This window comes from Emys orbicularis, chromosome 9 (genome assembly GCF_028017835.1).
Source record: "Emys orbicularis isolate rEmyOrb1 chromosome 9, rEmyOrb1.hap1, whole genome shotgun sequence".
Classification (NCBI taxonomy): domain Eukaryota; kingdom Metazoa; phylum Chordata; order Testudines; family Emydidae; genus Emys; species Emys orbicularis.
Genome location: NC_088691.1, coordinates 55,713,308 through 55,825,671, shown reverse-complemented (window position 1 = coordinate 55,825,671; position 112,364 = coordinate 55,713,308). Strand labels below are relative to the sequence as shown.

Sequence of the window (112,364 nt, the reverse complement as noted above, 5' to 3'; positions counted from 1 at the left end):
GGCAAACAGGAAATAAAATTCAAATGTTTGCAGGGCTTTTCCTGTCTACCTGGCCAGTGCATCCGAGTTCAGATTGCTGTCCAGAGCGGTCACAATGGTGCACTGTGGGATAGCTCCCGGAGGTCAATACCATCGAATTGCGGCCACACTAACCCTAATTCGAAATGACAATATCGATTTTGGCACTACTCCGCTCGTCAGGGAGGAGTACAGAAATCGATTTTAAGAGCCCTTTATTTCGAAATAAATGGCTTCATTGTGTGGACGGGAGCAGGGTTAATTCGATTTAACGCTGCTAAATTCGAATTAAACTCATAGTGTAGACCAGGCCTTAGTCTAACTTGTTTTTGCACTATATACCCCAGTTCTTGAACAGAGGTGGTCAAACAACACCCAGGCAAATCCCTCTTTCTGAAATTTCAGCCAAAACACCAATGCCCAGTTCCCAGGGAGCAACATTGCCCCAAAACTCTGTACAAATCAGAGAGATCAAAGCAAAGAGCAACCTAGCACACTACTTTCAACAGTTCCCCAAAAAGAAACTACCCCACAAAACTAACAACAATGCAGCCTGTCTTCAAAGACTGAACAGGGCTCCCATTCTAAGAGAAAAACTTGTAACCATCTGGTGACTAAAACTCAGTGGCGGATGCAGCCTGCCATTTCAATGGGTGCATTCCTGCTCCATGGGCACCACCTCCTCCTCCTCGCCACTAAATGCCCACAGCAGCACCTTCTGCCCCCACCCTAATCCTGACCTGGTGAGGATGGGAGGCCCTGTGGGGGAGGCTGGAGAGTGAGCCTGCCCTGCACTCTCCCTGTAGCAGCGGCTCCAACCCCTGTGCCAGGTTGCATCACCCAGAGCGGGGAACTGGGCCCAACCCCGTGAGACAAGAGCCCCTGCTGCAGGGTTTCTGTGGATGAAGCTGCACCTGTGAACTGCTAAAGCTGCCCTTGCTCCCACCATACCATATTAACTGACATCCCCACAAACTCACCCTAGCTGGTCAGATTTCTTTTAATATCTGGAAGAAAATATAAAATCATTGCAGATAAAGTTTTCAAGTGACACAAAGATTGGTAGCAAGTGATAAATAACAATCAAGACAGGTCAGAGTGATCTGGATTGCTTGGTAGTCTGCACTCAACTAAACAGCTTGCATTTTAAAAGGCAGGTCAGAACGTTGTGCATACTTATAGGATGGGGAATTGTATCCTGGAAAGCAGAGACTTTGTGGAAGAGTCTTAGGGGTTATTGTGGATTACTAACCAAACAAACTACCAAGAGATGTGGTGGATTCTCCATGACTGGAGTATTTAAATCAAGATTGGATGTCTCTCTAAAACAGGGGTTGGCAACGTTTGGCACGCGGCTCGCCAGGGTAAGCACCCTGGCGGGCCAGGCCAGTTTATTTACCTGCTGACGTGGCAGGTTCGGCCGATCGTGGCCCCCACTGGCCGCGGTTCGCCGTCCCGGGCCAATGGGGGCGGCGGGAAGCCACAGCCAGCACATCGCTCGCCCGCGCCGCTTCCCGCACTCCCCATTGGCCCGGGACAGCGAACCGCGGCCAGTGGGGGCCGCGATCGGCCGAACCTGCCGCGTCAGCAGGTAAATAAACTGGCCCGGCCCGCCAGGGTGCTTACCCTGGCGAGCCGCGTGCCAAACGTTGCCGACCCCTGCTCTAAAAGATACATTTGACAAGTACAGGGCTCCTTTTGGTGGGCTCAGTGCAAGAACTTTTCATGGCGTTGTTATGTAGAAGGTCAGACTAGAGGGTTAAATTGTCCTTTTGGGTCTGAACTGTCTCTTGTGCACGTGTACACACACGCTGAAATTGAGGGTGTGTGGATGGGAAAAAGGGGAGGGAAAGTGCAGAACCAGGAATGTACTTGACATCTCTGCTCCTCAGGCACAATGGAGCTCTCCATAGCAAGGCTAGAAATCTTCAGGAGAGGATTGCAGGGTATCGCCATGGTTGTTTCATTGAGATCTCTCAGGAGGATTCAAGGGACATCCCTGTGTACATAACACACTGCTCTGCATGGCCCCCTCTGCATAATTCCAGAGGGGAATGAGAAGCAGATAGTAACTCTACTTCTTTTGGTTGTACCACTACCTCTTCTAGCACAAGTAAATTAATGAAAAGTTGAAAGCTGTGTCCTGCTAATTTGGGGGCACCATCCCTGTAATGGAAAATTTATTTACACACTTATCTGAGGATACTTCCCCTGCACCAGGCTCACCTGTGCTTGACTACCAGCACTGACTGGACTATGCTGGAGTCAAAAACAGGTCCTGGCTCACTGTGCAGCTGGATCCCCTGGTCACCTGTCCCCCATACTCCTCCTCCTCACGGTTCAGAACAGGGGCCTGTGACTCGGGCTCCTTGAAGATATCCACAGTGGTGTGCAGGCTGCTGGTGGTGTCTCCTCCAAGACTGGCATGCAACTCTTTGTAAAAGAGGCAGGTCTGCGGCTCTGCTCTGGATTGACTGTTGGTCTCCCTGGCCCTCTGGTATGCCTGCTGCAATTTTTTGGCCTTCACACAGCACTGCTGCAGGTCCTTGGTGTAACCCTTCCACTGCATCCTCCAAGCATTCTGCTTGTAGATGTCGACATTTCTACGGCTGGTTCGAAGCTGTTCCTGCACAGCCTCTTCTCTCCACCGGCTCAGGATATCCAATTTCTCCTGTCTACTCCAAGCAGGAGCGTGTCTGGAGCATGTAGCCAGCACGGTCAGCTGCGCACAACAATGGAGAGCGGATAGAGGTGTGCTCACCAAGCTGGACAACCAGGAAAAGGCATTTAAAAAATTTGTGGGGGTTTTAAAGGTGGGGGGAGGTGGGCTTTGGTCTATGTAACTCCTGGGCAGCAGAGCTCACAGTTGTGACCAGAGCAGGCAGTATCAGGTATTGAGGGACAGCTGCTGGAGTACTGTTAGTGCAGAGATAAGTAATGCAATATCTACACTTGTGCTACATCAACCTCTGTACGTCAACCATGGCTCAACGCCACATGGGGAGGTGGTGTTACTATGGCTGCGTAATGGGGCACTTACATCGGTGGGAGATAAATTTAAGTGTAGACACATGCACAATTAGGTCAATACAAGGCGGCTTACGCTGACCTAATTTTGTAATGTAGACCAGTCCTAAGAAACTCCACAAACCTCAGCACCTTCCATTTCAGGTGCAAGACACTCATCTTCAGCCTGCCTTTTGCTAGTACACAGGGCACACAAAATAAAATGTAATTAAATTTAAAAAATCCTTACAGTCTTCCATCTGAGGACAGGAAGAAAGAACCACACATATGGCAGATGCTAGTTATAGCTCTCAATGTACTGCTGGTAGTGTTCAGACCAGGGGTCGGCAACCTTTGAGAAGTGATATGCCAACTCTTCATTAATTTAAGGTTGCACGTGCCAGTAAAAGGTTTTGCGTGCCAGACTAGCAGCGCGGGCAGCAGACAGAACCCCAGACTGGCAGTGGGCTGAGCCGCTCATCCCGCTGAGCCGCTCATCCCGCTGCCGGTCTGGGATTCCATCCGCTGGCCCCGCTCAGTCCGGGTTCCGTCCATCCAGGTCGGCAGCGGGCTGAGCGGGGCCGGCGGCCGGGACCCCGGCTGGTAAGGGGCCAGCGGCCAGAACCCAAGACCGGCAGCGGATTGAGCGGCTCATTCTGCTGCTGGTCTGGGGTTCCGTAATTCAGGCCGACAGTGGGCGGAGCGGGCCGGCGGCCAGGACCCCGGCTGGCAGCAGTGTTCCACTAAAAATCAGCCCGCGTGCCCCCTTTGGCACACATGCCGCAGATTGCCAACCCCTGATTCAGACCATGGAGATGTGCGTGGCATATAAATCCGAATAGAACAAAATGGGAGCTGCTGAGTACTCAGGACTTTTGAAAATGTCTTAGGAGTCTACCTTTACACTCCAATTTTGAAAATCTTGGCTGTAGTTTCTTGACCAGGGCCAATGTTTGGGCTCTTCACATTTGTACATTCATACTATTATGGTTGATTAGCCAAAACTAGAAGGTTGCACATTTGGTAGCTTGCGTAGGCTGAGCACGTTGCATGCACCAGGCTCTTATTGCATCTCTCCATTCCCCCCACAAACTCCCTGTGTGCCGGCCCCTCCTATTTCAGGAACTCCCTGCAGCCTATTCCCTCATGCCAGGGGCTCTGTCACCCATTCCCACCTCCACTATGTGCTAGAGGTGCAGTGTTACCTTTCCAGTCTCCCTCTCCTACCAGGAACTCTGTATGTCCCCTATTTCTCCCTCCATTATTATTTCTTTTCTTTCTTTGTAAGAGATAAGTCATTCAGGATGTCAATGTTTTAAAACTCTCTGCCCTCCCTCCCAATAGCTGACATGGGGTGCATTGCTATGCTGGAAGGTGTTGATGGCTACCATCAACTGGTTCTTTTATCTATAGACAATCACAGGTGGCTGAAGCTATTGGGTCTGCTAACCTGATGCCAGGGGCTCTGTGGGTGTCTACCACCAGGAAACTGACCTGCAAGACCCCGATATCTGCTACAACTGAGCAAAAAAGTGACCAGTGTACATGTGGGAGAACAATGCAGCAACACCTGATAATACAATGTAGGTGATGACAGAAAATGAAAATCAGCTTTATTAAAAATTAATGAAACAAAGCAGAGTTTGATTTCAGATATGGCTTTTCCTAAGAAGAGAATCTGTGTGTTCTGGAACCACCAGGCTCACCTGCCAGCGACTGGGAGCTGTGCTCTTTGCACAAGAGCAAGAGGAGTCCTTACCCCGCAGGGCCAAGTTCAGAAAAGCAAATATTTCTCTTCCTTGTTCTTTTATCTGCTGGAGACTTCCCTCCATGCCTGCAGCACAACTCCTATCTGCAGAGCTCTTGAGCCCATTTACTTTCCATGGTGCCCTTTGTACACCTGAAACACTGAAGTGCCACAAAAAGGCTTTTCTCCTGTCACTTGTAGTGCACAAGGCCCTCCATGCCTTCTACGCTCAGCAGCTGCCAGCAGTCAGGCTAGAAAAGCAGGTGAGGAGTTCTGGGAACACACATACACTCCCTCTTGGAGAGGAGGCACTTTTGTCTGGAGGAAGAGGTTGGAGGGCAGGGGCAATGCTAAGGAAGGAGGGGGAAAAGATGTGATCTTCCAGCCACTAGCTAATGAGCAGGTCATAGTCTTCTGTGATTGTGCTGTGTTTATTAGTGTTATTTTGGGGGTGGAGGTAGGTGCTGAGTGCTATCCCTTGATGCTAGCCCTGGATGCTCTCTTCACTGCATCACAATTTACTTCCAAAATGCACGGTTCCATTTTGTACCACTCTCCACTCCCTCCAGCCAATCCAAAACCCCACAAACGTGCACTCCGTGAAGAGACCATTATCTGGGAAAGTCTAATCTGTTCCCTTTGGGAGGGGAAGGTTCATCATGTAAATGAATCCTTAGTAAACTGGATGGTTCCCAGGTGGCTCTCCCACGGGGACTAGTTCCTTCGGTTTGCCTTTGGTCACTAGAGGGTTCTGTGGCAGCAACAAGAGGAGATCTGTAGCTGCTGGGAGGCAGAGCTAGGTGAGGATACCTGTCTGCAGTGAATCTTCACTGGCTCTGTCTCCCCGAGCCAGGACCCCCGGCCTACCCTCCCACTTTCAACTGTCTCACGAGCTGCCAGGTGTTGCTCCCTCCCTCACCAGAGGAATGACAAGAGGCAGGCAGTTAAGAACACCAGCTGTTAGGATCCAGCAGTCGGGTGAGTGCAGCTTGTCAGGGAACAGCCAGCCAGAAGGGGTCTCCTACTGGCAGCTTGAGGGCGTGTGTGGTGCACTAGTGAGGTGGGAGGGATGGGTGCATTGTGAGCAGGGAAAGGAATGTGAAAACAACTACCATTAGAGAGAGTTGTTACTCCGCTCAACTGAGCCAGACATTATTCTTCAACCTGCTGTGCTTTGGGTTTGATTGGAACAGACATCACTGATTATGGCAGTGAGAGATACTTGTCACCACTAGACAAGTGGCTGAACGTGTAGAGTAGGCTGCAGGGACATCACAGCTTACTGCTCTGGTGTCCTGCATGGGACATCCACTCCTTCAATGGAGGGTTTCCCATGAACACCAATTTCTTCAGAAAAGCACTGGGTTGCACTCTGGGAATGTCAGGATGGGCCTCAGAATATTTTTGCAGTTTAGCCAGAATGCGAGGTAACCCGATGGTAGAAGCGTAAAACATGGGGCCACCTCTGTGCTTTGGCCATCCGTAGCCATGGATGTAGATTACATCAATATCTTCTGGGGCAGAAGCTATTCCATCATCTAAGATCTGGAAGCCCTCATTGATGAGGGTATACAGACAGCGCTCCAGGATTTCCTCCTCGTCTATGAAGCGTGCCTTAATATGATGGGAATCTCTATACCCAATCAGGAAATTGTGAAGCCATGGATCTGGATTAGCTATTCTAGCCCCAGGTTTCTCATATTGGTACCAGCCCATGCCAGTCTTCTGGCCATACCTTCCATTCTCACATAGAAGATCAGGCAGTGGGCTGTATCTCCTCCTGCCACGCAGGCGAGCAGGAGTTCCTGGAGCCAGTTTGGGTCCAGTCAGGCCCTGCCCTTTCCGAGATCTCCAGCCCACATCAAGCCCAGCAAGATCTGACATTCGGAAAGGCCCCATATTGAAACCAAATCCCTCTAGAGCTTGATCTACTTCTTCTGGTTTACATCCTTCTTCTAGCAGAAAAACTGCCTGTTCAGCATAAGGAGTCATCATTCTGTTCCCAACAAATCCAAAGCAATTCCCTACTACAACCCCTATTTTGCCTATAGTTTTGGCTAAACCCATGGCGGTGGCAATGGTGATGGGCGATGTGTGACGACCACGGATTATTTCTAACAGCTTCATTACATGGGCAGGTGAGAAGAAGTGAGTACCAATGACCTGGTGAGGGCGACTGGTGGCTGAAGCAATCTCATCAATATCCAGGGCAGAGGTGTTAGTGCACAAGAAGGACCCTGGCTTGCAGATTGCTGACAACTTATGGAAGATCTCCTTCTTCAGTGCCATGTCCTCAAACACAGCCTCAATAACTAGATCTGCATCCTGTAACACACCGAAGTCCAGAGTGAACTGGAGAAGGGCGGGATCACAGGCATCTGGGCGTTGGCCAATCCACTGCATTTTTGAAGCTTCATGTTCTAGAAGGGATGTCACAGCTCTTACTCCTACCTCCAGCTGCTTCTGATCCTGCTCTAGAGCTACTACAGACATCTTGGCCTTCACCAGAGAAGTCACAATGCCTTGGCCCATTGTTCCCAGCCCTAGTGATAAAAGCAAGAGAGAAACAGAGACTGTAAGTACTAGGAATTGTTAAGTACACCGCTGCAAATGGGCTTCTTTGGTACTTCCAGCACATAAAGCAGGTCTCTGTGCAAATAAACAGGGGAGTGTAGATGGAGAAAAAGTAAATGGAAAATTGGGGGGAAAGCAACATTTTAATTCAGTCTTTGAGTAATTTAAGTCGGTTCTCCAATTCATACATTATAATATGGGAGCTAGCTGGAGCAGGGCAGTAGAAATCAGGAAACCTGCATTCTATTTGCAGCGCTGCCACTGACTTCCAGTGTGACCCTTTGCAAGGCACTTTTGAGTACCTAAGTTCTCCAGCTGTAAATTAGGGCGATAGAACTTTTATCTATTTTTGGAACATGCATGCGGAAAACTGTCATACATAAGCAAGAGGAAACAAACAAGAGTTTAACCCTAGTGAAGTACAGAACTTGATCTTCCGGACCCTGTGCTATGCGGAATTTCAAACTCTAGAAATGGAATTTGTTATTTGATTTAAAATTAGAATATCAGCCAGGCAAATCATTAATTGTTACTGATACTCTTTCTAGAGTTTATGATGTAACCAATGTAATTGAAGAGGAAGATGTGGTACATGTAGATGTATTTAAAAATTGTTTCCTATATCAGAAAGAGTATGGGAAGAAATTGTACAAGCAACTAGACAGAATGAGAATTTACAAAAGATTATTACAGCTATTGAAAAATGATATAATAAAGTGATACTGAAGCCATATAATCAACTTATTAAAGACTTTTCAGTAATTGAAGGAATTCTGTTTAAAGGCAATAGGGTAGTAATTCCTTTAGTGTTAACAGCAGAGATGTTGAAACACATACATGAGGGACATTTAGACATAGAAAAAAGTAAAGGTAGAGAAAGAGAAAGAGAGGTTCTGTATTGACCACAAATGAACCAAAACATAGAGGTTTACATAAAAGAAAGTGACATACGTCAAAAATATAGAAATGCTCAGTCTAAACAGCCTATGACATTTATTCTAGAAAACAAGACTTTGGTCTAAATAGGTTTCAATCTATTTGAATATAAAGGACATGCTTATGTTATAGTTTTTGATTATTTTTTGTATTTTCCTGAAATAGCTATACTAGAAAACACTTGTGCCAAACAATTCATTAATAAAATTAAATCAGTTTTTGCATGGCATTCTCAATGTGGTAATGATTGATAATGGACTTCAACAGTCAAGAGTTTAAGTTTTGCCATAGCATATGATTTCAAACATATTACATCAAGTCCAGGTTACCCACAATCTGCTGGGCTAATTGAAAATGCTGTTAAAATAATACAAATATTACAACAAAAGTTAAATTTGGGGAATGAGAAGGATCCTCCAAAGGACAAGCTGAAGGAGCAACTAGATGGGTAGGAGGAGAACCAGGTGAAGACAGAGTCCTGAGAGCTAAGGAAGGACAAAATTTCAAGAAGAGCATGGTTGACTGTGCTGAAGGAGTCTGACAGGTCAAGGAGGAGAAGGATGGGGTACTGGTTCTGAGCTTTGGTGAGAGCAGTTTCAATGGGGTGCAAGGGGTGGAAGCCAGATTGGAGAGGGTCTAGGATGGGGTGGGCAAACTACGGCCCACGGGATTGCCACCAGGGCTTTGGATCCGGCCCGTGGGATTGCCAGCCCCGTGGCACAGCGGGGCTAAGGCAGGCTCCCTATTTCCCTGGCCCTGCGCCGCTCCCGGAAGCGGCCGGCACCACGTCCCTGTGGCCCCTGCGGGAGGGGGCTCCGCGTGCTGACCTTGCCTGCGGCCAATGGGAGCTTTGGGGGAGGTACCCGCAGGTGAGGGCAGCGTGCGGAGCCCTCTGCTCCCCCCTCCCTCAGAGGTCGCAGGGACGTGGTGCCAGACGCTTCTGGGAGCGGCACAGAGCCATGGCAGAAAGGGAGCCTGCCTTAGCCTTGCTGCGCGCCGCTGCCACCCCGGAGCCACTCGAGGTAAGCGGTGCCAAGCCGGAGCCCGCACCCCAACCCCCTGCCCTGAGCCCCCTGCAGCACCCCTCCTGCACCCCAACCCTCTGCCCTGAGCCCCCAACCCCCTGCCCTGAGCCCCCTGACACAGCCCGCATCCCTCCTGCACCCCAACCCCCTGCCCTGAGCCCCCTGCTGCACCCCGTACCCCAACCCCCTTCCCTGAGCCCCTAGTCCCCTGCCTTGAGCCCCCTCCCGCACTCCGCACCCCTCCCTGCACCCCAACCCCCTACCCTGAGCGCCCTCCTGCACTCCGTACCCCTTCTTGCACCCCAACCACTTTCCCTGAGCCCCCAACCTCCTGCCCTGAGCCCCCTCCTGCACCCCAACCCCTTGCCCTGAGCCCCTTCCTGTACACCACACCCCCTCCCATACCCCGCACTCTCTCCCGCACCCCAACCCCCTGCCCCAGCCCTACATTCATGGCCCTGCATGCAATTTCCCCACCCAGTTGTAGCCCTTGGGCCAAAAAGTTTGCCCACCCCTGGTCTAGGACATAACTCCAGAAGAGGAAGTCCAAACAGTGTCTGTGAACAGCACAATCCATGAGCCTAGAGATGAAAAGGAGACCAGCTCTGTCTGAGGACCTCTCCTCTTTCTCCCTCTGTACCTTATCTCATCCACAAACACAAACAAATTCATCTATGCAGATGATTGTCAGGTCTACCTCTCCACTCCTGTCCAAACTAAAATCTTGGCCTGTTTCTCTGACATCTCCTTATGGCTGTCTAGCCATCAGCTCAAACAGAACATGGCTAAAACAGAGTTCTTAGTCTCCCTCCCAACCCTCTTTCTCAACCACTGTGGACAATACCACCATCCTGCCTGTCCCTCAGGCCTGTAATCTGGCTGTCATCTTCAACTCACACTGTTCTCTACATCCTCACACCCAGGCTATATTTAAATCTTGCAGACTCTTTCTACATAACATTGTTCAGATATGGTCTTTCCTATCCATCCTCACTGCTAAAACTCGGGTTCAGGCTCTCATCTTGCACCTTGATAACTGCAACATCCTTTTCCCTGTTCTTGACAAATGCCATCTTGGCCTGCTCACATCCATTCAGAACTCTGCTGGAAAGATCAGTTCCCTAGCCTATTTCTTTGACTATGTCGCCCCTCTTTTTGCATCCCTCCACTGGCTCCTCCTTCTCTAGCACATCAGACATATGTTACATATCTTCACTTTCGAGGCTGTTTATGGCCTAGCCCCACCCTACCATTCTCTTGTTTGCGACTGAAACGTTGATTCCTGCCTTTGACTGGTCCATGATGCCAGCCTCCATTGCTCATTTGTCAAATTTTCAAACAAACACCTTTGTGCTTTCTCCCACGCTGCTCCTCATGCTTAGGAGGAGCTCCCTGTAAACATCTACAAAACTAACTCAATATCCTCCTGATCAAATACTTCCTTAAAATTCTTCTTTGCTGCGATGCCTACAAAATACTTGACAATGGTTGGGCTACTGGCCCACTGCCTATCACTCATATTGTCTCATTGTACTCCCCTGTCTTTCTCCATGTGTTGTCTCTTATACTTAGGCCTTGGCTACACTGGCGCTGTACAGCGCTGCAACTTGCTGCGCTCAGGGGTGTGAAAACGCCCCCCCCCCCCTCCGAGCACAGTGAGTACAGCGCTGTAAAGCGCCAGTGTAATCAGAGCCTGCAGCGCTGCACGCTCGCTCGCAGCGCTGCAAGCTATTCCCCTCGGAGAGGTGGAGTACTTACAGCGCTGCGAGAGACCTCTGGGAAGTCCCGAGTGTAGCCAAGGCCTTAGATTGTAAGCTCCTTGGGGAAGAGACAGTCTTGTTCTGGGTTTGTGCAGCACCTAGAACAATGACTAGGGCTCCTGCATGCTACAGTAATATAAATAAATCAAAAATAGTCTGAGAACCACATCAAAAGTAAAATGCCAGTGGAGTGTAAAGATTTTTTTCATGTGCCACGCACTCCTATAAAGCAAAGGGGAACTCTGAATGTGAGCACTGTTAACATCCAGAATAAAGCCACAACTAGACAAGGTCTGCAGTAATTCTATCAAAATGATTTTTTAAAATCCAAAATCCAGCTGACCAGGTTTTCGAATGAAAGTCTATCAGCCAAACAAAGAAACACAAACCAAGGGGATTAAAAAATTAATCTAAAGCTGCTTTATGAAGAATGGCTGAAATTATGTCATCAGTAAAACAAGCTCAAGTCTCCATAAAGCAGGTCAAACAAGGTGGAGTATTTTTTCCACAAGCAGCCTGTCATCACTGATGTAGCTCTGACTGTGTGTTATACACACAAACATGTGCTACGCAAAACATTTCCTATCTTGACAACAAGAACGAAGATTTTGAAAATGTGTTTTCAAAGACAGCCATTTTACTTCTGATGGGAAATATCAGCAGAACTCTTATTTATGCCTGTGTTGGGTCAATGATGGAAAAATAAGATCTGTAACATCATAATCAAAGTTAACATACCACTAAAATTTCATTTACGTAACCAACAAAGGTAAAGTAATGTCCTTCTGTCCATTCCCATATACTGAATGCATACAAAATACAGATGTTAACACTAAAAACATGCTGCCAGCCTGCTGCCCCTCCTTCCACCTCTGCCAGAACTTTCGTCAACAACTGGGGGTTTGAAGGTGGATTCGGCATCAGGACCTCAGACCTTCCACTGGTGAGCCACAAAGACTATTTTTTGTCTTAGGCAGTCAGACATCCTTGTGGTACTTCATCCTCTAGGACACAGACCTGAGCCCATGGACAAGACCTGAGCTTGCCAAGTTCAATTTTGGCCCAGGATAGTTGGTTACCAAGTTACCATCTGACTCCTCAATGGCCTGTATGAAAGGAGTTTTTCAGTAGCAGTGGAAGCATCTGGAGCCTTGTTACACTAGAACACCCAGCAGGGATAACACTTGTGGGTTTTTTTCTAAAATTGGGTGGTCGATACAAGGGGAGACTTGGACATTCAGCAGGTTAAGAGGCACGTCTGCTGATGACCCCATTAGATCATCTTTGGTTGTAAGGCTGGTGATCTTGAGGAAGAGTGTATATGTGATGGGGTGTACTCCCCACACTTGCCCTGAGAGGGTAAATTAGGCCAATTAATCTATAGGCAGCACCTGGAGGAAACCCAGGGAGTGCTAGGGCCTAATTGGTTGATGAAGTCCAGCTGGGGGAGGAGCTGAGCTGGATTTATAAAACCAGGAAACTGGCAACAGACAGGACTGCAGGGAAGTAGGCTGCAGTCACTGCTTGGGAGAAGGGAGGTGTGTTAGTGGCTAGAGAGTAGTCCATAGTTACTCCCTGGGAGAAGGGAATTGGAAGGCTGGTGAACCCAGAGAAGGGGGACATGGCACACGCCAGGTAGAGGACAGTGGACTGCCTGGGACAGTTTATCCTGGAAAGACTTGGTTACACACACACAGACACACACCGGGAAGGGGAAACCATGTAATGACAGCCCTCCAGAGGAGGAGGCGGCAATTCCTGGAGCAAGAGGGGTCCACAGGGTGAGAGGATGACAGGAGAGACACCATCAAAGGAGGGTGCAATGTCTGGCTGGAGTTAATCCCCAGAACGACCAGGAGGAAGCGCCACCAGTAGCGAATGCACCCCGCCATAATAGTATAACAGAACAGAAAAATGGTAGAGAATCTCTGGGGTGTGGCGGGACCTGGGGGAAAGAAGAAAAAGAAAAAGTAACTTCTGCTTAGATGGTCCAAAATGACTGAATCCCACCTCAAACTATGCAGTCTCCAGCATCAGAAACCCAGGGATGTGACCAGGAAACACTCCACAAGTTGTATGGATTGGGGTGCTTCCTCAGAACTGTTGTGCTCAGGGATTCAGGGCTGCCTTCTCTCATTTCCTCTTAGCTATCTCAATAATAATAAACCATGCTCTTATCAGAACTGTCTGAGCATATTTCACACCCATTGCAATGCTAACAGCAGCAGGCTCATGTCTTCCTCACAAATACAACCACCACATCAGGTCTTCCCCCTTTCAGTTCTTTGCCATACAGCCAAAAACTACTCTTCTACCTACTTCATTATACAATACATAAGTACATGACAAATCCACTTGTTGGGCAGATTGAGCAAATCATGGTTTTCAGTTATTGATCAGTCATATAAGATACAACTAATATATAGTAACTCCGTATATTACAGAAATAGGTACTAAATTCAAACTATATTAAATTGTAATCTGACTTTAAATGTACAATTACATTAAAAATGCTATGTCAGGGAAATGCTTTGTGGCATGTTCAGAATATGAAAGTATTGTTCCAGCATTATGTTTAAAATCATGCAGAACAAATGCTGGCAGACTGATGTAAATTGAGGCTGCTCCATTTCAATGATTATTTGGGATTAATATTTCTGGTTGAAATTATTAATTTCATATCAGGTGAACAGTAGGGGCAAACAGGGGACTTCTGTATGGAGTTCACAGGAAGGTGCATGAGAGGTTCTCTTTCTAGGTACAGTTCTATGCTCAATAGTGTGATGGCCAGCAACAGATCAGTGACTGCAACCTGCAACAGATGTGGAATGTTTTTTTTCCTGCCTGAAGCCAGAAGGGACTTCCTGTGTACAAAGTGCGAGTTGGTAATTGTGCTGGAAGGAAAGATTTCTGGTTTGGAACTACAAGGACTGACACTGCAGAGCATCAGAGAGGATGTAGAGTATTGGAACAACCAGAGTCAGGAAGCATCATCACCCCAGAGTCAAGGAAGAAATGAACTGGTGGCCAAAGAATGAGAGAGTGTGGAAATCAGAGAGTTTGTAACCACCAGAGGCAAGAGGTCGAGTTGGCATTCTACTCTGTCGGAGGCAGATGAGGATAGGCAGGCTGTAACTACCAGAGAGGACCGGGAGGAATTCCACACAGCTAGAAGTATCCAATCAGCTTCTCAGCATGGAAACTGCAGAAAATGTCTCTGAAGAGACAGCTAGTTGAATGGAAAAGGTGTATTGGACATTCCTGAGAATGGCTGCTCAGCTCAAGCTGCAAGACTATCAAGTGTACCTGTGAAGAGATCTCCAGCCATCCACAGAAGACAGATAATACCTAGATGGGGATGCTATGCAAAGGAGAATGGAAAGAACATTCTGCAAAGGACAGGCAGATAGCAGGATGGTGTGCTGCCTTATTGGAGCCAAGACATGAGACATCACTCTAAGATTGGCTAGGCTTCTGAACTCAGCAGGCAAGGATCCATTGGCCTCAATTACACTGTGTCACAGGATACCTTGCAGATTATAGACAACTTCACAGAACTCAGCATGGGGCTGAAGGAGAATATTCAAGTGATCTCTGAGACCCTTCCTGTCTCATGAGTAAAGGAAGACAGAAGTCAGACATTCCAGAGGTGAACCGCTGCCAGAGCAGTAATGTAAGATAGAGGGTTTTGGTTTTGTGGAACATTGGTCTACGTTCTATGAGGAGAGAGAGCTGTATAGTTTGGATGGCCTCCACCTCAGTTGAAGGGGAACCAATCTCCTCAGGGACAGGCTGAGTAATCAGAAGGGCATTAAACTAACATGAAGGGTGAAAAGGGGGAACAAATGAGCACTCATTCAGTACAAAATCAAGATGTCAAAGCACCAAGGGACATGAAAAGAATACATTCTTTAGTTGCCTATACACCAAAGCTAGGAGCCTGAGTAATGAACAAGAAGAATTGGAATTGTTCATTTCTTAGCATAAATTTGATGTAGACAGTATTACTGAAACCAGGTGGGAAGATCTGCATGATTGGAATATTAAAATCAATGGTTATAATTGGTTTAGGAAGGGTCTAATGGGCAAAAGGGGAGAGAGAGAGTCACTCTGTCAAAAATGGCATTGCCTGTTTCAGAGTCTCTGACAACTAGGAAGTAAATGATCTTGAATGCTTGTTATAATACGGATCTATGGATAAAACACAAGAGGGGTGTCTGCTACAGACACCAAATCACACTTGGGAACAGGATGACCAAATAATAAGACCGACTGCCTACTGGGTCAGACCAATGGTCCATCTAGCCCAGTGACCTATCTTCCGACAGTGGCCAGTGCCAGATGCTTCAGAGGGAATGAACAGAACAGGGCAATTTATCGAGTGACAATCCTTGAGCACTAATCTATAATGTGCAGGAGGAAAAAAATGGGTTGTAATGGGGGGTCTTCAATCTAATTGACACGTGCTGGAGGTTTCCTGCTGCCAATACTAAAAATGTCACTGGAATGTCTATAAGTTATAGATGACAATTTCTAACTCAACCAGTATTGGAATTGATCATAGAACTAAAAGTTAGTGGTTGCTTACATGCAAGTAATCAATATACTTGGTGGTTTAGAAAGGCCAGTTTCACAAAGCTGGAAACAATTATGAGCCGAATCAGCTGCGAGAAAGAAGATATATATATAAAATGGAAAAAGGGGAAATTGTTAGCAATGAATATAAACTAGAAGCTAGAAACTGTAGAAAATGGATAAAGGATGCAAAAGGACACTGTAACAGGGTGCCTCCTTGTAGGTAGCAATCAGCTCTTGTCTGGCCTACCACCCCCTTCCATCGATCACTCCATTGCTTGCCCGCCACAGCTGGGCTTCATCATCAATTAGCCTTATCAATCAAGCCTAACTCTCCCCCTGGTGTTAAGATTAACTGGCTTTTTCTGAGCCACCTTAACCCCTTCAGGGTGGGTGTAAGGTGCATACCCCATCACAAATAAAAAGAGAACTCTATAGCCAAAAGAGTTAAGGACAATAAGAAGAGTATTTTTTAAAAAGTTTATCAGGAACAAAAGGAACCCCAACAATGTTATTGAAGATGGAAATGGTAGAACTGTCAATAATAATAATGCAGAAAAGGCAGAAGTGTTCAATAAATATTTCTGTTCTGTATTTGGGAAAAAGCCAGATGATGTTAAGCAGCAGCTACTAAAGTCAGACATTTTTAAATCAGCAGGTCCAGAAAACTTACATGCAAGAGTTTTAAGAGTGCTAGCCATGGAGCTCTTGGGACCATTAATATTGGTTTTAATAAGTCTTGGCACACCAGGGAACTTCTAAGAGGACTGGAAGTAAGCTAATGTTATGCCAATATTTAAAAAGGTAAAAGGGATGACCTGAGTAATTATTGGCCTGTCAGCATGACATCGAACCTGGGCAAAATTATGCAATAATAATATGATGATACAGAACTCAGTTAATAATGAATTAAAAAACACTAATAGAATGAATGACAATGAACAGGGACTTATGGAAAACAGATCTTGTCAGACCTTGATATCATTATTTGATGCGATAACAAGTTCGTTGATAAAGGTAACAGTGTTGATGTTGTCACAGTTCAAAACAACTGCACCTGTATTCCACCTTTGTGATGCCTTGAGGGCATCCACTTTTAGGCTCCTGACTCCTCAGCCATGATCTCTTTTGAGCAGAGACCTATGCCTCCCTCCCTCCCTGACCAGGCATTTTCCAGGCTGTACAGTTCCCTCCCTGCATTGTAATATTCCCAGCAAGCCAGAGTGCCTAAACAGACCAATGTGTGTGCTTTGCTTTCTATCCGAAAGGTATGAAAAGCTGTAATTGCCAGCAGTTACAACTTACCACACAACTCTTTCTAAGCACACACATTTATTCCTAAAGCATTACAGTGAAAACAGAGGTCACCCCAACTCCAACCTTAGGCTCTGGTAGGTGTCAGTTCTTCCAATCCTTCCACAGGGATTGTCCCCTCCCCTTTGAACAGAAGATCCTGTCCATTTGCTAGATCAGAAATAAGGCCCTGAATCAGTTTAAACTCAGGCTATTTATCCAAAATTCCTTTCTTTGTTGGTCTCTGGAGAATCCAGTTTGAACTAGTATATGCGAGCCTCTCCAGGTGGTGGTACCTCTCTGGAGATGTTGCAATCTGAGTGAATTTGCCTAATGACCCCCATTTGTTCTTAGATCTTGGAGGTGCTGTGGTTACTGTTCCTCATGGAATTACATACAATCCCTCCACCACAAAGATACATAAACTGAATTCAGTAAGATCTCCCAAAGATATTGTAGGACATTGTCATTTCTGTCGCAGTTGTAATATACTTAGACTCCTGTAAGGCATTTGATTTGGTACCCTCACACATTTAGATTAAGAAACTAGAATGATACAAAATCAATATGGCACATTTCAATGGATTAGACTAACTGGCAGGTTAACTGGCAGGTCTCAAAGTGTAATTGTAAATGGGGAAAGATCATCGAGCCGGTGAGTTTCTAGTGAGGACCTGCAGGTATCTGGTTTTGACCATTTTTATCAATGACCTGGAAGAAAACATAAAATCATCACTGATAAAGTTTGAAGATGAAGCATAGATTTGGGGAGTGATAAATAATGAAGAGGACAAATCACTGATACAGATTGATTGGGATTGCTTGGTAAACTGGGCGCAAGCAAACAGTATGTATTTCAATACAGCCAAATGTGAGGACAAACATCTAGGACAGTGGTTCTCAAACTGTGGATCGGGACCCCAAAGTGGGTCATGACTCCGTTTTAATGGGGTCACCAGGGCTGCCATTAGACTTGCTGGGGCCCGGGGCTGAAGCTGAAGCCCCAGCCCTACCACCTATGGCCAAACCCCAAGCCCGGGGCCAAAGCCTGGGCTTCAGGCCTGGGCAGCGGGGAGGTTACAAGCCCCCCCACCTGGGGCTGAAGCCCTTAGCTTTGCCCTCCCCCCCCCACCTGGGGCAGTGGGACTCAGGCTTTGGCCCCCAGTTCGGGGCAGTGAGATTTGGGTGGGCTCAGGCTTCAGTCCTCCCTCCTGGGGTTGTGTAGTAATTTTTGTTGTCAGAACGGGGCCGCGATGCAATGAAGTTTGAGAATCCCTGGTCTAAGAACAAAGAATGTAGGCCATCATTCAGGATGGAGGACTCTTCTTGGGAAGCAGTGACTCTGAAAAAGATTTTGGGGTCATGGTGGATAATCAGCTGAGCATGAGCTCCCAGCATGACACTGTGGCCAAAAGGCCTAATGTGATCCTTGGATGCATAAACCAGAATCTCGAGCAGGAGTACAGAGGTTATTTTACCTCTGAATTTGGCACTGTGGTGACTGCTGATGGAATAGTGCATCCAGTTCTGGTGTCCACAATTTAAGAAGGATGTTGATAAATTAGAGAGGGGTCATGAGAATGATTAAAGGATTAGAAAACATGGCTTACTGTGACAGACTCAAGGAGCTCAATCTGTTTAATTTAACAAAGACAAAGTTAAGCAGTGACCTGATCACAGTCTGTAAGTACACCTCTACCCCGATGTAACGCGACCCGATATAACACGAATTCGGATATAACGCGGTAAAGCAGTGCTCCGGGGGGGCGGGGCTGCATGCTCCAGCGGATCAAAGCAAGTTCGATATAACGCAGTTTTACCTATAACGCGGTAAGATTTTTTGGCTCCCGAGGACAGCGTTATATCGGGGTAGAGGTGTACCTATATGAGGAACAGAAATTTGATAATGGGCTCTTCAATTTAGCAGACAAATATCTAACATGATCCAGTGGTAGGAAGTTGAAGCTCAACGAGTTCTAACTAGAACTAAGGTGCAATTTTTTAAGTGAGGGTAATTAGCCATTGAACAATTTACCAAGGGCTGTAGCGGATTCTCCATCACTGGAATTTTTAAATGGAAATTGGATGATTTTCTAGTAGATGTGCTCTAGGTCAACCACAGCATTTAGACTTGAAGAAGGAGTCACAGTTCAGGGCAACTGCACCAATATTTCCCCTCAGGAGTCCAGTACAGGTACCCAATCTCAGGCTTCTAGCTCCTCAGCTGTTGCCTTTCCTGGGTGGAGACAGGTGTCCCACTCTCTTCTGACTGGGGTATTCCCAGGCTGTACAGTTGCCTGCCTTCACTGTGTTATCCCCAGCACAGTCTGCCCAAACAAACCTGCTTGGTTTCTCTTCAGAGACAGTTAATAGGTGTAGTTACTACAGTTGTTAGGTATCACATACCACTTTCCACGCAAGCCTGCTATGTTCGTAAGGTAACAAGCCTTACAGAGAAAATATATTAAAAACAATAAAAAGAACCTATATGCATGCTAAAAAGCTTATCAGAGTTAACCTCACTCCTAAGATGGGCTCTGGCAAGAGCAGTCCTTCAATATCCCACCCAAGGGGGATTCCTTGTGGTTACAAGTTAATCACAGCTTCAGCTCAGAACAAGCATCCAGCCCTTCCAACCCTACCCTAAGGATTGGGGCCCTGCATGCTTCTGGAGTCCTGTCCATTTGCTGGATCAGGGAGAAGGCCCTGAGCCACTTAAAAACCAGACTATGTATGCAACCCTTTCTTTGTCAGTTGGTCCCTGGAGAAACCAGTTTGAACTAGTATATGTATATCTCTACAGAGGGTAGCTTCAAATGGTTGCTAATGGAGGAAGTACATTAGCATCCCCTTCCCTACTGGAGAAGGTACATACAATGCCACAATAACACATACACTATTATATTTTTGATACAATGTACCCTAAAGGCGTTAACCCTCATTCAATAAGGTTTAACTTAACTCAGTAAAGTTTATCTTAATTCCTGAAAGTTTGTTCAGCATATTTCAGGATACCGTCAGTCTGTCACAGCAGGAATTAACTCAGGGAAGTCCAATGGCCTGTGCTATGCAGGGGGTCAGACTCCATAGATCACAGTGGCCCCTTGTGGCCTTAAAAATCTATTAACCGATGAATTTCCATTAAGGAGTGAGGTTTGCAAATGACTCACTTATCTAAGTGGGATTTATCCCCCAAATAGCAGAGAATCTCAAGTCTAAGCTCTGCTTCCTGTCACCTATTCCTTCTTACAAAAATGCAAAATGGAGCCCTCACATGATAGGACAGATAATATTTACATGAATTCAATCATTTTGCTCAGCAATGAATCACAAGATAGACCCAATAGTGTTCCATGCTGCTTGCATGAATGCCATCTCACCAGTGAAGGACCTCATGACAATTTAATATGAGCTTGTTGAGAGATTAATGTTTGCCAGATTTAAGTACAGTACTTAAAGTCCAAAGATTCATGTAGTAAATGACCATTCAATACATGACATTAATTAACTCAGCAAAACAAATGAGGAAAAGGGACAGTTCAAGAAACACCATCTGTGGCTTCTTCTAGCAGAGATGAGCTTGAAGAGGGCTCCGAGTGCACTGCAGGAAATGAAGATCCTGTATATGATAACCAGACAGGGAAAAGCAGTGGCAACCGGACTGGATATGTCTAAAATTGAAATGGCCACTTTCCCAGTTCTCTATTCTTGTCTAGCCATTTTACACAGAGTGTAGCAATCAACATGCAGAGCAGAAAGGTTGTTGGTGGGGTTTTGTTTTGTTTTTTTTAGATCTGTGCAGTGCATCAAAGGGTTTTATTTAAATTGCACTTATAAAAATTTAATGAAAGCATTATCTTCCGGGGGGTGCAAAATGGCAAGGGTGGATCATGATGAGATGAAAGCTTCTTAAAATGCAGCTGTCAACAAAACATTTTTGTATTAATATATCCCTGACAAACACACACTCACTCTCTCTCTACACACAGACTCACAGATGACAAAACTGGACTAGAAGAAAAAGAATTTCATACAGATCTCTGTTTATAATATGGAATTAAGTAAGCTCTCAGGACAACACTATTTTAAAATGAAATCATCTATATATGAACTGAGTATGAAGCTGTAGTTGAAGTGATATCAGGGTAGCTGGAGGTAGGAGCACACAGAAATGACCTGACACTACAGGATTAAGCCATTTAACCTTATCTCAGTCCTCACTAGCAGAGGTTTATACTGTTACAAGCAGTTAGAACTAACAGGTTTCTTTCCTAGAATATACCAATCTTGTGTGTTCTGTTTTAACTTGGGAGGCTGGAGGAGCTCTGCCTCCATGAGAGCGTGTACCCCTGGAGGGTAAATGCAGAGGCACTGATGCCTCCAGAGGACTCTTCCTCAGGTCTTCCATCAAAGGTAAGGTCTTACTGCAATGAGGCCTTTGGAAGGAGTGGGGAGTAAATTAAGGGGGAAGCTGGGCAGCTTCAGGACTCCAAAGCAGCTCCCAGAACCCCGTTGTAGGAAGTCATTCAAGTTTCCTGGGGCTGCCGTGGTCCCACAAGGTACCCAACATTATTCCATTGTTTCCTTTCCCAGCACTCCTGGGAAAAGCCACACCTCTCCAGTTCATTTAGACTGGCATTTGCCATGCTGGCAAGCATACTGGATCTCACCAACTTACCTATCACAGCTACTTTTCGGATGGGCTGAGCTGAAGTAGTTTTCCAGGAAGCTCCAGAGAGTGTTGTCCACTTCTGTGCTGCTCTCTGTGCGAAGAACACATACTGCAGTGCTTTGGCTTGGCCTGAGGACAACAGGAGGTTAAACAGCTCTCTCTCCTTCCAAATACCCTCTGTGAAGGGTAGCTGCACAGAGGCCTTGACTGCTTGGACACACATCGCTGGAGACAGACACCCCCGGGCCTGCTTTTTCACTTTCACAAGAGCCTCGCTGAGAATGGCATCCATGTTGGGCAGACTTTGAACCAGCTTCAGACTGAGTCTGCGAGAATTTAATGGCTGACCTGAGTGGGAGAGTTGAGAAATATAGTTACATAGGGTTACCATACGTCCGGTTTTTCCCGGACATGTCCGGCTTTTCGGCAATCAAACCCCCGTCCGGGGGGAATTGCCAAAAAGCCGAACATGTCCGGGAAAAATGCCGGCCGGGCACTTCCCCTCCCGCGGCTGCTCTGCTCCTCCCCTGACTCTTCGGCTCTGTTTAAGAGCTGAGCCGCCCGAGCGCTATGGGCTTCAGGCAGCCCCCTTGCCTCCGGACCCCAGCCGCCGGCCGGGCACTTCCCCTCCCGGGCTCCGGCGGCGCAGGGTCCGGAGGCATGGGGGCTGCCCGAAGCCGGTGGCGCTTGGGCAGCTCGGCTCTTAAACAGAGCCGAAGAGTCAGGGGAGGAGCAGAGCCTCCGGCCGCGGCGGCTCTGCTCCTCCCCTGACTCTTCGGCTCTGTTTAAGAGCCGAGCGCTACAGGCTTCGGGCAGCCCCCATGCCTCCGGACCCTGCGCCGCCGGAGCCCGGGAGGGAAGTGCCCGGCCGGGGGCGCAGGGTCCGGAGGCATGGGGGCTGCCCGAAGCCCGAGCGCTACCGGCTTCACGGTTTGCCGGGCAGCCTCCAGACCCTGCGCCCCCGGCTGGGCGCTTCCCCTCCCGGGCTCCGCTGCGCTGGGGAAGCGCCGGCCGGGGGCGCAGGGTCTGGGGGCTGCCCGGCAAACCGTGAAGCCGGTAGCGCTCGGGCAGCCCTTTTCGTGTGGCTGGGAGTGGGAGGGAGGAGGGGGCGGAGTTGGGGCAGGGAAGGGGCGGAGTTGGGGCGGGGCTGGGGGTGGGGAAATGGGCGGGGCCAGGGCCCCATGGAGGGTCCTCTTTTTTTATTTGTTAAATATGGTAACCCTATAGTTACAGAACTGCCAAGCCTACTGTTTTCCTGGTAGACTACAGATTTTTTCCCCTTTCTACATGGAAAGTGAATGCCTTCTGCTGGTTCGGTTGATGCTTGGTGTGTAAAGATTTCACATGACACTGGAGGGTGATTTGTAAAATGTGTAAAACTCTTCTTCCATTTCCTGACTTCTCTCACAATTGCGATTCTCCAAATGCACACTCCCCAGACGTTCCAGCAAGGCAAAATTCCAAGCAAGCACTTCTCCTCAATTTCTCATGCTCACCTATTCAGGAGTATAAACCACCAAGCATGCTATATTCTCTGTCTCCACCTCTCCATTTCTCATACCCCTTTGCTAACATCCGTTTCCAGTGTTGTATTAGAAATTGGTTTGCAATTTACTTTGCTACTCAGACACATCCCAGTCAGGGGTCTGGATCCACAGGGTGTTCATGTGAAAGATTTGGGAATGTCATTTGTTTCTGTATTAATTCTGACCTAACAGCATGAGGGATGTGGGAATGTTCAACAGGATTACACCCTATCAGAGGGCAATAAATGAATAGCCAAGGACAGTTTGTATCTACACACCAGCAAGGGGCTAATCAAAGAGTCACACCAGTGCATGAGTTATTACAAGAGACACTGGTTGCTATGGTGATGGCACAAAGGGATTTTAATTGACCAAAATAAGTTACATTTCAGGCACCCCCTCCAAAAATACAAACCCTGGAGCCACTCTTCAGGTCTTTATTCCATTTTCACTCTCACAAACTCCCTGTGTTCTCAGGGGAAGTTTGCCTGATTAAGGATGGAGAGAAAACTAGAATAAGAACCTCAGGATCCATTCCATTCATGCTACTAAGGACTCACATGATGCTTTACAGCATCACAGCACTGTACAGACCATTAAGTAATTAGCCCTTCCAGCACCCTGAGAGGTAATGCTGGACATCGCCATACTGAACACAACAGAGCAGTTCACAGTAGGTTACCAGGAGGGGGAGGGATAGCTCAGTGGTTTGAGCATTGGCCTTCTAAACCCAGGGTTGTGAGTTTAATCCTTGAGGGGGCCACTTGGGGATCTGGGGCAAAATCAGTACTTGGTCCTGCTAGTGAAGGCAGGGGGCTGGACTCGATGACCTTTCAAGGTCCCTTCCAGTTCTAGGAGATGGGATATCTCCATTAACTACTACTACATATCATCTCAAAGACAGAAGCAGTTACAGACCCACACCTGGCAGTGATCCCCTTGCCTGGTGCCCAGAGAAGCATATTAGTTCTGTGGTCTTCCACTGGAGTTTCTTGGCCCCTGCAGCATTAGCCCAACCAGAGGAGAGCATTTGCTTCAACGATGGCAGATTACTAGAATCTGCCCACCCAGTTCTTCCACTCTCATGGCATCATCTTAGCTATGACAGAATTTGTGCAGCTGCCTTTCTGGCCTGTCAGCCTGAAGAGACAGAAAAGCAGCAGAGTAGTGCCCACTCCATATTAGCTGCTGAAATGCAGAAACACTAGTGGAGCCATAATGGTAGCTGCCTAACTAGCCCATCTCAGCTCCAGTTCTTCTTTCAAGCCAATAGAGCATTTGAGAGAAATACTAGGCATATGATAGATTAATTTCCTGGGTATGAGATAAGTTAGACAGCCAGGAAACAAAGAGCTTTTTTTTTTTTAAAGTTCAAATTTGTTTATTGAAAACTTGTGAAGAATCCAAAAAGAGAAGGAAAAATACCTCCTGTGCTATCAGCTCAGCTTTTCTTCAGAGTATATCTGAAGAAAGATTTCTGACTGAGATTGAACAGATTTTGGTTCAACCTTCCAAAACTGGATGGTTTCATTCTTCTCCAGCTTTATTCTTATTTATTCTCCGTTCCTGAATCTACAATTTTTACCTGCAAATCTGCAGACCTCAATATCAGGCCATATATACAGTGGGTTTTCACCTGCTGCTCAAAATTGTACTTCGGGATTTGTGAGTGGATCTGATAACTGAAAACAACTGATACTGATGAGCCATACTAAGAGATTTTACATAAAATTTCTGTTGATTTGAGAAGGCTCATGGAAAGAGATGCTACCATATGGTATGGGAGACATTCAGCATAGCCCTAAGGTAGTGACTTCACTTGTAGTTAGAAATATTGAGACTAAAGACCAGACAAATAAAGTTCCTTGCACTGTTGACAAAACATGAGCATTTAACACCCTGACAGTGGTGCTGGAACAATTTGTATAGTGGGGCTGCTGAGAACCATTGAACCAAACTGTAAACCCTGTATATAATGGAAACCACTTCAAGCCAGGGGGTGCAGCAGCATCCCCTGCACCTTAGTTCCAGCACCTATGCACCCTGATCAGATTATCATAACGTAACTCCCTACTTAGATTGTAAAATCTTTGGTGTAGGGACCATTTTTTGTTCTGTGTCTGCACAGAACCTAGCACAATGGGGCCTTGACTAGTCCTTGACTGGGGCTCCTAGTTACTATCACAATAAAAATAACTGAAAACGATCAGCACAAAATTACTAACACAATGAGAAATAACCCAAATCCAAACCTGTGAGGGAGAGACCAGCCCAGGCCACCTCTGGCCTGGTAAGGAAAATAAGGGAAACGGGGACAAAGGGCAGCATTGTCAGCCACAGCTACCCGGAGGGCACAAGAACCCTCAGCCAATGAAAACTAAGAAAGATACACGTTACCAGGAGCTATATTCTAGGTGGCACCAATTAGAAGCCAAGGATGTAAAATGTCCCAATCTGTAAAATTTGCAACAACAATAACTATCATGCCATTAAAGTAAGAGAAATAGACGCAGCAGGCAGGTGCCTAAATTCTTGAAAAATTATTCGGCTCCACGTGCAAGACCCAACCCCGCAGTCTGGTTCCAGCACAATGAACTTCCAGACAAGGGACTGAAGACCAGCTGCTAAGATTGGTCCCCACTCCCCAGGCCAGCAGAGACAGGAAGCACATAAAAGGAAGGCAGCAGGGCCAGCTCCAGGCACCAGACGAGAAAGCACGTGCCTGGGGCGGCACATTGTAAGGGGCGGCATTCCGGCCAATCTTGGGGCGGCCAGCCCAGCCCTGAAGGGGCACGGACCCCGACCCGGGGGGGCAGGAACTAGTGATCCCTGCTGCTCATCGTGCCGCTGGGCTCCCCGGGACGCGCCACTCCCCGCCGCCTGCACCAGCCTCCACCTCCCGCGCTGCTCTGAGCCCGGCCTGGCCAAGCCGCCTTTAAAGGAGCGGCTGAGCCAGCACCTCCTGCAGCCCCCGGGCACTGGAAGGAGGGAGAGTTCTGCGGTGGCCCGGTGGGCAGTGGAGGCAGGGAGGGAGGGTTCTGCGGCGGCCCAGCGGGCAGCGGTGGCAGGGACGGTTCTGCGGCGGCCCAGCAGGCAGCGGAGGGGCGGGCCCCACTGATCCCGGCGCCGTTTGCACTGTGCCGAGCCCCGCTGCAATGCCGGCCCCACGCGGAGGTCGCAGACCCCAGCCAGCGCTGCCTGTGTCAGACCCCTTGGAGCCTGCCCGGCCGGGAGAGGCACCCCAAGGCCGGAGGGGGGAGCCCCTCTCGCCCGGCTGCAAGCGGACTGCAGCGCCTGGCTGCCCACGGGCGGAGGGAGCCCTCCTGCAAGCCGCCTTGACCGCCCTCCACGTGCTGTTTTTTTTTTTTTTTTTTTGCTTTGGCAGTCCGGCCGCCTTTTTTTTTTTTTTGCCTGGGGCGGCAAAAAAGCTAGAGCCGGCCCTGGAAGGCAGTGCACCCAATCCATCAGAGGGACAAATGCCATTCCTTGCTCTCAATTGTCCACCTCTGATCAAGCCAGGAGCAACACTAGTTGGCTCAAGAGGGCAGTATGTGGATCCCTCTTTGTCTAGAGCAGTAGGCAGCCACAATAGTGAGCCTCAGAGCGGGATTGAAAAGAGGCAAAGCTATTGGGAATATCCCCAGAGGATGGTTAAGAGATACAGTTGGTTTGTGCCTACCTCCAGTGGTCACCACTGAAGAGTCAGGATCTGCCCAGTTACCCTGCAATCATATCAGTGATACCCATAGGCACCCTTCTACTCAGACAGGAGACACACATCACCACACCTGGCAAATGGGCACTCAGACTTTCCTCATCCTCTTTCCCACCTACAGCCTGATGCCAGGAGGTGCTACTTTGACCCAAATCTGCCTCAGGTTCTGCTTGGCTCCCAGTGTGGCTGGTCTTTGAAGAATATGTGCTTTCCTGCACTGAGAGCAAGCGAATAGCCAAGTGACAGTTGAATGTCAATTGTCTGGTGCCATCCAGTGGACACACTGTATAATGCAGCTCTAAATTAGCAGCCGGGACCTTTATTTAAAAAAATAAAAAATAAAAAAAAACAGCCTCATGAAAGAACATTCCACTTATAAATTACAGCTTGCAGCTCTTCAAGAAATTAACCTCTGTCTATAGTTTTCAATGTAGTCTCTGTTCCTTTCTTATAATGGATATTTTCAGAAGTGAGGACATTTATTTTGGCTGAAAAAGCTAAGGCTTGAAGAATGTTAATTTACCTGACCTGCAGCATATCAGTCTTGATTTTCACTGAATAAGTAAACATGGAGTATTACTTCTGTAGATGGTATCTGTGTATTCTTATCCTTAAATACACAAAACTGTACCTGAGTAAGTGTCCTTCGCTAGGAACATTCCATAACAATTTGTGGATGAAGGATGTTCCTCTAACAGGTGGAGACAGTATAGACAATTCCGTTAAGCACATATTATATTAAACCAAGGAAGCCTTGCACAGTACCAGCCTATTACTATGAAATCTGAAAGACTGAGCTTTAGCCATAACATCTACAGCACTAGCAGACAGCAAAGCTCTGAAGGAAAATAATCTCCAAGTTAACTTTTTGAAATTGATCTTCCATTTACTTGGCTAAGTATCTGACCGAGTATAGAAATTCTAGCAGTGCCACCACAAGTTATTTTACATAAGCAATTATCCAGCTTACATGTGAAAAAAGGTTCTTCACCAGTCCTATCAGAAAGCGTGCCTAGTGCTATATGCAAGGATAATGGACTCAAATCTTGGTATTTCCTATGCAACTTGGTTGTTGGTTCCCATAAGATACACGAGCCAATTAGGAAGCACTCACAGAAATTTGAGCTCATGAGTTCAGCCCAAGTAGCTGAGATGGCTGCATCTTTTTTTAAGGTGTTTGGCATGGATGCTGCTGGTTTGCCATAGTATGACAGAGAAGTATACAAAGATCCATGTCATAAATCTATCCTATGATTTCTCTGTCAGCTCATTCTTTCATCTTGATCAGGGATAATGCAGTTAAATAGTGTACTGACACGTTTTCAGATTTCAGTGTTCTTCAACGAGGCTTGGTGGCAAATCCTCAGAGTAGGTGGGAAATCAGGGCTGACTTTGAAAATGCTGTCTGGGAAAAATGAACAGCTGAAGCAGATACCATGAAAGCTGTAAGGAAAGAGTACATAGCAATTTAAAAAGCCCTGAGCTTATTGCTATAATCCTTGTTTTTTACAGTACTCATGGAGTTAATTCTGTTAGTCACTGAGGATGAAATTGAAGTACGGAAATTTTCTGGTAACGACAGTAGATATGTAAATCCCAAAAGCAAATGACATCAGAGAACAGAATGTTGGATGATTCATCCAGTCCTGAGGTTCTCCTCTGAGGTCATGCTGGCTTTCATCATTCTCAGTCACTGCACAATGCATAACTAACTTGTCACAGAGAAGAAAATAAGCATTCAAATGTCTGGGGGTTTTATCTGATTTCAAATAATATTAAGCTGAAAACCAGAGTATCTAGCAATGTGTCTACCAAAGTTACAGATCTCTGCTATAAACACTGGTATGGACCCTACACAGGGTCATCAACCTGGAGCATACTTCAGAGTGAATCCATTGCTTCTTGGAAAGACATTGCTGAGAAGAGTGATAACTTCTCCAAAAGATAGAGGAGGGACAAACATGGAACTTTCATCTAAAACAGGCAGGTGGGGTTGATGAGCAGAAGTTTCTTTGCCTTGCTTAGAACCAACAGCAAAGTATATTAACACATATCTCTAAGAGCTTTATATTTCCATAGAACTTGGTTGTCTGAACAAAAAAAGAGAGAGGAAGGAGGACTGCTTATGGAAATGATTGATTGTTCCTAAAGATAAAAATTGAAAAACTTAAAAATAACCTGAACACAGTGAGAGGAGAAAGTATCTATTGCAGGAGACCACTTCTGCTAGAGAGCTCTTGGACAAAATGTAGGTGAGAATGCTACAAAACATTGATCTTGAGCAAGAACCCATAAATTAAATAGTGTTAAAAAATGGTGCATACAGTCATCTAGATTTCTACATTCACCCTTTGGACTAAGCTAGCTTTTGTTGGCATAGCTCTTATCACAAGGCCCGAAGGTCCACTAGGAAAGAGGCTGCGGCAGGGCAAAGCGCCTGCAACCTTCTTTGTGCTGGGAAGAGGTGGAAGTGGACAAACACCATTCCAGAAGAAGGTGGGGTGTTGACAGAAAAAGGCATGTGGCCAGGACAGCCAAGGAGCATGCTGACTCAGTGCTTCCCAGCTTGGCTCTCATGTGCAAAGCTCCGGTGGAGTTCACAGAATCATAGGACTGGAAGGGACTGTGAGAGGTCATCTAGTCCAGTCCCCTGCACTCATGGCAGGACTAAGTATTATCTAAAACCATTCCTGACAGGTGTTTGTCTAACCTGCTCTTAAAAATCTCCAATGATGGAGATGTCACAACCTCCCTAGGCAATTTATTCCAGTGCTTAACAACCCTGACAGTTAGGAAGTTTTTCCTAATGTCCAACCTAAACCTCCCTTGCTGCAATTTAAGCCCATTGCTTCTTGTCCTATCCTCAGAGGTTAAGAAAAACAATACAGTATTCTCCCTCCTCCCTGTAACAACCTTTTACATACTTGAAAACTGTTATCATGTCCCCTCTCAGTCTTCTCTTTTCCAGACTAAACAAACCCAATTTTTTCAATCTTCCCTCATAGGTCATGTTTTCTAGACCTTTAATCATTTTTGTTGCTCTTCTCTGGACTTTCTCCAATTTGTCCACATCCTTCCTGAAATGTGGTGCCCAGAGATGGACAATACTCCAGTTGAGGCCTAATCAGCGCGGAGTAGAGTAGAAGAATTACTTCTCGTGTCTTGCTTACAACACTCCTGCTAATACATCCCAGAATGATGTTTGCTTTTTTTGCAACAGCATTACACTGTTGACTCATATTTAGCTTGCGGTCCACTATGATCCCCAGATTCATTTCTGCAGTACTCCTTCCTAGGCAGTCATTTCCCATTTTGTATGTCTGCAACTGATTGTTCCTTCCTAAATGGAGTAATTTGCATTTGTCCTTATTGAATTTCATCCTATTTACTTCAGACTATTTCTCCAGTTTGTCCAGATCATTTTGAATTTTAATCCTATCTCCAAAGCACTTGCAACCCCTCCCACCTTGGTATCATCCACAAACTTAACAAGTGTACTCTCTATGCCATTATCTAAATCATTGATGAAGATATTGAACAGAACCAGACCCAGAACTGCTCCCTGCAGGACCCCATTTGTTATGTCCTTCCAGCATGACTGTGAACCACTGATTACTACTCTCTGGGAATGGTTTTCCAACCAGTTTTGCACCCACCTTATAGTAGCTCTATCTAGGTTGCATTTCTCTAGTTTGTTTATGAGAAGGTCATGTGAGACAGTATCAAAAGCTTTACTAAAGTCAAGATATACCACCTCTATTGCTTCCTCCCTATCCACAAGACTTGTTACCCTGTCAAAGAAAGCTATCAGATTGGGTTGACACGATTTGTTCTTGACAAATCCATGCTGACTGTTACTTATCACCTTATTATCTTCTAGATGTTTGCAAAGTGATTGCTTAATTATTTGCTCTATTATCTTTCTGGGTACAGAAGTTAAGCTGACTGGTCTGTAATTCCCTGGGTTGTCCTTATTTCCCTTTTTATAGATTGGCACTATATTTGCCCTTTTCCAGTCTTCTGGAATGTTTCCCGTCTTCCATGACTTTTCAAAGAGAATCACTAATGGCTCAGATATCTCCTCAGTCAGCTCCTTGGATGCATTTCATCAGGTCCTGGTGAGTGAAGACATCTAATTTGTCTAAGTAATTTTTTAACTTGCTCTTTCCCCATTTTAGTCTCTTCTGATCCTATCTCATTTTCACTTGGATGCTCTCCCCAGAAGAGGCACCAAAGCAGAACAGTGGTGAAAACATTTCTGGAATTTGGCCTAGTGACCTTTAGGTTCTAAATGACCTCTTTATAAGATTGCCATTTCTGGTGTATTTCCCCTCTCCACAGCTCAGTCTCTTCTCAGACAATGGCAAAGTAACAACAGCTTATGGCTAAAGAAATGGAGAAATGGGCATTTAGAGACAGATTTATTGGGTCACTATGCCTGGCTGGGGATTTGCCATTATCAAGAGTTCTTTTAGTGCAGCCAGTATTGATTGTGCAGCCGAGCTGTGCACAGCACCAACAAGCCTGGCTGTCCAAGAATGTATTTTATATGGAAAGTGTGCTTAGTCCTCTTATCAACCCAGAAAACCACCTGGGGAGGAAGCAGTGCTGTTCCTCGGGGGTATGGAAGGGTGTATGTTTAGCATGCATGAGCCATAGGGAATCTTTGTTGCTTTAACTGTATTTGTCCCCATCTCTCTGCCTCATCTGAATTTGTTGAGCGCTTTGACGCTCACCAGTATTTTTGAGTTTTTCAGACATACTTCAGGAAAATAATTGCTCTCTGTTTAAAGCTTGTTTTCTGTGGAATTCAAAACCCAGCAAAGAGGCAGGAGATCGAAACGGTGTTTGGAAAAGAGCAAGGGTGCTCTTTTCACAGCAAGCCTTCTTCCAGTTAGCACCAGCTGTTCTCCTTCTGGCCCACTAACCTGACTAGGCTGAGCTGCTCCTCACCAGTGGGCTCCTTGTCATTATTACACTTCCTCCCTTACCTGACACTTTGTTTGCCAAGTGGATTGCTGCATCAATTGTGTTTTCTTCCACGATTTCGTCAATGATGCCCAGCTTCAGCGCTTCAGCAGCGAGCACACGTTTCCCTGTAATGAAGAAATAAGGTGGCTTCAGCTTCCTGCTGTCAGAGATTTCATTTCATTCCATTTGATAAAACTTCTGTATTTGGCTGGCCTGAGATATGTTCCCAGTTGGGATGCATTAGTCACACCAGACAGGAACATGCACTGCTAACTAAATCATTAATTGGCTTTGCTCTGGAATGGCAAAAGCAGGTGTGCTGAGATAACACAGAATGGGAAAAAACAAAGGGGAGCTAGCAGTAAAAACTGAAGGCTGGGTACATCCTGTTCTGTCAGTTTTCTCCTGTTCTAATTAACTTTGAAGCTGATTATACACCTTATATTTCCCCAGTTGTGCTCTCTCAGCACAGCAGGGTACTGAGGAGCAAAACCCCTTTACATTTAAAATGTCCCACTGTTTTATTACATAAAGGTTTCAGTAATCTAGTGTGTACAGACAAAATGGCAACTCCCTCTTACAAGAAAAAATGGTAATAAAATATCTAGATAGATATACAAAGCCATTCCTTTTGTCCCCCAGTTAGACCACAGCTAATTCCATTCTGCAAGAGATGCATATGTATGAATGCATGCACACATGAATGTACCATATAGTGTCACACATAAGTATGCCTTGGGAGTGTCTGCACACGTTGTGTCTGTGCATTCACACATATATACAGAGTCTATTCTAACATTGCATGCATCCGATGAAGTGGGTATGCTCCAATACGTCTGTTAGTCTATAAGGTGCCAGAGGACTCTTTGCTGCTATTCTAACATTCTGGCTTTGTCTAAACCAGAATTTAAAGGTTAGACTGTGTTAGCTAGCTCAGTCTAACATCTTCAAAAACTCGAGTTAAGACAAGGCAAGTTGTTTTGACTCAACCAGATTAGCATGTGTTAAAATACAATTTGCATTGTCTGACTAGAGTTTTTGAAGATGTTCAGTAGATTGAGCTAGCTAAAATGATCCTGTGTCACATCTTTCCATCCTATTCTAAACAAAGCCAAAGAAATTTACCTGTGGTGATTAGGTCAAGTGCGGCTGGGACCCCAATCAGTCTGGGGAGTCTCTGGGTTCCTCCAGCACCTGGAAGTAGCCCAAGGGTGACCTCTGGAAGACCTACCCAGGCCTAGAGCGGAGTGAAGGTAAACAGAGGGTCTAATTAAAGAAAACAATAATTATATACTATATACAGAAGATGCAAGCACAGCAGAACCACAGTCACACCCCATTCCTTCTAGCAAACTGCTCTGCGGAGCCCCAGAAAGGTGCAAATTGTGTTTTTCAGCAGTTTATAACTCTGCTAAATCTGGATACATTTTAATGGGAAAAGTAAAAGATACCTCCCTGACTCCAAAAACATCACCTGCTAAGTTTCAGGTTTCTGCTTCAAAAGTAGGGACACATTAGAGCTCTTTCAAAGAAATCGTTAAAATAAAGTTCAACATTGGCAAAACTGCCTATTTCCCCCCAACCTAATTCTTGAGAACAGCTGGACCATTTTTGTTGAAACTTAAAAAAAAACAAACCACCATTCACATGATTAAAGTTTAGCAAATTATAAGCAACTGAAATTAGGTGATTATAATGGAAAGTATTTGGTAATATTAACTAGGGGTGTGGCCACCTACTCTGCCTATATTTGTAAACTTTCAAAAGAACTCTAATGCCACAACAGAGTGGTAGAAACTTGAAATTTGGTAGGGATATAAACTTAGGTCACAGATCTGCCTTCAGTAATTTGGTGAACACCTGTGATGATTTGATGAATTATGCAGGTTTAAAAGTGCTGGTTTTTTGCTGGGCACTATTGGCACTCATACATTCATCAGCTGAATGGAAATTCAGGCTTTCAATATTCCATTGGTTTTCTACATGTGTGCATGAAAAATTTGAGTGGCCTTTTGATTTTAATGTGTAGGTACATGTAGAATATGATCTGTGAGATTGTGTATGGGATGAGGCATGGCTCCATCATGGGTAGGTATCCCAGTGTGCCACATGCCATCCTCCAGTGCAGTGCCTTTTGGGAACTTCTTGCAATGTGTTGTGGGATAGAAATGACTCACCTAGGGATCTCTAGGAATTAGGAGTCAAGTTCCCAGCATGCACTGTTCTCCATCCCATCAGGGCCAGCTCCAGGCACCAGCTGAGGAAGCTGGTGCTTGGGGCGGCAGATTGTTCGAGGCGGCGTTCCGCCCAATCCTAGGGCGGCACGGCCGCTTTTTGTTGTTGTTTGTTTTTTGGTTTTGTTTTTTTTGTTCTTGTTCCGCTCCAGCCGCCCTGTAGGGGGCGGCGGCGCGGAGAACCAGAGCGCCCTGCAGGGCAGTCCTCTTCCTTCACTCCCCGCCGACCGGAGCGGAGCCCTCGCGGCAGGCGGCAGGAGGTGGCGCAGCGGGAGGGGCCGCGTGGCAGCGTCCCTGCTGTAGCCCTGGCCGCCCCCTTCTCTCTCTCTCCCGCCCACTCCCGCCTCCTCCCCCTCCCAGCCGGTCCCCCTGCACCCGCGCTCCGGCTGTGCCGCAGGTGGTTTTTTTTTGCTTTGCCGTTCTGGCCGCCCCGTTTTTTTTTTGTTTTTTTTTTGCTTGGGGCGGCCCAAAAGCCAGAGCCGGCCCTGCATCCCATAATGCCATCCATATCCTAAAATGATTGTGCTTTTTTTGTTTCCATAAACCCGCGTGGCCCTTTTTGCTGTCTGCCATCTCTGACAGAAGCCTGGAGCCTGCAGACCTCTGTGCTATTCTCATAAGCACTGCAAATACAGGACACACAATTCTCGTGTATTTGCAAATCCACAGGAACTACTGCAACAATGGGAGACACGGCAATTTCTTGGAGGACAATTTGCTGAGGGACACAGTGAAACAATTCAAGGCTTTTGGTGGCGTTCATGGAGCAGTTGCAGATGGTGGAGTGCTGCTTTTTGGCCTGAGAAACAAGCACTGGCTGGTGAGATTGCATCATAATGCAGGTTTGGGATGATGTGCAGTGGCTGCAGAACTTTCGATTGTGAAAGGCCAAATTTCTGGATTTGTGTGCTGAGCTCGCCGCAGCCCTCCAGTGCATGGACACCAGAATGAGAGCTGCACTGATAGTTGAGAAACGAGTGGCAATCACACTATGGAAGCTTACAATGCTGGATTGCTACTGGTCAGTGGGAAATCATTTTGGAGTTGGAAAATCTACAGCGGGGGCCATTGTCACGCAAGTGTGTAGGGCCATTAACCATTTCCTGCTACGCAGAACTGTGACTCTGGGCAACGTGCGCAGGACATCGTGGATGGATTTGCAGGTTTGGGGTTGCTGAACTGCAGTGGTATGATAGATGGAACACATATCGCTATTTTGGCACCAGCCCACCTGAATACAGAATATATCAACAGAAAGGGCTACTTTTCTATGGTTATGTAAGCATTGGTGGATCATTGGGGATGCTTCACTGATATCAGTGTGGGCTGGTCAGAGAAGATGTATGATACTCGCATCGTTAAGCGCACAGGATGGTTCAGAAAACTGCAAGCAGGGACATTCTTTCCTGACCAGCGAATTACCATTGGTGATGTTGAAATACCAATAGTGATTCTGGGAGACCCAGCCTACTTCTTGCTTCTCTAGCTCTTGAAGCCAGACACCTACTACCTCGACAGCACCAAGGAAAGATTCAACTACCAGCTCAGCAGGTGCAGAACAACGGTTGCATGTGCTTTTGGTAGACTGAAGGGATGCTGACAGTGTTTACTCACATAGCGGCCTCTGATGTCCTGCATAATATCTGTGAGCCAAAAGGGGAAAAGCTGCTGCCAGGGTGGAGGTGGAGCAGCTGTGAGCAGACTTTGAACAGTCAAACACAAGGGCCATTACAAGAGCTCAATGTGGAGCTATACGGTTGAGGAAGGCTTTGAAAGAGCACTTTAACTGTCACTCACAGTAGTGTTCTGTGCTTGTGCGATCTCTGGGCCTGGAGCTTTGGATGCTACTAAGAAATGTCTAGTGCTTGCTGTGCATTTATAACTATTACTGTGTGTTTTACTGAAATCAGGAGTTCTGTGGTGCTGTACATTTACAAGTACAGTATGCTTTGAGTACCATTTCACATTCTGCAATATGTGTTGTGAACAGATAAAGATAGTTTTGTTTAAAAAAATATAGAAATTTATTGAGTGGCAAAAACAGTGCAGAAAGACAATGAGCAAAACACAACAGGCAATGCAATACAAACTTTTAACACAGACTAATAGCATGGAACTTTAAAATTGGAAAAGCAGCAAACATACCTGTCCATTTCAGTGCACAAATGTAGTCCCTTGTGGCTACACATATACCAACTGTGGTTCTCACAGGCCAGTGGATGTGAAGCTGTGGTTTTCCTGGCTGTCCCTAGATGAGAAGTGGTAGGGGCAGGGATGCAGTCTGTGATGCCACATGGTATGTTGGGGGGTGTAGGGAGCTGCTAGCATCGAGTTCTCTAAGGACTGCAAAGGGTGGGGAGTCCAGGACTTTTGGACCTGTAGGTCAACTAAGGTCTGCAGCATTTGGGATGTGCAACATGTCCTGCCTAGTCCTCTTCCTTCTCCTCCTCAAGGTCAGGCGTTCTCATGGTGTGGAGGGGGCAAAGGTTGCAATGGCAGCAGCTGCTGATAAAAACACAGATGTGTCTTTGGAATTACAGTCACAAGAGAAAGGGGAAGATAAGGATGGGGGGGTTGAAACTAATTCCCATAAAAACTTTTAAAAAGACATACTTATTGACATGTCAGCTTTGGAGCACCTGTGCACAGCACCGCTCTCCAGCCCCAGCCATAGTGGGTATGCCCACCAGTGGTGAGGGGAGAGGGGTTGAAGGAATTTTGGTTTCATGAAACAATAAAATGTTGGTGCCTATGTCAATGGGTACAAGCACAGGGCAATGATACTGAGTATTAGGAGTATTTTTCACCGGTAGTGGTGGTTTTAGCTGATATCTCTCTCCTGAGGGTCACAAAGCACAGGGAGCACAGCTGCTACCTGTGTTTCAAAGCTGCCCAGGTCTGGATGCCACTAGCCTGTTTACTGCAGTGGTGCCAGCCAAACTCATCACAGAGTGGCATGGGAGAGTGTCCCACCATTGAGGAAGAAATAGGGCAGCCATCCCTAGAAACCTTTGGGAGAGGATCACAGAGTATCTCTATGAAAGTTTTATCAAGATTTCCCAGGAGGATGCAGCGTACATAAACAAACTGCTCCGCATGATGCCTCCCGCCTAACCCAACAGGGGAATGAAAGCAAATACCAACTCAACCTCTGTTTGTTGTACCTCTACCTCTTCTTGTACATGTAAAATTGAAAAGTTGATACTCATGTCTTGTGAACGTGGGTATGGGCTGGGCGCCATCTTTAGATTTAAACACTGTAAGAAATAATGCATGCACACACTTACCAGAGGTTCCTTCCCCTTCATTGGGCTTGTCCATGCTCAGCTGGTGGTACTGGCTAGACTGCGGTGGAGTCCTGAACAGGTCCTGGCTCATGGCATGGCTGGATCCTTCCACTGCATCTCCCCCCTTCCCTGCAACTCCTCCTCCTCCACCAGCTCCTCATTGTTCGGGCTCCTCCAAGGTATCCATGGCGGTCTGTGGGGTGCTGATGGGATCTCTACCAAGTATGGCATGCAGCCAGTTGTAAGAGTGGCAGGTTTGCAGCACAGCATGAGATTGATAGTTGGTCTCCTTGGCTCTGTGGTATGTCTGGTGCAATTCCTTCGCTTTAGCACTGCTGCTGATCCCTGTTGTACCCCTTTGCCTGCATCCCCAATGCAAATATTTTTGCAGATGTCCACGGTTCTACAGCTGCTCCATAGCTGTGCTTGCACAGCCTCTTCTCCCCACAGTCCCAGGAGATCCAATATCTCCTGTCTGCTCCAGGCAGGAGCAGGTCTAGCATGTGCAGCCGGCATGGTTGGTTGGGCAGTTGCACACAACAAGAGAGAGCTATTAGGTGTGCTCATGAGGTGGGCAATCAGGAAAAGGCATTTCAGATATATGTGGGTAGCTTTATAAGGGCTGGGGTGGCTTCTGGTCTCTGTGACACCTGGGCAGTGGAGTTTGCAATTGTGACCAGAGCAGACACTGTTGCAAGGAATGGGGCACAATGGGGCAGCTGCTCTAGGATTGTTAGGATGGACCCATGTCATGCAGTGTCTACACTCGCACTGCATCTACCTCAGTAAGTTGACTGTGGCTCTATGCCATTCAGGGAGGTGGTTTTACTGTGTCATCATAACAGGATGCTTACGTTGGCTGGAGACAAATTTGAGTGTAGACATGCACAAATCGGTTGACACAAGGTGACTTAAGTTGACTTAACTTTGTAGCGCAGAGCAGGCCTAAGTCTCACTCTTCCTGTGCACCTGCTCCCTTACTCCCAAGGGCAGTGTAGCGAATGGGAGGAGCTGGGGGTGAAGCTGTTAAGTGGGATCCACAGCATACAAATGAGGCATTTAGTTATGAGCTCTTCCCTCTAGCCTTTCTTCTGCTCCCAGGAAGGTCATGCAGCAGCACTCTTATTAATTCAGCCTCAGGTTCCCCTGGGCTCCCTGTCCAGATCCTCCCATTTCCCCTTGCATTCAGAGCAGCTCTAAGCACTTTACGCTGTGTAGGACCTTGTGTAGGAGGACATACCCTTCTAATACATTTGTTGCCCTTTGTTGGACTCTCGATGGTTAAGAGCATGTTACCTGCGCATGTGCAATCCTGTAGTGACAGCCCAGTGCCACCTCCAGTCCTCCTCCCAATGCCATACCTTCAATGGCAGCCACCACAGGCTTTTCACTTCTCTCTATTAGATCAATTACTGATGTCAGACTGGGCCTGTCTCCTGCCTGAATGGAGGAAAACCCTCGAATGTCAGCACCTGAGGAAGAACAGAGGAGCTTAACAAGACCATGAAACATTGGCAGGGCAGGGAGTGCTTGTCATTGCTTAGCACACCCTTCGTTCCAGACAATTAAGCATTAATGCTGACAGACTATGGGCTCCTATTCAATCCTGAACTTGAAGGACAGCAGCCACAATGCACAGATGTGTGGAGTAGGTTGGATGTGGTGAAGAAAGCAGTAAAGATAATCAAACCCACTCACGAGCACAGAGGACCCCTTGGGGAGAACCCTGATCTCAACCTTCTCTCTGGGCCTAGTCATAAAACCTTAGGGATAGATAAGGCACAACTAACTCCAAGGCTGGTGTAATAATCATCATCAATGTGGAGTTAGCTCTGAAATTCCCAAAAATGTTTGGTTAAAGAAGAGGTCAGGCTGACAGTATGCAGTCCAGCTCACAGCTGAAGAGCAATATTACCCTCTCCACGAACATCCCACAGGTTATACACTCTGGAAGCGAACATGTAAGGGAGCCAGCCACTTAGTTCCCCACTGGGTTCTCGCTCCCCACAGGTCTGCTCCTTCCCCACCTGTTGGGGAGACTCAGTGGTGGCTCAGCTGGGGAGAGACCCCTACTGCAGCAGCTGCCATCACAAGACAACTCTACCAGAGTCTGAGAGTTTCGGGGGTAGCGACAGGTCTGTATGCAGACATAAAGCCACGTGGCATAAAATAACATGGCAGCTGTGAGAAGATAAGGCTGTCCTGCCACACCCCACCTTCGGCATACAGCAGCTCTCAGTTCTGGCCCTGGATCCGTCCTCAGCCCAACTCCTGGGACCACCAGGGGCTCTCAATGCCAGTGAAAGTCAGAACTTGAACAGTCTTGATTTGCAGCTCCGTAAAACAGCCCTTTCCATTTCAGGGCAGGTGGCAACACTACGATATGATAAGTCGATAGTTTCTCTTTGCAGATTTATCTTGATGGGGCTACACCTAATTAGCGCCCTGCAGGGAGTGCCTCCCCGAATTGATCTCAAATCATGATGAGAGTTACCCCCGCAATCACAGGCCACTGTCTGCCTCAGCAGAGCCTCCACCTATGGGCAGTGTGTGAGATGCTCTCTAGGGGGCAGCAAGAGACTCTCTAGGCTAGTGATACTCAGACCTCAGTGGTTCAGAAGCCAAATTAGTGATTAACATTACGTAAAAGAGCCACAGTAATATGAGTTCATGGTTTCATTTACTATAGTACTGTGTATTCATATTCAAACAGTATGCCGGGGAAATGTTTATATATTTATATATTTCTCACAGCAAAACTACTGACCAAGTATTATTATTTTATCAATTGCAATTGGATAATAACATAGTAAAAGCATCCTGACTGGTTAATCACTTAGATTGGTTAATAATTAAATCACACCATGTTTCAATACCATGTGCTGTAAAGAGCTGCAGGAGACACATTAAAGAGACACTTGCGGCTCTCGAGCCTCAGTCTGAGTATCGCTGCTCTAGACAAAGGGTGAGGGATCCCACCTGCCCTTCCCAATTCCCCTGCCATCCAGTCCCACTCCACAGGACAGAAAATCCAGGCTGGGCCGAAGCTTCAGGAGGAAACTTCCCAACACACATGGAAATTGAATATAAAACAGGAAACACCATGCTGGGAATTTTTGGATGCTGGGATTCTAGATTGGGGAAGCACCGAATGAGGAGAATGAACTCTTAGTTTAGTTGGAGGCTGATCTAAGTGGGTAGAAAGTACATGTCAAGATCTGAGTACCACCTAATGTCTGTAGAGCCCCAGTGGGATGAAAACACTTTGGAGAAGATCTGAAGACTACGTAACTGTTGCAAGGTCCTGGTTTCTAGAGACACCTATCTATAAGTGCTGAAGAACTGAAGAGATATTTTTTCTTTGTATTTAAATATTGTGTATTTTTCAGACATTGGAGTCAATGTTTCTGGTTTATATATAGCCTCTATTTCTTACCCATGTTTGTAAACACTAATGTAAACAAATCCTATATTTAATGTTACACAGTGGGAGGGCTGACTACACGTGAAGATGTAAAAAGAATCCTCTGTAGCCTAATTTGGTCTATCTATGAAAAACACTACATTAAAGACACATCTGGTCATTGTTGACTGTTACTGCTAGAATAACGTAAGCATAGTAAGACTACAGATCATGCTGCTACTCTGAAGGATCACAGAATTGTTCACTATGATACTTGTAATTACTGTGGGGAAATTCCCATGGGAGGCTGGAATAATTATTGACTCAATATGTGTGTGTATACTAAATAAAGAGAGAATCTTACCTGCACTGAATGTCCCATTTGTCCCACAAATCACAACAGCTTTCACAGCAGGATCTACATCTGCTTTCTTCACTCCTTGCTCTAAAGCCCGAACAACTGCAGAGCTAAAATAAATCAGAGAACCATCAACTGATACTTACCCACACCAAAAATCTGAGGCGTTCACATCTGGCCTCTTCCTCCTCTCCCCTTTTCTGTGAAGTCCCACAGGGCCCCTCTTCTCCGCCCCTCTTTCCAGGTGATCTCATTGACTCATGCTTACCACCTGTATGCTGATGACTCACAGATCAACCTCTCCACTCTTGAGCAGCCTCCCTCCCTCCAGTTCCACACCTCAGCTTCCCCCTCTGGTCTCTTCATCAACTTAAACCAAGATGGAACTCCTGAACTTTCCTCCCAAGTTCTCCTCATTCCCCCTGCTCAGTCTGTACCATTGACAATGCTGCCATTGATCCTGTCAATCAGGACTGCAACCTGGGGGCCCTCTGGAAGCACATGCGATATTTCTCCCCCCAACTACATGGGCTTGGGTAAAGAAACCGAAGGGAGAAGACCACCAGAGACTGAAGCCAGCAAGACCAGCTTCAATAGGGACCTGTGGATGCTGGTAATTACATCAATATTTTGGACAGTTTTGATGGGGCTCTCTCCCCCCTGTCCTGTTTGCCTATTTGCTGCAAGCCCTCCTTCACAGTCTCATCTCAGCCCCACTGCACACATGCCCCCTGACCTTCAATGTCTCCTCCCCTTCCTTGATCTTTCCATTTAGACAATCTTTTCCCATCAAAAACCCCACCCGCAAAAAATAAAAAAAATTGTGTAACTCTCATGACATCTGCAGCAATCACATTGTACATTCTGCCTGGAGTGTCTCTTTGGGGTGTCAGCGCTCTGGGGCAGGAAGTGTCTGCTACTATCTGTACAGTGCCTAGCACAAGTGGGCACTGTTCTAACACAACTAGTTTTTGTTTTTTTGAGGGGAGAGGGATAGCTCAGTGGTTTGAGCATTGGCCTGCTAAACCCAGGGTTGTGAGTTCAATCCTTGAGGGGACCATTTAGGGAGCTGGTGCAAAAATCTGTCTGGGGATTGGTCCTGCTTTGAGCAGGGAGTTGGACTAGATGATCTCCTTAGGTCCCTTCCAACCCTGATATTCTATGAGAAAGAGCAGTGTGTCCCTATGCACTACTGTGTTAAATACAAGATTACTAATAATCTCAACTCCAACCTGTCTCTCACCCATGTAGCCAGGCTCCAAACTGAAGGGACATATAAATGGGAAGTAGCCCGGGGCAGCGGACTTATACTGGCTGCTGGGAGGACCCGGCTGGTGTTAAGTATCAGAGGGGTAGCCGTGTTAGTCTGTATCCACAAAAACAACAAGGAGTCTGGTGGCACCTTGAAGACTAACAGATTTATTTGGGCATAAGCTTTCGTGGGTAAAAAATTCTTCAGATGCATGGAGTGAAAATTACAGATACAGGCATAAATATACTGGAGAATGAAGAGAAGGTAGTTACCTTACAAGTGGAGAACCAGTGTTGACAAGGCCAATTCAGTCAGGGTGGATGTGGTCCACTCCCAATAACTGATATAGGTGTTGTTTCCCACAGGGACGTGGAGCGGGAGGGCCTGGGTCTTCCTACCATACCCCCTTAAGGGACAAGGCCCAGGTTCAGGTGGAGAGCTGAAGATTCCTGGCTTAGTGTCAGGAACAGCCACCGCTACTACCCTAAGGGCTGGTCTACACTGGGGGGGTGGGGGTCGATCTAAGATACGCAACTTCAGCTACGTATTCGCGTAGCTGAAGTCGAAGTATCTTAGATCGAATTACCTGGGGTCCACACGGCGCGGGATCGACGGCCGCAGCTCCCCTGTCGACTGCGCTACCGCCGCTCGCTCTGGTGGAGTTCCGGAGTCGACGGTGAGCGCGTTCGGGGATCGATATATCGCGTCTTAATGAGACGCGATATATCGATCCCGGATAAATAGATTGCTACCTGCTGATACGGCGGGTAGTGAAGACGTACCCTAACAGAGAGCAAGGGGCTGGAAGTCAGGTGTGCTAACTGCTCCACCACCTGGCCCTCCAAGCACCCATCACACTATCTACGGTACTATATGTACGACCATCAGCAATTAACGAAGGGCTACATTGCTAATGGCTCTGAAAGCTGAAATCAGATGAGATAATAAAACCAATTTTGCCATGATGCAGGGAAACAGACTAGATGACTCACTAAAGGTTCTTTTCAAAGAATATAATTATACGTAGCTGGATATCAAACCTTTCTAATTCAGCCATTTCATCTTCTATGGGATGAATGCACATTAACAAGTTTTTGTATTAGCCCCTTTGTCATATCAGGTGCTGTGGTGAAAAACAAGACCTCAGGCTGTGTCCTGTGTTGCATCCCTACTCCCATGATATCAACTATGTACCATTTATCTCCTCTACCAGCAGAGCTCTGGACACAGGAGCACCAAATTCAGCCACTGCTGGACAGATTAAATAGAAGAACATAATGAAACATTACTATAATTTGTAAGCAGGGGAAGGGGGAACAAAAACCCACACATATAGTACAAAGTGTGATATTTTATGCACATTCAGTTATTCTTCTGAACATACTGTGTAGAATAAATGCATAGAAGCAGAGAGAAAGTGCCTCTGAGGAAGAGGCATTAAATGTGCTCTAAGCACTTCTGTGCCTGCGGTGCACATATGATCAGCAGTTATAACATACTGAGTGTGCTCAGAAGTGTGGTAAACAAGGAGTTAATTTGCATTGGGGAGAGATTTGGGGGGGTTTATGTAAGAAAGTGTTTGTCACAGGGTACTCCTTCTGCCAAGCCTAGGGAAATCAGTCACTTGAGGCTGATACCAAGGGGCAATTCTACCCTCCATTCCCTGTCTTTCCTATCATAGCCCAACACAGAACTGATTTTCCCAGGGAATAACTGACACTCTGCTAGTACATAATATTTCCTTTCCCCTCACACAGCTTGTAGCTTTCATAAATGGGATCATGCTTTTTTTTTTTTTTTTTTTTAAAAGACTTCTAGCAAGAAAAACAATGTTTACTGAAAGCGGGACAAAGGCCAAGAGCAACACCTAACTCTCCGCTAGCCTCTCACTCTTGTCAGGTCCAGACAACATACTTGCTCCCATGACAGATGCTACAGGCCCAATGTACACAAAGTTAGTCACATGCATCCTTTATTAAAATGTGTTTCCAAAAATACATTACTTACAATGAAGGTTCCTAGAATAAGTAATTATAATAATACACAAGAACATCAGAGTTGAAAAACGAGCATAAAAGGAATAGAAGTGGCCAGTTATATTTACACATGTATTTCATTACCATGACAGTATATCCATTCAGTTAACAATGTTGTGAAAATTCACTGTACACATTCCTACAACTTTAACCCTTTCAACATATGCCTATCTAATATATGTATGTATTTGGCAAAGTTTATATAATGAGAAATACTTTCAGAGAGTTCATAAGAGTGCATGTGGTTGACTGATTGTAGATATATTGGAATGTATATGGTGAATTTTCACTTCACTATTGTTAACTAAATGTATGCCCTGTAAGGTAAGAGAATACTTATGAAGATGACCTTAACATGCTATTCCTATTTCTTTTATGCATAGGGTTTACTTAATTGTAATGATCTTGTCCTGTATTTTATAAACAGCTTTTATATTATTTCTAGTAGCAATTTCAACTAAGTTAGTTAAGCTTTTTGAGTGTGAACTTCATTCAATTTTTTAAAAAGCAGATAAGAAGCCTTGAAGGTTAACTAGGCTGCCTCTTTAAAAAAAAAAAAAAAAGTGCCAATAACAAAATTTTTCTCTGTCAAACACTTAGTATTCACAAGATGGGCGCTCCTCTTCTCAGACTTTAGGAGGTTCACAGCAGAAGGGTTTTCCTTCTGCATACTACTTAACATACACAGAAAGGGAAGAATGGAAGGTGTGCAAAAGTTTAGCTGTCCTCCTGTGAATCTACTAAGATGTGCAACAACTTTGCTGCATGTCTTGCACAACTGTGTATCTAAGGAGGTGCACTGGTGGATTCACAGATGCATAATTTAAGACCACAAAGGACTACTACGCACTATGGTAATACAAATAAGAATAATCTAGCCTAGCTCCTGTATATCACATTTCATGCTGTTACCCAACCAAGCCCAATGACTTGTGCTTTGCTAATGCATATCTTCCCCAAAGACAACCAGTCTTGATTTGAAGATATCAAGAAGTGGAGAATCCCCCACTTCATGGGGTAGTTTGTTCCAGTGGTTAATCATCCTCACTATTAAAAAAGTGTGCCTTATTTCCAGTTTGAATTTGTCAGGCTTCAGCTTCCAGCCATTGGTTCTTGTTCTGCCTTTCTCTGCGAGATTAAAGAGCCCATTAGTACCTGGTATTTTCTCCTTGAGAAGGTACCTGTGACATTGCACTCCATATGTTTTAGAGAAATATGCTTATGAGTGTAAATATGATGTAACTGGAATATGCTTTATGCAAAAGGTCTCTTGTAAGGTATCGTTACAAGGAGTATAACCTACTGAATATATTCCTTCTATTTGTTTGCATGTAACATTCTTGTATCTGAAGCTAGAAACATAAAGTATAACTCTGAGGTCTTATTGTAATTATGCAAAGTGTGGGCCATTAATGGTGGTTTAGAATCTTGATGGCTCTCATTTACTAGGACAATTGATTGTAGATGGTTTATCTACCTGCAACCTTCCTGGGTTCCTGCAAGCCAGCCCTGGAAGAATGGAGGCTGGGGGTCACACAGGACATGTGAATATGTCACCTGATACTGGAATCCATCTTAAACCTGGTGCTTTTCCATTTAGAAGGAGGGGTGGGGACCCAGAGAGACAAAAGATTCCTGCCTTGGGCCAAAGCTATAAAAAGGGGTGAAGCTGGACAGTGGGGGCTGCCAGTGACTTGATAACAGTGAAAACCGCTAGTTTCCACCTAAGATGTCTGCTAAAACTAACAAGGACTGTACCAGGTTAAAGAATTGGGCCCAGATTAGGAAGAAGTCTAGTCTGTGAAAGAAGCTTATTGGAACATCTCTGAGTGAGATATTATCTGTAATCAGTTTCTTAATGTATTAGGCTTAGACTTGTGTGTTTTTGCTTTATTTTGCTTGGTGACTTACTTTGTTCTGTCTGTTATTACTTAAAACCACTTAAATCCTACTTTTTATACTTAATAAAATCATTTTTGTTTATTAATTAACCCAGAGTAAGTGATTAATACCTGGGGGAGCAAACAGCTGTGCATATCTCTCTATCAGTATTATAGAGAGCGGACAATTTATGAGTTTACCCTGTATAAACTTTATACAGAGTAAAACGGATTTATTTGAGGTTTGGATCCTATTGGGAACTGGGTGTCTGAGTATTGGAGATAGGTGACCTGCTAAGCAGTTTTTGGTTAAAGTCTGCAGCTTTGGGGGTGTGGACCAGACCTGGGTCTGTGTTGCAGCAGGCTGGCATGTCTGGCTCAACAAGGCAGGGTTCTGAAGTCCCAAACTGGCAGGAAAAATGGGCTCAGAGGTAATTCCAGCACGCTGGAGGATTCTCTGCACCTTGAGGTCTTTAAACCACGATTTGAGGACTTCAATAACTCAGGCATAGGTTAGGGGTTTGTTACAGGAGTGGGTGGGTGAGATTCTGTGGCCTGCATTGTGCAGGAGGTCAGACTAGATGATCATAATGGTCCCTTCTGACCTTAAAGTCTAGGAGTCTATTCGCATCAAATGGGCAAATACTTTTGGGTTGACCAAACCTCATTTTTCATCAAATGAGCTATTAGCCCAGAAAATTTCACCCAGCTCTATTTAAAATGGCCTGGAAGAGGCTTAGGTGGCTGGAAAGATTGAGTAGGAGACATGGTAACTTTATTCTTTAGGTCCCTGCTTCTAGCGGAGGGCAACAAAAATGATTAGGGGGCTGGGGCACATGATTTATGAGGAGAGGCTGAGGAAACTGGGGTTATTTAGTCTGCAGAGGAGAAGAGTGAGGAGGGATTTGATAGCAGCCTTCAACTATCTGAAGGGGGGTTCCAAAGAGGATGGAGCTAGGCTGTTCTCAGTGGTGGCAGATGACAGAACAAGAAGCAATGGTCTCAAGTTGCAGTGGGGGAGGTCTAGGTTGGATGTTAGGAAACACTATTTCACTAGGAGGGTGGTGAAGCACTGGAATGGGTTACCTAGCGAGGTGGTGGAATCTTCATCCTTAGAGGTTTTTAAGACCTGGCTTGACAAAGCCCTGGCTGGGATGATTTAGTTGGGGTTGGTCCTGCTTTGAGCAGGGGTTTGGACTAGATGACCTCCTGAGGTCCCTTCCAACCCTGATATTCTATGATTCTATACGTCAGGTGACAGTCCCAAGGGGGTCTCTGTAACCAAACCCGTCACAGTACCTGTCATAAACATACAGCTCAGGGTAGCATAAAATCCCTCCTTTACCTGTAAAGGGTTAAGAAGCTCAAATGAAAAGTATCTTCTCTTTACCTGTAAAGGGTTAAGAAGCTCAAATGAAAAGTAGGGTTAAGAAGCTCAAATGAAAGTATCTTCTTTCCTTATTGGTCCATTTGGTCAGGTTGGCACCTGACCAAATGGACCAATAAGGAAAGAAGATACTTTCAAATCTCGGGGGGGGGGGGGGGGGGGGGGAGAGAGAAGGCTTTGTTTGTGCTTTTTTGTGTGTGTGTTCCCTCTTGAGACAGAGAGAGACCAAGCAGGTAACCCAGCTCCTACTAAAATGATACATCTAAAATTCCAGAAATTGTAAGTAATAGCAAGAAAATGAGTTAGATTATCTTTTGTTTTAGCTTGTGAATTTTCCCTATGCTAAGAGGGAGATTTATTCCTGTTTTGTAACTTTAAAATTAAGCCTAGAGGGGAATCCTCAGTGTTTTAAATCTTTTTATTACCCTGTAAAATTACCTTCCATTCTGATTTTACAGAGGTGCTTCTTTTACTTTTTTTTTTTTTATAATAAAGTTCTTCTTTTAAGAACCTGATTGGTTTTTAGTGTCCTAAAAACTCAAGGGTCTGGTCTGTGCTCACCTTGTTAGCCTATTTGGTTGGTATATTATTCTCAAGCCTCCCCAGGAAAGGGGGTGAAAGGACTTGGGGGAGATATTTTGGGGGGGATAGGGCTCCAAGTGGCCCCTCCCTGAATGTTTGTTTAAATCACTTGGTGGCAGCAGCAATACCGTCCAAGGACAAGGAAAGGAATTTGTGCCTTGGTGAAATGTTTAACCTAAGCTGGTGGAATGTAAGTTTAGGGGTCTTTCATGCGGGTCCCCACATCTGTACCCCAAAGTTCAGAGTGGGGAGGGAACCCTGACAGTACCTATACACTGTTATCAAGTCACTGCTCAATCTTCTTTCTGATAAACCAAAGAGATTGAGCTCTTTCAGTCTCACTGTAAGACATCTTCTCCAGTACTCAAATCATTTCTGTAACTCTTTTCTGCAGTGTCTCCATTTTATCAACATCCCTTTTCAAATGTGAACACTGTCTATGGAATCCCAGTATCAGTTGGAGAGCTATTCTCTTGTGGATAAGAAGAGCTGGCTCCAATTTTTGTCAGGATGATTTTCTGACAAAAAAAATACCCTTTCTGCAAAATGGATATTTTCCATTTTGCTGAAAAAAATTTCCATGGAGGTCAATTAAAATGATAGCACCCTGCTGCAGGCAGTAAATGAAATTGACAGATGGCTGCCAACGCTCTGGGGCCAAAAAGGCACAGAGCCAGGGCACTCAGCCTCCCTGCCTAGCTCTACGGAGTTGGACAGGCACAGAGCTGGGGTGCTCAGCTCCTGTGGCTCCAGGGTTGGAAGGAAGGCGAGAGGCTGAGCACGCCAGCTCTGGCTCTCAGCCAGCCAGGCAGGAAGGCTCCTGTCAATTAAGTAAAACTGACAAGAACATGCCAGGCGGGCAGCTGGGAAATTCCATTTTGGTTCTCCCAAAATGAAATTTTCCATGAATTTGTTTCCAGCAAAATAATTTGATTTTTTGGTGTCTCATCCTAGTTCAGGACAAATTCCTCCCTCCCTTCGGCTTTACAAATCGTACCCTTACGACAACCTGTGCTTTCACCTAGTACAGAATAAAAAGCTCTAGGCCCCTTCGACATAAAATATAAATATCAATAATTCCCTTCATTTTTTACTAAATTGCACAAATTCCATCCCATGTAATTGCCCCAACCAACAAACCCACAGTCAGAAGTTGAAACAATCACCCTTTCCCAATCATTTAACACTGATGACTCAACAACCTTTACAGGCACTCAGGAAAAGAGATGTGCTCTATAGTGTGCCCCACAGGCCATCAAGTTCAGGCTGTTTTGAACCTAGGAGGGGGAACAAGTTCCAAAGCCACAGGGACCCCAAAGAGAATGCCCTCCCAACAGCACTCATTAATATGGTAAACACAGTAATAATTTTATTTTAAACTAATGTATGCACAAGATCAGTTTAGATCTACATCAACCAACAGATCTGTGTGTTTCAACAAAAACATTTGCAGATTAAGGGAATCAAAAAAAAGTTGGACATCAAAACTAGAACCTCAAAAAGTAGACCTTTTAAAATTCCTTCAAAGTCCTAAACATATTTAATTTCCAGAATATTATGCATTCTAAAAGTGGGTGGTATTATTTTGGATATGAAACACATTTATTTTCATCCCTAGCAAAGAAAACTGAAACTTCACTTTGAAAATCTCAGAGAAAAATTTAGTTGATGATGATACTCAAGTTCTTGTGCTTCTTTAAGCCAGATTGGGTTCCCTCCTGCTTTATGCAGACTCCCAAAAACGTATGTGTGCCATAGGTGCTGGAACTAGGGTTGTGGGGGGAGGGGGGGTATGTGCTGAAGCACCTCATAAGTTAAAGTGGTTTCCATCATATACAAGGTTTACAGTTTGTTTCAATGGCTCTCAGAATTTGTTCCAGCACCCCGATGTGTGCTCCTGTTTCTTTGTATCAAAATGCTGAAGGACTGTACACATTTGAGTTAATTTCATGGACGATTATAGTACCTGTGATTAGATGTTCGGCTATGTGTGTGTGTTCTCCCTGTGTGCTGCCCCCAGCTCTGTGCAGACAGCCGGCATGGCAGACCTCAAGCGAATCACCCAATGACCACAAGATCCATTAAGGTACGAAGGCACCAGGCCAGGTTTATTGTCAACAAAGCACGGTAATAGCACCTGGCAGACTCTACGAGGATACTAAGACATCAAGGGAGGCGGGTATCATAGGCTGGAGGAGGCTGAGCCTACCCAAACAGCCATGTGTGGCCTTGCCCACACTCCGCCCCAAGTTCCCCTCCTGCTTCCCGTTCTGCAGGCAACTCTTCCTGTGTGCCATGCCCCAGCTGGGGCTGGCACTGGGGCTGCGCTGCGCTGCCCGCCCTCCCAGCGCTGCAGGACTGGGGAGGCTTGGACCACGTTGCCGGGCCTCCCAGCACTGCGGAGCTGAGGGTGCTAGCCTGGGGTGGGGGCCAGCCAGCGGTTGCAGTGGGGGGGACTCTGGGCTCTGTCAGGGCACACAGAAGGGGCAGAGTCTTGGGCAGAAGGAGCGGGGCAGGAGCTAGCCTCCTCGAGCCAGCGGTTCACACGCTGCCCATGTAAGACATATATGCCCATGACAATGGACGCAGCTCAGTGAATGGCGACACTTTCCATTCCCCCCTCGGCTGGACAAAGATACTCCCCCGAGATACATCTTTATACCCTGAAACAAACAAGTTACGTACCGCCTCTGACATAGTTACTGCCCCTGACGTGGCTAGTTATCACCCACCACCTTGTACATGTTGGTTCGATTAAAACATCTTTATTGCGTACAGTACTGTTATCCTGACCTTATCTTTTAAAAGGGGTCAGTGTGTTCCTGTTATCCTTGGGGAATGTTTTTGTACCATCCTTGATATCAGGATAGTGTGGTACCACTTGATATCGGGATGTGTTTGCGTGAGTACGCTATGCTTAGTACTTCTTAGGAATGTGCATTTCTGCACTATCAGCCCTGTTTTGCCAGATTCTGTGAGCAGGACCTGCCTCATACCAGGCCTCTGATACAAGGGCTTATGTCACTCTCAGGCTCTCTTCCTACTACAGTACCCACATGGGGAACTTTTTTTTTTTTTTTTAAATAATTCAATTGACTTTTACTGCATTATAAAGTAAGCAGGTTAATGTTTAGACAAACAACCAGCTAATTCTGCAGCATTGCCAAATTCGCGTCCAGTGCCAGGGTTCTGTTAAGCCAGGGCCAGAGTACAGTCTCAGGGTATCTCTGCACGCCCATGCACCCACCCGGGTGCGTGTGTCCGAACGGGGCATACCCCGCACGGCGCTACTGGGGTTCGGCCGCCGAACCCCGGCCTGTCCCTGCTGCGGCCGGAGCTGTGCGGCGGGAGGTGCTGGAGCCCAGCCACAGGCGAGGTGCATGGGCGGGCGGAGATGCCAGCTCTGCCCACCACCGCACAGGCTCAGCAGGAAACAAGGGGTGCCCCGCTGCCCTTCCCGGCGCTGCAGCGCGCCCCCGCACCCCCAGGAGCTGCTGCCGGGCTCCCGCACTGAGGGGGCAGTGAGTGCAGGCTCCCCGAGTGCGAAGGGGAGGGGGCCGGGGAGTGCCCGAGCTCCCCCACTGCGGGGTGGGGGGCAGGAAGCCCCGGTTGTTACCTCAGCGTGTTGAGCGGGGGGTTGTTCAGGCGGATCACCGCCACGGCCGCGGCCCCGCGCACGTACTGCTGCGCCATCCCCGCTGCAAGCGGCCTGGACTGTGCCCGGGGCGGGGCCCACCGGTGTCGGGGTGATCCGGCGTTCCCTGGCGGCTGCGGCAAAGCCCCGGAGAGCGCCCGTGTGCTGCCAGCACCCCGCCGCAAGGCACGTCTCACGTCTCCCGTCCCCCCGCAGCACACAGCACCACAGGGTACATGCCCCCTCCCCAGCTCACACTGCCACTGCTACAACCCCCCAGCATTGAGAGACAGTCACCCCTCCCAGAGCACACCTCCATTATATACCCCCCCCCCAAAAAAACAGCTGCCATTGGGTACAATGCTCCCGCAGAGCACATAATTGCCGCACCCTAAAGCATACGGGCCTCCAGACCGGACAAACCACCCGCCCCAGCACACTGCAACTGGCTACATCCACCTCCCCAGTCCAGAGCACATTGCTATCGGGTACAACCCCTCCCCCACCCAGGAGAGACATGCGCCACTCCATCACGCCATGTATTCCTTGTGTCCCTAGACCTGTGCTGGTAAAGTAGGTGGCTGACTGTGGGGAAAAGGATTTTCTGTGTAGAGAGACCATAAGAACCTGGAATATATACGTAGGGCCAAACCCTTAAACCTGTCACAGCTTCGATGGGCGCTGTTTTTCTCACAATTCAATTTCATTATCACCTATTGCCCCGAATCCAAAAATTGCAAGGTAGACACCCTGTCCAAAAGATATGATTCTAGTCCATGAGGTCCCACCCTCATTCTCAAATTGCTGAACTGTCTTACTGCAGCTCATCAGCAGGATATACTCTGAAACCTACCTTCACCAAGCATTCTCAAAACAACGATACCCACACAAGGAAATAAAGAAACAAATCAACAGAGCCAGACGTGTACCCAGAAGCCTCCTGCTACAAGACAGGCCCCAAAAAGAAACCAACAGAACTCCACTGGCCATCACCTACAGTCCTCAGCTTAAACCTCTCCAACGCATCATCAGTGATCTACAACCCATCCTGGACAATGATCCCTCACTTTCACAGACCTTGGGAGGCAGGCCAGGCCTCGCCCACAGACAACCCACCAACCTTAAGCATATTCTCACCAGCAACCACGCACCGCACCATAACAACTCTAACTCAGGAACCAACCCATGCAACAAACCTCGATGCCAACTCTGCCCACATATCTACACCAGCAACACCATCACAGGACCTAACCAGATCAGCTACAACATCACCGGCTCATTCACCTGCATGTCCACCAATGTTATATATGCCATCATATGCCAGCAGTGCCCCTCTGCTATGTACATTGGCCAAACTGGACAGTCACTACGCAAGAGGATAAATGGACACAAGTCAGACATCAGGAATGGCAATATACAAAAGCCTGTAGGAGAACACTTCAACCTCCCTGGCCACACAATAGCAGATGTAAAGGTAGCCATCTTACAGCAAAAAAACTTCAGGACCAGACTCCAAAGAGAAACTGCTGAGCTCCAGTTCATTTGCAAATTTGACACCATCAGATCAGGATTAAACAAAGACTGTGAATGGCTATCCAACTACAGAAGCAGTTTCTCCTCCCTTGGTGTTCACACCTCAACTGCTAGCAGAGCACCTCACCCTCCCTGATTGAACTAACCTCATTATCTCCATACTGATTTATACCTGCCTCTGGAGATTTCCATTACTTGCATCTGAAGAAGTGAGGTTCTTACCCACGAAAGCTTATGCTCCCAATACTCCTGTTAGTCTTAAAGGTGCCACAGGACCCTCTGTTGCTTTTTACAGATTCAGACTAACACGGCTACCCCTCTGATACTTGGGAAGGTGGCAAAACAGTGTGGGTTGGAAAGTATGATTCTTTCATATGGAAATGATGCAACTCTTAATTGTGAATATGGCATCTGGACACTATACCAAGAAGGGCACATTAGAAATACATAGATGAGGTACAGATAACCCTCTGGTTACAAAGCAATGACACACATTCACCCTGTAAAGAAATAGCTACCCAGCATAGAATAACACCATACTGTGCTCTGAATGAGGCAGGGATTCTCCCCTCCCCACCTAGGCACATAGCAGTGAAATACAGACACACATGTATGTATAACAAAAAAAAGGGCACAAAATAATGAGATTCAAACCCTTCCCTCTCCCACCACTGGTAAAGAGCAATGAGATACACACCATCCACCAGGTATAGAGCAATGAGACATGGGCACAGAACAATAAACTACAGAATCCTTTGAGGCACAGAATCATGAGATACAGTTCTCCTCCCCAGCACCGCCAAAGAAGATAGACTTCACTCCCCAGACATTATCAAACTATATGGACCTCCTGGTAGAACAGTGAGATAGCAACCTGCACCCTAAAAAGAGCACCATAAGATACAGACCTCTCCTGCCACAGTGCAATGAGCTATGGAAACCACTCCTGAGGTTGAAAGCAATATGATAATATATTCCCACCTCTGGCATAGAGCAATGAGATAGTGACCTCACTTTTCCTCTCAAAAGAACAGACCAGAGCTCAGGTACAGGCATAAAGCACTGAAATATTGATCCTCACGTAATCACAAGGCAATGATATCCATACCCCGCCCTCTACTCAGGCCCAATACAATGAGATAAAATCCCTTCAGCTCCTAGAACAAAGTTGTATGATATGGATCCCTCTCTCCCAGCACAGAACCTACCAATATGGACTCCTACCTTAGGCACAGAGATATGAGAGCTGATGCTCTGCATTCCCTACCTTTCCTATCTCCCACTCTACGTGCTGCAGGTGTTTTTCAAGTTTAAATAGTTAACAAAAGTCACCAGTTCAAATTAAGCATCTTAGTGGTTGCCAGAATCATAGCTTAATTGTTGCTGGTTTTTTGTGTGTACCCGTTGCTACAGGTGATTTCAAAGTTCTGAAATATTTGAGTGGTTTCAGTGCAGCACCTTCTGGAAAGAGTCAGTATTGCGGTCCTTGCCAAGGTCCCTTCCTGATGTTTTAATGTTTGAAGAAAAGTAAGATTCACTAGTGATTTTCAGTTGTGTACACTTGCCTTTAAAAATGCAGAATGACAATGTATGATTTTGTATGCAGTGTAGTTGAAGACATAGGCGCCGACTTCTACTGGCGCTGGTGGGTGCTCGACTCCCCTCTGCCCTCGGCCCCGCCCCGACTCCACCCCTGCCCCCCAAAGTCCCTGCCCCAACTCCGCCCCCTCCCTGCCCCTATTCCAACTCCTTCCCCAAATCCCTGCCCCGGCCCCACCTCTTCCCCGCCTCCTCCCCTGAGTGCGCCACGTTCCCGCTCCTCCCCCCCTCCCTCCCGGAGCTTGCTACGCTGCCAAAGAGCTGTTTGGCAGCGGCAAGCGCTGGGAGGTAGGGTAGGCGGAGGAGCTGGGACGCGGCATGCTCAGGCGAGGAGGTGGGGCGGGGGGGAGGGGAACTTGGCTGCCGGTGGGTGCAGAACACCCACTAATTTTTCCCCGTGGGTGCTCCAGCCCCAGAGCACCCACGGAGTCAGCACCTATGGTTGTAGCCATGTAGGTTCCAGGATATTAAAGAGATAAGGTGGGTGAGGAAATGTCTTTTATTGGACCAACTTCTGTTGGTGAGAGAGACAAGCTTTTGAGCCACACAGAGCTCTTCTTCAGGTTTGGGAAAGGTACTTACAGCTAAAGGCAAGGTGTTTAACAAAATGGTTAACAGACCACTCTACTTTGAATGGTCTCTTAGAATATGTGCTAACTACTTATGCTAAACAATCTATTCCACCTTGAATCAAACTGTACCATAGAATCTCTATGGCTAGAAATTCCATGATTGAATAAAAAGAGTACAGTAGTAGGAATATACTATCAGCCACCTGATCATGATGGTAACTGTTAACTGCCCTGGGAGATTAGAGAAGCTATAAAAATAGAAAACAATAATAACAGAGGATTCCAGTTATCCCCATATTGACTGGTTACATGTCACCTTAGGACAGGATGCAAAGATATGTTAGGTAAAAAGCAAGTCCTTACTCACCTCTCCAGCACCCGAGTTCGTGCGGAGTTGGTATGGGGCTCACAATCTGTCAGAGACCAATTCGTTGATCAACAGGCTCACACTATCCTTAGCTTAAAAGGCTTCGGAGTAAGTGTGGCAAGTTTATTAGGGGTGAGCATCAATATTTATACACAGAAGTAAACAAAGTGATTAACAGATCATAATGGTCATGCATAATCAATCAAGATTCTACAGGATAAAACAGGTTAAAATGTAAACTTAAAAAGACAAAAGGGGAGATGGCTACTTAAGGGGAGGGAGGTGTCATGAGTAGTTCGCAGGTCAGAGCTTTGATTAAAAGTTTCAGACAGAGACATCAAGTCTGGGTTAAGTTTAAGCTCATCAAAAGTTCAGACTCAACATTCCTCCATTTGTAGCTTTGGGATAACTATTTACCAAAAGCTACACCCCATTTTAAGGAGCCAAGGGCCGCTTGGCAATTTCAGCCTGGGCCAACTCGAAGAGAGTAAGGCCTTTGGCTGAAGTTGGAAAAGAATAAACTGACCCACATGAGTCTATGAGGGAGGGGACACACTGAATACAGCAACACAGTATTATAAGGATTACTATGGCCCCAACAATACCCACCAAGAGTTTTTTAACCCACCCAAATCCAGGCAGCCAATTCCATAAGGTTCCCCACCAATCATAAGGTGGCTGGCCAGAGGAGTAGTTCTTAGCCATTTCCCTTAGACGTTTGGTACGTTGAAAAGTGTCAGGGTAGGTGTCATTTACAAAAACACAGCATTCTTCATTTATGAGGGCGCAAGTTCCTCCCTGGGCTGCTAACATTATGTCTAAAGCCATTCGGTTTTGCAAAGCTAACTGGCGCAGCTGGGACATTTCCCCGGCCTGATTCTCAAATAGGGTCGCAGTTTCATTGGTTAAAGATTCTAGTAGTCCCTGTAGACGGATGACACCACCCCTCAAGCTAATGAGACCAGCCCACCGCTGCCACGACAAACCATCACGGATATTAATATCTCTGAAGGTTTCACGGATGTTACGAACGTGGGGAAAATGAGGGGGAGTGAGGGAGATGCGAGAAGGCGGTGTTAGCCACGCTAAATAACATGACCCTGCCCAATCAGGGGAGAGAAAGTAATAAGCTTTGGGCCCGCACACCCAGTATGTTCCATACAGTGCGTTTCGGGTATTCCATTTCTCAAAGTAGGAGGTAACCCACCAACCGTTGGACCACTGTTCCCCTGGTAACGCAGAGGGGTCGTTGTGCGAACTGCAGAGGCACAATTTGGTAGTGGTGTTTTCAAAGTGCAGTGTAGTACTGCTTGAGCAGTTGTAGAAGGCAATCGTATATCCCTTAACAATTAGTTGGACACCCTCATGATCTGAGCAGGGCTTCTTAAAAGCTGACTCTGAAGGCTTGCCCACCCATGAAAAAGTTGGATCGGGGTGAGGGATCCACATATGGGATAAGTGGGATGCGCAAGGCTTGAAGCCAAGATTTTTACTAAAGGCGGTGCCATTAAAATACATGTTGCATTTACTTGTTCCCACAAAAGTTGACCCCTTTTCTTTAACAAAACACAGTGATCCTGTCTGATTGGTTACCCTGAGATATCTGTTAATTGGCACTCCTGTTTTGTCCCATGTAAGATTGTGTTGGACTGGATCTTTTACTCTAGCCGGTGGCATCCAAGTCATATTAGCAGTGGTCAGGGGAATGGGTGTGAAGGGGAGTCCCTGTTCTGCATTTACTGGAAATTGAGTACATACCCAGCAATTACTTCTATTTCCTAAAATACGAGTTTTAACCTCGTGGGAATATCTAATAAAAGCATTATCTTCATAAGCAGAAAATAAACTAAAAAGGCATAATAAAAAACATACAGTTGTCAGAATAAAAGGTCCTCTCATTTTTTCCGAGTCAATTTAAGTCTGATGTCTGAAAGAGGTAAGCTGGTCCACTGGTCAGAGGCAGTGTCCTCAGTGGTGGCAAGAGCTGCTGGTCCGTCACTGTGGTCCACTACGGCTGGCTTGACGTGGGAGTGGTGGAGCCAGGATTTGCATCCTTCCAGGAACACTGCAGTCTGGGTTGTTAAAAGAACCTGGTGGGGTCCAGTAAACCTCGGCTGGAGGGTGTCGCCACGAACGAACTTTTTGGCCCAGACGAAGTCCCCTGGTTGGAACGGGTGGATCTGTTCTTCCAGCGGCACAGTCTGGGAAAACTGCGAGGCTTTCCAAAGGGTACGGAGGCGAGCCTGTAGGGAGAGAAACTGGCACGCGGTCATATGATCCCCTCCCAATAGTGAAACATCAGCACGTGGTAGCGCCCCGCCTTTGAAAGGGGGGTGTCCAAAGAGCAGTTCAAAGGGGGATAATCCCAATACACGGGTTGGGCGAGTACGAAGGTGAAACAGGACCAAGGGAAGTACCTGAGGCCACTTTAACCCTGTTTCCTGACAGTATTTAGCCAATGTAAGCTTAAGCTCCCTATTCATACGCTCAACTTTCCCGCTAGACTGGGGGTGGTACGGTGTATGAAAGGAGTGTGAAATACCCAGTCCTTGTTCTAAACGGCCAAGGACATGACCAGTAAAGTGGGGTCCGCGATCTGAGTCAAGCACGAGAGGGATGCCAAAACAGGGTACAATGTCTCTAAGGAGAATCTTCGCCACTGTGGCAGCAGTACAATTAGCAGTAGGAAAAGCTTCGACCCATGAAGTCAGAGGGCAAACCAAAACAAGGAGGTGCTTTTTCCCAAAAGCTTTTGGCATATCTGCAAAGTCAATTTGAAGATGTTGAAATGGAGCAGCAGGCGGAGGTCTTCCACCCTTAATTTTGTTAAGAGGCGGAGCAGGTCCATTACGCTGACATGTGCTGCATGCTTTCACGATTGACAGGCAGTAGGGTTGAATGCCTGGAGCATACCAAAAGCGAGCGATGGTGTCCACAAGGGCGTGCGTGCCGTAGTGACCCCTCTTATCATGGTGCCAGCGAACTGCCACGGGGTATGTGGAGCGGGGGAGGCAGGCTCGGCCATCCGGCATAAGCCAGGTTCCTTTGACCAGAGTGGCTCCGAGGCTCTCCCACGACTGTAGTTCAGCAGCGGGTACTGGTACGGGGTGCGGTGGAGTAAAGGAGGAGGTTACAATAGCCAACGTGGGCATGGCTAAGGGTAAGACGGCAGCCGTCTTGGCGGAGGCGTCAGCCAGGGCATTCCCACGGGTGACGGGGCTATCATCTTTAGTATGGGCCCGGCAGTGAACTACAGCCAGGACCGAGGGTTCTTGGAGGGCGTCCAAAAGCTTGTGGATGAGGGGGAGGTGCTGAATGGGTTTACCGGCAGCTGTCTGGAAACCTTGAAACTTCCAGAGGTGGATGTGACAATGCACAACTCCAAAAGCATACTTGCTATCAGTAAAAATGGTAACGGTCTTACCAGCGGCCAACTGGCAAGCTCGGGCCAGGGCATAGAGTTCGGCGGCTTGGGCTCCCCAGTTGCCTGGCAGTGAGGCGGCCTCTTGAATGTCCCATTCAGAGGTGACTGTATAACCGGTGAAACGCTTGCCATCAACATAGAAGGAGCTTCCGTCCGAGAAGAGGATGCAATCAGGGTTGTCCAGTGGCACGTCAAACAGGTTGTTCCTTATCTGTAAGATGCTATAAACTACTTCCACACAGTCGTGCTGATCCTGGAGGACTGGCAGGTCAGGAAGCAAGGTAGCTGGATTAAGGGGCCCACACCTTTCAAAAATTAGGTTAGTGTCTTCTAAGAGTTCGGCCTCTAGCTGTTGCTGACGATGGGCCGAAAAGACTTGGGTTGTGCCCCTACGCAGAAGGGCTGACAAGGCATGAGAGGTCCAAACCGTGGTAAAATGACCCAGGGTCAGGCTCTTTGCCTTTGTGATCAGCAGGGCAGCTGCTGCCAGAGTCCGGGTGCAGGATGGGGTTCCCTGAGCGACAGGGTCGATCTGCTGAGAGTAAAAAGCAAGCGGGAAATGGTGGGGCCCGCTCAGCTGGGTAAGGACGCCACTAGCAATTCCGCCCCTCTCGTGGACAAAAAGGTGAAAGGGTTTGCTGTAATTGGGGGGGCGGAGAGACATGGAGGAGGCCACACTGTCCTTGAGTAACTGAAAGGCTTGGATCGTGTCTGGGGACCACTGCAAAGGGTCAGGAGCAAGGTTAGCAGTGAGTCGGTGGAGCGGTTTGCTTAACTCCCCGCAGGACGGCAACCAGGGGCGACAGAAGCCAATTAATCCTAAGAAACCTCGAAGTTGTTTCTTGGTGTTTGGCAGAGGGCAGTTTTGGATAGTCTTTATGCGGACTGGGTCCATTTGTCTCCCCTCTGGGGTTAACAGGAAGCCCAGATATCGGACCTTCTGTGAGACCCACTGAATTTTGTTAGGGTCTACCTTGTGGCCTCTGGTGTGTAGGTATAATAAAAGTGCCTTACCATCGATGCGGAGGGCAGCTTCTTCGCGGTTACCTAATAGGATGTCATCTACGTATAGGACTAACGTGGATCCCTGCGGACTGGTGAAACCTTCCAAGTCGTGGCGGAGGCATTGGCTGAAAATCGTGGGGCTGTCTCTGTAGCCTTGAGGAAGTCGTTGCCAGACATAACTTTGTCCCTCCCAGGTGAAACCAAAGAGATACTGAGGGTCTGGGTGCACAGGAATGCTGAAAAAGGCTGATTTTAAGTCAATAACAGTGAACCACTCAGCATCCCAGGGGATTTGGCTGATGATAGTAGCTGGATCAGGAACTACTGCATGAAGAGGGACCACATACTGATTAACAACCCGTAGATCCTGTACAAAGCGCCAACGAATAGGGTCTCCGTCCTTTTTAGGAGGTTTTTTGACAGGCAGTATAGGGGTGTTACAGGGAGTGCGCTGAGGGCGGACTAGCTTTTGTGCAATGAATCCCTCGATAATGGGGCGGATGCCCTCCCGGGCTTCCAGCGACAGGGGGTATTGAGGGACTGACGGGGGGGTTAAGGAGGGCGTCACTTGAATCCTTACTGGCTCTGCCGAAAGGAGCAGGCCAACATCAGTGTCAGAAATTCCCCAGAGGGTTAAAGGCAAGTCAGTGAGGTCAGGGGAGAGGGAGGGGGGGGTTTCCCAATTACCCTGAGTTGGGGCCGAATCTCCTAACACTGTCATCAATAATCCTACCCCTTCAGGAGTGCAGGTTAAAGTAGCCTCAAGCTTACAGAGTAAATCCCGGCCCATCAAAGGGATCGGACAAGCTGGGGAAAAAAGAAAACGGTGAGAAAAACATTTATCAGCATAAATAACATTTAGAGGCAAAGTGAGTCCCAGAGACTGTGGGTTGCCCTCCACCCCAGTTGCAGTTTTAACCTCAGAGGATAGCCAGGGAGAGGGGGCATGATTTAAAAGAGAGAAAGTAGCTCCAGTATCAATGAGGAAAGAGACAGGCAGTCCTTGGACTGAAAGGGTTAGACGAGGCTCTTTGCTGGGAGGGGAGAAAGTGATGAAGGCGCCGGCTAAAGACATTAAGGAAATAAGACCATCACATTGTTTGCCTTCGCCCCCGGGGTACCGTCATTGAGGAGGCTGAGTTTGCTGCAGCTGCTGCTGTTGCCCGTAGTTGATCCAGGCCTGAGGAACGGGCTGGGCTGGTGGTGCAGGGGTGTATTCGTCCCTGGTGTAAGTATCTGCGGATGCGACCGGACCCTCTGGGCGTCCCCAGGGGCATTCACGTTTAAAGTGACCGGGCTGTCCGCACTGAAAACAATTTCCTGGTGGCTGGGGTTGCCAGGACCCTCTTCCCCAAGCACCCTGAAATCCCCTGCCACGGCCACGGCCTCTGCCTCGAATACCGCCGCGAAAAGCTAAAGCCATCAACTTATATTCTTCCTTTTTACTACTTTCCCTTTCTTTCTCCCATGCAAAATCAGCTACGTCCAACACTGAAGTGACTGACTCACCTCCCCAACCAGGGCGAAACTTTAAGAAATAATCCCTTACAGGGGGCACTGACTGATTCACAAAAAACGAAATAAGAGTAGGGTGGTCTGTTTCTCTCTCAGGATCCATCTGAGTGAACATTCGGGCCCCCTCCAATAGCCTCGACCAGAACTTTCTGGGTGGCTCATCAGATTCCTGCCGAATCTGCATAAACTTAGCCTGATTAGGCGAGCGACGACCCATTTCTTTGAGTCTCTCTAACAATCGCTCTCGATCTGTTCGCAGCTGAGTCAGCCTTGGCTGACTCCAGTCTAGGGGATTCCAGCCAGCGGCTTGATCCCGCCTATCCATCCAAGTGGTATTAACCGCATCGCTATCCCCCCATGTCCTTTCTGCCATCCACAATCTACTACGTTCCTCTCCGGTCAAAACTCTACTTAACAACTGATCTACATCCGTATAAGTAGGATTATGACTTGAAAACAATCTTTCTAAAAGTTCTGTGATCTTTCGGGGATTTTCCCCAAAGGACCCTGACAACCGTCCCCACTCTTTCAAGTCCCATTCTAGCCATCCTTTATATTCCACAATATTAGTATGTTGTAACTGGCCATTATTGTCCACAAAAGGTTGGTCGTGCACCTGTAAAGGCATTTCTCTACTTACACCTTTATTACTCACAAAAGGTTTGGCGGAGGCAGCCTCTGGGCTATCCTCAGGGGAGGGATATGCATCCTGCTGCATCTGCTTGATCTTTTGCCTAGTAATTACTCCTCCCGAGGTGTGCCCTTCCATTTCCCCCTTATCCCTCTGCAGAGATTCCGATCTGGAGTCCTGCAGATTCCCCTCTGCGCTCTGGAGAGAGTCCCCCTGCGGAGGAATAGGGGCAGGTGCAGTGGGGACCAACTGACGAGTCAAAACACGCCATGGTTTACACCCTTCATCGAAATAACATGGAGGGGATTCACTCTCGGGAGAATACCTGACTGCCATAATTTTTAAAGATTTCCACAGCTCTGCTGCTGTGTCCCAACAAAACCAGTAACATAACTGTCCCGGATGGTCTTTTTCGATCTGGCTCCTTACTCCTCTTAAGGCAGCCTGTTCGAAAGAGCCATACGAAGGCCACCTCATCTCCGGGTCGGCCAATACCGCGGTATACCCAGTCCAATTCCTTACACACAGTGTGTACAACTTCCTCCTAGACATTCCTGTCTGTACTGGGAGTTTCCCTTCTTTCCATAACTTATTTACAATCCCCAGCGGACTCTCAAGAGGCACGCTAGTCCCTTGACCCATGGTGTCTGACAGGAGCCCTCCAACTGGCGTTTATCCTGCTGTCCAGTACACGACCCCTCAATATTGAATTGGCTGGGAGAAATCTCCCGTGGCGCCTGCCAATTCATATATGAGTGGTCTGACCACTGGACAGAGGCACCGCACCAGAAGGAAATCCCGGACGAGCCCCCAAATTGTTAGGTAAAAAGCAAGTCCTTACTCACCTCTCCAGCACCCGAGTTCGTGCGGAGTTGGTATGGTGCTCACAATCTGTCAGAGACCAGACACCAATTCGTTGATCAACGGGCTCACACTATCCTTAGCTTAAAAGGCTTCGGAGTAAGTGTGGCAAGTTTATTAGGGGTGAGCATCAATATTTATACACAGAAGTAAACAAAGTGATTAACAGATCATAATGGTCATGCATAATCAATCAAGATTCTACAGGATAAAACAGGTTAAAATGTAAACTTAAAAAGACAAAAGGGGAGATGGCTACTTAAGGGGAGGGGGGTGTCATGAGTAGTTCACAGGTCAGAGCTTTGATTAAAAGTTTCAGACAGAGACATCAAGTCTGGGTTAAGTTTAAGCTCATCAAAAGTTCAGACTCAACAGATACAACTTCTAGACACCATGAATGACTGCTTCTTGGAGCAGCTAGTGCTGGAACCCACAAGGGGAGAGGCAATTCTTGATTTAATCCTAAGTGAAGCGCAGGATCTGGTCCAAGAGATGAATGTAGCTGAACCTTAGGGCTGGTCTACACTAGGGGGGGGGGAATCGATTCAAGATACGCAACTTCAGCTATGCAAATAGCGTAGCTGAAGTCGAAGTATCTTGGATCGAATTACCTGGGGTCCAGATGGCGCAGGATCGACGGCCGCGGCTCCCCCGTCGACTGCGCTACCATCGCTCGCTCTGGTGGAGTTCCGGAGTCGACGGTGAGTGCGTTCGGGGATCGATATATCGCGTCTTAACTAGACGCGATATATCGATCCCGGATAAATCGATTGCTACCCGCCAATACGGCGGGAAGTGAAGACGTACCCTTAGTAATAGCAATCATAATGTAATTAACTTTAAAATTCTTGTGGGGTGGAAATACCAAAGAAGCCCACCACAGTAGCATTTAACTTCAAGAAGGGGACTATACAAAAATGAGGAAGCTAGTTAAATGGAAATTAAAGTAACAAGAGTAAAATGCCTGCAAGCTGCATGGAAAATTAAAAAAAAAACACCATATTAGAGGCTCAAATTAAATGTATTCCCCAAATAAAAAAAAAAAAAAAATAAGAGGAACAAAACAAAACAAAAAATGCCACCATGACTAAACAACAGAGTAAAAGAGGCAGTTAGAGGCAGAAAGGAATCCTTTAAAAATTGGAAGTCATATCCTAGTGAGGAAATCAGAAAGGAGCATAAACTCTGACAAGTCAAGTGTAAACATAAATAAGGCAAGCCAAAAAAGAATTTGAAGAGCTATTACCAAAAGACACAAAACTAAGGGCTTGGCTACACTTGCAAGTTAGAGCGCATTAAAGCAGCCCCGGGCACCCTAACTCCTGAGGTGTCCACAGTGGCAAGGCACATAGAGCACCTGGACTCTGCAGCTGGAGCGCTCCTGGTAATCCACCTCCACGAGAAGCATAAAGCTTGCTACGCCCCAGCTGAAATGCCCAGGCGTCAGTGTGGATGAGGTGTTGCATTACTGCACTGTGATTGGGCTCTGGAAACATCCCATAATCCCCTGAAGTCAAGTGGCCATTCTTCTCATTGTTTTGAAATTGGCTGTAGGCATGCGGATATCCCCTTTCAAAGTTCCGTTTCTGACAGCTGGCATGCTTATTTACTCTGGGACAAAGCAAACCATTAGTGTGGAATGCTGCTGTTGTGAGTGTGTGTGAGAGAGAGGTGGGGTGGGAGGGGGGGGTCTGAACTTACAAGACAGCATGCTGACACACTCTCAGCCCCCCAAAACACACTGTCTTTCCACATACACACAACACACTCCCTGTCACACTCTACCTCCCCCATTTGAAAAGCAGGTTGCAGCCACTTGCACACTGGGACAGCTATCACAATGCACTGCTCTTTGTGGCGTTGCAAGAGCTGCTAATGTGGCCACACCCGTGCACTTGCAGCTGACAGTATAAACACACAGCAGCGTTTTCCCTGCTGCGGTCTCTGAAGCCTTGTTTAACTTCCAGCGCTTTACATCTGCAAGTGTAGCCAAGCCCTAAGAGAAAAAAGTACATCAGAAGCAGGAAACCTGCCAAACAATCAGTGGGGCCACTGGACAATTGAGGTGCTAAAGGAGCACTCAATGAAGACAAGGCCATTGTAGAGAAGGTAAATGAATTCTTCGCATCGGTCTTCACTGAAGAGGATGTGAGGGAGTTTCCCACCTGAGCCATTCTTTTTAAGTGACAAATCTGAGGAACTGTCCCAGATTGAGGTATCAGTAGAGGAAGTTTTGGAACAAACTGATAAATTAAACAGTAATAAGTCACCAGGACCAGATGGTATTCACCCCAAAGTTCTGAAGGAACAGAAATATGAAATTGTAGAACTACTAACTGTGGTATCAGGTTTCAGAGTGGTAGCCATGTTAGTCTGTATCAGCAAAAAGAACGAAGAGTAATTGTGGCACCTTAGAGACTAACAAATTTATTTCAGCATAAGCTTTCGTGGGCTAAAACCCACTTCATTGGATGCATGCAGTGGAAAATACAATAGGAAGATATATATACCCAGAGAACATGAAAAAATGGGTGTTGCCATATTAACTATAACGAGAGTAATCAATTAAGGTGGACTATTATCAGCAGGAGAAAAAAAACTTTTGTGGTGATAATCAGGATGGCCCATTTCCAACAGTTGACAAGAAGGTGTGAGTAACAGTAGGGGGGAAAAATTAGCACGGGGAAATAGGTTTTACTTTGTGTAATGACCCATCCACTCCCAGTCTTTATTCAAGCCTAATTTAATGGTGTCCAGTTTGCAAATTAATTCCAATTCTGCAGTTTCTCGTTGGAGTCTGTTTTTGAAATTTTTTTGTTGGAGTATTGCGACTTTGAGGTCTGTAATCGAGTGACCAGGGAGGTTGAAGTGTTCTCCGACTGGTTTTTTAATGTTATAATTCTTGACATCTGATTTGTGTCCATTTATTCTTTTGCGTAGAGACTGTCCAGTTTGGCCAATGTACATGGCAGAGGGACATTGCTGGCACATGATGGCATATATCACATTGGTAGATATGCAGGTGAATGAGCCTCTGATAGTGTGGCTGATGTGATTAGGTCCTATGATGGTGTCCCCTGAATAGATATGTGGACAGAGTTGGCAACGGGCTTTGTTGCAAGGATAGGTTCCTGGGTTAGTGTTTTTGTTGTGTGGTTGCTGGTGAGTATTTGCTTCAGGTTGGGGGGCTGTCTGTAAGCAAGGACTGGCCTGTCTCCCAAGATCTGTGAGAGTGATGGATCGTCCTTCAGGATAGGCTGTACATCCTTGATGATGCGCTGGAGAGGTTTTAGTTGGGAGCTGAAGGTGACGGCTAGAAGGTGGCATTCTGTTATTTTCTTTGTTGGGCCTGTCCTGTAGTAGGTGACTTCTGGGTACTCTTCTGGCTCTGTCAATCTGTTTCGTCACTTCAGCAGGTGGGTATTGTAGTTGTAAGAATGCTTGATAGAGATCTTGTAGGTGTTTGTCTCTGACTGAGGGGTTGGAGCAAATGTGGTTGTATCTTAGAGCTTAGCTGTAGACAATGGATCGGGTGGTGTGGTCTGGATGAAAGCTGGAGGCATGTAGGTAAGTATAGTGGTCAGTAGGTTTTCGGTATAGGGTGGTGGTTATGTGACCATCACTTATTAGCACTGTAGTGTCCAGGAAGTGGATCTCTTGTGTGGTCTGGTCCAGGCTGAGGTTGATGGTGGGATGGAAATTGTTGAAATCATGGTGGAATTCCTCAAGGGCTTCTTTTCCATGGGTCCATATGATGAAGACGTCATCAATGGAGCGCAAGTAGAGTAGGGGTGTTAGGGGACGAGGGCTGAGGAAACATTGTTCTAAGTCAGCCATACAAATGTTGGCACACTGTGGGGCCATGCGGGTACCCATAGCAGTGCCGCTGACTTGAAGATATATACTGTCCCCAAATGTGAAATAGTTGTGGGTGAGGACAAAGTCACAAAGTTCAGCCACCAGGTTTGCCGTGACATTATCGGGGATACTGTTCCTGATGGCTTGTAGTCCATCTTTGTGTGGAATGTTGGTGTAGAGGGCTTCTACACCCATAGTGGCCAGGATGGTCCTTGTTCTTTTTCCTAAATTCAGTATTCGGCAAATTGGTTGAAACTATAGTGAAGAACAGAAATATCAGACACATAAATGAACATTATTTGTGGGGGGAGAATCAACATGACTTTTGTAAAGGGAAATCATGCCTCACCAATCTATTAAAATTCTTGGAGGGGTGTGACGCTGGTAGATCAGGTGACAGCTCGTGCCAAGGTTCCTAGGCCTCAACTGAACACTATCAAATGCATAGTTGGAAAACAATCTGACTCACCTGTGTGTTAGTATTGTTAAAATAGGTATTAGACTAGACTTGTAACATGTTTAGACTTTATGTCATGCTTGTAAGTGGCTGCATACATTAATCTCACATATATCATCTGTAACCCATGCTATAAGCTAATACTTAAGTGTTTGTTCTGTAACTGTAAAAATGTTTGCTCTGAAACTGCAGATCCAGTGAGGAAAGAATCATCACCAAGTGTGAAATACTGGTTTGCACCTATGATCTATTACTCACAAGTGATAAGCTCATCAGGATGATCCCATCACGGTTGTCTCCAGCACCGGACAACACAGCTTCAACCTCCCTTTGTTATACAAACTTATTTATAACTTTTTAAAGCGACAAAGAGTCCTGTGGCACCTTATAGACTAACAGACGTAGAACAGCAGTATTGGGTCAGACCAATGATCCATTTAGTCCAGTAGCATGTCTTCTGACAGTGGCCAATGCCTGATGCTTCAGAGGCAATGAACAGAACAGCAATTTGACACCATCAGATCAGGATTAAACAAAGACTGTGAATGGCTATCCAACTACAGAAGCAGTTTCTCCTCCCTTGGTGTTCACACCTCAACTGCTAGCAGAGCACCTCACCCTCCCTGATTGAACTAACCTCGTTATCTCCATACTGATTTATACCTGCCTCTGGAGATTTCCATTACTTGCATCTGAAGAAGTGAGGTTCTTACCCACGAAAGCTTATGCTCCCAATACTTCTGTTAGTCTTAAAGGTGCCACAGGACCCTCTGTTGCTTTTTACAGATTCAGACTAACACGGCTAACCCTCTGATACTTGACAAATTAGTTGCAGTCTTAGGTTTCAGATAGTGATAGAGCTGCTGAAATATGCCAGCTCTATAAGTCTTTTAGGGCTAAAACAGGTTAATCCTGGAAATCTCTTGCTTATGTTTAGGAATTTTTGTCCCTTAGAGTCCAAACAGCATAAAAAGACCCTAATTCCTTCTTGTCAAGGATTTTTATCCCCATCTCCCTAGAGTTCAAGCTGATAGGATAAGTGCTTCTGCACCCCACTCTTCAAAGGTGTGCCGGGAGCAATCAACAAAGTCCTTGTTCTTTGATGGCTTACAATGGTTCATTTGGATTCAATAGGCCTTCCTGATGGGCTGGAGATAATCATTCCTCACCACTTGCTAAGTAAGTGCTTTGCCTTATGTGACGTTATGAGTGTAATATAATATCTCATTGAAAGATGACAGGGCCAGAAAGAGTTCATTAACTCACAGACTGACCTAACCCGTGGCCGAACTTTATTCATAGATTCATAGATTCTAGGCCTGGAAGGGACCTCGAGAGGTCATCGAGTCCAGCCCCCTGCCCGCATGGCAGGACCAAATACTGTCTAGACCATCCCTGATGGGCATTTATCTAACCTACTCTTAAATATCTCCAGAGATGGAGATTCCACAACCTCCCTAGGCAATTTATTCCAGTGTTTAACCACCCTGACAGTTAGGAACTTTTTCCTAATGTCCAACCTAGACCTCCCCTGCTGCAGTTTAAGCCCATTGCTTCTTGTTCTATCCTTAGAGGCAAAGGTGAACAAGTTTTCTCCCTCCTCCTTATGACACCCTTTTAGATACCTGAAAACTGCTATCATGTCCCCTCTCAGTCTTCTCTTTTCCAAACTAAACAAACCCAATTCTTTCAGCCTTCCTTCATAGGTCATGTTCTCAAGACCTTTAATCATTCTTGTTGCTCTTCTCTTTAGAGACTGGTTAGGAAGATATGTTAATGAATAGAGCTTTGAAATGCAAGCCTGTATTGTTAGAGGTTGAAGGGTAGGTGTTTGCTCAGGTCTTGTGATGTAAGCAAACAAGTCTTGTCTATCACTATGGCTTTGATTCAAAGATCAAAAAAGGAATATTAACATTTAGGAAGATACTTGAGTAAAATAGTATTATTGTCTATATGTCTCTTTAAAGGTTGTGGTAACCTGTATCTGAACTGTTTAATGGATAAATTACCCTGTGCTAATTGCCAGGATGTTTGGAAGAAGGAGAGTTGAGTCTATTGTTTTCTCAGGCCAAAAGGCTGCTGGAAATGTATAAGAACCCTGGGACACGATCCTACTTCATCTCAGATTTGCTTTGGGTTTCAAGAGCGGGAAACCTTAAGCCATAAGGATTGAGATCCCCAGTCATTGACTGGAGTCACCCTGAATATGGACATTGGACTATACCCTATGGACTATATCTAAACGGACTTTTGGCACTTACAAGCTCACCTCTGCTATGTATCTGAACCTCAAGAATTGAATTCAAGTCTGTATGTATATTGATCTTTTAACCAACACTCTCTCTCTTTTCTTTTTTAATAAATTTTAGTTTAGTTAATAAGAATTGACTATAAGTGTGTATTTTGGGCAAGACCTAAGTTATAATTGGACCTGGGTATGTGGCTGATCCTTTGGGATTGGAAGAACCTTTTCTTTATATGATGAGATAAGATTTTCAGTAATCATCATCATATCTGACAGGTGTGTCTGGATGGAGGCCTGAGGCTGGGTACTTTAAGGGAACTGCATTGTTTGGACTTCTAAGTAACCAGTGAGGTACTATAGAAGCTGTTTTGTGCTGGCTTGGTAAATCCAAGTATTGGAATATCCACCAGCGTTTGGGGTTTGTCTGCCCTGTTTTGTTTGCAGTTCACCCTGATTGAGTGACCTCAGCTAGCTCCCACAGGCAGCACCGTCACACCTTAATAAAGATTTATTAGACCCCGCTGCTAAGTACATTATTCTCAAACCAACATTCTGAGGAGCCAGGTAGTTTGCCAATTGGACTAACACCCAATATCCCAGAGACTGTGACGTAAGGATATTGAGGGGTTTAAGGCATTTTTAAGGGACAATGGAGTCACTGGGGAGATATGTAGATAAGTATCTGACTGGACATGGTGGAGGTTCCCTTAAGGAGATGAACATCTTCACAAGACAAAATCAGCTTGAAGCAGTGGTTAAACTTCTGGAAGGCAACTTTTTTAGCAAAAAAGATTGTATAAGAAAAGGGTAAAAACTGCAGTTGTTCGGGATTTGATAGTGACAGCCAGAGCTTTTATGAAACAAAATGGAGCATTGAAACTGGAATGTAGAAAATATAAAACTGAAGTTAAATGCAGGCAGGTGAGATTCAAGAATTGAGAGACAAGGTCACTGAGCTATGGGCACAATATGTTACAAGTTCTGAGGCTTTGACTGAGGGCTTGTCTACACTACAAAATTAGGTCGGATTTATAGAAGCCGGTTTTATAGAAACCGGTTTTATGCAGCCGACTGTGTGTGTCCCCACATAAAATGCTCTAAGTGCATGAAGTCGGCGGACCGCGTCCACAGTACCGAGGCTAGCGTCGACTTCCGGCGCATTGCACTATGGGTGCCTATGGGTACCTATCCCACAGTTCCCGGAGTCTCCGGCGCCCATTGGAATTATGGGTTGAGATCGCAATGCCCGAATGATGCAAAGCAGTGCCGCGGGGGGTTCTGGGTACATTGCGTCACGCCCCTCCCCCGCCGTCACAGCAACGGCAGACAATAGATTCGCGCCTTTTTACCTGGGTTACCTGTGCAGACAACATACCACGCCAAGCATGGAGCCCGCTCAGCTCACCGTCACCATATGTCTTCCGGGTGCCGGCAAACGTGGGACTGCATTGCTAAACAGCAGCAGCAGCTTACTGCCTTTTGGCGGTAGACGGTGCAGCATGAGTAGTAGCCTTCATCGGCGCTCGGGATGCTGGTAGCTGTGGGGCTGGCAGCCGTAGGGCTGCATTGCACCAGCCCCTTGCCTTTTGGCAGTAGAAGGTTTATTACGACTGGTAACCGTCCTGTCAGTATTGTCTGCTGAGCATCCAGAAGAGGCCGAGGGCGATCTGGGTGCTCAGCAGATCTGCAAGAAGAGCTTTCCTCAGGTCTGAAAGCAAGTAAATTTACAGGTTGCCTGAAATGCTCATAGATGTCCTCGTTGGACAATGATGGTTACCAGTCGTAGTATACTATTTGCTGCCAAGTATTGTCTGCTAAGCACCCAGAAAAGGCCGAGGGCGATCTGGGTGCTGGCAGACAATACTTGCCTTTAACCGTCCTCGTTGGACAATGATGGTTACCAGTCGTAGTATACTATTTGCTGCCAAGTATTTGCTGCCAAGCACCCAGAAAATGCCGAGGGCTATCAGTCATGCTGCACTGTCGTCTTAAGATGTAAAAAATAGATTTGTTCTGTATTCATTTCCTTCCCCCCTCCCTCCGTCAAATCAACGGCCCGCTAAACCCAGGCTTAGGAGTTCAATCTCTGAGGGGGGGGGGTATTCTGTGTGACAGTTGTTTGTATTTCTCCCTGATGCACAGCCACCTTTCTTGATTTTAATTCCCTGTACCTGTACGCCATGTCGTCAGTCGCCCGCCCCTCCCTCCCTCCCTCCCTTCTTCCCCTGGTCTTTAGATACTAGTTTCGCGCCTTTTTTCAGACCAGACGCCATAGCTAGCACTGGGATCATGGAGCCCGCTCAGATCACCGCGGCAATTATGAGCACTATGAACACCACGCGCATTGTCCTGGAGTATATGCAGAGCCTGGACATGCCAAAGCAAAACCAGGAGGACCAGCTGAGGAGGAGGAGGCGATTGCAGCGCGGCGACGATAGTGATGAGGAAATTGACATGGACCTCTCACAAGGCACAGGCCCCAGCAATGTGGAAATCATGGTGTTACTGGGGCAGGTTCATGCCATGGAACGCCGATTCTGGGCCCGGGAAACAAGCACAGACTGGTGGGACCGCATCGTGTTGCAGGTCTGGGACGATTCCCAGTGGCTGCGAAACTTTCGCATGCGAAAGGGCACTTTCATGGAACTTTGTGACTTGCTTTCCCCTGCCCTGAAGCGCCAGAATACCAGGATGAGAGCAGCCCTCACAGTTGAGAAGCGAGTGGCGATAGCCCTGTGGAAGCTTGCAACGCCAGACAGCTACCGGTCAGTCGGGAATCAATTTGGAGTGGGCAAATCTACTGTGGGGGCTGCTGTGATCCAAGTTGCCAGGGCAATGAGAGACCTGGTGATATCAAGGGTAGTGACTCTGGGAAACGTGCAGGCCATAGTGGATGGCTTTGCTGCAATGGGATTCCCAAACTGTGGTGGGGCGATAGACGGAACCCATATCCCTATCTTGGCACCGGCGCACCAAGCCACCGAGTACATAAACCGCAAGGGGTACTTTTCAATGCTGCTGCAAGCCCTGGTGGATCACAAGGGACATTTCACCGACATCAACGTGGGCTGGCCGGGAAGGGTACATGATGCTCGCGTCTTCAGGCACTCTCTTCTGTTTCGAAAGCTGGAGGAAGGGACTTTCTTCCCGGACCAGAAAATAACCATTGGGGATGTTGAAATGCCTATCGTGATCCTTGGGGACCCAGCCTACCCCTTAATGCCATGGCTCATGAAGCCATACACAGGCAGCCTGGACAGGAGTCAGGACCTGTTCAACTACAGGCTGAGCAAGTGCCGAATGGTGGTGGAATGTGCATTTGGGCGTTTAAAAGCGCGCTGGCGCAGCTTACTGACTCGCTGTGACCTCAGCGAAAAGAATATCCCCATTGTTATTGCTACTTGCTGTGCGCTCCACAATATCTGTGAGAGTAAGGGGGAGACATTTATGGCGGGGTGGGAGGTAGAGGCAAATCGCCTGGCCGCTGATTACGCGCAGCCAGACACCAGGTCGGTTAGAGCAGCACAGCAGGGCGCGGTGCGCATCAGAGAGGCTTTGAAAACTAGTTTTGTGACTGGGCAGGATATGGTGTGAAACTTCTGTTTGTTTCTCCTTGATGAAATCGCAGCCCCCCCCACGCACCCGGTTAACTCTACTACCCTGTAAACCAAGCACCCCAACCTCCCCTACCCTCCCCTCTTCAAGCACCACTTGCAGAGGCAATAAAGTCATTGTTACTTCACATTCATGCATTCTTTATTAATTGAGCACACAACTAGGGGGATAATTGCAAAGGTAGCCCGGGATGGGTGGGGGAGGAGGGAAGCAGCACACAACTAGGGGGATAATTGCAAAGGTAGCCCGGGATGGGTGGGGGAGGAGGGAAGGAAAAGGACACACTGCACTTTAAAACTTTAAAACTTATTGCTGTGGAAATCATCTAGGGTGGAGTGATTGGGTGGCCGGAGGCCCCCCCACCGTGTTCTTGGGCGTCTGGGTGAGGAGGCAATGGGACTTGGGGAGGAGGGCTGGTGGTTACAGAGGGGCTGTAGCGGCGGTCTCTGCTCCTGCTGTTGGTTACAGAGGGGCTGTAGCGGCGGTCTGTGCTCCTGCTGTTGGTTACAGAGGGGCTGTAGCGGCGGTCTCTGCTCCTGCTGTTGGTTACAGAGGGGCTGCAGCGGCGGTCTCTGCTCCTGCTGCCTTTCCTGCAGCTCAACCATACGCAGGAGCATATCACTTTGATGCTCCAGCAGCCGGAGCATCGACTCTTGCTTTCTGAGTACAAGTTGACGCCACTTCTCCTCTTCAGCCCGCGATTCAGCACGCCACCTCTCCTCTCGCTCATATTGGGCTTTTTTAAAATCAGTCATTGACTGCCTCTACGCATTCTGCTGTGCTCTGTCAGCGTGGGAGGCAGTCTGTAGTTCAGTGAACATTCCGTCACGCGTCCTTCGCTTCCTTCTTCGAATATTCACTAGCCTCTGTGAAGGTGAAACATTTGCAGCTGGTGGAGGAGAAGGGAGAGTTGTTTAAAAAAGATACATTTTTGAGAACAATGGGTACACTCTTTCACTTTAGATTTTGCCGTGCATCACACAGCACATGTGCTTTCGTTACAAGGTCGCATTTTCCCTCTTATATTGAGGGCCTGCCTGTTTGGTGTGAGAGATCACTCACGCAGTTCCAGGCCACAGATTTCAGCTTGCAGGCAGCCATGGTAAGACACAGTCTTTTGGCTTTTTTAACCTTGTTAACAAGTGGGGATGGTTTAAAACAGTACTGCTCTCATTAACCATACCAAGCACCCGTTGGGTTGGCCATTTAAAATGGGTTTGCAATGTAAAAGGAGGGGCTGCGGTTTCAGGTTTAACATGCAGCACAAACCCAACTAACTCCCCTCCCCCACACACCCAATTCTCTGGGATGGTCACTTCACCCCTCCCCCCCACCGCGTGGTTAGCAGCGGGGAATATTTCTGTTCAGCAGAGCAGGAAGGGGCACCTCTGAATGTCCCCTTAATAAAATCGCCCCATTTCAACCAGGTGACCGTGAATGATATCACTCTCCTGAGGATAACAAAGAGCGATAAGGAATGGATGTTGTCTGCATGCCAGCAAACACCGGGACCATACGCTGCCATGCTTTGTTATGCAATGATTCCAGACTACGTGCTACTGGCCTGGCGTGGTAAAGTGTCCTACCATGGCGGACGGGATAAGGCAGCCCTCCCCAGAAACCTTTTGCAAAGGCTTTGGGAGTACATGAAGGAGAGCTTTCTGGAGATGTCCCTGGAGGATTTCCGCTCCATCCCCATACACGTTAACAGACTTTTCCAGTAGCTGTACTGGCCGCGATTGCCAGGGCAAATTAATCATTAATCATTAAACACGCTTGTTTTTAAACCATGTGTAATATTTACAAAGGTACACTCACCAGAGGTCCCCTGTGTGCCCACAGGGTCTTGGGTGAGTTCGGGGTTTACTGGTTCCAGGTCCAGGGTGACAAACATATCCTGGCTGTTGGGGAAACTGGTTTCTCCGCTTCCTTGCTGCTGTGAGCTATCTATGATGTTCTCTCCATCCTCATCTTCCTCGTCCGCCGAACCCGCTTCCCTGTCTCCAGAGAGGGACTGATAGCACACGCTTGGGCTACTGGTGGCTGCACCCCCTAGAATGGCATGCAGCTCCTCGTAGTAGCGGCATGTTTGCGGCTCAGCCCCGGACCTTCCGTTTGCGTCTCTGGCTTTGTGGTAGGCTTGCCTTAGCTCCTTAATTTTCACGCGGCACTGCTGTGCGTCCCTGTTATGGCCTCTGTCCTTCATGGCCTTGGAGATCTTTTCTAATGTTTTGCCATTTCTTTTACTGTTTCGGAGTTCGGCCAGCACTGCTTCATCTCCCCAGATGGCGATCAGATCCCGTACCTCCCGTTCGGTCCAGGCTGGAGCTCTTTTGCGATCCTGGGACTGGGACTGGGACTGGGACTCCATCACGGTTACCTGTGCTGATGAGCTCTGCGTGGTCACCTGTGCTCTCCACGCTGAGCAAACAGGAAATGAAATTCAAACGTTCGCGGGGCTTTTCCTGTCTACCTGGCCAGTGCATCTGAGATGAGAGTGCTGTCCAGAGCGGTCACAATGAAGCACTGTGGGATAGCTCCCGGAGGCCACTAATGTCGAATTCCGTCCTCACTACCCAATTCCGACCCCCATAAGGCCGATTTTATCGCTAATCCCCTCGTCGAGGTGGTGTAAAGAAACCGGTTTAAAGGGCCCTTTAAGTCGAAAGAAAGGGCTTCGTCGTGTAAACGTGTCCAGGTTTAAGTCGACTTAACGCAGCTAAAGTCGACCTAAACTCGTAGTGTAGACCAGGCCTCAGAAAGCTCAAGAATGTGAGTCTCATAAGGAGCAGAACAGTGCTCTGAAAGCACACCTAGAAGCAGTGCAATTGGAGAATACAGAACCAACAGTGAAACTTTTGGAAGGAGAAAGCATTGATGTGGACAGTATTGTCTAAGGAGGCTCTACCTCCTTATAATCCACTTTTTCTTTCCTTGAGCAATCTGGACTCTAAAAATGCCCCTAAGATGCCTGTCCCTTTGAAGCCTGTAATCACATCCACAGTCCAAAATAATCAGGATGAAGGTACACGTACAGAGGTGAAGGTTAAACACCTTTCACTAGTGGAGGTATCAGCCATAATGAAAGAAATAGGTCCTTGTCCCAGAAGCAGGGGCACAGAAGAAGTGGATTAGGAAAACTAAGGAGCGGGTTGAATTTTGTGATCTGACTAGAGGAGACTGGGGGAGAATTTTGCAGAAGGGAGTCGGTTCTGAGGTTTGGTTGCATATTCCACAGGGTTATAGAGGTCTGGGACCATGCCAGTTCCTGTGTTCAGAGATTATCTGAGTTTTATTTGGATCTGATGCAGCAATCACCATTGCCAGTGCTTGCTAAGCTGAAACCTAACAAGCCCCCTGCAGAATATGAGTGATTTATGTGTGTGCTTATTCTCTGGTTATAAATAATCCATTTTGTGATGATCCAGACTACCCATAACTTGTTATAGATTAACACCGGGGTAGGCAATTTATGGCACGCGTGCCGAAGGCGGTACGCGAGCTGATTTTCAGTGGCACTCACACTGCCTGGGTCCTGGCCACCGATCCGGGGGGCTCTGCATTTTAATTTAATTTTAAATGAAGCTTCTTAAAATTTAAAAAACCTTATTTACTTTATATACAACAATAGTTTAGTTATATATTATAGACTTATAGAAAGAGACCTTCTAAAAACGTTAAAATGTATTACTGGCACGCGAAACCTTAAATTAGAGTGAATAAATGAAGACTCGGCACACCACTTCTGAAAGGTTGCCGATCCCTGGATTAACATCTCGAAGTAGCCAAAGAAGTAGTTAAAATGGTGTTTGATAGGGAGTTGTACTAACGTTCAGACTTTGGTTGAAAAAGCAGAATGTGCTTTTCGCCATGTGCTGTAGGGTAAGAATAAGGACCCAGTGGATGAGACTAAAGCACACAGGGTTGAAAATGGCCAGGAACACAAACTAAGGGTAGTACAGGATATTGTAGAAGGTGTGGCCGAGAGAAAGGAGGCAGCCATGAGTGCCCATGGATTCCCTCTTATGAGGTACAGAGGTGTAATGAGGTACTGGAGGAGGAGGTACAGAGGCTTCAGGAGCTGACCTCGGGGATGGGGAGCGGTCTACCAACTGGAACCACTTCCTCCATTCCCTGATAGTGATACCAAGCCTCCTCCCACTCATCCAGGATTCTTACCTGCATTACCTTGTATGAGCAGGGATGTCCCCAGGTGTTATCAGTTATAGCAGGGGTCGGCAACCTATGGCACCCGTGCCAAACACGGCACGCGAGCCGATTTTGAATGGCACACGGCTGCCTGCTGCGGTTCCGACCCCCAGCCGCACTCAGCCCCCCCGCCCACCACTCTCCCCTGCTGGGGCAGGCGGCAGAAGCTCCGTCCTGCAGCAGCCAAGCTCCCCCCCTCCTTCCCCCAGCCGTGGTGCAGCCTGCTTTCCTGCCCCTCCTCCTCTCCTTCCCTGCGCCGGCCCTTGCAAAGGGAGGGGGGAGGAGTGGCAGTGTGCTCGCTGCTCTGCAAAAGCCCTGCGGCCCCGCTCTCCCGGCCGGAGCTCCAGCCGGCGCGTGGCAGCCCCTTGCTAAAGCCGGCCCTGGGTAAAGGAGGCAGAGAAGAGGTAGGGACGGGCCTTGGGGCAGGGGGTGGAACAGGGCATATCCCTTCCAGCCCCCTGCCATGAGCCGCTGAAGGTAGGGGGCTGGGAGCACCCCCATGAGCCGAGCACCCCAGCCCTCTGCCCTGAACCCCCCCACACACCCAGCCTTCTGCCCTGCACCCCCCACACCCCCAGCCTTCTGCCCTGCACCCCCCCACACCCCCAGCCCTCTGCCCTGCACCCCCCCACACACCTCCAGCCCTCTGCCCTGACCTCTGAAGCCCCCCACACCACCAGCCTTCTGCCCTGCACCTCCACACACCCCCAGCCCTCTGCCCTGACCTCTGAAGCCCTCCACACCCACCCTTCTGGGGGTGTGGGGGGCTTCAGAGGTCAGGCCCCACTCAGCCCGCTGCCGGTCTAGGTGAACAGAACACCAGGCTGGCAGCGAGCTGAGCAGGCTGGTGGCGTAAGATCAGCATTTTAATTTAATTTTAAATGAAGCTTTTTAAATATTTTGAAAACCTTGTTTACTTTACATACAACAATAGTTTAGTTATATAATATATAGACTTATAGAGAGAGACCTTCTAAAAAATGTTAAAATGTATTACCGGCACGCGAAACCTTAAATTAAAGTAAATAAATGAAGACTTGGCACACCACTTCTGAAAGGTTGCCTACCCCTGAGTTATAGGAAGCATTTGTAAGCAAGCTTTGCTTGATCCTGCGGTGTCTGTCTCTTTTTTCGTTACATAACTGCACTCAAAAACAAAACAATGTAAAACTTTAAAGCCTACAAGTCCACTCAGTCCTACATCTTGTCCAGCCAATCACTAAGACAAACAAGTTTGTTTACATTTACAGGAGATAATGCTGCCCTCTTCTTATTTACAATGTCACTAGAAAGTGAGATCAGGCATTTGCATGGCACTTTTGTAGCCGGCATTGCAAGGTATTTACGTGCCAGATATGCTAAACATTCATATGCCCCTTCATGCTTCCATGCTGATGATGCTCGTTAAAAAAAGAATTAATTAATTAATTAAATGTGTGACTGAATTCCTTGGGGGAGAATTGTATGTCTCCTGGTCTGTTTTACCCGCATTCTGCCATATATTTCAAGTTATAGCAGTCTTGGATGATAACCCAGCACATGTTGTTCATTTTAAGAACACTTTCACTGCAAATTTGACAAAACGCAAAGAAGGTACCAATATGAGATTTCCAAAGATAGCTACAGCACTCAACCCGAGGTCTAAGAATCTGAGAGGGACGAGGTGTGGAACATGCTTTCAGAAGTCTTAAAAGAGCCACATTCCGATGTGGAAACTATAGAACCCGAACCACCAAAAAGAAAATCAACCCTTCTGACTCACGATGATGAAAATGAACATGTGTTGATCCGCACTGCTTTGGATTGTTATCGAGTAGAATCCATCCTCTGCATGGACGCATGTTCCCTGGTGGTTGAAGCCTGACGGGACATATGAATCTTTAGCTCATCTGGCACATAAATATCTTGTGATGCCAGCTACAACAGTGCCATGAGAATGCCTGTTCTCACTTTCAGGTGATATTATAAACAAGAAGCGGCAGCATTATCTCCTGTAAATATAAACAAACTTGTTTGTCTGAATGATTGGTTGAACAAGAAGTAGGACTGAGTGGACTTACAGGCTCTAAAATTTTATGTTGTTTTGTTTTTGAATGCAGTTTTTTAGTACATAATTCTACATTTGTAAGTTCAGCTTTCATGATAAAGAGATTGCACTATAGTACTTGTATTAGGTGAATTGAAAAATACTATTTCTTTTGGTTTTTTACAGTGCAAATACTTGTAATAAAAATAAATATAAAGTGTGCACTGTACACTTATAAACTGTGTTGTAATTTAAATCAATAGTTGAAAATGTAGAAAACGTCCAAAAATATTTAAATAAATGGTATTCTATTATTGTTTAACAGTGTGATTAATCATGTGATTAATCACTTGACAGCCCTAGTACCAACTGATACCTGTAGTATTGAATTTAATCAATTTTAAATTACCACAGCAGCTTCCTGCTACAGGTAGGATGAAAGGAAATTCAAGGGAAATTCAGTCATACCACCACTGCATTCAGGGCTGGCCCTAGACCAAATGGCACCCCAGGTGAGGAGCGTCTTCAGCACCCCCACCTCCCATTTGTTAAACTTTTGAATACCTTATTTTTTTATTGCATTTTTCATCCATTTCACAACTTTGCTGCACAATTTGCATGCATGATTTATCCCTCTCATATAAGATGATAAATTTGCAAGCTACGGTCTGTAAATCTGTATTTATTCAAGCCATATATAAGCAAATAAAAAAATTGCTTTGTCTAAGCTTATAGAAAGTTTTTAATTTTAAGAATAACTGAAATATACTAACATCAAAAAATTGAACTATGCATCAAGATTGGGTAGACTAGTATTAAGTAGTGTTACAGTAAGTGACTGTAGGGGGGGAGGGATAGCTCAGTGGTTTGCACATTGGCCTGCTAAACCCAGGGTTGTGAATTCAATCCTTGAGGGGGCAACTTAGGGATCTGGGCAAAAATCAGTACTTGGTCCTGCTAGTGAAGGCAGGGGGCTGGACTCAATGTTAGTGTCTGATGGAGGTCCATACAATTGTTCAAGAGTGTTTTCCTGTCTGCCAGTCATACCAAAAAAACCAAAACCAACCCAGGTATTTTTGTGGTGCTTCATTTGTCCAAACCTTTCTTTGATGGTGTAGTGAGGTGGACTGGCCCTCCCCAGACACAGAGGAAGAGGGTGGCTCCACCCCCTCATGGGCAGAGCCCTACCCTAGCTCCGCCCCCCGGAAGCCAAGGGGCAGGGCTGGACATATAAAGGTGGGACCTGGAAGCTCAGTAGGGCTCCAGCCACTAGAAGGGACAGATGTGTCCCCTGAGCACTCGCCCTGGGAGGTGGCAGCAGGCCCGTAGAGTGCAGACGACTGGCACGGATCACCCAGACTCCTGGATGACCCAACCCCGCAGGAGACAGACGGCTGACCCAACCCCGGCAGAGCTTCTGCTGGCACCTGAAGCCCCTGCCGATCACCTTACCTCACTGGACCAGCAGGTACCCTTGGAGGGGGAGTGTGGAAACGGCCCAGGAGTAGTAGACCCCTGTCTGGCTGCAACGCTGGCAGAGGGTGTCAGCATGTTGCAGTTTGGATCCCCGCTGATGCGGTGGCAGACCCTTCCGCCAACCTTAGGGCCCTGGACCGGGACGTAGTGGATGGGAGGGCCTGCATCCCCCCTGTCACCCAAGCGGCGGGTGGCAGTCTTCCCCTTCCTCAGGCTAGCTGACGGAAAACCTGAGTTAACTGACTTTGCTTCAGCACCGACTCTGTGGGTGCTGCGGGGCTGGAGCACCCACGGGGAAAAATTAGCGGGTGCTCCACACCCACCGGCAGCCAAGCTCCTCCCACCCCCTTCTCTTCCTCCCCCGAGCGCGCTGCGTCCCCCCTCCTCCCCCTCCCTTCCAGTGCTTCCCGCCCGCCGCCTAACAGCTGTTTGGTGGCGCTTAGGACTTTCTGGGAGGGAGGGGGAGGAGCGGGGATGCAGCGCGCTCAGGGGAGGAGGCGGAGAAGAGGCGAGGCAAGGCAGGGGTGGGGGCGGGCGAGCACCCACTGGGCAGAGGGGAAGTCGGTGCCTATGCTTTGTTTGCAGCCCCACCTGAGTGCAGGTTGGAGCTGAGTGACTTTGTTTCCCGCCCCGCTCTGAACCAGAGCCTGGGCTCATTAACTGCGTGCTGCCCAGCCTGCGTACAGGCCTGAGCGTGAGACTCTTTGCTGCCCTGCTCCGACCAGGGGCTGGGGCTCCGTAACTGTGTTTATTGTTCGGCCCTGACCACAGGCCCGAGCTCATGTCTCTTGTCGCCCTGCTGATTCCCCAAGTTAGGCGATTCCCAGAGACGTAGTGGGGCGGATTGGCTGCCCACAGACCCGGAGGAGGAGGAGCCAGTTCCCCCAACGGACTACAGATGGACACTTGAGTAGTGTCAATGAGCGAGCAAAAAACCTCCCTCTTGAATTTTTCTTCTGAGCTTCCCCATCTCCTCATTTCTGCCCTCGTAACCAAACTGTTTTTTCTTCCAATGAGCCTGTCTTCAAGGAAACTCGTATTCAACTCCTAAATTTTCCATCATTTCTTTGGCAGCAGTGATGGCATATTCAAATCTGTTCTCTCTGTAGGCCACAATGAAATCAAGGCAGCTTCTTATCAAAGTTGTGATTTCCATCAACTGAGTTTGTAATGCCTTCCTTACGTTACTTGGAACAGAACATGTGCCAATCCACAATTGAGACCAGAAATTTGAAGTCGATGCTCTGGTTTACCAGGCTTTGTGTCTTGTGTCAGATTCTGGCGTCAGCTTTACTCGACTGTGCCAGTTCCAAGAGGGCATCATAAACCTCAGTCACTTGGTACCACCGTGGCCTAATGGCTGTCAATACAGCCTCTCAATGTGGCTCTACCAGTGAGTGTCACTTAGCGGCTTCATGGTCAGATTTGTAACATTGTCCGTGAAGATCTTCCATGTGATAGCTGATGCTGAAAACAGGACGTATATCCTTTGCAGTACTCCAAAAAGAGATACGGAATCTAAGGGCTGGTCTACACTACACAGTTAGGTCAACCTAAGGCAGCTTACATCAACCTAATTATGTCAGTATCTACACTTCAGCCTTGCTCCTGCCAATGTAAGTGCCCTACTAAACTGACATCATAACTCCACCTCCATGAGAAGTATAGGACTTATGTTGGTGTAATTAGGGTGAGACAGTGTCTGTGTAGACACCATGTTTTTACATGGGCTGTTAGCTGTTCTATCAATTTCATGGCAGGAGCCCTGAAATTGACAAGAAAGCTGGGCAGCTAGAGCCCAGCTGTTCCCTGCTTCCTGCCAAGGTGAGAAGCCCCAGGCGGCTCTCCCCCTCCACACACACCTCAGCTCCCACTGGGGAATGGGGAACGAGGGGAAAGCAGCTTGCCGGGAACCTGTGGGATAGTTGGGATCCCAGCAGGCAGGGCCGGCTCCAGGCACCAGCCTACCAAGCATGTGCTTGGGGAGGCACCTGGAGGGGGGCGGCGCTCACCGGGGAGAGCGCAGCCGGCTCGCCGCCCTTCCCCGGCGCTCCAGCCACCGGGGAGAGCGGAGCTGCGGCGGACTCGCCGCCTTCCCCCCGGCGCTCCGGCCGGTCGGGGAGAGGCAAAAAAGCCAGAGCCGGCCCTGCCAGCAGGGAGCTGAGAGACTGGACTATCAGCTCCTCCCACTGCCCCTCTGAGGACGGTGGACATGCGCTTGGTGAGGAAGGATATGTACCACCCACCCAAGGAGGGTAGCATGGGCATTCAGGCACCACAGTAATTACCGATGGTGCAAGTCAACTAATGTATGTTGAGTTATGTTTCTAGTGTAGACATACCCTAAAGAAGATGACACTGTATCTGACTCAACCAGGTTGAGAGAATGGCAGCCACAAGGTACAAAGAAAGCTCTTGAATTTAGCATAAAGATCCTTGCCTGGATGCCACTGTTTCTTCCTTTCATATTCACGTGGTTGTCACGTGCTTCTCCTAGCCTACAGCACCTTCAGCTTCCTTGCCTGCCTCATTGTTTCCAGTGCCAGTGGGCTGTGCCTGTGTGGGGTAAGGCACCTCCCAACTATAGTACTGTACTGTATGGCAAAAAAAAAATGTTTTCCCTGAAACCTAACCCCCCATTACATTCATTCTTATGGGGAAATTGGATTCGCTTAACATCGTTTCACTTAAAGTCGCATTTTTCAGGAACATAACTACAACGTTAAGTGAGGAGTTATTGTGTGTATATATACACACACAGTATAAGTTTTAAACAATTTAATACTGTACACAGCAATGATGGTTGTGAAGCTTGGTTGAGGTGGTGAAGTCAGAGGGTGGGATATTTCTCAGGGAATGCCTTACTGGATAAATGATGAACTAGCACTCGGCTGAGCCCTCAAGGGTTAACACATTGTTGTTAACGTAGCCTCACACTGTAAGGCAGCACAAATTCAGGGAGGGGAGACAGCATGGCAGACAGAGACACGCACCCTGTGTGAGAAAGAGAGAGTTGTGTTATGCTCATACAAAGCACACGGGATCTTTATAGAGGAAGGCAAATACACAGCAATTATTGAAAATACAACAGTTAGAGACACACACACACACACTTTACAGTTACCAGTATGTTGTAGCTCAAGTCAATATAATGGCCAATGAGTGTGGAGCTGGGCTCTTGTCGGTCGCGATCTGATGCTCCAAGGCTTTGCAGGACTGAACCCAGAGTTCCATGGCAAAACACCCCAGCTTTATAGTTGTAAATTACCATTTGAGTCCATGCATTTTGCAATGTCATCCTGTAATCATTAGTCCTTAAGTGGTGTTATCATTTGATGGTTATTGTCCGGCTTCCCATAGTTATCTCCTATTTGTTGTCTCGCCTTCGGGGGTGCCTGCCTCACCTCTGAGGTCGTCAATGCTGCTAACAGGTTTCAGAGTAGCAGCCGTGTTAGTCTGTATCTGCAAAAAGAACAGGAGTACTTGTGGCACCTTAGAGACTAACAAATTTATTAGAGCATAAGCTTTCGTGGGCTACAGCCCACTTTGGCTACTACTCTGAAACCTGTTAGCAGCATTGACGACCTCAGAGGTGAGACAGGCACCCCTGAAGGTGAGACAACATGTTTGGCATCGGATACAATGGATGTTTTCTGATTGTCTCCTGGTCTTTTAAAGTCTCTCACTTTTTCTTGACCATCTGGACATTTGTGATGGCTTTCACACCTTATCTTTTCCTGATGCATGCATTCCTCATTCACACAAACAATCTCTTACAGAAACCTTTGTTGAGTCTGAACTTTTGATGAGCTTAAACTTAACCCAGACTTGATGTCTCCGTCTGAAAGTTTTAATCAAAGCTCTGACCTGCTAACTACTCATGACACCCTCCTCCCCTTAAGTAGCCATCTCCCCTTTTGTCTTTTTAAGTTTACATTTTAACCTGTTTTATCCTGTAGAATCTTGATTGATTATGCATGACCATTATGATCTGTTAATCACTTTGTTTACTTCTGTGTATAAATATTGATGCTCACCCCTAATAAACTCGCCACACTTACTCCGAAGCCTTTTAAGCTAAGGATAGTGTGAGCCCGTTGATCAACGAATTGGTGTCTGGTCTCTGACAGATTGTGAGCCCCATACCAACTCCGCACGAACTCGGGTGCTGGAGAGGTGAGTAAGGACTTGCTTTTTACCTAACACCTTCAAAAGTATACAGACAGCAGTATTGTATATTCAGCAGAATACACTGTAAATCAAGCCTTGCTAAATCAATTCATATTGGGGCTTCAGGCCCTCAACATTCCTCTAATCTCCTTAACAGATACAATACAAGATCCTGTCTCTTACTTACTAAAACCTTAAAACAAAGAAATGTATATTTAATTAGAGTGCCTAATTTATAATACATATAGGAAACCATAGTAGACATTATAACTTATCCTAAAACAAAAGGGTGACCATAATCAGTTGGAAGAATTGTTCTGGTCTGTCATTCCTTTCTGCTATTCAAAAAGGCTGACAGGATGAAATCAAATCATACATTAATTCTCATGGGACATTATAAAATGCTGCTTCTACAGATGCGCATTGCCCCTTTAAGTATGCTGACCCCACTCTAAGTACATTGCCTTTTAAAGTGCAAATTGAGACAGCAGCTGCTGACAGAAAGCTCCCTCCTGTGTCTCTCCCCCCCCCCCCCCCCCCCCATGGACATGGGGTAAGCGCAGAGGTGAAAGTAAGCCGGTATGGAGGACCAGTAAGAAAAGGAGACTGGCTGAGGGAGAAGCCTGCCCCCTGCATAAGAAAGGTTTAAACTCAGCTGTTCCCTGCGCCCCCGGGGTTAGGAGCTGTTTCTGGCATGCTTGTTAATTTCACTCACAGTTGCTGGGGGGGAGGGGAATGGTGTGTGTGACCATGGCAGGGGCAATTCTTTTCTGCCCCCGGGATGCGGGGCTCTCCTATACACAAAAAATACAATCAAAATCAGGAACCATTTCCAAGTTCAAATCTATCCCATTCCCTCCCCAGCAGAGGATCATGGTTGTGATGTCCAAACTGCTTGCAATCCTCTTTGAAATGTTACTGTTTAAAAAAAAAAAAAAAGGGAGAACATGGTGGGAAGATGTGTCATGATGATCAGGGTTTATTTTGGGCAAAGCAATTTTGCTAAAGCAACTAAAGATTCACAGGGAAAGCAAATAGCCCCCCTAGACAAAACCACAAAGGGATTGGAGGGGAAAACTGAATATTCAGGGAAATTATTGTGCCTCCTTTGAAAGAAATAGTAGTTTTAATTCCACCCTCTTTATATATTGATTTAAACACCTGAAATGTCCTTAGGACATAGGGCGCAATCTCAGATCTCTTTTTGTTTTGTCCTGCCTGCAGAGTGCAGAGGCTGAAATTGACAAAACTTTTTCTAAATATCTTGTATATTTCATGAAAGCTATTCCAGTTGTCCTTCATTCACCCCTGCCTTCCACTACTACTAGCCACCCATTGGTGTGCCCCCTGCACTCTTATGTGCCTGGAAGGGAGATTAAAAAATCCTTGATATCTGATTTGCTAGGAAATAGGGAGGATCTAGGGAAAGCGGGGCACTGGTGGGCATGGTGCAATGCAGTCCCTTGCCCCCCTGGCTGGCTGGCTACGTTTTTTGCCCTGGTTACTTACTCCTTGGCATACCCAGCCCAGCGGCATCTGCTGGCTCTCTGCAGGCAGCAGCAGCCCACAGGGGCCAGTTGCTGGGGTCGCTGCGGGTCGGCGGCAGGGTGCAGCTGCATTGTTTGTGACACATTCATACACATACATACTGTATGTATTACTATCCCGTGGGGAGGGCGCCGGTGCCCTTTTGAGGGGTGGGGGGGGGGACAGGGAAGACAGTATTTCTGTTGCTCACACCTCAGGAACTTCTGTAAGAGGCAAGGTCTGGCTGGGCACTGCCAGCGCATCTGTGGGCACCCAGCTTTTGGGTTGCTGCTTAATGGTGTCCCCGGGAAAACTTCCAGCCTCAGCAGCTGCTGTTCTCTCTTCCAGGCTGTGGGAGGGAGCCGCCTGGGAGACAGGGGAGGAGACGGAGGTCTGGGGGGCATGTGGCAGCAACAACACAAGCAATAGGGGGTGGCAGGTGGGGGCTGCAGCTCCAACGGGAGCCACTACCCACAGCAAAGCTGCCCGAGCCCCTGGCTCAGTCCTGGCACGTGGAAGGTGTGAGTGGGCCAGCCCAGAGGTGGCAAGAAAGGGGCATCCATGGGAAGGACTGGATGGAGCAAAGCATCCTTATAGCAACTCCCACATTGGGCCATACAGCTGCTCTCGCTACTCTCCCTGTTGTCGTGCCATGCCTCAAGATGAATGTGCTGCACGTCGGCCCTTTCCAAGCCACAATTTCACATATGGCCTGGGATTCCACTGAGTATAAGGAGGTCCCACACATGAAATGAATAGCAAGTCCGCCACATGACGAGTGGTAAGTGCAGTCTGTTTCACTGTAATGATGTTGTTCATCGCACTGAATCCCCTTTCGCAGTCAGCATTGCTTGCAGCAAGGGTGTCCACTGCAAGGACGAGTTTTTTAAGTTTACCAGGAATGTTTTTTCCTCCAAAAGCCTTGAATTCAACAAATCCCTCAGTTGATCAGCCAATGCTCTTATTTCCTTTTCTCCGAAATGGGGATTCTCTGGATTCTCTTGCCATTTTTCTGGATTCAAAACTGACAAATTGTTAATTAAGTTCTTGTAATTGGAAGACCTTTCTTCACGTGTGCTTTGATCAGCTTTGTTTGAGGTAGTTGTAAATAGCAAGCCCGCGCGATTACCATGTGGGGGTACCGTATGGCACTCAAAAGCTAACTTTGGAACATCCACATGAATGTCTTCCTGGGAAAACAAAATCTTCTTGTCTTGCTTCACAGATCTAAATCTACTCTGATCCAGGTATATTCTAAATGTATATGTACAGTATGGATGGATCTCTCAAAAAAGATAGCTCTTCAGTGTAGGAGTTGGACCAGCAAACAGCCCCCTGGGGAAGGACGGACTCATTAAGCAGAAGTTCCTGAGGTGTGTTAGCCCAGAAACACTTGTCTCCCCCAGCACCCCTTAAAAGGGCACTGGCATCTTCCCCACAGGACAGTAATACATACAGTATGTATGTGTATGAATGTGTGTGTCACAAACAATGCAGCTGCAGCCTGCTGCCCCAACCCCAGCAACCGTCCCCTACTATTATATTACAGTAGTATTGGAGATCCCCTCATCCAGGGCGCAGAAAAGAACTGCCCCTGCCATGGTCACACACATCTTCCCCCCGCCCCCTGTCCAACAACTGGGAGTGAAATTAACAGGATGCCAGAAACGGCTCCTAACCCCGGGGGCTGAACTGCCCAGGGAACAGCTGAGTTTAACTATTCTTATGCAGGCAGCAGCAGCAGGCATCTCTCAGCCAGTCTCCCTGCTCACTGCAAGCTAGAGCCTAGAGGAGAGCCCCTGCTGAGTGGGGGGTGGGGGAGGAACGCAGAGCCTTACTGTCTGCAGCCTGGCTGGAGAAGGAGGGAGGAGACGAGAAACCAAGGTGACAGTGAGTTTTCCCCTTCCACCTGCTTTTATTAGCTCTGGATTTAAGCTGTGCAGCCAAATGCTTGTATTTGTTGTGTATATTAGTATTGGAGATACCCTCATCCCGGGGGCAGAAAAGAACTGCCCCTGCCATGGTCACACACATCTTCCCCCCACCCCCCGTCCAACAACTGGGAGTGAAATTAACAAGGATGCCAGAAATGGCTCCTAACCCCAGGGGCTGAACCGCTCAGGGAACAGCTGAGTTTAAACTGTTCTTATGCAGGAGGCAGGCTTCTCCCTCCCTCAGCCAGTCTCCCTGCTGCAAGCTAGAGGGGAGTCCCGGCAGCCGCTTCTGAGTGCCAGGCAGGGGGAAAGCACGGCCTAGCGTCGGCAGCCTGGCTGGAGGAGGAGGGAAGACACATTTTTCTCCATGACAGTGAGTTTTCACTTTTTCAGGCTTATTCCAATATTAAAGTTTTATTACAGACAGTATTTTTAGTAGTAGTAGCAGCTTTATTTTCTATATTTATGTCATGCAATGGGAGGGATCCATGAAGTACGTAGGAGAGGTGGGTTGCTTGCTTGCGATTGGACCATATGGGTAAGAAATGTAAATTACTTTCACCCCTGCCCAAACCCCAGGGCTCCCAGCTGCCTCTGGTAGCTCCGGGGGTGATTTAAAGGGCCCGGGGCTCCTAGCTTCAGCTGGATCCCCGAGCCCTTTAAATCCGGATTTAAAAGCCCCGGGATTTAAAGGCCCCACCTCTTCCAGTAGAGGCCACGCCTCTTCCAGTTGAGGCCCCGCCCCCTCCGCAGGACTCTGGAGTACCGGTAAGTCCTTTAAGTTACTTTCACCCCTGGGTAAGTGGGGGGCAGGCGCAGGGGGGAGGGGGACACCCTGACATTAGCACCCCTTCCCCCCCTTGCACAGCAAGCAGGAGGCTCTGGGGAGCAGCTCCAAGGCAGAGGGCAGGAGCAGCACATGGCAGTGGGGGGAGGGACAGCTGAACTGCCGGCAATTGATAGCCTGCTGGGTGGCTGCCGCACAGGAACTTAGGGGAGTGAGGAGCTGAAGGGGGGGCTGCTGGTCCACCCTGGTTCCAAGCCCCGCCCCCAGCTAACTCCAATGGGCTGCTCTTTCTGCAAGCAGTGGACAAAGCAGGCGGCTGCCAAACAACGTTATAAGGGAGCATTGCGCAACTTTAAATGAGCCTGTTCTCCAATTGATCAGCAACAGTAACAATGAAACAACATTAACCAGGACGACTTTAAGTGGGGAGTTACTGTACTCTCCTTTTCATGTGAGCCACATTCTTCATCATCACTCTCCTTTATGCTGCCAGGAAAATTGGACGATTCTCCATCACTTTCCTCACATTTCCATTCCTAATCTTCAGGTAAATCTGTTAATTCTTTAGTAATAGGACTTTAATCATTTACACTTCACTCCTCAATTTCTTCTGCATTGGGATGATCGCTACTGCCTAAAGCCCAGTCTGTGTTGTTCTGTTTCAGATATTTTCCCATCAAATTTGCCCCTTGCTGCAAACTAGATTGCAATTGAGCTTTTCCCTTCTGTGATCGGTGTCGGTCCACCTACCCGCTAGGGGGCGGTGGGGAGCTACGAGGTCACTGGCCGGCCTGGGCCACGCCTCCGCCAGCGGGGAATTAGCAGCGGGAAGGCAGCCGGCCAGAGTCTGTAGCGCACCCCCCAGGCAGGGGAGCGCCGGCAAAGGTCAATAGCGCGCCCCCCAGGCAGGGGAGCGCCGGCAAAGGTCAATAGCGCGCCCCCCAGGCAGGGGAGCGCCGGCAAAGGTCCCCGGCGTGGCTCGGACGGGTAGGGGAACGCAGGCCCACCCTACACCACTGCGTTCCAGCCCAGGGCCCTGACAGTAGCATGACGAGGGTCCTTCCACAATACAGACTCACCACTGTGCAGCTCTGTCCCTGGGCTACTTTCTACCCGATTGCTCGTCCGAATCCCTCTGGTCCCGCCAGTGCGTCGGGGTAGTCCGCTGTTGGCAACTCCAGCTCCAGCTCCCCCTCAGGCTCAGGCTCCTCCAGCTCCTCCCGGTCCTTGGCTGCTGGCAGCTCCAGCTCCTCCAGTTCCTCTGGGTACTCGGCAGCAGGCAGTCCTGGCAGCCCCAGTCCGTCCTCCAGGTGAGGTTTCCACTGATCCAGGGCCTCCCCTGGCGTGGCAGCAGGGTCTGAAGGGAGCAGTCTGCGTCTGCCTCCCTCTCTGGTGCTGCTCTAAGTGAGCTAAGGGCCCCGCCCTTTATACTTCCTGTTCCACCCCTCCCCTTCCGGGGGGTGGAGCGAGCTTGGGCTGGCCCCGCCCACTCAGGCTGAGAGAAAGGCCCTTTACCCTCAGGTTCGGAGGGCAGCCACCCTGGCTCCCTACACCTTCCTATACTGAACTCCTGAAGGCTTCTTTGGGGGCATCTTTTATTTTCTATGGGGAAAACAGACAGCATTAGAGAGAGCAAATGTCTATGTTCCTCAGTTTTAAAAAGTCATTAAACATAAACATGGCAAAAGAAGTAACAACATTTCTTTTATATTGTTGCATAGATAGGGATTCAATAGATATCTGGCATCTCATTAAATATGTTTATTAGTCACTACTTACACTCTTCAAGTCTTAAAACACAAGTACAATTACACAATAAAACTATGTTCACAATATCGCAGCAGGGCTCTCACTTCATTCTTACATAAAGGCATGGCGGACAACATTCTGGAAGGTTCAAGGAAAATGTAATATCTCAGAAAATCTGGAAAGTTCCATGAGATTCTACAAAGGTCCAGAACATTCTAGGAAGTTAGTGAAATATGAATCCACATAGGAAATGCCCTGAGACATTTTACTTCAAACAATCTATTTTCCCTTTTGATGCTAACAACAAAAACAGCACTGAGAGCCTGGCATGCCGACCCTCCAAGCCAAGCACCCCAGGCGGTCACCTGCCCCTAAGTGTGTCCCTGGGCAAAGTATGGGGCAGAGTGGAGCCAAGGCTGGGCTGGGGGCAGAGTGGGGCTGCGGCTGGGGCCAAAGCTGGGCTCAGTGATGCTCCCTCTCCACCTCCCCAAACATTCCTCCACAGCCCCTGGGAGGAATGTCCCCCAGTTTGGGGACCACTGTGGCAGACAAATTGCAGAGTCCAGAGGAGAGCAACAAACATGATAAAAGGTTTAGAAAACCTGACCTGTGAGGAAAGGGGGAAAGAAGTGGGCATGTTTAATGTAGAGACAGCTGAGGGGGACACACCAAGTCTTCAAGTCCATTAAGGGCTGTTAGGAAGAGGATGGTGACTGACTGTTCTCCCAGGGTTGCCAGCTTTCTAATCACACAAAACTGAACACCCTTGCCCTGCCCCTTCCCTGTGGCCCCGTCCCCACCCACTCCATCCCCCACCCTCACTCACTTTCACTGGGCTGGGGCAAGGGGTTGGGGTGTGGGAGGGGGTGAGGGCTCTGGCTGGAGGTGCAGACTCTGGGGTGAGTCCGGGAATGAGGGGTTTGAGGTGCGGGGGGGGGGGGGGGGGGAGGGTCTGGGCTGGCGGGCTCTCTGCCCGCTGTTGGAGTGTGTCAGAGGGTTCTGGGCTAGGACAGAGGGATGGGGTGCAGGAGGGGGAGTGGGCTCTGGGGTGGGGCTGGGGATGAGGATGAGGAGTTTGGGGTGTAGGAGGGAGGTCAGGGTTGTGGCAGGGGATTGGGGTGCGGGCTCCAGGAGGGAGTTTAGGTGCAGGAGGGACCTCAGGGCTGGAGGATGGAGTTGGGGTGCAGGAGGGGGTATGTGCTCTGGATGGGGGTGTGGGCTTTGGGCTAGGACTGGGGATGAGGTTTGGGGTGCAGGAGGGAGGTCAGGCTTGTGGCAGGGGGTTGGGGTGCAGGCTCCAGGAGGGAGTTTGGTTGCAGGAGGGGGTTCCGACCTGGGGCAGGAGGTTAGGGTGTGGGAGGGAGTTCAGGATGCCGGCTCTGCCTGGGCGGCACTTACCTCAGGCAGCTCCTGGTCGGCAGTACAGCAGGGCTAAGGAAGGCTCCTTGCTGGCCCTGGCTTTGCGCAGCTCCCGGAAGTAGCCGGCATGTTCAGCTCCTAGGCTGAGGAGCCAGGGGGCTCTGTGTGCTGCCCACAGGCACCGCCCCAGCAACTCCCATTGACCACAGTTCCCGGCATAGGCGCCGACTTCCCCTCTGCCCGGTGGATGGTTGACCCCCACCCCACCCCTCGCCATGCCCCTGAACCACCCTCACCCCATTCCACCCCTTCCCCAAAGTCCCCACCCCCTTCCCCCAAGTCCCAGCCCCTGCCCCACCTCTTCTCCGCCTCTTCCCCCAAGCGCACCGTGTCCTTGGTCTTCCCCCTCCCTCCCGGAAAGTCCTAAGCACCGCAAAACAGCTGTTAGGAGGCGAGCGGGAAGCACTGGGAAGGGGGGGAGGAGTGGGGACATGGTGCACTCAGGGGGGGAGAAGGTGAGGAGCGGGGAGCTTGGCTGCCATTGGGTGCAGAGCACCCTCTAATTTTTCCCTGTGGGTGCTCCAGCTCCTGAGCACCCATGGAGTTGGCACCTATTGTTCCTGGCCAATGGGAGCTGCAGAGTCGGGGGGGCAGCTCGGGGTGGGGGCAGTGCATGGAGCCTCTGTGGCCACCCCTGTGCCTAGGATAGGGTTACCATATGTCCGTATTTTCCCGGACATGTCCGGCTTTTTGGTTCTTAAATCGCCACCCAGGAGGATTTTTTAAATATCTAAAAACGTCTGGGATTTTGCCACATGGGTCGGGATGCCCTTTGTCCCGATATCGGGGACCACTCACCTCACTGTGCGTATCAAAGTCCCGGGGCTGGCGGCGCTTCCTGGGGCAGCTCCCTGCACCCACCCATTGGCAGGAGCCTGCAGTGTGGGCGGCCCTAGGCACAGAGGCGGAGGGGGTCTCTGCGTGCTGCACCGGCTCCCTCCTGGGCCCAATCAGAGCTGTGGGGGTGGGGCTTGCAGGTGTTGGCAGCGGGCAGAGAGCCCTCCGCCCCTCTCCCAACCCGACTCTAGGAGCCAGAGGGACCTGCCGGATGCTTCCCGGGAGCCGCCCCAGGCAAGCACCGCCAGGACTCCCCACTGTGTCCCCCGGCAGGTGCCTCTGGCTCATCGGGTCGGGTGGGGGCGGAGGGCTCCCTGCGCGCTGCCAGCGCCTGCAAGCCCTGCTCCGCGGCTCCGGCAGCTCCCATTGGCGCTTTTCCCGGCCAATGGGAGCCACAGAGCTTACGTTTGTGGCTGGCGCAGCACGTGGAGACCCCTTGGCTGCCCCTGATCCTAGGAACCAGAGGGACCTGTGGCAGAAGAGGTGAGTAGGCGAGTGGGACGGGGTGAAGAGGCGAGTGGTGAGCCAGCAGCGGGTGGGTGGGTGAGTAGGCGAGCGGGGGGTGGGGTGGTGAAGAGGCGAGTGGTGAGGGAGCCAGTGGCTGGCTGGCTGGAGGAGGGTGAAGAGGCGAGTAGCGAGCCAGCGGGGGGCGGTTAAGAGGCAAGCGGCAAGGGAGCCAGTAGCGGGTGGGAGGGTGAGGAGTGTGACGAAGTGGGAATGTTCATAATGTTTTCTCTGAATACTGTGTGTGTGCCTCAGTTTCCCCTATGCAGTTCTTAAGTATCTAGGTGGTGGGAGAAGGGTGTGTGATTGTTGCAGAGCCCTAGAGGGCAGATGTGATGCTGGCTGGACAGAAAATGGCCGACACTCTGTCTCCTGGAAACTAATGACCTGGGCCCCTCCTCTACAAAGGTGCCAGCTGAAGGTGTTGGAGAACAAAGAGATCAGGTGACCTCCTGGCCCAGGAAAGAGACAAAGCCCAAAAGAGGAGGGGCTGGAGAGTTTTTCAGTTTGGGGTGGGCTGGGGACATGGAGTGAGTGCAGACATGGGTGTCTGGCTCACTGCCCCGCAAAATGGACCCGGCTGAGGGGTCCTGTTCTCTGTACCTACAAGCTCTGTTTTAGGCCGTGTTCCTGTTATCTAATAAACCTCTGTTTTACTGGCTGGCTCAGAGTCACGTCTGACTGCGAAGTTGGGGTGTGGGACCTTCTGGCTTCCCCAGGACCCCGTCGGGGCGGACTCGCTGTGGGAAGCGCACGGAGGGGCAGCGGATGCTGAATGCGCCAAGGTCAGACCCAGGAAGGTGAAGCCGTGTGAGCTTCTTGCCCTGAAGACAGTCTGCTCACAGAGAGGAGACTTCACCAGAGTCCTGACTGGCTTTGTAGGGAGCAGTTCCAGAGCATTGCCCGGGGACTCCGTGACAAGGAGGCCATATCACTTTTACTTATATATACACCCAATATAGACGACATGTAGCGCACAGCATATTTAACAGTATAACACCACATTAATATGTGGGTCGGTAGATACTGGTGCAAATACCCCCCGTGGAGTGTCCTCTTTTTTGAATGTTCAAATATGGTAATCCTAGCCTAGGAGCTGGATATGCCAGCTGCTTCTGGGAGCCACGTGGAGCCAGGGGGCCTGCCTTAGTCCCGCTGCGCCACCGACTGGACGTTTATGGGCCTGGTCAGCCTTACCAACCAGAGCTGCCAGGATCCATTTTGGAGCAGGCTTTCCGATTGAAAACCAGACACTTGGGGGCCCTATGTTCTCCACGCCTGCCAAGGTGTAAGCTGCAGTCCAGGAGAGTTAGGTTCAGTGCTGGGGGCAGCCCATCACGCTGAGGGAGCTGGGCTCTGGGCCAAGCTCCCCAGGGAGGGTGGGGTCTGCGACGCTTATGAGCGCAGGCTGGACAAATGCCTGCCGGGGTGGTGAGAGGCAGCACCTCCGCCCATTTCCAGTGTCAGTCTCTGTCTCCGCCTGCAGCAGGGAGAACTCGGGCGCCCCACCCACATTCCACCCGTCGCCCCACCTGGCATCGCTGTTTAAGTCTCGCTACCAACAGCCCTTCAGCCAGACAGGGTCTACGGGAAGTGTGTGTGGGGGGGCTCTCGACTCCTCTCTGACCCCCAGCCCGAGGAGCTCACCAGTCTCTGGCAGGGGCAGGGCGGGGTACCTGAGGGGGAAGGGCGCTCCCTCCTCCCCACTATAAGTGGCCGACCCGCCAGCAGGGCCCTTTGTGGGAGCGCGGCGCGCGCCAGAAGCGGGGCCATGTCCAGTGCAGGTCTGGAATTGGAGGGGGAGCTGCGCAAGTGATAGACGCGAAATGGGGAGCAACAGAACGATGCTGCTCCTTCCCCACCCGCGGCGCGCGCGCGCGCGTGTCCCGATTCTCGAACTCTAGTGCGCAGGCGCTTGGCTCAGCTGCTTCCCCAGGTGTCATGGACCCGGCAGTGACGCCATCAGCGTCGGGATGGCTTTGATTGGGGGCAGTGCCTTGTTTTGCATGGAGGAAATGACGCGTTTGTTGACGCAGCAGGTAACGTAGCAGGTGTTAGCGGCGGGGCTGCAGTGGCAGTCTGAGGCGGTGGCTGGGTGCTCCCGGTGTGTGCGTGTAGCCCTCGGCTAGGTAATGTGGGGCGCCTCCGCCGGGAGCGGGCGTGATGGAGGGGGCGCAGCGGCGCGGGCATGTGGGGGGGAGGCGGAGCCAAGTGGGTGGGCGGGCTGAAGCCGAGCAGGCAGGCTGTTGGGGGGTAATGTGGACTCAGTCCCTCCCAGGGCGGTGGGTGGGAGAATAGGTTGGTGAGGGGTGTGTATGGGTATCATCTGGACAAGTGGGGGCAATGCCAGGAGAGACAGAGGAGGGAGCCTGGGAGGGGCAGTGGAAAGAAGGCTGCAGCCTGCCGTAGAGTAGATGAGATTGATACAGTGGCTGTATTGTAACTAACATTTCGGAGCTATGTGATCCAACACTGCCTTTTATTTTGAGCCCCACCTGTTTTTCCAGCCAGCCATCAATCCCTCACCCACCTACACCCTCTGCATTTCACACCCCTGAGCGAGAAAGTTGCAGTGTTGTGAAGTGGCAGTGTAGACAAGGTCTTAGATACATCCTATATTAGTCACTGTATATAATAGACATAAGTTTTGAATTTCATATGTTGTCGAAGAGAGAATGTATTCTCCTGGGGACTCACTAGGCCTTTAGCCAAAGTGTCTCAGTTCAGAAATTTAGCCAAATAATTCAAAGTCCTGAAACTTCAAAGCTCTTGGTAATATGAGGATATATACAAATATTTTTAAAAGGAGATTATAGGCCAACCCCCTTCTTCTTATCCTAATTAACACAGGTTAGTGTTTGAGGTACCAGATTAGATTAAACTGATTTTTAGAGACACTTGATTTGTTTCAGTTTTCCCCCTCTCATGGCATTACTACAGTGCAATTTTAAAGTTTTTGGGTGCCTTAAATGTTAATTTCTTACATTAACATTTCTTTTTTGTCTAATCTTAACTCGTTTTAGGATAATTACAGCATCCCTGTAATGTTCTTTAATTTAAGTTACTGATATGTACTGTCAACCTTAACTACATTAAGATGGAGTTATTTTTGGCTGGGAATTTCATTATTTTAAATTATGAAAACTTAATATGTGACTCCTAAACAAAAAAACAAAGAGAATTCTGCCATGCAATGTTTCTAATGATTTGGAGATATGAAATATCAGTCTTAAATTATTAAACTTTAGCTTTTAATGGGAAAGCCACTGGTGGCACAAAACAGGGAGAGTGCACTGGCCAATTTAGTTTAGGGTTACCATACGTCCGGATTTTCCCGGACATGTCCGGCTTTTTGGGCCTCAAATCCCCGTCCGGGAGGAAATCCCAAAAAGCCAGACATGTCCGGGAAAATAGGGAGGGAGGGGCCGGCGGTGCTCGGCCGCTGGGGCCGGCGGTGCAGGGGCCAGGGCCCGGGGGCCGGCGGTGCTCGGGGCCGGGCTGGGGCGGGGAAGGAGCGGAGTTGGGGCGGGGCCGGGGCCCCATGGAGTGTCCTCTTTTTGGACACTTAAAATATGGTAACCCTAATTTAGCTGGCTTACAGCCACTTTAAATTACTGGAGCAGTGCAGAGGAACCAAAGTGAGTCTGGTCCTTACTTTTCAATTGGTTTAGTGGTCTATGTTAGTGAGACTAGTACTGTGTGAAGTTGGGGCAGGGAGAGCCCAGTCCCAGAATCACAGTGTGTCTCTGGTTTAAGGTATCCCCCTGTGCCCCAGAATCAGTTCTCCCAGCAGTGCTGCTTTAATATGCTGTGGAGCTGAGGCAGCAGTACCATGATGATAGTATTGATGCCTAAACTAGCATGCAGCCATGGAATCTTTAATGAGAAGTCACAGTTGGGCCAGTCCATCTACCAGTGGGAACTCTTGAAACCTGTATTCAATCTCGATCATACCGCTGCTCGTTACAACCAATAGAACTGTTGTTAATAACTTAGTGTAATTGAAACTTACCTGGGAGATTTCAGCTAGTTCTAATTATATGGAAACTTTGAAGTGTGTCTGTTTTAATATATTTGAGACAAAGAAAATCCTGATACAGGATGCCTAATTTGTTAAAGAGCCCATCTTTTAATTAATTAATAATTCATAAACTAAGATTTCCTTGTCAACTCTTGGAACATTTATTTGTACTAGGGCTGTCGATTAATGGCAGTTAACTCACGCGATTAACTCAAAAAAATTAATCATGATTAATTGCACTGTTAAACAATAGAGTACCAACTGAAATTTATTACTGTATATACTGTATTTTGGATGTTTTTCTACATTTTCAAATATCTCTATTTTAATTACAGCACAGAATACAAAGTGTACAGTGCTCACTCTGTATTATTTTTATTACAAATATTTGCACTGTAAAAGTGCTAAAATAAATAGTTTTTGTTACAATGTTTTGTTTTTGAGTGCAGTTATGTAAAACTTTAGAGCCTACAAGTCCACTCAGTCCTACTTCTTGTTCAGCCAATCACTAAGAGAAATAACTTTCTTTACATTTACGGGAGATAATGGTGCCCGCTTCTTAATTACAATGTCACCTGAAAGTAAGAACAGGCATTCGCATGGCACTGTTGTAGCTGGTGTCACAAGCTATTTATGTGCCAGATGCGCTAAAGATTCATATGCCTCTTCATGCTTCGTCCATCGTTCCAGAGGACATGCTTCCATGATGATGACACTTGTTAAAAAAAGCATGCGGTAATTACATTTGTGACTGAACTCCTTGGGGGAGAATTGTGTCTCCTGCTCTGTTTTACCCGCATTCTGCCATATATTTCATGTTATAGCAGTCTCGGATGATGACCCAGCACATGTTGTTCATTTTAAGAACACTTTCACTGCAAATTTGACAAAATGCAAAGAAGATACCAATGTGAAATTTCTAAAGATAGCTACAGCACTCAACCCAAGATTTAAGAATCTGAAGTGCCTTCCAAAATCTGAGAGGGACGAGGTGTGGAGCATGCTTTCAGAAGTCTTAAAAGAGCAACACTCTGATGCGGAAACTACGAAACCCAAACCACGAAAAAAGAAAATCAACCTTCTGCTGGTGGCATCTGACTCATGATGATGAAAATGAACATGCATTGGTCTACACTGCTTTTGATGGCTATCAAGCAGAACCCAACATCAGCATGGACGCATGTCCCCTGGAATGGTGGTTGAAGCATGAAGGGACATATGAACCTTAAGGTATTTACATGCCAGATGCACTAGTGACCCTAGCTACAACAGTGCCATGCAAACACCTGTTCTCACTTTCAGGTGACATTGTAAACAAGAAGCAGGCAGCATTATCTTCTGCAATGTAAACAAACTTGTTTGAGCGATTGGCTGAACAATAAGTAGGACTAATTGGACTTGTAGGCTCTAAAGTTTTACGTTTTTATTTTTGAATGCAGGGTTTTTTGTACATAATTCTACAATTGTAAGTTCAAACTTTCATGATAAAGAGATTACACTACAGTACTTGTATTAGGTGAGTTGAAATACTATTTCTTTTGTTTTTTACAGTGCAAATATTTGTAATCAAAAATAAAGTGAGCACTGTACACTTTATATTCTGTATTGTAATCAAAATCAATATATTTGAAAATGTAGAAAGTGTCCAAAATATTTAAATAAATGGTATTCTGTTATTCTTTAACAGCACAATTAATAGCGATCAATTTTTTTAATCATTTGACAGCCCCAATTTAAATATTTTTGGATGTTTTCTAATATATTGATTTCAATTGCAACACAGAATACAAAGTGTACAGTGCTCACTTTATTTTTGTTGACAAAAAGATGGACATCCTAATTAAGGTCCAGTGGCAGTACCCTAGTGCCTAGGATGGAGGAACTGAGAGAAACAATATTTTATGGCAGATTACGTTGATATTTATTTTGTGCCCTTTACACCTGGGCGCAAAAAAAATAAATAAATTAGTACAAGCTCTGGCTCACTCAGAAGCTTTTTGCAGCTGGGTTTCCTCTTTTGATTCTCATGTATTTACAATTAGAAGGTGGCTCTGGGTACAATGGGTCACCTTCCATCTGTTACAAATTGATGCGTCCAGTTTATGGCAGAAAGGTGGTCTTGTTTTAAGCATAAGACTGTGCGTTGGGAGGTCGGGATTTTATTCAGTCACTGCCACGAGCTTTCTGGGATCTTGAAACCATTTTAATCTCTGTTCCTCAGTTTTTCCATCTGTAAAATGGAGATAAATGACCTAAAGAGGCTTAATTCATTAATGTTTAGAAAATGCTTTGTCGCTGTGTAGAAGGGCTGGGAGGTGGTGGTGGGTTAGGTTTTTTGTTTTCCAATGCATTTCACCACCCTTCCTATTTTTCAGCAGTCTCATTTTTGAGCTCAGTAACATAATGTGGTGCTCATTTCCATATATCTTTATGGCCAAATTCTGCTCTCAGATATGCAGGCACAACTCCAGTTGAAATTTGTGAGTTTTGTTTGGGTGTCTGAGGTCAGGATTTAGCACTTGGATTGTGACTTCTTCGTAGAGTTCAGGGGCTTAATCTGAGAGTTTTTCTTGGCTTCTTTGTGTAATGCTGATGGCCATTGTTGAAGGCCCGTTTAAACTATAAAGCTACCAAGTTTAAAAGTAACCTGCAAAAACATGTGAGAACTGAGGTGTGTACTTTCTCAGCCCTTAATTGAATAAGTACAGGGACTGAAACCGTGTCAGGGATTTTTCCTGAACTGTTGGTCAAAGATTTGAACTAAAAAGGTATAAATACCTATATTTTAAGACCATTTGCTGATCATCTAGTCCTGTGGTTCTCAAACTTTTTGTATTGGTGACACCTTTCATACAGCAAGCTTCTGAATGCAGCCCCCCTTATAAACTAAAAACAGGGGTTTTTAATTTTATTTAATTTAACGGGCTCAGGCTGCCAGCTCCATTCCTGGGAGGACTGACACTTTGTGACCCCCAGGTAATAACCTTGTGACCCCCGGGGGGTTGCAATCCCCAGTTTGAGAACCCTTGATCTAGACTGATCACCTCCATAACACAGAATAAAAACAGAGTTTTAAACAGTCTGACTAAAAATCCCTTCCCTTCTCAGTCACACTTAAGTTATATGCACTTTTGGTACTTGTGATGTGATAATGCTAGTTTTTCTGTTGCCTTTAGAGTCCTCCAGGAAAGTCAGGGTAGCATGAGCTGAATTTCTAGTGTAAAAATACAGGCAAAAGGGAGGAAAAATTGTCTGTGGTAGAATGGAGGAAGGGTATGGAAATAGCCTCTCAGTCTCCTTTACACATAATAAACAAGGAAACACAATTGTTTCCTTTGTAGATCACCTTTAATCAGGGCTCTATGTATTCCATGATTCTGCCATTGCAGAATTCACCCCTTGCTGCAGAATTATGTTCTAGAATTTCCACTTTAAATGTAAAGAATATTTCTAGCCTTCTGGCTGCAAAGAGAACCTTGAAAATTTTAACTGAGTCACAAATATATTCCTGAGTTTCCATTTCATTTAATGGGTTGTTAACTCTGAAACTTAAAAATGACAGCTGCATGTTGAAAACTGAAATTGTGGGGACAGTATAAAATGAAACTAAATATCACAGAGGTTGTTGCACTGACTATATTTATTTTTTATATTTAATGCATTAAGATTCCCCATTAAATATGTATCTGAATCTTCCTCAGAACTCCCAGCAGCAGCAACCGCAGAATGTAGGGACCTTGCTTTAGAACGTACATCCATTTTACTGTGAAGTGAATGAGTCTTGCTTTGAGCAGCTGTGACTGGCCAGGCTATAGCATGGTTTGGTTCAGCTTGTGCAGATAGGGACAAATGTTATTACCATATTAAAACAGTGTATTAGCCCTGGTGAAGACCCAGTCTGAAACATGGTGTATAGCTTTTTAAACAACAATTTGGCCTCATCCACACAAATGCCATGCTATAACTTGGTTTGGGCACAGCCAAATTAAATTACTGTCAAACTAGGTTATTCTGCTTACAAAATGGGCCTTTCTGTGAATGCGTTCCTTCTCAGTGACATTCAGTACTCTTAGTGTGAGTGGAGGCTGTTTTGCTATTGAGAGCCTTGTCATAGTTTCTTAGCACTATATATGCTATAACTTTGTTGTCCCATTCATGCTACAAACAAAACGCAATCATCGTGTAGTATGGATGGAATTAGCATGGTCTAGGTTTACGTGCTGGCATGGTTAGAATAGTCTCTGAGGCCTTGGGAAAATCAAATACCACAGAACTACACTACAGTTTTTCAGCAGTACATGAAATCGCAATGTCCAAAATTAAAAACCTAAAGCCATGTAAATGTAAACGAATAAAGTGTGAGTGGGAGCATGGGCTAGGAGTCTTGAGACTAACGTTCTGTTCCTGGCTTTGCCACGGAACTGCTGTGTGACCTTGGGGAAGTAACTTCACCTGACTTTTATTAATAGTTGCACAGCACCTAATGCAATGGGTCACTGAGCTCGGTTGATGTTATGATGTTAACAGAAAACCTATTCTTGCTCAAGCAGAACTGTGGTTCTGAGAAGAATAATTGTCCACTTTGATTTGAGATGAACTTTTATGGAGCCATCAGAAAACAGGAAAAGTGCAATATGTATGTAACTGTGTGCGCTTTATTGGAGATATGTACATTAAATTGGCGTTCTTTTCAGATCTCCAGAATACCAATTTCTGTGAGGAGCACCAAACAGATCAAATTAACAGAAACACATGGACCATTAAATCTTCCAAAAATGAGCAAATTCATATCTTTCTACTGGAACCCAGAGTGTCTTGCAAAAGGTAAGGAGTTAATTTTGTTTGCTCTCTATGGCAGGTGAGTCTTCAACATCTTAGGGTCCTGATCATACAGAGTGATTAGGGTAGGTAGACCTTTACATCAGTGCAGAATGCCTTTGGCTTTTTGAAGGAGTGCAGGCTGAAGACAAATATGGACTTAGGATCCCATATTTTGAAAATCTTAGCCAGCATTCTTCACTTCCTGTCTTCTAAATGTTTGCATGCTATTTAAAGAGTGGCAACATCTTGCCTAAGAAATAGCTGTGTGTTGGTGATGGATAAAGACTTACAGCTCATTGGGATCTGTGGCAGGGCACTGCTGGGGGAGCCTCAATCAGCTCCTGCCACTCCAGTCCCCATCAAGGGAAATGGATTGGGGCTGGGTAAATAGCCTAGGTTTGCATAATCACTGACTGCACCTGCCAGCCTCAGTAGACAGGAGCTATAGGCTGGGAGGAAGTGAGTGGAAGGGGGGCGGAGACTAGGAGGGATGGGAGGCTCAGGGAGAGATAGAAGCCTGCTACTCTGTTGCTGACCAGGCCCGTGTTAGGCCAAGCCATTGTAAATAGTCTGTATATAGTAGGAAACTGGTGGTGGGAAATGGACACAAATAAAGAGCACAGATGTTGCACCACCTTGGAGCCTCCCTGAGTATGGGAGGAGCGGGGCCAAGGGGCTGGATACGCAGGGGCGCAACGGGCACCCTGTTACAGGATCTTTCAGACTGAATGCTGTTAAATAAATGTTGTATTATTATTATTTCTTACTATTATATTGTTATAGACATGGCATAGAACAATTTTCTAATATTAGGTTTCTTTTCACCCAAAAAGAAATTAGGCAATTGTAGCAGCAAAACTAGTAATTCATGGACTTCTGAAGTAAATGTGGATGATTGCTAAAACATAAATTTGAAGGGGATGTTAAATGTTTGCCTGGGGATTCAGTATGATTTCTCAGCACCCTGGATAGTTTAATACAGAGCAGGTTAGCAGCTAGGACAGAAAGATCTCAGAATAATTTTCCTTGTCCCAGATAAGTCCAGAACTATTACAACAGTAGTAATAAGCTCACAACAAGATAGACAAAAGGGAAAAGGAAGTGTCAGTCTGGTGAGAGGGAAATGGGGGGGGGGGGGGGGAGAGTCTGCATGAGTGCACCAGTTTGGCATTGGAGAAGTAAATTGTGAGGGGTTGCAAATACCAGTGGGGAGATCAGAAATATGAACAGCATAACTCCCCCCCCCCCCCCCCCCCCCCCCCCCCGCCGTCCTCCCAATGAGCTGCAACTTGGAAAAATCCTTCTGGGGAAACAGTAAATAATAATAAATACTGAAGTTAAATGAGAAGGAGAAATCTTTAAAATGGTAATGTTGAAAGAGATGTAGGGGGGCTAATGGAGAGCAAATTATATATGAGTTTGCAGCAATCTATGGTAGTCAAAAGGCAGATACAATTTTTGGGCTGTCATGCATGAGGGCATCACATCACAGAGCAAGAAAGATTAGTCCTTCTTCCTGGCTCCAGTGCGAACACACCTGTAATACTGCTTTGTACACTACAAGAAATAGACTGATAAACTATACAGAGTTTTCAAACAGCAAAAGTGATCAGGGGGCTGAAGAGATTGATTGATTTATGAAGAGAGATTACAGGTGGGCTGAAGAGTAAATATATGTTTGAAAGTTGTAAACAAAAGAGAAGGAAATGGTACAGCGGTTCTCAAACTGGTCAGCGAGGCTCAGGCTTCGGCTTCAGCCCTGGGTGGTGGGGCTCAGGCTACAGACTCCCTGCCCGGGGCTGAAGCCCTTTGGCTTTGGCTCCCGCACCCGGAACAGTGGGGCTTAGGCGGACTCAGGCTTCAGTCCCCCATCCTGTGGTCGTGTAGTATTATGAAGGGCTTTGAGCTCTGCCGATGAAAAATACTATGTAAGTGCTAAGCATTTTCATTTATTATTTAATTCTTGTCTCTGCTGAGGTTACTATTGTTGTTTGAGGATGGGACCAGGAACAGTGTTAGCCTGTTTGCTTCCTTGACCCTGATGTACTTGTTCTTTCAGGTCACATTGAGCCATGGCCACATCTTCATTCTCCCCCTTGCTAGTGTTAGGGAAAGCAGGGCTAGGAACATCACTCCCTGTTTTGGGGAGTCATAAGAGTTGGACCTTCATTGCCACATAAATCAGAGGGAGTTGTTTGAGGCTTGCTTCTTCTCTCTCTGCCCTACCTTCTGCACAGGCCAGGGTGGTGGTGCTTTTCCCCCCCCCCCCCCCAGAGTCCTTGTGAGTGACGGGTGTTTCAAATGTCGCTGGGTCTCAGTTGAGGGGGGGAGGGAGCCATCTCACAAGTGCCCTGTAGCTCTGTCTGGTCTGAGAGGCCATTGGATATATTTAGACCCTATGCTAAGTTCACAGCTCAGCATTTCCTAGTCCGATAGGGCGAGCTGAGTGCCAGTGCTCCATTGTGTTGCCCAGCCTGGAATTCTTGATCTTTTTTCACCTCATGATATTGAAGTTCCTCAAGGAACTTTTACACACTTGCCCGCCAGTCAAAGAACCTGCTCCTGCTGGGGACTGGTCCTCCTGAAGCTCATGGAACCTCTGTTTGAGTCTCTCTCAGATGTTCCTTTCCCCACTCTGAAGTTGGTCTTCCTGGTGGCTGACACTTCAGCCACAAGAGTGAGTGAACTTCTGGTGCTTATGGCCCAATCCCCTATATGACATTCCACAAGGACAAGGTGGTGCTAAGATCTCACCTGAAGTTCACTACTAAGGTGGTCTTGGAATTTCATTTGAGCCAGTCAGTCTACCTGTCTTGTTATTGAAACCACACTAGATGCTGGGAGAAAAGAAGCTATAGCTCTTGGTGTTACCAGGACTTTGCTTTATTATATTGACAGGACCAAACCGGTTAGAACATTGTCCCTTCTGTTTATTGCCACAGCTAGATGTTCTAAAGGTCTAAAGAGAACATGGAAATGGGTAACGCAGCATATCTCGCTGTGTGCCTGGCATGCTGCATCCACTGAACATCACTCCACCAGAACTCAAGCAACATCCTCTGCCTGCTTCAGGAATGTGCCAATATCAGAAATCTGTAATGTGGAGAAACCCACTGACCTTTGTCAAACACCATGCCTTGGGCTTAGCTACTAGGTCCGATGCCACATTCATGAGAGCCATACTTCAGTTACTGTTTGATGCAGCTGGAACGCTTCATTTCCTGCCATCCTGAGAGGATGCTGCCTGCCAGTCACTTACAGTGGGATCCACAATGACTCATGCTGAAAGAGGAAAAAATGTTGACTTACCCTCTGCAGTAACTGTGGTTCTTAGAGATATTGTAGTCCGTGTGGATCCCATGTCCCACCTCAATCCCTGTTGAGTCCTCAGCTACCAGGGTTTCAAATTGCAAGGGAACTGAGGGAGGGTCACAGGTGCCCTGCTGGTACATGCACCTATAGTGCAAACCACACTGATGACAGCATCTCAAAGAACGACAGTTTTACTGTAGTACAAGTAGGGCGCCGTGTCTGTCACGGAGGTCACGGATTCCATGACTTCTGCAGCGGCCAGTGTGGCTGATCCCAAGGCTGTCCAAGCAGCTGGTTCCGGAGCCAGCTGCTCAGACAGCCCTGGGGATAGCCACACCTGCCGCTGCTAGAGCGGCTCTGCAGCCAGCTGCTTGGGCCCGAGCAGCTGCCAATGGGGTTGACCCTAGGGCAACCTCCTCCTGGCGGTGGCCGGAGCATTGGCGGCCCCCCCTGAAGCCCCCCCCCTTTTGGCAGCACTTGTTGTTCCCCCCCAGGGCGCTCTTCCTCCCCTGGACGCTCTTCCTTCCCTGAGGCGCCCTCCCCCTCGTGGCAGTGGCGGCTCCCCCTCCCGGCGGTGCCCCCCCGGGGATCCCCCTTAGGCGGGGCTGGAGCAGTAACAGGCCCCCATGGGGTCCCTCCCCTGCAGCGGGTCCCTGGCTTTCCCACTGCAGCACTCCTCCTCCACCCCCAAGATTCAATCATGGACAGGTCATGGGGCCCTGATTTTTTTGTTTTTTCCTGTGACCTGTCCATGGCTTTTACTAAAAATACCCAATTAAATTGTAGCCTTAAGTATAAATAACCTTTTTGGTCCCCTCCACCCCCAACCACCTCTTGTGTATTGCCATAGAAACAGAAGCAAAGGAATATATACTTAAGTGCAGTACTGTTACCCTTGAACTTTGCCTCTGCTGGAATTTCCCTGTTATTTCAGAAATATCTATTTGTGGGGTTTCAATAGAACCTGGTTTCATGTGACATAATCATTGAGGCATATCAGCCACTGTGTATCTGTGTACCTTGACCTTTGGGTTTTTTTGCCAAGGGGATGCACAAATAAGGTAACTCACAGCATGAAAGAAGCAAGTGTTTAAAAAATGAGACTGAATCATGTTTACAGAAAAGCCTTTGTATGGATATATTTTTGTAGTGAGAGCTTGTGGTGAAGAACTGGAAATAAAACTGTATCCATTGCTGACTGTAGTATTTTTGAGTTCTCTGAATGAAAAAATGGCCAACTACTTCTTGTATTGTGTCTCCACTCCTGTAAAGAGTGTGTTCAAATAAATAAGAGGTTTTTTGGTTCTCAGAGTTGTGGGGGGAAAAAAATATAAAATGTATTGTTCCTGACACAGCAATGCCAGTAGTTAAAGTTGCATAAGTGTTCCCATTTTAAAAGTGTCTTTCACTTGTGTGTAACTTTCAAAAGTTTTACCATTTGTGTTTAAAGTTGGCCATGTTTTCTCTGTCTGTGTGGAGCACCACTGCTTTCTTGATGGCTTTGGGCTAGCCACTGCCTCAGTTTCCCCTTCCTGGGCTCCTCATAACTTCAGCATTGGCTTTAATGTGTTGAGTGACACCTTGTTGTGGGGGCTGGTCTATTAACAAAGTTCAAAAGAAAACGCAAGAACTCTCTCCAGCCTTCCTAGCTGCCTCACAACCCTTGGTGCAAGGTTCTTAGTCCTGCCCCTGCTGCGGTTTTCCACTAAACAGACTCGCTCTCTATCAAGTAGCAGTTCCTAACAGGGCTTCCTACCTGGAGTCTCCCTTCTCTTATCTCTGGCTCTCCACAGGCTTCTGTCTTTTCACCTCAAAAGGCCTGATTTAGCCACATGAACTTCTTGTAACTTAGCTCATTCTCTCTGCCTGTAGTTGTGTTACAGGTAGGGCTGGACTCATCTCCCCTTAAAGAGGCCAGGCTCCCTGTGCACTGCGCCTTTTGGTTTTGGGTCACAATCTATTTTGATTTGGTTGAATTTTGTAAGGCTTTATAAGACATCCTTGGTGCACATGCCATGATTTCTATAGATAATAAGTATCTTACTAATTACAACAGTGTTCCAATCTGCACTCCGCCTACAAGCTCAAGGTAGCCCAGAGAAAATTCTTTTTATTGTGCATGACTATGTGTATGGAGTTTGAGCTGTGAGGGTGTTCATGGAACTAGGCAGGATGCTGATTGAGAGCACTGAAGAAGGGAGGTTATAATAGAAGCATTTAGGCCTCTTTATAACTTCTAGCTGGAGTGTGTAATGGAAGTTCATATCTGTATATTTCTATTAAAATTCTTTGCTAGAAGAACAATGAGGTTGCCGAGTAAGTTTGACATTTCCAGAACAGTGCAATCTTAATGGCATAGGCATAACTGAGCCACTGTGCATATGAATTATTATACAGTCTCTAAAGACATGATTCCATACCATTTTTCCCGCAGGATGCCTGCCTCTTTGGGCTGCTTGGACAGTGAATGAAACTGGGTTATGTACTGACTAAATCCCATCTTCATTCAGTAGAGTCAATTGGCATGCTGTGAGTGATGCAAAGACCACATATTGATCAGTGATGATAAAATACTGAACAGGTGCTACATTCACTGAGCACCATCCTACCTATGCAGTGAATAAGACATGGTTCCTGTGGGGAAAATGGCATGTGCTCATGTCTTTTGAGACTGTATTGTAATGCATATGTGTACAAGGCAGAGGTGACCATTAATATCCCCATTAACTTGGCATTTCCTGTCTATTGGGTAGCATGCCAGGCCATGATTTGTCAGCTGCTCCTCTCTAGACACCTGCTTTCCTCATCTGCCATCTTTCTCTGGAGGGCTGTGATCATCAACAGATTGTATAAAGAAAGTTACTATGTGACACCAAGAGTGCTAGGAAATCAAAACACTATTTTTTGACACTGTTGGAAAAGTCAGAGCTGCACCACAGAAGACTAGCATCCCACTGCATTGGTGGTGACAGGTACATAGGCTCTACAAGTGGTTCTCACCACCAGCCATCAGTGCTGAAAAGGAATCTAAACCAAAGCTTCTAGATAGGTGTGTTTAATGGCCAAATTAACCATTTAATTGCCTCTTTGAAGGTTGATTTTAGTTGTCCTGGTTAAGAGGTTGTGTTGTTTATCACATTTGCGCAATCTCCTTTTAGTGTTCTGAGGGGAGATCAGTATTACCATTACTCCTTATACTTGATGGCATATAGGCAGTGCACTCCCTGCTTCTTAGCAAGCACATCACAATGTACTTATCTGTACTTCACAATTTGCCAGGTTGTTCTTTACGTGAGTTAAAAGCTTAAGCCCCTTAATGAGCTAAACCTGTTTATGTGGAGGGTTTCCAGTAGGCTGGACGGGTTTAAATAGGCTCAGTAGAGTTTGTAGCCAGTCACTTTGAAAATTGCTAAGACATTCCTCTTTATTAGGCTCTTGCATTGTGAGCTAACCTACACTTTCCCAGTTTGTTCTGACACTTGCTTGTCAGTTCAGTAGTTGTAGCACTGAGTGAACTAGCAGCCACTATCCTAATAGATTAATAAAACTATACTTATAGCAGGAATAGGTGAGTTAGAGATGCTTGAGTTTTATTTAAAGTCAAGAGGGAGAGTGTGTGACCCTTCCCTTTAATCAGCTGATTGGCAAGTATTACTTAAACAGGAAGTGACATGGGGAGGAGAAAGCCCCACGCCTTCTAAATGCAGAGTTGTCCCCCTTCTGGTGGCAGAGCAGGAGGGGGTTCAAGAGGGAAAGCTGCTCCAAGTGGGCTTCTGCTCTGTCTTCAGGTACATGGTAGTGGTGCATTTGTTTTAGATTGGGGCAATGTGTTAGTTTCTAGGCATGTAAATTGTTTTTGTTTTCCTGCTTAAAGCCCTTTTAAGACTGTTAATAATGCAGAATCGCTTGTGTGGACCCCAAAAATGTTGTCTGTGGAACTGATTTCTGCAAGCTTCAGCATCTCACTCTGCCCCTTCCACTAAAGGGAAAGCATCTGGGAGGGGTTAGTTCAAAAACCTTTGTTACATATTAGACAGTTGTGTGTGCCCTGGGGTTCACATAGAGTATGATAGAGGTCTATAAAATCATGACTGTTGTGGAGAAAGTAAATAAGGAAGTGTTATTTACTCCTTCTCATAACACAAGAACTAGGGGTCACCAAATGGAATTAATAGGCAGCAGGTTTAAAATAAACAAAAGGAAGAATTTCTTCATGCAGCGCACAGTCAGCCTGTGGAACTCTTTGCCAGAGGATGTTGTGAAGGCTATAACAGGGTTCAAAAAAGAACTAGATGAGCTCATGGAGGATAGGTCCATCAATGACTATTAGCCATGATGGGCAGGGATGCAAAACCATACTCTGAATTGTCCCTAGCCTCTATGTGCTAGAAGCTGGGAATGGATGACAGGGATGGATCATTTGATGATTTCCTGTTCTGTTCATTCCCTCTGAAGCACCTGGTGTTGGCCACTGTTGGAAGATAGGATACTGGGCTAGATGGACTTTTGGTCTGACCCAGTATGGCTGTTCTCATGTTATGTTCACTGGCTCACTCCTGCTGGAGCAATACAAAGGGCCAAACTGTCAAAGCATCTGAAATGTAAAACTTTCTTATAATTTACCTTATTCTCTGTAAGCGTCTAGTCTTTTAGAAATTCCTTCCTATAGAGTTCCTGAGATAGTATTAATCAAGGTGTTAATTTTCCTTATTGTGGGGGGTGGAGTGGCGGGGGACAAGTGTTTTGACTGTCATTTTTGGATGACTTGATAAAGTTCAATCCTGTTTCTTATGAGTTTGTTTTTAAGACAAGGCAAAATTGGAAGAGAGGAAAGAGAGTGCAACAGATGTCTGTTTCTTGTTCAGCTGCTGGGAAACAACAAGCACAGCATATGGTCTTATTATCCCTTCAGCACTTGGCAAAACTTTTACCAGTATCAGGCTGCTTAAGGCACTATTCAGAGCTTTTTTTTTTTTTTTTTTCATTACAGCAGTATTACAAGGATGGGTTTATCTTGGCTGGCTAAGACAGACTTTTACTAGATAGAAAGCAAAAAAGAAACCAAAGTAGTACAATAGGGAAGTTAAAATCACCCTAGGGAAGGGGTGGCAGCAGTTCACATGCCAGGTGTTCAGGATTCATTCAAACCTAATAGATGGGGGCGATTATCGTCTGGCTCCTTCTCCTCCTCTAGTCAGGACGTCTTTCAGGATCACGCCCAGTGGTGTGATGGTACATTCCTTGGTCACAGCAGTTGGTGTTGATAGCTTTGATGATGAAGTTCACTTCCTCTCCTTCAATTTAGCTCCTTTAAACTATCCAGTGCACAATCAAGTTGCTAAGTGACGGTCCTTTTCCCCTCTAATTCAGGAAAAACCATGTCTAGAAAGGGGTGGCAATATCAGCCATCAAAATTAATATTTTTATTATTTGTATTGTCATAGTCCCAGGAGCCCTAGACATGGACCAAGACCCCATTGTGCAAACACAGAACAAAAAGAATTTGTTGCATTCTAAGTATAAGGCAAGAGACAACAGATGGATACAGGCAGATGGACTGGGAGTAGAAAACGATGACGAGACAATATTGGTTAGCATGACAGGCTCTCTCTCAGCACATCAGTGGCCTAACCATTCTCCAGTTTTTTAGAGGCAACTGAAGAAAGATGTTAAGGTGGATTTGCAGATGTTTACGGGGAGCTTCTTTCAAGCCTGCAGGATAACAAGAAGCTGGCATCATTGGCTGATTGGATGGGGGAGTCAACATCTTGATAGCGAGTGATGAGTAAGGTGTGGTTTGGCCATGAAAAGCCTTGATAATGAGGAAAAATAACTTGTGTTTGATGCAGTAGAGAAGAGGGAGCCAGTGTCGGGACAGGGGTGACATGCCCAAAGTGATGGGCTAGGAAAATGATCCTTGCACCAACATTCTGAATGGATATGAGGAGGCAAGATTGCATTTGTCAAGGCCAGAGAGAATATTGCTGTAGTAACTGAGCTGTGAGATACTGAGAGCCTG

General features: G+C 47.2%; 1 protein-coding gene across 1 annotated transcript; it reads right to left on the bottom strand.

The window, feature by feature from the left end:
- Positions 1–6,043: 6,043 nt before the first annotated feature.
- EHHADH (enoyl-CoA hydratase and 3-hydroxyacyl CoA dehydrogenase) lies at positions 6,044–51,930 on the bottom strand. Its single transcript, XM_065411218.1, has 7 exons — positions 51,854–51,930; positions 41,107–41,210; positions 38,636–38,811; positions 32,944–33,055; positions 31,839–31,943; positions 21,613–21,954; positions 6,044–7,314 (listed from the first exon to the last, which is right to left on the bottom strand). Exons 1-7 carry the CDS (start codon positions 51,928–51,930, stop codon positions 6,044–6,046), a joined length of 2,187 nt encoding a protein of 728 aa, XP_065267290.1.
- Between the last annotated feature and the right edge of the window lie 60,434 nt (positions 51,931–112,364).

Bases quoted from the DNA above. Each gene is read 5' to 3' on its own strand.
- EHHADH (XM_065411218.1), bottom strand. From the start codon at position 51,930: ATGGCGCAGCAGTACGTGCGCGGGGCCGCGGCCGTGGCGGTGATCCGC. The intron at 31,944-32,943 runs GTAAATTTCTTT...TCTTCATTACAG, and splicing joins ACTTGACCTAATCACCACAG to GGAAACGTGTGCTCGCTGCT. The intron at 7,315-21,612 runs GTAAGTTGGTGA...TTTTATCACTAG, and splicing joins CCGAAAAGTAGCTGTGATAG to GGCTGGGAACAATGGGCCAA.